Genomic DNA, 121,896 nt, shown 5'->3' on the forward strand with positions numbered 1-121,896 from the left:
GTGAATTCCTCTGGATGTTGTAACTGACCTTATAACGAGGTTATAGCTGCTATTGCACCTGTACTTAAGGGGCTCTATCACAAGTGACAGTAACATAACAGCCATGGCCAATCGCGTAGCCATTCCTGGCAGTCCACAAATTGGGCAAAGAGTGAAACTCAGCTCTGAAATGTTTATAGGTACGACAGGTTGATTGCCCTCTGACAGATATGTAGCTTGGGACAGCAGTAGTGATTACAGCCTCAGTGACCCCGTCTCCCACCTCCCTTCCTCATCCTTCTCCAGGGCCGTGTCCCTCTCAGTCACTAAATGCCAGGAGTGGTCTGGTCCCTGGGACTTGATCATCTCAGCAGACATATCCTTAAAAGGGTCCAGGGGTGGTTTTGGGCTGTGCCAATCAACACTTGTTCCCAGGCACAGTTCAGGCGTTAGCATGGGGCCAGGGATGGTGCCAGTCATGCAGATCAGTTGCAGCCCCCATGCTGAGAGGGTTCAGTGACACAGACCCAGACTGCTCTGCGCTTGCTGGCTCGGGGCAGGGGACAGCGGCAGCTGTGCCCCAGGTGAAACCTTCAGTCCGGTTCAGATGAAAACCTGAGAGGAGTCTGTTGGCAGCAGGAAGGCAGCAGGAGGAGGGTGCAGATAAGGTAATGCTGTGGCCCATGAGAGCACAGCAAGCGCCAGGAATGTGTGCCACCAGTAACCTCCGATTTTCTCCACTTCATCTTCCTTTGGTGGGAAGAGTGATGGGCTCATGCTGCTGTCATGAACTTCTCAGCTGCCACTGCACCTACAGGATGCAATGCATCCTCTCTTGTCTAACACTTCATTTTTTATAATCCACTCCAACTGCCACTTAATCAGAACAAAACTGTGAATTGTAACATAGGCAGGAGCAGAGCAGATGTTTGGAAACAGGTTTTTCTCCTAACGAGCTGTGGCTGTGCCTCAGACAGTCTCAACAGACCATTTTTCATTCTCTCTGGTTTTTGGTATGGTAGTATCCAGGTACAAATGGATTCCTCACATCTGTAGAGCTTCTAAGCCTCTCTCACAGCCCATAAGAGCCTTTTCTAGGCTGAAAACTCATTTTTATTCCAAGGATGACTTGAAGCTCCTGGGGGAGACCAGAACACCCCTGTGCTCGCCGCTGTGCCCTGGGTAGAGAGGCAGCAACTTGCGAAAAGAGTAGTCAGCCTAACTTAAAGCCAGTAGGTGAATAACAACAGAGAAACAAAACCAAGTCATTTCTGGTGAATTTAGTAAACAAGATCAGCAAGCCAGCTGCTATAGTATTGCTAAGGTTTATGTCGACTTTTCAGCAAAGTTAATTCAGTGTCTGATGCTCAAAGAACAGCAAAAGACAGTTTAAAGTAAGGTCTTTTTCAAAGAACTAGTGTTTAAAGTATTACAAAGAGTTAAAATTAAGTAACAAGAAGGTTCAGTGCCTTTGTGGCCTTGGAAAACTCTCATTTCTCACCTGGAATGTTATGGGAAATAAAAACTGTTTGGACTATAAGGAATGCTATGATTAAAACTGAGGTGACAAACTGGAGCTATAAACTGGAAGTGAGGGTTTCCAGCACACAGGACACCTTGGGCCAAGGGCTTAGCTGGCCTGTAGGCATGCAACTGTTAACAGTTTTATCACTCTTTTACACCTGATAATTTGCCTTTTTATGTAGCTATGTGATTTACACATTCAAAGAGTACTTGAGAGTTAAGGAAGTTTGCCAGTTTGGAGGGTTTTCAATTCCACCGTTATCTTGCTTCGTTTACACTTCCTCCCTTTATTCCCGAGCCGATCCGAGTGTCTACTTCCTATCTTGCAGGGGTACTTTCTCAAAACATATCACTAACTTCAGTATTTTTGCCTCACAGTACAACCTGTGAGCCGGCATTATCCCTATTGCATACACGCAGGATGAGGGACAAACACATCAAAATAATCTGCCTGGAGTCATCTTGGAAACCTGCCTCAGACCCAGCAGCAAACTTGAAGCCCCAGGCACAGGGGTGAGCCGGAGAGGGTTGGTATTTGTAAAGTGTTTTAAGACCCTCCAACCACAGGCTCGGAGAAAGAGGAAGGATCCAGACTAAAACACTTCACTATGGAGACATCAGACCAGCTCCCTGCTCTGCCTAATTTCTGAAGTGACACCTGGCCAATCAGTTAGATCCTCTGCAGCCATCTCTGTTGTACGATGTGTAGGAGAAGGCTGTGCAGGTCTGTGGCTACTGCCCATCCCTTAACTGCCGCAATACCAAATGGTATGAAATGGCCTGAGGGTGACTGTAATCCTTGCAAGCTCCCCAGCTGGTCTGCCACAGCCTACCCTCTGTCACCAGGATTAGCTCTCCCAGAATACCAGTAACAGTCTTGCAAGTCCACAGCTCATCTGAGTCCCTACCCCTCCCACGCTTAGAAGAGAGAAGAAAAACTGTTTTTAGGGCTGTCGGTCTAGAATCTCTCATAAGGAAGGCTCTCTACCCTCTCCAAATCTTGAGACCAAGCCTTTTTTTTTACTGAATCATTTTAAAATTAATCACAACTGAGAATACTATGCAACTTAGAAACCCTCTGTACCTGTAACTCACAGAAGACAGGTTAATATTTCAGTACTCTGCATCAAGAAGAACTGTGGAGTAGTGTATAAAACAGGCAAAACCCCATTTTTTCCAAAGATATAGCTGCTGACTAGCACGACAGAAGCAGACTCATACTCTGATGTTTGGATTTGTGTCAAAAAGAGGTGATCAGTATAATCACAATTTCAGATGATAAAACTCCCTTAAGCTGTTGGATTTTACAGAAGTTTTTGTTCTTCTTTTCCCTATTGAAGAAGCAATCTGGGGAATCTACCCAGTGACTAGGAATGAAGCTGTGGTCTGAAGCAGTAGAGTCATGCCGTCTGGGTGAGGTGACTAGGGCAGTGGCTAGTTATCTGCTTCCTGACTGCAAGCTTGTGTCTCTATCGGGTCGGGACTGGGCTGGGTAAACCTCTCCCATAGGCTGGGTTTTACTTATTGTCAGTAGTACTAGGCAGGACTCGGACAGTTAGTGAGGAGGCTTGTGGGAAAGCATGCTACTCGTTATGAGCCTTTGCCTTTTGTTTAATATGTTTGTTTAATCCTGAGGGATACAGCCTGTTGCTGAGAAATCTAATATATGAGATTCAACTTTAAAAATAAAGCACCGTGTTCTGTAAATTCCAGCCAGGTGTATTTGGCTACATTTCATTCACCGTTCCCTGTGAGAATTCTCTTTCATATTTTCCGCGAGCAAAAACGTGAGGGATAGTTTACTGTATTGCTCTAATGTACCTCTCTGGAAAAGCTTGAATGAATTTGACCATCACAAACCAGGAAACATTTCTCAGAACTCAAACAGACTTCACTGCAAGAAAAATGTTATGGAAAAAAAACCAAAAAAGCCCGCAATGCAGACTTTAAACCTGCAGCTGGTCTGATGGAAGGAGGTTATTGAGACATGCCTTGAACACTCTTTTCCACGTGCACTGGGCATCAGTTGATGGTGTTTAATTGTTCCTTCTGTTACTACAATGTTTATTTTCTGGATGATTATCACACATTTTTTGTGGTTTAGATCTATTTACCTTCACAGTCTGCTGACAGGATGCTAGAAAATAGTATACCTGTTCCTTTTTGTTCAAAGGTGTATTGATTTCTAAACAACTTCTTTGATAGCTGACAGTTTCTGCCCAGAGCTTGATGTAGATGGTGTGTGAAGAATCAACTGCTGACTGCTGGACTGGTATTTATTTTTAGAGTCTACCACATAAGCATGTCCATGACTCACAATTAGGGATTTTCAAAAAGCAAGACTTTTCATTCTGAAAAACAAGGTGAGTCAGATGTTGATGTGGGAAAACGGATTAAAACATAGTCAGAATAAGAAAACAAAAGGGCAAACCATGTCAGTTTGATACTTGGTCTCTTGCAAGACTGAATTGCTATTAGTCAGTTATTACCTGTGCAAATACATGGTTTTCTCCCCGTATTTATATGCTAGATTTTATAAGCTCCAAACTGAGACTGGAGCCTCAGGATATGTGCCTGAATATATATGGCAATAAGAATACAGTCTAGCTCTGGTACTGGAGTAGGTCAATACCTGCACTCCCATTTCATGCTGTCAGCAAAGAACACAGTTTACAATACAGACAGGAAACAAACCTGCACCTCTTGATCTTGGTCCATATTGACCATCCAGCCAGACTTTTCCCTTTCCAGCTTCTTGGCATGCAGAAGTTGAAGCCAGGGATCTCCTCCATCCCTAGACAAGCACTTTCCCCAAGGAGATCCCTGGCTGTGGCTCATAAGCCAATACTACCAGACACTTGCTGTGATGAAAAGGGGAGTTTTTATTCCTCTGTTCCCTTCTCCTTGGCTCTTCATATCACACAATGTTGTAAATTCAGAGGTTGAGGGATGCTGGTTTAGCCTTACTTGTGCTACAGATATGTACCAAAACCACACAAAGAACAACCAGGAGTGTAGGTGGAGGGACTCTGCTTCCCGAGTGCACAGACATGGATCTGTTCTGCACTTGGGGTTACAGAAGAAAGTAACCTCTGTGGCCTTTTTGTGACTGGGATTGAACAATTTAAATAGCAACATTTAGAGAAGAAAGAGGCAAACAGCTCTTTGTCACTGGAGTTTCATTTTCAGAAATGAAGGTACTATGGTAAAGTGCTGGCATGAAACACTGCTTACGTTGCTCATTCCTAGAGTACCTTCCAGGGTAGTAACCGTAATGAGGGAGAATTAAGCCTACACATGGTTCACAGTGATCCAGTTTCATCTTATGCCTCTAATAAGGATTCTTCCCAAGATCATTTTTGAACAAAGTGCTAAAATTAGTACTTACATATAGCACTTTTTAATCCTGAGGGCTCCAATGCACTTAGAAGACAAGTCGGTCATTTATCTACACTACCTAAGTACCTGGCCTGTTGAGAGGGTACATGAAGTGCATTAGTGTTCAGCACTAACCCTTCCAAACATCAGAATGATGCCAGTCTTGCATAGTGTCATTGCTGACAGAGAAAGGTGTCCTCTTTATGTGCATTAGCAGCCCTTGCCTGGTGAAAACAAAACAGCTGTAGCACTGAATGAACAACCCAAGTGGCCAGGTGATTTTGCCTAGCTGTTGTGTACCTTCTCTTTGCTCGGCACTGGGTAGCCTCCCTGTTTTGTTCTAAGAAACACTGAAAATAGAGCCCTACTGCTCTTTCCAGTTCACACAGAGCCCAGGGACTGCTCTAACAATTTAACACTATGAACAGTTGAATTACATTACCCAGGAATGTCCTCTGGAACTGTTTAATTTACTAGTATAGGCATAGCCCAAGTCTCTCTTTGAGGACAGACCTTGAAAAATAGCATAGCTGTAAGTGGTAAGCTCTGAGCAGGATGGAGTGCTGCAATACATGTGGATGGAGGGGCTGCCCTCTGCTACTCCTGGGCTGATCTCCCGGGCATTGTAAGTGTTCACTGGTTGTTTCCACTGCAGAAAAGGGATAGCTAAAGCTTTCGACACACACACACGAGATGCCATGTCTTGTGGTGTCCCTTCTCCTTTCATTTTCATCCTTTGCGAATGGTAGCCTTTCTTGAAGCTGATAGCTCTGTCCAGAAAGACTCATAGGGATGGCTGAAGAGGAATGTGCCTGAGAATCCTTTTTTCTGGCTCCTGATAATGGCAAAATTCCCACTGATGTGAACGAACTTCTACTGCTGTAGATTTACTGTACATTCTTAATCCCAACTGCCTCGAGGCAAGAACATCCTCAAATACTTGCATGTTCTCCATTTCCTAACAAACAATCCTTTTTCTGATTTAAAAGCAAAAATCTGCAAGGAATGACTTTTTGAACCAACTCGGCTGAAGAGAACATTTTTCCCAGCTTTCATGCAGATCCAAGTTCTGAAAGCACTACGCTAGTTTTTTATTAATATTCAGCTCTCACTTTTATCAATCTCCTCTCCAGCACAAAAGCTCATCTGCAAACTATTAGTGTCCCACCTTTGGAGCTCAGATCGGCACATCTGTTGCTTATAAGTGGGGTTTGATACCAGTGAGAGATGACTCCATCATCCACCAGATTTATCATTTTAAGGGGGGAGAAAACCTGCCCAGCTGAATATGCTGCTAGAAAGTGTACATGTCCCTTAAGTAAATAGACCTCTGTTTGAATTTCCTATCAGTCTGGAGACAAAGGAAATAAAAATCATGGGCTTTAATTGCTACCAATAAATCTCCATGTACTGCTGTTGTCAAGGTGGGCAGGTATTATAAATTCAGTGCTTCCGAAAGGGCTATGCTGGAAACAAAACACTTTTTCTTTCATCATTTCAGTCATTATTTGCATCTTTCCTGCAATTTGATTCCATATTAAAGCATATTACAGTTTGGTTTAGAGTTCATTTCATACTTAAGAATAAGGAGGTGATATTTCTGGGTAATGTATTTAGGCATGTTCTTCTGCCTTATGTTGCATTATACTAATTCTTTGTTGTAGAATTGGTTTTGGTGAGAATACTTGGTGTTCACAGGTCAGAATCTGCCCATCAGGGAATATTTTTAGAAGTGAGTGAATCTGCGTTGATGGTACTTGCAACAACTTTTGTCCCCTTTCCTCTTACAGGAATAGGTTATGTTTGTTACAACAGCAGATGGTCACCAAAAAAATACAGTGCCAAGTACTTCTTCAGGTGTCCAGTGCCAAGACTTTATTCGAGAAAGCAAGTAGAAGCCCCAGTTTCACAGTCCTGGCAGTCTTGATAACAGATAGACAAGGACATAGCTGCTCATGAAAAATGCGACCACATCCTCCCAGTCCTTCCAAGACTTTTAGAAGTGTTGCAAGCACTTGTGTAGACACACTTGGTGGAATTTGACTAGCTGAAGTCTTTTGTTTATAAAAGTGCTTGGTATTTTGTGGCCAAATGTCAGCTTGCTCCACACAGGCTTCAACCTGGCACATTAGCTGAGCTTGGCTAGAGATGCCCAGTCTCACAGCAAAGCTTTCCAGTCCTGGCTCGCTGTGCTACCAGCGTTTCAAAGCTTCTGCTCAGCTGGGAGCACTGGCAGCCCTCACTCACTCCTGGCTGCAGGAAATGCTGTAGACGATAGCCTCAAAAAAATTTGGCAGCAAAATTTACTCAGCTTCAACAACCGGGCAACACCGGATGCTGGACAACAGTGAAAATCACTGAAGAGTTTGCTTGCAAATTATTGACTGAACTTGTTCTGCATGAAAAGGTACTCAAGTAATGTTTTATGGATTTCCACACACAAGCAATAGAGGCTGTTTTCAGACAATTTGTTAGAGGAAGAAGCTACAATTGTTAAAGCAGTTATTGCAAACACAGCATTAACAGTACAATAAAGCTTCCTTAGTTCTTTCAGAACTGCTGAAGTCAAGAGAAATGGAGACAAAAATAGGAAAAGAGCTAATTTGGGGGTATGGTGAAGATGTATGGCTTTCGTATAGTCAAAATCTCCCTCCACTTTAGGGAGGGTTTACTCTGAGGTACAGGCATATGCAGTATATAGCTTGTACGTGCACCCATGAACCCCCAAACTCTCCATTTCTTCTCTGCTTCAGTGATTAGAAGATAGATAAAATGGATACTCATATTCAGACTTCAGTGGTGTCTATTCCAGGGACTGACTGACTAGAGACCAAAGGAAGTCTGTGGCAACATATTTCTCTTATCTTCTTGCCCTGATGTGTACAAGTGTGCACTTGAGAGTTCTCTGTTGTGCCTAGTATGCTAACCAGCTTAAGAAAAATATAATTTGCCCTTGCAAACCTTGCCTTGTTTATAAACAAAGGTACAGAGGGAAAAATAAATTGTAAGAATTACAAGAAGTATAACTATTGAGGATGCCGTAGCGTAAGTACCCAATAGAGAGCTGTCACACCCTTGTGTGAGCTGAGTTAGCACAATGTCTGCTTTCATTCATGAAAGGAAATAAACTTAGGTACCTCAGTTATTGCTGTTCAGTAACTGATTAGTTTGCAATATAAAATAAGTGCAGCTCCTGGGATGCTTTGTTCTGACGGCTCCCATCATGCTTTCACTTTACTTCTATTTTCACTATAATATGTTCCTTTTACTTGCCATTACAGATGAATGAAAGCTCAGTTATCAGCACAGGAGTTACCTCTGGTGAAGGAAACATGTACTCAGAATAGAAGTATTGTGCCACCAGCTGTGTTAAATTGCTGCCTCTAAGCTATTGCGGGACAATTCGAGCCTGTTGTAAAATAGATAGCAGGAAGGCATGTGTGTTGCCAAGGAAACCCTTGGCTGCAAGTTTATTGTATAAATAACACCAGGGTGGGGAAGATGTGGCTAACAGAAGAGTGGGGAAAAATGAAGAAGTGCTTGGCATGTCTCTGTGCCTGGGGGAGGGTCGGAAGCAGAAGCAGTGAAACAGATTTACCACTTCAAGTAGTTGACCTTTCTTCAGCTGGGGAAAGCAAGGAAAGTAAGTCCATCATTCAGAAGTGATTGGGGAAGCAAATAGAAGCTGGAGGGTAGAAATATGACCATGATGGGCAAGTCCATGCACTGTGGGCTGGAGAAGCAAGAGTGACCTCTGCACCTTCTCACACTCACTAGAGCGTGAGAAGCTGGTGTACACCGCTGCTGGATTTGCCCAGAGCTACGCAAGAGAAGTGGCAGATGAGGTCTGTGATAAGGGTTGTAGTGGCAAGTAGGGAAGTAAGGGAAATAAGGAAGAGGGGAGCCAGCATAGTAATACTTCTAAACGTTGGGACAGATTCAAAACCAAGAGCAATACATTTAGTTCTCCAAAGATTATCTATGTATAGCTTCTCTAAGGTTTGTGGACAAGATGCTACTAGAACTCAAAGCAAAGCAGTGGGCAATGAATTCAACTCACTGCAGCAAGTCACACATATGCCATGACAACACGAGTGTGTGCCGAAAGCTTGTCTCTTCCTCTAGACCTTACGGATAGTGTCTATAATTCATCAGTGGCTTCAACAGTCATTAGTGAAATGGTCACATTAGCTTTCATCCATTTTGCGTGCTTTACTGCTTTGTAGCTGGAACCTGGGCTCTGCAGTGCTGTGAGACGTACAGCTGAGGTAGTGGAGTCTAGCAGAGAAAGCAAAGGGCTTACAGCTCAGGAGAAGGGCTGATTTCCTCCCTGCCAGTGACAGGAATAAGTCATTTCACCTCCTCATACCTTACATGCCTCATTTAGTAAAATGGGATAACATTGCTTTATCTGTAAAGCAGTTTGAGCTACAGGTCAGAAAAGTGCTATAACAGTTGACAGTATTATTAACTTCAGGCATCTATGTAAAGAGCGAATCAGTGTGCATGCATTGGCCCCTGAGGGAGCTTGGCATTGCTACTAACTGAACTATCTGCCCAGGTCTGCCAGCTACCACTTGCTCTTAGTGAAAACCCACTGCCCTTCCATTTTGATGATCTGCCAGATTCCCTGACATCTTGCTATCATGGATGATGGACATCCAACAGTCCTGGACTGATGAACACAGCCTGTGTGATGTCGTGTTGCTCTGTATGCATGGTCCAGGCTGTGCCAGTTCGGGTACGTTCCACTCAGCTGCCATGGGATGCAGATCCATCGCTCCTGGACTTGCTGATGCTGATGGGTAGAAAGGGAGAGATAGGAGCTGCTGCAGGGATAAAAGCCCACTTGGCTGATCTTTTCTGGAGTGTCCTCTCGCCACCGAGCAGAAAGGCTCAGGAAAGGGAAGAAACCAGTCTGGTCTGCAACCTCTGTTCTTAACAGGAATGTAGCCATGAACTGTGATCACAGTTCAAGCCCCAAGGTATTTGTACTCATTGCAATTCATATTATTTTATATATTTTTTTTTTAACTTAGTCAATGCTTCCCATTTTCTTCTTCTGTACTTTTTTATATCATAAGAGTTCACAGTTGTAATTGCCCATTTAACATCCTTGCGTGAGGGCTGTTAGTCCCTTTGGAAGCATTACAGAGCTAGACCTTAGCTTGGGAAAACCTCCTCTGACTGTGGAAAGGCTACTGAGATGTCCCTGGACAACTTGCAGGGCTGGACCCATGGTGCCCACCTGCATGGACAAACGCAAATATTGTGAAACTAAGGCCAGGCATTTGGAAACATCTGCCAAAGGGTTCAAACCAAGATAGGAAACATCTGTGTTAACAAAAGTGGTCCAAAATACAGTCTCCCATTCAAGAACTTCATCAGATCTCCTCAGAGTCCTTTGCAAATGGATGAGCCCTTAAGGTATTTTGCTTTTGGAAGCTGCCATGCACTATCCAGTGCTGTCATGTTTAGTGCTTATACAATAGCATTTCCTTGAACTAGAAGTCACAGTTGTTGGATTTATGGCACAATTTCATGAACTGGGCAAGCTTCAGAACATATTTTAAAGTGACTTGGGGAGAAAAATAATCTCATTCTTGATTTATTAAATGAGTGAATTACAAACTAACTTAGTATCTTTCTGCAGTAAGTTAATCTGTCCCAACTAAGTTTTGCTTTTTCAATTAAGCTGAAAATCATTCATCCAATTTTGCCTTAATGAATGAACAACTCTAGTCAGCATCTGTTTTAGAAGAAAGATTTCAGAGCGAGTTATTTTTGCCAAAGGAGATGGTGGCTTTTTTCCACTTTCAGACATGCCGTTGCTCTCAGAGGTATAAGATGGAGGATATTCCGTCAAATATTCCAGGATGAAATAGATACTGTAATTAAAAGTATATGTAATTGCCAGAAGATCCTGGAGGATTCCTGCCCTTTCCAGACTATCTATTCCTATTTTCAGAGAATACTTATGGCTAGGTGATACTATACTATTCCATCCACGTCTCTGGAATTTTAATAAATACATACCTTGTTCCATTTCATTTCAGTCCTCAATACTGTCAGACTCTGTAAAGTATTAAGTTGAACTTCACTTAGAAATCCCATATTCTTTAATGTTAGACTGTGCTGTTTCCTTAATTCAGTTCCATTTTCCTGTCTCTATACAGGTAATAAATATCAGTTTTACAGGAAGACTCCTTTTATCTAGTAATTTATAGACATATGGGATTTTAAGCTTTCGTGAATTTAGGATTCCTCAGATGAAAAAATAGTACAATAATTCTCAGTGGAGAAGCTAGTAGGTCTGATATATTTGCTGGGCACTGAAAAATCAAGGATTTTTTTCATTTTTAGTATGATGAAAATAAACAGGTTTTTCTTGCAGTTTATGTGGATTCCTGCTTCATGAGAACTGTAATATTTCAGACAAATCACCACTCTTTATTTCCCTATAAAACACATTCCAATTTTTAGTATGAAATTTGGTAAGGTTTCAGATATTCAATTCCAAACAATAGAAAAGCTAGACATTTCACGTTTTCTCCCCTAAATGAGTCATTCATATTTACTTCCTCTAACATCAGTAAACCTGTTAAAAGCTGAGCTTTCAGACTCTGTTATGAATTTTGTCCCTGCTCTGGTGATTTCTCTGAGTGGTAAAGTGCAACCCTATTTATGATCAGGTTTGGCAGTCAGGAAAGCGGGATGCTGAATGAAACCCCAGTTATGGTCTATCCCGTTTTGTTGTTGATTTGAGTTGGACCAGGACTTCACCTCTGTTCTCAACCCTAAGTTTAATCTGAATTTGTGGAAAGGGTTCTGATGAATTAACATGGCTGAGGTTGAATTCAGGTGCCTGGACTCAAGAGACTTGTAGCCAAAACTGTCACTCAATCCTAGAATATTTTGGCTGCAGAAATAGAGACGGTGTTGTGTGCTTAAAGCACCTGGTGCTGTGGCATTTTCCACTCCTGCTGTGCGAATCATCTGATTTATATTGCATATCTATATTGTTGGACTGGTGAAGAGCAGTAGGAAGACTTTGGCCCTGGTCGCTCCTCCCGGGGCATTTAGCATAGATTGTGGTACACACAAACAAGAACCCAGGTGAAAAATGTAATAGGAACACCTAAACATGAAGAGGACAACTGTTTCATATTGGCTTTGTCTTGTGTTTAGTTGTTTTCAGAGGCTACATGCTCTGACAGGGACCAAATATCAAATAAAATGCTGCTAGTGGAATTCATGGAGGGACATCAGTTATTCATGACATGTTTTCATTTTCTCGTGACATTCTGCCTGCTGAAAAACACCTTCCTGAAGATAAAAAAAATCAAATAATCCTTGTAGAAAGGCAAGAGGGAAAGCAGAATGATTAGATATGCAAACAAAGCCCTAACGAATTCTTAAGGACTCTCGTTATCAAAGAGCATTACAAAACACGAAGAGATTAGCGCTGTGATGTACCGACTGCCAGAGCTCTCCTCCACCAAAGAGGCATAGTCGAATTCCTCTTTTCTTTGTGCAGTCAATCTTTGTATCATTTCTGTAAAGCATTCTCAAGTGCATCTCTCAAAATCATTTCAGGCAGCTGCCCCAGCTTTCCCTTGCCTATCAGGGGTTGTGCCGGCACATTAGCCTCCTTGCCTTCAGAAGAAATGAAAGGCCAAAAGTCCACAGAATAAACTGCAGATGAGGCAGACTAATTGGTCTCAAAATTGAAACATATGGCTTCTTTCAGGATCTTGACTTTTTAAATACTTGTTTAAAGTAAACATTTGCAATTCCTCATGAAAGGCACTTTCCTCCCTGAATCCTCTTGACCCTCAGTGACCTTTCTTACCAATTGCACATTGCTTTACCCTTGGGGATGATTAAATCTTGAGAGGCTTTTTTTCTTTTCTTCTTTTATACCCCACATTTGTCTCCAAGGACTAACTTAAGAACTGGCTTGAAGAGCGCTAACCTGGGTCAGAAGGACAGAAACATGCCAGATGGCCACCTGAGCATCCCACATGGGTGTCTGAGGCTGGGGCCGGAGGGGAAGGAAGCTGCCATTCACACATGTCGTCACAGCACTTTGTATTCAAAAAAATGGACCAAAAAAAAATAATCACCAAACACTGACTCACCAAAGCTAAGTTTTCAAGCTAGTCTTTGAACTAAAAGGCAGCTGGAATGCCTTGTGTCCCATGGTCAGACGGAGAGCACAGGGAGGGAAAGGTGGCCTGAGGCAGTCATCACTGAGACAAGACATTTTAAAACTGTGGCCTGTGGCTGTTGTCTCCTCTGACAGAAAAAGGCTGACAGAAGTGATTGACTCCAGGCTGTAATCGCTGGCAAAGGCAGGCAAACCCTCCCAGTTTGTCTCCAGGGTGTCAGAACATGAAAGCTGATTGAAGTCTCTCTGAAGTCACTTTATTCATAATTTGTGTTCCGGGCTCGAAAGCACTCCCAAGCCCTCGTGTAATTGTTAGGCAGTGTCAGAGCTTGTGCGAGGGCCAGGCATTGCACAGCCACTCGCGCCCTGGCACAGAGGGCCCGATGCTTGCTAACAGGACCGAGAGGAGTTGTTGTCCGAGTCCGAGCAACAATTGTTCCAGCCTTTCTTTTCACTCTTGTTTGCCGAGAAGTTAGGAAGAAGATTAGTTCTTACAAAGCACTTCATTTTCAAAAGCTCTACTACCTAATGCCTCTGTCTGTTGAGTTAGATGTCAGCCTGCTCCTCCCATCCTCAATGCACAAACAGAAATGTGCCTGCAGGGCTGCAGCATGTGGCAGGCAGCAGCCACTGTCCGGAGCAGCGCAGAGGCAGCAGGAGCATCCCCACGTCCCTGTATACAGACGAGTGAGAGTCGTGGAGGCAATAAGACACAGCGGTGCCACGCACAAATAGCCACGTGGAGAAGTGGGCTGGTAAATCAGCTGGACACAGCGCCACTGTCGCTGGAGAGATCTGCATTTGCAGCCAGCTCACACAGCCCTGTGTGACACTGTGGTGCTTCATGCCTGACACCCTGGGAAATTCCTAGCCCTGTACCTCCCCGTATGCTCTACAGAGGGAGATGGGCTGTCTGTACTGCACCTGCCATTGCAACACACACACTTACCTGAGCTGGCTTCAACTGCCTGCTGAGCAGCTTTATGCAGACTGAATAGGTACCTTGTCTAAATGAAGGATATTTTGCTGGTTTTCATCCTCTGCTGAGCACTGCAGCTTGACTGCTGTTGCTCCCCATGGTCTTCCAGAGATTTCTGTACCGAAGCAGGAAGTCCTACCCTGAGACCCCAGCAAGCTGGCAAGGACCTGCAAAGCTAGGCAGGAAGATTTGTCAAGAAGGTAGTCTGTGCCTAGGTATGGGCACAGACTATATGGGTGAGACACCTGCTTCCACCAGCAATTCCTCAACCCACAGCTCCAGTAAAGGATTCAAAAGGAAAAGAGACATTCCTGTTACAGGGTGAGGGCTCTCCTTCACAAGGACCTGAGCTGTGCAGGAATTCCCCTTACCACCCACTTTGAATTAGGACCTTGAGCCCAGATTTCACATGTCCACAGGGAGTACCCTCACTTCTGCACTGCTGGATACCCTGTCCTCCTGGTTGAACCTGTTTCCAGTTTGTATAACTCAAGATTCAGGGAAGGTACTTAGCTTGTCCTGTTGCATCTCTGCTAAGTGCTTTAACCACTGTGCTATGAAGTCATAGTTTTCTGATCTCATTAATGTTTATTTATTCTTAAAGAGTGGACTTACTTCAAAGGAAGAGCTCACCTCTGATTCCCGCAGCCTAAATGTTACATGTCCCACCAGATCTGACTGCTGGCTCCTTTCTGAGCAAGGTAAAATAGGGCTTTAACACTGGGTCTCCTAGATTGCAGGAGAGTGCCCTAAGCTAGGGAGAGAAAACAGTGAAAACAGCTGCTTTGTTATTAGGAGCCCTCTGAGAAGATGAAGTAGAGCGTGTCCTTCAACCAACAGACAGGGGAAAGCAGAGTCTGAGGATCCCTCCAGGCCCTAGGCATTTGTCTGGCCTCTGCACAGCTTGGCAGTGTCAGAATGTAACTTGTCCATGTCCACGGACAAAGTCTTGGGTGTTTAGGGGCATTCAGATGTCAATTGGTCATACAGCATCTAAGCAGATGTCTAAAGCTGGATCCAACAGAGATGTTGATTTAAGGCATCAAAGTGACTTTTTTGTGGACCTGATCTTTCATAGCAGTGAGCAGGTGTGTTTTTCTGATAGAAACATATGCTCATTTCTGTTTCCTCTCATTTTTAAGTAATCCTGTTTGTCAGTCCTGGATTAGCAAGAGACTCTTACATTAAAAATCACATTTGTAGGTGAAGGGATAGTCTTATACAACATTGCTGACACTGGAAGAGTTCAAATGCATGAGTTACTTGAAATGGATTGAGTCTTCAGAAAAAATACTATTTAGATGCTCATTTGTTTAATCAAGGAATAATTAGGAGATAGTCAGTGAGTAATGTCTTATCATAGGATTTAGAGCTAGAGATTGAACCCATATTTATCAGACTCCTTCAGGATATGCTCCGGTGCCTCATTTCTCCTCCATCTCTAAAATGAGGGATTCTCTCCCAGCTGTGCCCTAGGTATGACTGTATCAGAGGCCTAGATGTGATATAACCAATCTCATACCAGACAGGATTTTAGCTGATCTTAAATGCAAGAATCAATGCCAGCTAGGCTGAACAAGACTCTTGAAGCATGAGCATGACCAAACATGAGGGCTTGCTGTGGCTTAACTGAACATCTTTATAAGCTTATGTCAGTTTCCTTCATATGCAAGGCCTCAAATCTGGTGCATATGGCCATACAAACTGGCAAATGTATGTCAAAAGTGTTCAACTTCATGTGCCAGCAGGATGCATAGCCATTTTATAGGGAACATTTCTTCACAGATCTGAATGTATACATGCCTATGCTTATCAACTATCTTTGCTGATGAAGTTATCCCTTCAACTATTTTTTTCCTTAAAGGATCCAGCATTTTATCTCGCATTAACATAGCTCCTGGAACTAGGTGGGGAAAGTTCTCTCCTGCTTGCTGATAATGAGGCCCCATGCTTCTCGTTTTCAGCGCAGGTGAGATGGAGATATGCATAAACTTGTCTCTGACTATATCTAGACTGTGGGTCTGTCTTAGTCCTTTATCTATATCTTGGTCTGGCTGGAGTGTGCTATAACTCCTTGCAGCCTGCATGCCTGGGTTTCCTGCTCAGACATTTGGGAAAATTGTGCATGCCCAAGCCCTTTTCAGCAAGAAGCCTGGGAGAGGCTGGGGCATCCTCTCATAGACTTGCAGGGGGTTCAGGGAGGAAGCTGCTGAAGAGCTACGCAGCAGGAAGAGCATCCTGGAGCTCTACAGGGCAGTACAAGAGAGAGTTATTATTCTGAAGGTTTTTATAGAAAAGACTACAGTTTCAATCTGAATGGAGGTTGCATTACTCATTCAAATATTGAGGCTGCCACTGTATCTGTTGGATGTAGAAGTTGTAAAAGTGAATTACAAACTACCTTGGAAGTAACACACTAAAGATGTGCAAAGGGGTTTCTTCATCTAAGTTATCTCTTTAGGTGCAGATAAGAAATTCCTTCTTCCCCACTCCCACCCCAAACCTCATCATGAACCCTCAGCGAAAATAACTCTCCCAGTCTCATGAGAGGTGAGGCAACTCTCTGCGCTCCACCCTCCTTTCTCCTCCAGCACAGACTAAAAGCTGAGGATTGAAATACCTCAGAAAGGGCTGCTCTTTATACCGTCATTGCAACAATCACACAGGGTTTGCAGATGTAATAAGTACAAGTACCCTTGGGAGAGAGCACGCAGATGTCCACTTGTTTGCAGAGTGACTAGACCTGATAATTTGATCACAAGTTTGGCATTGCTTTCACAGCAGTTCCTTTCATTGCATGGCTGTGTGGGCATTTCACTTCCACGTGCAAGACGGTGAGTACCAACAAGCATCAGTATCCACTTGTTAACACCTATGGGAGAACATTTGATGTTTGACCAGGAGTCAAACTGATGGCACTTCATAGCCCCCTGGAATCCTGTCATGCAAACCCTGCATGTTTTAAAGGCCCCTGGGCACCTGAACTGGCTTTGGAAATCTCAGCCTCACCCCACTTGCTAGCAGTGACGCTAACATATTCATACACATATTCTTAAATCAATATGGTTCAGGTGATGTTGAATGAGGAGAGCACCCATCTCTGGGGCTGTCCCTGTGCCACCAGGCTGCCCTGTGGTCATACCCCTGACCTTTACAAGAATTCTTTTTAATCTCAGAGGACCACGCTGGGAGGGGGCTGTCCTGATCAATGTCAGACACACACACACAACTTCACTGACATAATTTGGCAGTACAATATAAACAAAAGACACACTTCATGGAAAAGGCAGGAGGCACACCCTGACCCAGTTTCTCTGCACACTCACCACCCAGCATACGAAAAGGCTGCATAGCTAGACTATTTCCATTAGCTGAAGTAAACACCACTTGAGAGAAAGTAGGAGGGAGACATACCTCCTATTGAAATATCTGAGTCCTTTCTGAAATGGAGATCTTTCAAATGTTTACTGCCTTTTTCCTAAGACCCTGTTTATAGTTACTATTAGTACCGTGCAGTAGCAGTGTCTCCCAGCACCTCTGTGTTTTCTCATGAATGAGATTTTGAATGGATTGGTTCAGATTTTCTTGCTGGGGGAACATACCTCATAGAGAAGACAAAAAGCAAAGTTACGTTTATAACCTGAGACTATTTTATTTTAGTGGTAACAAAACTTCTCCTTGTTCACTTTTAAAATTGATCCTGTTATAGTTTTCCCTTCATCTCAGCTTTTTCATCTCTCTCAGAGAACTGGAAAGTGAAACGTATTTTGGCTATTCCGATAATCAGGGAATCAACATATGAAGAAGACTGGTACTTCTTTTCCAAGGAGTGTATCACCCATAGCTCAGGGGCTGATTCCTGGGCTGAGGAAGAGATGTCCAGGAGCTGCCATCTCACCTTTCATTGCCCTTTGAAATTCCAGCCCCTGCTGTTATCTGCACCACTGACTGTAGCCCATAAACCTCTGTGCAGAATGGGATTAGCAGGAATTCTCACCACCTCTCACATTTTTTTTTAAATTAGGTGGGAAGAGCATGCACAGGATCCCGAGCCCATGCCATGCTAAGCCGAGGCAAAGCCAATGACCCAGCTGCCTTCTCCAGCAGCAGCCCTAAGTAGGGCTCTTCTTCTTTTAAACTGCTGTAAACCACATTCTGCCTCACCAGAAATTATGAGCTTTTACTCTGGTTTTGTCACTGGTAGTCTGTGAACGGAGAGCATCTGTAGAATCTTTCCCAGCAGTCAGCGGCAGTCCTTCCTGTAGCTGAGCTGATGGCTCTGAAGGGTGCAGTGTGGCTGAGCTGGTAGAAATTAAGTGAGCAACGCTGCCGCTGCAGGCAATTCACAGTGAGAATTTCTCCATATGGAAATTCAGCAGTGAGCAGTCTTGGGTATAAAATCTATATTAAAATATTTCTGCCTGAAAATTATAGTCAAATAAACAATCCTCATTTTACAGACTGACTTTTAGATGGTCATTAAGTGCTCGGGCTCCTCAGCATCTTACTGACAAAGAAAGCAGGGCAGAGAGCCTGGCCGTTCTGCACCAGCACTATGTGCAGGTGTGCTTAGCTCTTCACTCTGCAGGGCACTGGCTCAAGCCTTTGCCCAGGCCAGGGTGGGCTTCACTGCAGCAAGGACAGCTCCTCAGCTGAGGGGAAGGGACAGTGAGGAACAGGACCTTCAGGTGTTTCCCAGCCTCCGAGCTGTGCTCCGCTCCCAGCAAGAGGAGAGGCTGCTGCGGGTTTCTGAGCTGAGCAATGGCACAACTTCGCTCCTGGATGCTTTTTCCAGCCGACAGGCTCTGTTGTCATTTTAACTCACAGGTCTGCTCCCGCGATACTCACATGCTTTCTACTTTGTTGACGTATAGGAAACATCCATTTCTGGATGACTGAATATACCAAGCTCTGCTTTGATATTCTGGCCATCTGTAGCCAACGTTATCCCTAGTTATGCACAAATGGAGTAGCTGCCTCCTGCCATGGCCTGAGCTGAACCTAGCTTCCTTCTGCTTGTCTGTGCTATGCTCTCAGTCCATAACAACAGCCCTGAGTTTAAAGGAACACAAAAGGTATATTACAAGGGGTCTTTTCCGGGAGGTGGAAGCCTCCCTAAACCTGAAGCTGCAGAGATGCAGATAGGATGCTGCTGAGGGCACCCCGAATCATTCACATCCCTGTTGAATGACAGGTTATTAAATCTGGGCCTGGAGCTATATTAATGCAACTGTGCAGCATTGGTCTGGTTTGTAGTGTGGACACAATGAATCTTCTCCTGCTGGCCAAACACTGTGAACATGCCTCAGGGCATTTCCTTTCTAAAGCAGGAAGGGTAATACCTCCCTGAAAATTCGGATATTGCATAGCAAAGTTTGCAAGGTCCTCAGATGCAGTTGTGATTGGGGGCCACATAGATATCAGCAATATTTCAGATAGGTAGATTACAAGGTGGTGATTGATTTTGTGAGCTTCTAGCTTACTTTGACTACTCTTTAAATGAGAAGACTTAAAGAGCTTTGCTGCTGAAAGTTTGCAAAAACATCTCTCAAATAAAGCTCTATCTTGTTACAGCTAAGGGAAAGCAGTTGAAACTGTAGAATGACTGATTTCACTAGGACAAGCACAAGCTATTGCTGTGTGCAACTGGCAGCAAAATTCAGCAGTGTGAAGGGATCAATGGGAGAAGATGTGAATATAAAGCAGATAAAATCTAGACCACTAAGGCTGTGTACTGCAAATTCACGCACATGAAATATGTGATGCAATGAACAGCCAACAAGAATTTCAGACATAATTTGATAAGCCTTGAGTGGTTCTAAATAAAGTGAAGTAGAAGAACAGAGCCAACAATTTGCAATCATATTTCAGATGAGTTTCTCTTAATATATATATACACTTTAAAAAAGCATGAGTGTTATTATGTAGAAAGAGAAGAATGGAGAGTGATTTTATGCTGTCTGCAGCGACGCAAAGAATAATTTTGGCCAAGGATGTTTACCACTCACTGTTGTTTTAAATTTGCCTCTGACCTATCTGTTCATCGTTGCAACCTCAGCACTGTAACATGGCCTACTTTGTTTTTTTGCAGGTTTATGTAGCACAAGAAGGCAGCACACTGCAGAGTGACCTCTGCAAATAGCTTTGCAAATTCATGTTCCACATCTCTGCCTGCAATTAGACACTGGTAACCACAAATCAACCTTTCAGGGCAGTTTCATACTTTGCAAAACTCAGATGGTTGCAAAAGTGATGTGTCCAAGCAATAAACACGTTTCTGGCATTCATAGGCAGTTGCCGCTGTTGAGTCAGGCAGCTGTTTTCAAAAATTTGGTCATAAATGAGAAAAGAATGGCTTTCTTAGCTGATGCAACAAATGTTAACCTAGTTGAATGTAGTAGCTATAGTTCAAAGGTGAATTAAACAGACCAGGAAAGGGGCACATGGCTTGGGGCCATATGGCTAAACTCTTCTATCCTTAAACAGGTTGTCCAGGTCTAAATTGCCTATTTGGAACGGCTCCTGGCCCATGCTGTCTCCCCAAAATATGTCCATCCCTTTTCTGGGAGAGGCTGGTCACCATGAGACCAAGCCTAACTGGGAAGCCTGATATGCACACGTGCCACTGCCTGAGCCAGTGCCCTGGTCCTGTTGGGCTGACTGGTGTAAATGCAGACACCAGTGACATGGGATGATGCAACAGCAAATCACGGCTGCATCACATGGGTCCAGCAACACGAGGCATCAGTGCGGTGGTGTCAGGAAACCTGAGCCTGTCCTATTAAACTGTCTGTTATAGAGTGGTATGGGGTATATGAGGGAAATACCTTAATGCCCTTCCTCCTTTCCTTGCCACTGACTTGCTTTGAAAGGGAGGAAGAGGAAGAAAAGGCACTTGCATCACATCACAACTGAAATACTGACCTTGCATAGGTTTATACACAATCTTAACTTAGTATACTAGGGTGTAGTCTGACTTGACCTCAAACGTGATCTTAGAAACACTTTAGCAGCTATGTAAGAGTTTATCATCGATGTAGGAAAGTCTCCTTCCTTGTGTGCTTTAGAAGATAATCACACTATTGATCCAGGCTGTTTTTTATGAGACTTTCACAGTTGTTTTTTTTCAAAGAAAGCTGAGCGACTGATCAAATCTTAGAAATACTCCCCTTAAGCCTTTAAACAAAAGGGCAATATTGACACAAGGACATGTATGTACAAACCAGGTAAGTAATGATAAGGGGGTACCCAGGGTGGAACAGCTTTGTGTGGAAGTAACAGGGCAAAACACTGCACTGCACTACACTAGGGGATGATATGATGGTTGTGGCTGCAATAGCCAGGGACTGGACTTTGAATCCAGGGAAGACTGCCCTGCTCCTGTGTTCCTGTGAGATTACTCTGTAAGTAACTTCAAATTCCACACATCATAAAATTTTACTGGCATGAGGCCTTAGACTGCCCAGTCTTTGCTCCTCTGTGTCTTCTCTGTACAGAGAAGGAAAGAAATAAGAAAGAGAGCTCTTTCTTTAAAAGCTTTAGTGTTATCGTAAGAAAGATAAATTATCCAGTGTATATATTCAGTCTCGCACTGGTCTGGTAGGTTGATTTGAGATATAGAGAACTAATTTCACAGGAGTTTAAATGAAGGGTAGAAGAAGGCAATTGCAATTTCTGCTCACTAAACATTTGTAGCAGAAGGAAAAAAAAAAAGGAAAGTAAGTAAATATAAAACACGTAAATTCCCAAGAAGGAGAATGAAAGAAGTGTCACCACAGGAGATAGCTGCTGTGCTTCCTCCCAGCAAGCTCTCTGGGTGCAGATCATAGACTTTTCAAGGTCTGAGGCCATTATTGGAAGTAGCCTGAATAGATCAGGAACATTTCTCATTTTTATAATCTTTTAATAACAGGCTACACTCTCATAGGGTATGCCAAGGACATTAACTTCTGCTATAAATTGCAGGAATTGCATGGTTGTTCCTCCCAAGGAGGAAGATGAGAGCCATCCATGGTCAGTGAGGGCAAAAGTATTTGCATTTATGCGGGTCAGCTTAGAAAGCATTATTAAAAACAAGCATAAAATCTGGCATTTTAATTGTAGGTGTTCCTGAGGGTAAGAGCCTTTCAAAACCCACAGACAACTCCATTAATGAGATAGGATGCAAAGGAAGCACAGTACTGCTGTAAAATGTACTGCACGCTCCCTCCAAGTGACCAACCTGTCTGAAAAGCAACTGAGTCTAGTCCCATTTAAGTACAGTCAAAATAAACATCTGCCCAAAGACAATTACTGCCTTAGGCAAGAAAACTATGTTCAAGCCAGAGAAAAGAGTTTATATGGATCCCAGCAGAGCCTCAAGTCTGCAGTCAGGATCAAGGGACAGTACAAATGCCAAGAAAGAGCAGAGGAGTGAGTTTACCTTGTGCATTACAACAGTACTTTGTCTGGCCCATACTTGCATTTAACAAGTTCTCTCCTCACCATAAATGACGATGGCACTTTTTTTTCACTGGAAAATGCTAGCTTATCAAAACAGAATTTCTGTTGTAACACACTCATTTTAGATAAATTTCTTCAGGACATCAGTTACAGAAAAGCACTTCTAGCTCAAATGGAGAAGGGAGGAGAAACAGTCCAGAAGAGCCAAGTGCCCGGGAGTGACAGTGCTCACCTTGGCCAACAGCAGAGTGATTCCGTGGATTAAATTAACTGAAACCAACAATTATTGATCTTTACCCTGGGCTTGAGTAGCCTCTGGAGCAGGATGTGGCTGGACGGGAGGAGCCAAACACCAGAGCACATGTTTACACGTTTGATCAAGCAAACCTCATTGCTTAATATATTTCAGGAAGGACAAAGACAAAATAAATTGAAAAAGGGGCAGCCCATGCCATGGGTAGGTTCCAGGTTGCAGGGAAGGGCTGAGACCCAGCAGCAGCGTGCCTGCTGTACTGGGATAGAGTGTGCCTTTCTCAGATACCACTTCTTCACAGTCAGTATTTCACTAGCAAATGAGAGCAGCCTTGTGTAGCCTTCTCCAAAACAGGGGAAACCTTAGACAGTTGAGTTTCAGGAGGAGGACTGCAGCCAGGGAATGCAAAATAAGTAAGGTTATTCGTTTACAGAAGAAAAGCATCTGATTGATCTGGGAGAGGAATTTCAGAAAGAGGAGACTTAGGCACAAGTCTCTTGTGACCCTCAGGACAGCCTAGCACAGATGTCTTGCTACACTAGGTTAAAGAAAGAAAGAAAGAAAGAAAGAAAGAAAGAAAGAAAGAAAGAAAGAAAGAAAGAAAGAAGGAAGGAAAGAAAGAAAGAAAGAAAGAAAGAAAGAAAGAGATGAGTGTGAATTTAATATTATATTAATCAACTAAAACAGTTTATTCTAAATTCAGGAGCCCTATCTAGCGTAACAATCATAATGATCTCTTAATAGACTCAGTCAAAACCCATATTCTGCCTTTCTGGTCCTTACCTATTTCCTTTCAACTGCCTAATGGCTTCCTCTCGAAAGGTGTGACAACATCTTCCCTTTCTACTTCAAAAACTGCTTTTTGTTTATTAGTTAATAATTTACTAGGAGCCTCAGGTAGTTCTCCTTTGTAAAAAACGCATGGGCAATCCCAGCTGCAAAGTCAGCCCTGGAATGGTTATACCTCCACATCATCATTAAATTACCTTATAGCTGTTCAACACAAGGTAAAAAGCCTGGCTGTTGCACCCCTGCTTCACCAGCACTTGTTATTAAGATATCTGCCTCCATTTGGAGGCATCCTAAAGGGCCTGAAACACTCATGTGCCTTTTGCACCAGGACATGGAAAGCAGGTCTAAAATTGCTTGGAGCCTCTCTGCTTTTGCGGCTTCTGCTCAGAGGATCCACGCTGTTTGTAGGAAAAGTAGACCTTGGCGTATTTAACATCAAAGCACGTGGGAATGCAAGTGGACGTGCCCTTGCCAGGCCACGTGGATGGGGGGTGGGGCTGTACTGTTGTATCATATACCCATGAAACGGGAGGGCTGAAGCCCAGGTGAGGCATCCTGCTGAGTGAGGTCTTGAGGGTCTTCAGTGTGGGGAGTCAAACAGGCCAATTTGCAGAGCAGGTTTCCAGCCACGCTTACCTGGCAGTGCCCGTGTACCCCAAGGTGCTTAAATCCCACTGGGAACACAGAAAAATGGTTTCCCATTTCCCATATAAAAATGCGTGTCAGTGATGGGTTCCCCCCAAGGAGGGGGAACGTGAACCTGTTGGACAGCTGACAAGAAATAGGTAAGGATAGGTAAGGACTGGTAAGGAAATGGGTGAAGATGGTCGTAGGTAAGGATTGGAGATGTCAGGCCTATTTTCATGTGAGAGCTGAGGATTTGCTGCTGCCATTTAAGCATTAATTCTTTTGAAGGCCAAGTCCTCTGCTCCCTGAAATTGGCATACTGATACTGATTTAGTTGTTTATTTGCATGTCTTTTCCTGAGGCAGATCAGGCGTTTTCTTTTCAAGCTGAAATTTCATTTAAGGATGTAATTATTGGCTTGGGTAAAATTTACTGAAACATAATCACAAAGGATGTTCTTCATGGATTACTTTTTGTAGGAAGCCTGACTATTAATATCACATACTATGCATCACTGAAAGGCCAGTTACTGGAGATTATGTAGGAAAAATCTTATTTACTTGATTTATGTATTCAAATAGTAGAGGCAAAACATAATAAATGAAGCCAAATTCACATGCAACTTTACTGAGACAAAGATTTTAGTACAAAATATACAGTTTGAATGTTCTAAACATTCTATTTTTCTCCATAATTACATCAAACACTTCCTCCCCTGTGTCCGCTACATGGGGAGAACAAACTTTGTGTAAATAAACAAAATTTAGCTTGTGTCTATAAACTTGCCTTACATATACAAATACTTTGAAAACTATGAATAATTTTATACAAATTTTGCATGGGTCATTGAATAGTAAGTATTAAAATGCAGAATTCATGTATGTATATATATGTACATATAACTGTTCCAAGCTAAAAAATGAGTGATGGCTCTGGCCCAGAACGGGCAGTTTCTGTGGAGAGTTCCCGTGTTTAATAAAAGCTTTTCTCTGTCAAGTTGATTTAAAAACTGCAGCTGCTGTTTGAAGCTGCTGTATTTCTTGGAAACTCATTATAATACCAACAGGGTGTTTTATATTTGAACAACAGCAGTGCATTCTAAAATTTTTTTGCTCACATGATTTTCTATGACTATTACACAGAATACAACAGATTTTTGATAGAATTTGGAACCCATAAAAAGTGACAGATGTCTCAAAGAACTTTGCAGGTTGTATGAGAAACATTTTTTAATTTCCTTAATAAACTATATTTCTGTGAAATACTCCCATGAAAGCCAGATTTTTTAATGGTCTCAGTCAGTAGAGCTTTAGATGAGTTAAACCAGTTTCCTAGATGATGTGTAAACCAGGAACCAGGTTTGCAAAGGTTGTTTTATGTAAATTAATTTTTTTGTAGCTATTCCTTTTGCAGGTCATTATGAAAGAAAAAAATTGGTGTGACTGTTTTTTGATTTTGACAAGTTCTAGTATACAACATTTTCTAAATCAAAAGATGTCTTTCCTCTTCTACTCTTTTCTTTCCCACCTTCCTACCATACATCTTTTTTACCAGGTGTCATATACTAATCGATATCTTCATGAAATTTTCCTGTTACTTCTCCTCAGACTTGTTGTTTATGCCTTTTCCCTTTATTTACAGCCCCCGTACACACAGTCTATTCACACTTTTTTCATGGCACAAGTGTAATGCAGTGAGGGAAAAAAAGAAAATGAAACCTACTACTCTGTCAAATCCCTCCCCAGCCCCACTCAGGCCCAGACATCTGATAGAAATTTAAGCTTTCACAAAATAAGAGGCTCTTTAAAGATAGAATCACAGTTTGTATAATCTATATTTTGCCATGCACAAGATCCAATAGATCCTGTCACCATAGCTGATAGAAATGAGAAGCCGTAATGCTGCACATGAACAGGTAACGTACCTAGAACTGTTCTGACAGATGTAGCCTTAAATTGCATTTTTAATGTACTCAAATAAGCTATACATAATTAGGATTAACATTGCTATCCCCTGACTGATTCATGATTAGTATGTGTGGGCTTTAATATCGCTTAGGAGAAGGATCAAGTGACCCTAATTGTATCCAGCTTGTCCATTTAAGTGCTTGATTTTTTCTAAAAGAGTTGTTTGTATAAATAACACATCTCAGTGAAGGGAAGCTGATCTTGTTCTGGTTAAGTTTCTTTTAAACGTGATGTAAATTACAATTTCAATTATTCATGTCTTTTGTAGAACTGTACTTCAAAACATTTAATGTTAAAACGAATAGAGACGAGGAGGCAATGCATGAAAAAGTAGGAAATGAGGTTCTGAAACCTTATTTATGTGCATCAGAATAATTACTCCAGCATGTAGAAGTGTTTCTTTCTCCTTGAGCAAAATATTTTCTTTTCCAATTCACTGTTAAAGCAAACAGAATATGTATGGTTTTGATCTTATTGTTGATTAAGATAACCCTCCTAAAACCCTGAACCAGACCTCAGAAGCATCATTGTGCAGCGACAAAAGCTTTTTATTGCTAATTGTAAAAGCAGGGCAGTCTCCAGCAGAGAGTTTCTGGGTTGCTGACTGATGCCTTGACAGATAACAGACAATCAGTGTGACACTCCAAGATTCCCTGGTGGAAAAACAAAAGACGCTTAATTTACGAACAACAGCCAGGCATCCACTTGGCGATACCATTATGCACTGGAAAAGACTCTGTGCCATGCAGACATACAATGAGCTTGCTACAAAGCAGGGAAAGAGTTAGGTTTGTCTGTGAGTGGGCAAATAACGAAGGAATGGCCATGACACTCATTAAAAGCCCCGAACCTTTCTTTCCCAGCTTGGGTGGGGCTGTCTAGTGTTTGCACAGTAGGTCTTGGCGACAGCGTAGAGGTGAACTGTGTCCTCTTGGAGATTCAGACTTATTTTAAGGGATTTTCTATCCCTCTGCTTGTCAAAATGGGACTGTCGGGGATTTCAGTCCTCTACCACACTGGAATGGGAGGGTGGCAGCAGGTAAAGCTACCAGAGGAATTCATAGGTGAGGCATGAGCCATCGGGACACTGGGGGACACAGAGCAAAGGTCCAACAATTAATGGGGTTTCTGAAGCTTCCCAGTAGCTTATTATGTACAGGCTGCAGCTGAGGGTCTTTTTCCTTTGAGTTTAAATCTCACAGCAAACGCACTGCATGAGTGTATGAAATACAGAATTGTGTCACCAGCAAAGGGCGTTTTCCTCAAGCAGCGAGGCGGATCTAAATTTGTTATGTTTGCTTACCCCATTAACGGCCCCTTTTCACCCTTTATCAAATCCCTGTTGTTGTTGTTATTATTATATGGACGCTCACTGGGATGGCATGAACTTGCTAGCCACAGGCAAGACCCTGCAGAGGCAGATGCAGGCAAGGATGCAGAGGGGGTCTCTGCCCCACAGCACCTACCACATGTGACAGAAGGGCTCGGTCAGATGCCAGGGAAATGTATGAGAAAAGCCAAGGATGCCAAAGATTTAGCAACCAGCTGAGGGAGGCTGGGATCTACAGGTCTTTCAGAGCAGGAGTTGGCTCGTTCATAGCGCGTGAGAAATGTTGGGTAGGGCAGAGCTATCACAGCAACCCTGAAAATGCAGGGTCTCGGTGCACAGCATTTTAGCTGCTGTCATTTGTTTTATTAGGTCTTTCACTTTTGATGTCACTCCAGCCTCTCCAAACTCTGTTGTCTCAGTGAGTCCTGAGGTTCGGTGTGGAGGCGTTTGCCATTTGTGGAGTTATCTATAGCTACAAAATAGAGCATGGGAAGAGGAAGAGATGGATAAAGCTCATATAAAACCTGTTTATGGTTATGTGCATTGCAGAAAGACTTGCTCCCACACCTGTCGAGTATGCAATTAAAGCGACACATAGTCTGCCAGTGCTGCATGGAGCGCTACAATGGAGGCTGTAATGAAACCAAAGGTAGGTTTGCCCAGACATGGGAAAGGGGGCGTGTGGGGAGACAAAGCTGGCAGACCCTTGGCATGAAATCACACCAGCTGGAAAATCTCTGGAGGGGAAGAACAGGGGCTTGACCAACAGATAGCCGAAAAGCCGTATGAGGAATAATAATGTGATGATAAATTACTGACTGGGCTGAGGTTTGGTTATTCCAGGCACTCTGCATCTGGTGCGATGGCAAAGCTGACTGACAAACTGCTCCTCCCCAATAGTCCCACGCAAGCACGTGAAGCTTCTTTACTGTGCTTTAGATGCTCTGCAGGGTACTTGAGAGAAATGGCAGTTCTCAGACAGTCCTTAGAACTGAGCTGAGCCACAAGCAGTGACCTTTTGACCACATTTGGTGGTTTTTAACACTGTGCTGGAATGTACACTGAACAAAGAGAGCAGTTTCTATGAAAACAGGTGCATTTGAACTGGTCAACCAAATACAGACTGCTGAACAAAATGGAAATGCTACCGAGATTCCTGCCAGACCCCCTGGGTGGTGAGCTTTCAGTTAAGACCAGAGGAAGCTATCTCTTGCATAAGATACAGTTAAGTCCTGTGGCACCCTATAGCTGAATGACCTGCCATCAAAAGCTACCCTTCTCCTCTGGCATGCAGGAAAATTGTCCCTTCCCATTCATATGTACACTAAGAGCTCATGGAGCTTGTGGGAACTTGCTCTGAAGTTTGTTGTTATTTTTGGGTTTTTTTTCAACTCTCAAACAATATCTGAATTACATTCCAGAGCCGAAACAAACACAGCAGTGCAACTGTCAAAACTATCCAGCAATTTCCCTTATGAGTTACGAAAGTGCACCTCTTACTAAAGGAAAAAGAATGCATGTTACCTTTATTCAGCCCACCCAATGGAGTATCCTGCTGGGAAAATCCCTTTCTCTGGGGCCATAAGCTTTTCCCCTTTAAACTTATTTTCTTCAAAGTTTGCTTTTTTGTTTTTACTGCAAATTACCTAGAAAAGTCACAGGGCTTCAAAAACTGAGTGTGTGTGCATGCCTGAGTTGGTATAGTTTATTTACTTACACATTTAGTATCAGCAAATGAAATGAGATGCAGTACTTCATGTTTACAGTTCTTTTTTCACATGGATGTTTGTGTTAGGAGTTCTGGCTTCATTACATGAAATTGTGTGTTTAGGTAAATCTACAGAGGTTTGATGGCTTGGATCTCTCTTATCCTGCCTCTGGTAATTCAGATTACTGCAAACAGAATATGAAACAGGTCAGAAATATGAAGGAATTAGAATAGTCGTAATTGTGGGGAGGTCCCTGTGAAACAGGCACTTTTTCTGTTGATAGATTATATCTAGGACTAGCAGGCATCCAGGCTACCAAACACATACCGTCTGTTTCCACTGAACAGTTTTATACAAGTGCAGAATGAAGCTTTGGTCATGCCTTGGATTTTGGTTTTGGACAACCTTGACAGAGCTGTAGATCTCTCGTGTTCTTCCATGGAGGATTTAATTTTTTTTTGTTTTGTTTTGTTTTGTTTTGACCCTGAATTAAAGATTGTTTGGTCATTTAACTGTCATTCAGAGAGAAAGTCTCTTTTACCTCTTTTTTTTCTATGGAAAGAATGGAAGTTTTCATTCCTTTGTCTTTGGAACAGTGTAAAGTCATATGAAAAATAGCCATTTTAAAAATCAGCTGAGCTTTTCAAAGCCTGTGAAAACCAATTATGTGCAAATTCCCTTTGATTTGATTTAAGTGACTACAGAAGGTGCACAGGAATGGTAATCTGGCCTCTGATTCTTAAACAGAACAATAAACCAATTCTTAAACAGATTATTGAACAGAACAGTAACTAGAGCCCCAAAGAAAGAGGGACACAGCATTATGTGCTAATGTCTAAAAAGGTAGATGCTGCAACTTTCCAGATGTTATTAGATATTACTGAGTTTTTGCAAGTCTGTTCAAGCTTTGGTGTCCTCTGGAGTAAAAAATAATACATCATCTTTACAGAAGAAGAAGAAGAAGAAGAAGAAGAAGAAGAAGAAGAAGAAGAAGAAGAAGAAGAAGAAGAAGAAGAAGAAGAAAGAAAAGTACAGGTCTAAGTGATTTTTAATGTAACAATTTTTGATGGATAGATTCCTGTTTTATTTCTTTATTCTTAGATTAGGCCAGGGTTTGGATATAATTTACAACAATGTCACAGCTTTATGCTGTATATGTGCTCTGGCTTGCCCTTACTTGTACCATCTGTACGTTTATGTGCCATGCCTACCTTGAAACTTGTTACCAGCATTGCCAGTACTGTCTAAAATAACTCCTTTATAAAAAACCAAAATGAATTAATCCCCTTCCATTTCTTCTAACAATTCCTTAGATATCTCAATGACAGCTGTATACAATCAAAAGCAGCTACCACACCCTCAGAAATCAAATGTGTCTAATCTGATGTTATTCAAAAGTCAGGTATCGCTGAACCAAGTCATTTTGGCTCCTTACAGTCAGTACTTCCCGAAAACGATTCAGCCCACCTATCTGGGAGACCTTGTTTGGAATGAGGTAATTTCCCTACTGGCAGCGGTGCTACTTGCTCTCTGCTGGCAATACGAGGTGCCTAGGAGACTGGTTTAGCCCAGATTCCTAAATTTTAGATGCCTTAGGATAGACATAACGAATTCCATCCTAAATCCATTGATATTTGCCTTTAAGGCATTGGAAGAGACTTTTCCCCCTAGCTTTCTGGGAAATCTTAAAATTGCTTTGTGATCTAAGGATCACTCTCCCCTTAAAACAGAAATACAGTATGGGAAACAGAATACAAGTTAATAGACTCCAAAGCTCAAAAGGATTACAGGAAGATTTAGTCTGACCTCCTGCACATTACAAGCCACAGACTACAGATGAGATGATAAAGATATTTGGTTTTTTTTCAGAATGACAACATGGAAAGTGTAACTTTTATAGCAAAAAAGGGCTTTTAATGAAATAATGGAATAATTTCAATTGAAGACAAATTTCTGCCAAGATACAAACTTCACTTTAGAATCTTCTTCCTAATGTTTAACCAGAAAAAGCTTTATATTCATCTAGAGATTTGGTTTGATCTGGCTTGAACTCACAAATGCTTATTGAAATACTAGAGGTGAGTTTAAAATGCAGAGAGAGTTTTGGGTCCGAGTCTCTTTAAAAATCAGGTTTGTTTCGGGGAAGATTTAATTATCCGTTTGCTTCTTCAAACATAGTTTAAATAGATATTCAAAGATGAATATTCAAAGCAAACCGCAACCATTATCCAGAGTTTTTTATTAAAAGAAGAACAGAACATCTGCTAATTCAGGAAGTCAAGTAAACCATAGATAGGAGGCTCTGTATCTCAAAGAAAGACCTTTAGCTTTACGGGAACAAGATGCTTTTCCTACGGGTGTTTGAGTAAATGAGAGCAATTAAAACTGACGTAGCATTGTGCAGCCACACAAGCCCAATGTACAATGACTGTATTATATATTACAAGAGATACTTTATTTGTTGTTTTCATGCTGTGGATTTCTCTTAGCAATATGGGTCTAGTGAAGACAGTAATTATCCTAGCTGCCTTCTTTATAGTCTTGTAGAAGTCTGTATACTTACAGTATACACAGTATATACTTATATACATAATACAGTCTTTATAGTCTGGATACAGACTTGGCCTTCTTATACCTGGAAAGCTGATGTGAACTGAATCCATAGGGAAACATAAACAGTGGCCCTCCGTTGCGAACCACATTATCACACCGAGCTTTGTTACAAAATGCAATTTTATTAAGGGCAATTTGTGCTCAAATTAGTCTTGGAATATGCAAAAAATAGCACTCTCCATCAGAGAAGCAGGCAGTATAACTTCAGATTTAGAGCGAGGCAGCTCAGGAAGCAAAGTCTGCTGTGATAAAGGAAACTGCAGGTCTTGCCTCTGCTTCCCAGCGCGTGTCGGGACAAATGCAGACCAAAAGGCGTGGAGCCCAGCTTCCACAGGGCACGCTCTTACCTCAGCAGGCTGGGGTGGCCATCTCGGAAAAGTCAGGGAAAGCATCATGTAAAGGGGAAGGTGGAAGAAATTAGCTCTGTAATTATATTGTCTAAGTATAGGTGGTGGTATAGAGAAAAGTTTGTATGAAAATAGCTGTGTTTTGTTTGTGTTAGTTCTCATGGCTGCCTGTGGAGCTCTCAGCACATACCAACCGCACAGGGCTTGATCTTCCTCTAATTTGTAAAGGTGAAAATCATGTATACTTGTGCCAAGGAGCTGACCTGATGTGGTGAGTGAGGACACTGAGGGGTGGTGTGTTGAGTGGGGTCATTCACCCCTGCATAACGTGGGCCCAACGTGCGACCCAACATGCATGGTGTCTGCTTTGCATGGAAATGCCTGGTTGCACCTGAAAAAAGAGACAGTGGAGGGTCTGTTTGTTGCCTTTTTGGTTTTGATTTCTAGCCCAGGCTGCACCCTTCTCTGCAGTAGCTTCCTAGGGCAGTTAACCCCCAGTGTCCCCAAATTGCATACCCCAGAGACATACGAATGAACATGAGCCATGAGAGTGCATTTCTGCAGGCTGATTGTGGAGACATGGCCAAACATTTTGTTGTTAAAAGTTCTCTGCACGCTCTGAGGTTAATCTTTATAACTTGACGAGTCTTCTGAGAAAAAAAGGAATTTCTCTGGAGGAAGGTTCCCGGCTGCAGACACCGCACACGGCAGCCAGGAAAATGGTGGAGGCTGGGTGGAGGGAATGGGATGCAGGAGCAGCCCGGCGGGAAGGTGACCCCCGGGGCAGCTGGCACGGCAGACTGGGCTTGGGAGGGTGCCTTCGGCTGTGGATGATGCAAACACATTTGGGATACTTGGCTTCTAACCCCAGGGCGTTTCTGCGGCACACATGCCTCCCTGACAACCACGCTGATGTTACTTAATGTGGGAGGCTGCTGTGATTACATACTAACCACAGTGCTAGGAAATTATTAACCCTCCTATAATAACAGAGCTTTAAAGTGTCCCTTTTTATCACTCTCCCTGCCTATCTTGCAGCCTGTTTCAGTCCTCTGTACTTATTTAACACCATCTGTGGAGAGCTTTTCCCCTTGATTTGCAGTAACTTATCATCAGACTGTGAAATTGTTTTTTTTTCATCTCAGCTCTCCTGGAATTCTTCCTATTCCTGGCTTTATAGATTCCTTGTTCAAGTCCTCTTCATCTCGGGCACCTAGGAGACAATATGTGTTTTTTCAGCCTTTTTTGATTTGTGAGCTCCTAAAAATTTGAAATGAAAGTTCATACTGTGGTACAGTGTAGTTAAGCCTGCTGGCATTAGGCTTTCTATTCATAGTTACCTTTCTCTGACCTCCTAGAAGCAGCCTGCGCTCTATAAATACTGGTTATAAAGCTGTGGTTGTAGGCATACAAGTATTATATCAATTCCAGTGCCCCAGTGACAACAAAGGAGACCCAGGATGCAAACATAATCAAAACCACAGAATCTAAATGTAGTGTGAAGAGCTAGAAAAGCCATTCTACAATCATACTCATTTTATTAGAGGTACTTTGTACGTGTGCAACATATGCCTACTTTTTTTGGGAGAGGGAGAAAAAGGGGCAGAATTTTCCAATAGATAGTTATGAGTACACTTCAGATGATTCAGAATTCAGGTGCAAATCAGGTAAGCGCATATGAAGCTTCCCTGAACATCTTGGTTTAACAAAATACATCATGGAATTATTTTCAAGAAATTCAGCCCACTCCAAAGTCAGATTTGATAGAACCATCCCCAAACTCGTTAGCTTCAGTAGATGTGATTAAAACAAAAAAGGGAAACATTCTCAGTACTAATTTTAATCAGCAGCATCTCGTTCTCAGTACCTCTCCAGTACTGAGACCTATTTTCTTTGGAAAATATAGTCAGTCAGTGACAAGATACAGTGTAGTCCAAAACCCTTTCTGCTTTGCTTCCAAAGCAATGTCTGTGGACATAATCACATCCACCCATCCACTGAACTGCCTCTTCCCAAATATCTGTATATACATCTAATGCTGTGAAGATGTATGGCAAATTTCCATTCCAAGAAATAACTTCATAAACCTCAGACCTTACAGAATATAGAGAGTTCTATGCCAAAGTGAAACTCTCAGCAATCAGAGGCCACAGTGTAGCTGGTAAGCACCCTGTTCTTCCACTAATGCCACAGTGAAATAGCAATACTGGGCAGACAAGAGATAATGATTTGGTTACGCACAGAAGGATGGCGAGCAACACAGTGAGCACACTTAGTATATAATCAGGAAAATCTCCTTCCCTTTGCAAATAATTTATGTTCATGTAGCCCTTTGGAATTAAACAGATTCCTTATCTCAGATGCAATTTATGTCAATGATCTCAGCATAGGACACTTTGGGTATGCCCTAGCCATTAACTTCTTCCACTTCCTTGCCATTGAATAGGTTAAAAAATGGTTTCTGCATTGCATGTTTAAGATACAACCAATTTGCATCCCGACAGCAACTGTCTCTGTTCTTGCCATTTTGCATGTCCAAGTGCATCAAGGGAGAGTCAAGTCAGATGACCCTCCTCATGAAGAGCATGAAAACGAACTTCTGCTTCTCTTCTTTTGATTTTATTCTTTAGGGAATCTTAAGTAGAAAATGAAAAAAAATGCATAAAAAGCCATACTACTGGCATTTTCTGCCAAATTCTGTATACCCAGACAGTAGTCAAACTCAAAGACTGTTTTCATAATTGAACTTCTTGGCTTTCATTAGTGAATGAGCTAATAATCTTAGAAGATTTAAGATTTTATTTGTGTTTTAGCATTGCAGTGGTCCAGACAAAGTCTTGAACTTTTATATGTTAAATAGTAAAGCTCTTGTTGATGCTACAACTTGTCGTGTGGGCGCAAGTTTCATTTCTGGATTCCCGCTGAAGGATACTTCCTGTTGTCTCAACAGTCAATGTAGCCGTATCATTCCATCTTGGAAATTGCAGAAGAGTTTGGTAGAGTCTTAAACATGATAACACATTGAGTGAATTAGAACCTTTAGACTCACTTTTAGGACACTAGGAACGGAGAGAAAATATTGCATGTAAATGTAGGAGTAAAGGTTTGCAGTAATGCATATTTCACAGAGCAACTTGTTAGCTCTATCTTGGATGCTGAAGACTAGGCACCCAGAGTGATTTGACAGAGCTTTTGAGCGCGTCCAGCTGCTCAAGTCTCCTGCTGAAACTGAGATTCTTCATCTGGGGCTTGTAAGTCTGCAGTTTGGGTTCAACATTGCCTGGTCAGCCCTGCCTGATCAATTTGATCTGTGGGCTTTCTCCTCTCTTGGTTTGTAGCTTTACAGGATCACCAGACTGCTGATACTCTTTCAATTTGTGTTTTGAAAACCAGAATAAACATGAAATACCATCACTGTGCACAGCCCTAACCATCTCCCCTGCTCCGCCACTAACACAGATGTGATGTGGCAGCAGGATTCTCCCCAGGCAAACCAGCCATAAACACAGTTACTTCCACAGCCTGCAGCCCGATCAAGAATGAAACCGAGGTCTGAAATCCTCCTTATTTCCCATCTGTCATGCCAATCATCCCACTTGCTGACATCTTGAGAACAGCATGAGGGGGGTAAATGAATCTGTGGGGTAGCACCAGTGACTTCCCAGTAGTTATGTCATGGGTGAATTTGATGCACTGCATCCCTAGTTACAAATGCTGAGACAGGAAAAGAAAGGAAAAACACCGGAATGCTTAAAAAAAATCAATATTACGTAACAATAGTCTCCAGGCTTCATTATAAAGGTAACACATGGAATTAATAGAATTGATGGTGGCTGGACTTCTGCTCATTTCAGCTGTTATTCTGCTGACATTCTGCATTGCAGTATAATTAGACATACTGCGATGGTTTTAAACTGGAGAAGTACAAACATCAAAAACCAGCCCTTAGCTGAGCATTTTCCTGTTGATCACTCTTCACCTGTAGCTGAAGTATCACAGTAGCTGTTTGTACAGAGTAGCAGCTAATGGTGGAATCCCAGGTCTCCTTCACATCCATATAAGATACGGGAGACCCTGCTTAAATGCTGTATTGGTGTCATTGTATGTTTGTATTCCTCACAGGCAAGTTTCAGACACAGGACTCCTTGTTTTCCAGACTAACATATGTTCTTTCCTTTACACTGTCATTCAAGCTGCTCGTCTCGGGGCAGCTTCCTGGGGAGCGCGGCTTCCTGGGGAGCGCGTTCAGCGAGGAGGGCTGACTTCATGGTTAGGGAGCAATAGGTACTACAGCTCTCTGCAGGAGCCAAAGGGTTTGCTGTGGTGTGGAGGGCAGAGGGGCTGCTGTAGTGAAAAGCTGAGCTACTTTCTTCCACTGAGCACAGCTGGGCTGATCCCTTCAGCCTCAGGGTGGTTGAGGAGGGCTCAAAAGGGGCTTGAAAATGAAAGCTGCTGCTATTGCTTCAGAGTAGCAATTGGGCAGTCCTTCCCTGGCATGCTGTTGTCTTGTTCCCTGTCAGAGACAGCGGTCACAGATGCCTTGCTTTGCTGCATGCTTCCTTTGAGCAATCTTTGCCTAACTGGGGATTTTGCACTTGGTAGTCTGGAAGGACTCTGGGCTGGGGCGCTCCCTGACCTTGTAGCTCAGGAGCGATCAGCCTGTGGCTTTGGGTGCAGGTGGCCTGTGACTATTTCAAGTGCAGCATCCAAATCCCAGCACTGCCACATGAGCAGCGGTGGGGCTCGGTTAGAGTCCTAGCAGCGATAAAGAAGCTAGCAAAGGCTGCTGGGGCTGGAACCGCCAGAGCCCTCCGGTGCCATGCTCAGCCTGCCTCATCCTGCAGGCGGCGACTCGCTTCCCAAAGAGCCACCACTATCGCCTGCCTTTCAGCTGCTTCTGGAGCACATCTCGCCTTCAGCCCTCACCCCTTCCAAGCTTCAGACCAGGATGGGTAAGCAAATACAAAACAGACTCCAGCACAGCCCTAAACCGTCCGCTGGACTCAGGTTCACCAGCATGAGAATCATCAGTAGGTGGTTTTGAGACTTACCACGTGGTAACTGCCTTTCTTTTGACCAGTGCCCTGCCTGACCAGAAGTCTCTTCAGACGAAGGTCTGGTCTGAAGGATGGGGTCTCCAACTAAACATCAGTTCGCTGAGTCTATCCCAGGGCTTGGGTACTGGATGTGGACTTGAAAATCTAAGATTGTGTCAAGGCAAAGAAGGCTGGTAAATATCCAGTTCCAAAATTATTAGAGCAATAAAAGGATTAATGAAGTTTTAAAAATTGTAATTCTGATCTATTCTGCAAATTGCTCTTAAAGCTTCCTTAATTCCCTTTCTATTATCTTTTTTTCCTTTCTTTTCTTTCCTTTGTGGTTTAGGAGCAATTTGCTCCTACACCAAAGTGTAAATGTCTGCCTTTGACAGAAGGAAACTGCTGATCTGGTGCATAGATTTCAGCAGTGGATGATTTTGATGCACTAGAACTTGGAGTGATGATGACAGATGTTAGCTCCTGCAACAGAGATGCTGCATCAAGCTGTTCTGAAAGAGCATCAGATCTATACACTTGCCAATCAAGTCACAGCGAAAGTGCTAAACTTCTTACTCCTAAAGTGCATCAGGTTTGGTGCTAGACTTCTAATTGAATCACTGACTGACATTTTCTTCATTCTCTTAGGCCTTTATAGTACAAGACGCTGCAAGGTAGAAAGATTTTGTGGATTCCTTCTGGAAGCGAAAATAGACAGTGAATATTCCTATTTTGTATTGCTGTGACCACGAGTAAAGCTGGGCATCCCTGATTCTCACTATGAGGCTTCATATGGAGCTGAAAGCTGTTTTTATGATGTTTAGTATATACATATAAAAGAATAGTGCATCTAAGTATTTATGGATATTTGTTGATTTTAAATATGTTTCAGTTCTGTTTGCTTAGGAGGCAGGCATTTCTGAGTGCTGTCAGCAGAGCTAGCCCATAGTCTCTGATGGACAGAGCACCGACAGGCACCACACTCGTACCCAGTTGTTACCAAAATTCTCAGTGTACATGCCAACAAAATGTACTAATTTTTACCAGTGTACTGAACTACAATCATATTTTTGGTGCCAGTATATCTGGAGTATCGGCCACGCGAGTCTCCTGCCCTGCTTTGCACTGTCCTACTTCTTCCCTCCAGAGCTCTGGTCCGAACAAAGTTTCTGCTCCAGCAGAGGAAAGCGGTGTTTCTGAAGGGCAGTGCTAGGGAGAAGGTCCAATGTTCTGGAGTAAGGAGGGGTGGCACCACCCGTTCTGCCCTCCCCAGAAAGTCACAGCTCAGTAGCATCACTGAACATGGTGATCAACACTCAACAGCAGGTTCTCTGCATTGCTGGGGTTCTCCAGCACCACAGGTTTCCCCTGGATCAAGTGTGGGCACATAATCATATTTCTGTCAAATTAGCCAAGGCATAGGATGATGACGTTTGTGCCAGCTTTATGCTTTTATGTTGGCTTTACGCTGGCTCTGGAAGGAGAGATGTTATCTGACCTGGCAGAAAGTGTGAGCTGTAGAGGCAGTGACACCTCATCTGGCATAAAACCTGTCAGTACAAAATTAAGTCGTCATTTTTCTTTATTTGAATTGGCAGTGTGAGTTCATTCTGGATCAGCACTTTCATCATGTGTCTGGCAACATTTCTGACGGAGTATTAACAGCCCTAAAGCGGGATTTACTGAGTTGTGGGACCACAAACTTACTGTTTGAGCTTACTCTGATAAAAAGGCATGGATCTACTGGGTGGCAGTTTTTACCAGGTTTCAGAACACTCCTACCCAGAGCAGTTCTCTAGTTAGGAACAATTTCCTCCCCCATGAAAAAAGCACCCTCAAAATTCCTATCTAACCAATAAACCCCACCCCAATACAGAAAATCCATGGATTAAAGGTTCATATGTAACTTTTGACACACTCTCCCAAACCAAACCTTTTGTGTAAACGGGAAAAAGAATCCCTTTGTGGTGTAGAAAGTCAACATGGCATAAATCACTATTTTGTTTGTTCTGTTGCTAGACAAGCCGAACAAGAAACCACCACCAGACCGATGAAATTCTCCCATTAATCCTACCGGAGTGATTATGTCCAATACTCTTGGGACCATGAAAAAATGCTTAAATATATTCCACTGACTAAAATGTAATATTTTCCTAGTTGCAGTAAGGATGGTGTTATGCACTAGCTCAAATACTTGAATTAAATGACTTTACGTAACTTTTACTTTTCTCTACCTCATTTTCCAAAAATGATTTGAAGATAGAGTGGTTTAAAAACATAACATAGCTTCCAAAGAATAGAAGGCATTGGCTAAAAGTTTAGTCTTTCAATACATCTGTTTGCTAATGAATCCTTGGAGTAAACAAGCACTCTTACCCACAGTTTCTGCAAAGCACTTGCCTTTTGTTTCAGACCCAGTACACTCGACTGAATGAGGTAATGCCTACATCTCCTAGGCCAGGAATGTATTCAGATTGGGCACTGAAACAGGGTAGGAGGATAATACCTGCTCGTTGGTAAACACAGGGTGAACTTCAGCTCAACTTCCAGATTGCTGTGCTCAGAGGAAAGAAATAGGACTGCTTGTCTGAACACAAAAAAATCACTTCATCAGTTTAGCAACCGATTCAAAGCTTCACACAGGTGCCCTCAAATGCATTCAAAACACATTATGTATACATAAATATATGTTTTAAATTAAGAGTGCCTTGTGACAAAATTGCATCAATTTAAGTGAGTCAGTTAAACACTACCCTGTCCTCAATACAAATACTGTTTTTAAAGTCACTCATTTAGAAGCAGGTGCTGAAGCAGGTTTCCTGGGGTAGAGGCTGAAAGGACCCTGGTTCTGACTTAGCTATACCAACGCTCTGAAAAATAAAAAAGAACCCCTCTGCACAGTGATCACGAAAACACAGATCTGTTTCACCAAAGCAAGCTCCTCTGCATTCCTGATGCGACATTAGAGTTCAGAAAAATTTTCTTTAGACATCAAAGTCAGACAAGCACAATTTTTAGAAGTACATTAAATAGTATTTATTGAGTTTGCAATTTCAGGGGCAAAGCTATAATCTCAGTCCCAGCTATTCACACACTGTGGCACTGAGCCCTCATGTTCTTTCACCCATTCAACAAATGAACAATAACATGGAACATCATAAAGAGGGGGTTTGAAATAAAACCCTATACTCAGTTTTGAAAACGGGAAACAAACTGAAGTCTTGTTTTCATTCACAAATACATTTGCCTTCTTGATTAAACACAGTATGTTTTTACGGAAGAACAGACTCATCCTCCCGATGTTTGGGAGAAGGTATGGGATGGTTGATCTGAAAGAAAGTAAAACTATGGAGAGCACTGAGAGCTCTTCCATACGAGCATAGTGACAGCTGGATGGTTAACGCAGACTTCTGACTGCAAAGAATTCCTCACAAGAGGGAGGGATGCTACCAAATACCCAGCTGGGAAGAGCCCCTTGTCTTGGGAAGCCTTAGTGTCTGGGACTGATTCTCTGGGTGCATATGGTCAACAAACCATTAAGAGCCTGCCTGTAAAATCTAATGGCAGAGGTTGCTTTCATTTTCACAATGGTGACCCTTCTGCATAGTAAAAAAAGGCATCACACAATATACACAGATCCATATTTACAGAATAAATGGCAAAAGAGGAAATTAGGTACAGTGACATTTATGTCCAGGCATTAACAAACAAGATCCCTTGTGTTGATTCAGGGGTTATTCACAGTTCGTTTAAGCAAGTCCTTTTCTCTGCACATGGGTTCTCTTGCTCTGCAAATGAGAGCCAGCAGGAGGTCTCACTGTAAGAAACAGATGCTTGCTCTCCCTTAAACCATGGTCATGACCTTCAGAGAGGCAGGTTGGAATCTCCTAATCTTCTTCTTTAGCGCCTTTGAAGCTTTGATGCGACAGATTTTGGGCACTGGGGGAAGAGGCTTGGAAGAGGCCTGGACAGTCCCCGATTGTCTGACCGAACCTTCAGGCCAAATCAGCTCACTTTCGTCCCCCTCATCATAGTCAAGGGCAAGGCTGCTATTGTTACTGCTGCCATCCGAATCGCTTTCACTGGACTCACTGTCCCCAAAACGGTTAGTCGTGAAATCGCTGACCTCCCCTTCGCTGGTCTCTGCAATGGTGGAGTGAAAGAGGGAAGCGCACTCTGCAGAGTACTCGGAGTGATCTGACTCGCTTTTGGCATAAGCTCTGTGGCGCTGACTCTTGGAGCGAGCCCTCATACTGACAGTGCGCAGGACACCAGCTCTCCTTGCTGGCTGCCTTGGCGCTCCCAGGCCAAAGCTACTAGAGAGGCTGGCCAGGTGGGCCTTGGCAGAGATCTCCACTGTGGACTGCCACTTGCGCTGCTTCTTCTTGTTGGCTGGGTCTACGCAAGCTGCTTCAAGGGAATACAGTGCATTGGCAGAGGCTCTGTAGAGCTCTGGCCTGGATGGCACGGTGGGGAGCCTGACCTGCACAGGGAACAGGCTAGACTCTGAACATGACCTGCCGGTCACATCACCAGAATACGAAGGTCTCCGCATGAGGCTCTTCACTCCATGTGGTCTTTGGGGCTGATTCCACTCAGCAGGCAGCCTGGCAGCCCCATGGGACCCTCTCGCCTTCTCCACGCAAAAGGCTTGCTTCCCAGGCCGTAGTACCTTTTCACTGTTCCTCCTCTTTATCTTCACTGCCTTTGTTTTGGAGCTGGCAAACTTGACCCGAACTTGGTGGGATTCTGCAGGAACAAACTGAGCATGAACAAACTCACTCTGTGCCACACGCTCATGACCCCCGGCGTTAGCCAATTTGGCATTGCCACACCTCTTGAGGGGCAGCTTTCTGGGTGGGATGGCTTTAGCGTTCCAGGTGCCTGGGCTGGAGTCCTCCTGGCACAGCTGTGAGCAGGATGAACTGCTCTCCACGCTGCTCTCCATTGCTTCTGCTAGAGGAGAGCCGCTTGCTGCTGACTTGGCAGGATAACAACTATTCACAGCTGACGGCTCTGTGTCAGGCCGAGTGGATGGCTGTTCTTCATTCACACAGCGCATGGTCTCCTGCTGCTTGGCACATTCCCCCTCCGGCACCTCTCTCTGCAGCTTCCTTTCAGCTTTGTTACTTTCCAGAGAACTCGCTTGTTTTTCCAGCTGGCTACTGCTGCTGTTAATTTTCACTCCACCGGTGCTAGGGGTTATAATGAGTCTCTGGTGCACTGTGGCTGGCTGGCTCTTTGTTGAAACCCACTCACTGGCATCAGCCCGATTGTTCCCTTTGCATCTCGTCAGCTGCAGTAATTTATTGATGTAACCCCCTGGCTTGGCCTCAGTGGTTGGCCTAGTCCTAATCAAGCCGGGACCTGTCGTACTAGGCATGGGTTTTCTGGGAGAAGCCTGGAGGTCTGCTTCTGGGGATGTCCCCACCAGGGAGAAAAGGGGACTTTGTAAAGCTACCGCATGAAGGGGGCTTGGGTAAGGATACACATCAATGCCATTCTTGGAGACCAAGTCGTTCTGGAATTTGGGGTCCACACTGAGCAAGTGCAAGTCTCCGGCATGGCACAGAGGCAACATGGATTTGGGATCTGTCTCTTTCTGAAATCTAGTGTCTGCTGGAATGAGTCTTTCCAAGTCACCTACACAGTGGATGAAAATAAATAACCTAATTAAATCACAGGCAATTACATTCAAACTGGCTTATGCTAAAAGTGCTATTTCAGAGGGATGTGCTAGCTTTTACTAAAATCAGTAGCATAAATGAAGAAAATAGTTTCAGTCCTCCAAGATCACTGAATTACTTCAAGGCTTTTATTCACCTGAGCATAACGGAGATTAGAATGCTTTTTAATGCCAATAATAAAACTCATGCCTTTACAGGAAATTTAAACTGTGCTACTTGGATGAAAGTAAATCTGTGCATACATAAAAATGTTCTAGAATGTCACAGACTAACAGGAACCCAACCAACTATCAAAAATAAGAGATTATTTTTATTTCTTAGCAGAGATAAAAAGTGAATCCAACAACCAGAAAGCCTGAAGCTGAATGTCATGTAAAATTATCCAATACAACAGATAAAGTTTTTGAACACTTTCCCCCCAGGACAGGATAAAAGACTTCCTCTGGATATATGACTTTAACTCAGAAATTCCTGAAATTGTCAGCATGCAGAGTCAATGGTATTTTTTTTTTAAAGTGGTTAAATTTGAATTCCAGCTTTTCCTCCAACCCTTTTATATCATGTCTTGGAAAAATCTAGTAGTACTCAACCAGCTGCTTTAAGAGGACTTAAGCAGACACTAAGTTATAGTGTTTCTTAACTTCTTAAATGCTGGAAGCTGTAGTTGTTTATTCTTTTGCATTTTGCTTCAGTAAGGCATTAGTAAACAGAAGCACTCAACGCACATGGGAGAGCCATTAAGACTCACGTGTCCCATAGGCCAGTGATGTGATTCTACTTTTCCTTAACCCCAAATCCAATGAAACCTCCTAACTGGATCTCTCATTTCATTTGACAAGAACTTTGTTTGTCTCATGGCTTTCTCAAGTAACTTCTTAGAGTATTCAATTCCAGAAAGAAATATTCAGAGGTTTTATTAAAACGCAAAAAATCAGGAACGCCATAATTCTATGTGTGGGGTTTTTAAAAGTCAGCCTTAAGGACGTAGAAGAACAGACTACAGAACCTTTACTTTGACAGAGAAAAAAATATAAGGGTAACTACTGAAGCAGATGGGAGGCTCAGTCCCTGAAGATGGCGTTTATGGCCACCAATTCAGATCTCTTAAATTTTGGAGTACTGCCAAGGTTGCTGTAAGTTACACTTGACTGCTGCACCTTCCTCTCGGGAGCATCTCCTGTGCGCTGAGAGGACAGGCTGTGTTCTTGCGTGAAGCAAGCCTGTTCCATCCAAACAAGTCATCCAACAGAGCGCTATCGTGCTGTGTTACCTCTGGTACCAAGAGTACTGGAACCATCTGCAGTTAGCTTGGATTTCTCTGTACAACAGTGCAGACTTCAGTGCCAACAAATCCTCAGCTGACTTCCTGGCTGCTTCGTGCTACCAGGAAATCCAACCATCAAATCCAACCACGTATTTCACTTACAGTGACTATTTCTGTCCTGTGACAGGAAGCTTTTGAAAGACTTCAAAATTTGGTGTTGTCTGCAGTGTCCTACCTAAGGCACTTACAGACCTGCTACAGCAAAGGTTAGGATGATGATTTCTCAAACAACATTATTTTAATCATGAAAACTCTTTAGGAAATTGTTGGCAGTGTGTAGTGGTGCTCTCTTGTGCAAACAAAGCAGGAAGGTGTCAAAAGAATGCTGTCCTTGTGGTGTCTCAGCAAGCTTTCCACTTGCCACTGAAAGAAAAGGCAATCAGTTTGTACCTGCAGTTACCCGTGGGGAAAAGCTAAGGAGAGAAAAAGAGAAACTTCTTCTCCTCTCCAAAAGATGCTTTTCTGAAGTAACATCTTGCCTCACTTCCTGCAATGTGGTCAACTTTGCAAGCATTGTTTCTTCAAGACTACACCCACTACTTACGTTTCTCACACTGAAGGAAGAGGTTGTAACCAGGAAGAAGGGAGGTGGCGGTGGAAAAAGGAAGGAAGACTGAAGGAGGTCTGTAGCCTCACTCCCGCACCCCTACTTAACACGAGCTACCACTTTTTCTGCTAGTCTATCTCCATATCCAAAAAACCATAAAGCCCCTGGGGTCTTAGCAAAATGTTGCAAGGCAGGAAAGTTTCTGATAGAACAAGAAGTCTGTAATCTTAACATGGAAGCCACGGATCATTAAGCTCAGCTCCATCCCCAGCCTCTGAGAAGCCTTGAGAAGACTTTGCTTTTATGCTATAATTTACCACCATCGCTTCAGGTGTGTCTGCACAGATGGGTACAGAACAGGTGGTCTTTGCTCCTGCTCCAAGCAAGCCAGAGGTGAGCTAGCTCAGGTCAAGAAGCTGTGGGAATAACTGCAGAGTGACACCGTACTTGAAATGATGTTCCCTATGGCTTCCCTGTTTCTATAACGGAACTGTCACATATCTGGCTGGGTTACCATACGAACTGCAGTAACACAAGGTTGCTCTGAGGCCATGGAAGGACCCAAAATAAGAAGTGATATGATGTCACTTCACAGATGGGTAAACAAGAGATTTGGAATATTAATGGACTTGTCCATTCTGTCTAAAGGTATGATGAAAATTCATGGTTGATCCACTATTAGGCTCATGACTGACTCCTAGATAGTTAATTAACCTTTGGTGTCTGTTATCCCTAACATAATAAAATATGAAAAAGAGTATTGTTTGAATCTACATTAGTTTGAACAAATAGGGCAAGGTATATATAAGTATTATCATACTCATTATACAACAGATTGAGAAAACAGGCACTAAGTCTGGAAGTGTCTCTTTCTCCTTAGATTTCTGTAAAATCTTTCTCAGTGAAATGCATCACCTCTAACTTTGAATTCATCTTATATTTTTCACACATCCCTGCACCTTCACAGAAGGTATTTCAAATACTGCAATTTTTCTGATTTCACAAGCAGGTAAATTAAAAAATTATCTCAACATTCATTACTATTTTCTCTCATGCACTTAAATATTTTTCCATTTCTAAATGCATACGTCTCGTATTTTATCTGAGTATGGAGACAAGTGAAAGTTGGACAGTAAATGGTTTGGCTCTGTGGTTTCAATTAATTCTCACTTTGTGTACTGGAAATGAGTGCTATATATTGATTACACGTTGGTATATTATGTCCTAAAAGTAATAACCAGGATTCTGCCCTTCTCTTGAATGAGTATCCAGTTCTGCAGTCGATTACCTGTGGAAACTGGCCTCGGTCGGGACCTGGCAGGAGTCCCAGAAATGTCTGTGCTAGCTGTAATCCGACATCCATCGCTGACATAGGTTCCCTGCTGTTGGAAGCTGGTGGTGTGCACAGTAGTTTCATCTGCAGACTTGGGTCGGTAATCAAACACACTGAGCCTCGCTTTAGGGTGTTGAGAGCCGGGCAAGAGACTGGTGTGGGAGGAGGAGATGGACTCACTGTACACAGAGGTACAAGAATTGGAGAGTGAGCAAGAACCACCGTCGCTCAGGTCATAGAAGCCTGCAGAGTTAAAATAAATCAGAAGATATTTCTTATTTACAGTAACTGAACATGCTCTGTAGAAGAAAAATGCAGAGAATAAAATAAATCTTCATTTGCTGTGTGCCACGGGCCTAAATTTACGATCATTTATTTGGGTAACTTTAGCAGAGGTATACTCTAATTCAACCACCGTTTATTGGGCTTCTCCATATTTACTTAGGCCCTGAGCCAGCTTGGCACGCACATGCATGGTTAGTTCTGAGGGTGGGATGGGGTGAAGTGCAGCACCATCACGCCCAGTTTTCACTGGAGAACGTCTTTGGGGACTATTATGCAACTGGTGTAAAATAGGGCCATCTTGCGCTGTTGTAACTTGTGCTAGGTGCATACAAGCGCAGCTTGGATGGGAAAGTAGCGTAAAACTAGCCTGTGATCAGAGCTGCCACATCTATGATAGCTGGAATGACTAAGGACAGAGAATGGAGGCCATCTTCCCTCTCCAGGTCTCACGATCATTGCCAATTAATTATGGAAGTATTAAAAAAGGCTCTGTATAAATTCAAGATAGGAATTTTTATTATTCCTCTCTATATAAAGCAAACAGAAAAGGAAGCTGTTTCCTTTTGAACTGTGTGTATGTGCCTAAGCGCACAACTCCTGAACATAAAACACTCAACAGAAACTTGCACTTTCTATACCCGCTCTAAGTACCAGGCTGCAAATCCATATGCTGTAAATAAAAAAATTCTTTCCTTGTCTCACTGAAGACTTAAGGCTTTTCAAAATTCTGTTTAAAAAGTATTCCCATTGTCCCAGACTAGAGGTTTTAACAGACATCCTAGCTATGAAAGTCTGCAGTACAGCTCTCTCTGTGAATCAGACCAGAAGCCTGAAACTCAACCTCTTTCTGTTCATGAGAGCTTTAGTCAGCAAACTGTTGGGGTGGTTTTTCTCAGTGTCTTTTAATAGAGCTGTTTCATTTTTATATAAATGATCAAACATTCATTTGGCCAGAGCACTGCAGTGGTAGTGATCTTCAAAGCCTTAGTGAGGGTTCAGGACCCTTCTTGGATTCAAGCAGAGCACTGACATGGATGTTGGTCTCCTTCACTTCAAGTAAGTACTCTAGCCACTTTGCCAATGGTCATTCTGCACTGGACAAGGTAATTAATTAATAAACCTGTCTCCTCCTCCTTCCATTTCTGGCTAAAATGTCCATTTTAAAATAAAAAAAATCCATAAACAATACTGTTTGAATGAATAAGCATTTTCCAACTAAATCAACTTTGCAGGAAAATTCCCACCAGCTCTTTGAGTTTTCTCTGTGCCAGATGACTAGTCTCCACCTCAGCCATGGGGCACTGTTTCTGACCAAACAATACAGAGTTTTGCTTAGCAGTTGACACCCTTCAGTTCTTCTAGCACCACACCCCTGGGAATAAACGACCAAGTGCACATTACCTGAACTGGGCCGGCTGTCACTATCCAAGTATTCACTGGAGGTCTTACTGACGTCCAATTTCAGCTCACTTATTCGCTGGTCTAGCTGATCCAGGTGGCTTTTCAAGCCAACATCCTGCCTCCTCAAACGAGACTAATTCACAAGTCGAGGGAAGAAGGAGGAAATGAAGAATAATCACAGTTAGAATCTCAGCGGCAACGCATGAATTCAGGCCATCTGTGCCGGACAGATTCTGCTCTCATGAAGTGTTTTGCTTAGCTAGGGATTGTTGCAACGGGCTCTCTGTAATGAGACTGAAATAACGGACAAGCACAAAACGTTCTCAGTACGTATTGTCTTCTGCCCAGCTGCACATGTTCTCAAAACTTTTCCTACCGAATATACTTATTTTAACCTTTGGGTTTTTTGTTACACCTATGGCAGGAACTGTATGTCTAAAGAGGATGGCAATCTTTCAACTAATTAACACATTAATATATGCACTGTGTTTTGCCATACACTGCCTCTGAGCAGAGGACGAGATAAATGTTATGGATTGTCTGCATGAACTCTAAGATGCCGCCTGATGAAAGGAAACCACTGTATGTAAAGGTATCTTATTGCCACAGAAAGTAAAGGCAGCATACTCATTTCTGTAAAACCCTTGGCTCTGGTGACATGTCTTTATAGTTGAAAGGGTACACTGCACGAATTGTGACATCTATTTTGCTGAAAGTTTTCCTTGCATGTCTCGTGGCTAGATATTTCCATGCATTTTATGCAAGGAGAAAGTGGCATTTGACTACTGCTGTGAAAAGGACTGTATTTAAAAGAAATGGTGTCTCAGGCTTGTGAATAATCCTTCAGAAGCCAGCAACAAGGTCCTTGGCCTACTGCAATCACTGACCAGGCTGATCTGAGGCAACAGCTCCCGCAGTTGCTCCCCCAGTATTTATGCCGTCAGCTTGGCAAGGCAGATGGCCAGGTGGCAGGTACCAGCCAAAGAACCACAGTTGGTTTCTGTCACAAACTTCTCACACGGTACTTGGCAAATTATCTAGGCCCAGTTGCTATTTAGGCATCACACCTCACCATCCATCCAACGGTACTTTACAGAAGGGTGGTCTCTTGAAGTTGGTTGTAAAGTTGTGCTCGCAGCCCTTGGGGGGGCCGGGTTTCCACTCAGTAATGGCAAGAAAAACATGGCTAAGATTCTTCTTTATGTGTACATTTCAGATTTAAAAATACAAGTGGCAGTTCTAGCAACATTTCCAACCCCAAATATGAAAAAAAAATGTAATCTAGGTCCCTTAAACTAATTAAAGTATCTGCAAAATTAAATGACATGCAGAAAATCAGTATCAGTATGTACACATTTTTGACTCCACTTTCCTTGTGTTCAGATTATTCAGCTTTTACTATTTGCATTTTTAGGTTTCTCCATAGCTATAACTACTAAAAGCAAGGAAAGCTAAGATCCTAAGGTAATCGGTAAATGATTATAAACTGGGATTCAAGGAAAAGAGAAAAAAGACAGATGTCCTGAGTCTCACAAGACAACTGTTACGACTGGTGATGCTGCTGAGAAGAATAAAAAGGTATTTCTAGCATGCTTTTATGAAGAACTGGAGGAACATATAAGACACAAGAAATAAAGCCCCTTTTTGTTAGTGTCACACATCTAGAAAGGTTTAAGCTCAAGAGGCTCATTACTGCTTCCTAGGAAAACCCGTGGTGATTTTCCCTCTTCCTGTTTCATATAAACAAAAAGGAAGGGAAGAACTGGATAATAAAGGAGATTTTCTACCCCATCTGAATGATGAATGTATGATCTCCTTAGCACTTCTTTATTTCCTTTATGGTGAAAAAGCAAAAACATGCCGTGCCTCCTTCAATCCCGCCTACTCAGGAAATCACAAAGTTTTGTTTTCACGGCTGGAATTAATTGCTTAATGATTAATGTTTTGCCAGCCAATCCCTCAGTCTGTGGTTTCTGATTAATGACAGAGAGGCCACAAGGCTCTCAGGTATTCAAAGATTATTTATTATACCTCCAGGTTCTGTCTGCGCTTTCACAGCATTTTAACCAACACACATGATTTACATCATCGTTTTTAACCCTTTTATGGTATCTCACAGCATTGGGTTTTCATGTTTCCGGCAGACTTCGTAGCTTTGATCTTTCAGTTAACTCCTTCTGCACTCCAAGACGAGAAGCATTCCTCAAACCATTTGGGTAAGGATGACTTTTCTGGTGTGTTTGCTTGAGGTTGTTATTGCTCTAATAACCACGCCAAGCAGCACCCAGCACAATAAACCCTAAACACACTCTTTCTCAATTCACAACATGAATTTTACATGAGAAAAAACCTTGCAGGTGAAACCATCTGTTTGCTTTGGGCGATGCAGCTGTGAAGACTTCTGTACGCTGCACAATGCAGGACCAGACTTTCCAAATCAACTTGTACTATCGATGGCCTACAGTTTTTGGGAGCCAAACCTGGGATATCGTCATACCACTCATTTTTCAGAAGGAAGAACACTCTCTGAAAAGCAGGTTCCTTTAAGTCAACACAAATTGGCACCCCAAATCAAGGCACCAAAACCCACTGGTCATACTTGACTCTTCTTCTCAACTATTAATCTCTTCGGTTAAAGGGGGGGTTGACATTTATTGGTCGTAGATTAGCACCTGATAATTTTATTAATCCAACTGTATTTTGGAGCGGACAAAAGATAGCATTAATCTTATCTAGTTTTGCACATCTAAAATCTATTGACCCTTCGGTCTTTTTGTAACTGATGGTGAAAAGCAGCCAGCTTCAGAGAAAAATTAATCTCACCTATCCCAGACCCTTATTCTAGAGTGACGTGAATTCCTTCTGGAAGCACCTCTTTCTCTCAGCTGACAAAAACTTTAAGTTAGTTTAATATTAAAAAAATAATAAAATCCCTGGTTTAAAAGATGTTTTCTTCTATTTAAAACTATCTAAAGGGGAAAAAAAAAATCTGTGCAAAATGCAGGGTACCAAGTGGGTTTTTTTTCTCTTCAGTATAATGTGTCCCTTCTCACATTTTTGTAACATCATAAGCCACCTGAAAGCTTGCAAAACAAAATCATCAGATTCAAATCAAATCAACTGATTTTTATAAATATGTTCTCTGAGGAAACGGCTATAAGAAAATACTAGATGCTGCAACCTTAGATATCCATCTACTTTGACAGTGAAAGTGTCATAGATTTCTTACTTTGTACTAGCCTGAATTTACATCTCTTCTTTTTCCTCTATGTCACCGTGATATAGTTTGGCCAAGAGAGTAGTTTAGCACCTTTGGGATCACTGACAGTAGATGGCATCACTTAACTCTGCTTCTCTTCTGCTACAGAGAGTTGATCCTGCCTGCACTGTAGCAACTTGCAGCTGCCAGAAGAGCCCCTGGCCACCAAAAAGAGCCACTGGCTGGGGCAAAAAAGGATATGACTGCTAGGGGCAGCAGAAAGCCTGCAGCCTTGCTGCCTACAGCAGACTGCTGGAAAGGCCAGATGCTGGCTGTCGCTGGTACCTGTTGTTGGGGAAGAGATTGGGATGTTGGAGTGGCATCCACACGTGGTCCCTATGGCATTTGATGGCTCTGCTCCACCCATTCCCGCTAGTGGCACTTGACTCCTTAAGGGTACTGCCTCTGCTCTTCTGTTTCTCACCTTACCATTATAGGAGAAGCCTGGCTTGACTCTTTATCTGCCTTGTTTCCATTGCTGAGATGCCTTGAGCCAGCTCCAGCTGATACAGCTTCCCCATTTTATGTTGCAAGGACCAAACTTTTTATGAATTAAACCATGACCACGCTAAAGCCCAGGGCTACGGCCCTACTTGAAACTTGGATCAAGACACACTGCAAGGCAAAGTTACATTTACATTGTTAATGAGTTTCTCAATTGGAAAGCTTATAGAGCAGTGATCACATACTCGTTATCATCCCTGGGCCAAGAACAACAACGATGAAGACGTAACATTCCCTTAGCAATGCTGTGCTTTGCATTTTCTGTTGGTTTTAGTTTTAACTTAATTTCCTGTGATCATGAACAGAATTTTCAAGGGTTTTGAACGCAATACACTGCTCATGAGTCACTGAGAAACAGTTTCCAGCCTGTGGTCGCCAAGTTCCTAGGATCTGTGGACTACGTCTAACAGCACTGTGAAAAGCCTGTTTTCAACTGGGTTTACTTTGCTATTAAGCAGCTTTGAGGTATGCACCTCTACTCAAATATATGTCTGCAATTTGCAGGGGAAAAAAACAATAAAGGTACCAGGTATGCCAGTCTGAAAAGCTTCCAGCAGCCACGGGTCAATCGGAAGAGCTTTGTATCACTACTTTAAGCATTCGCACAACTGCATTTTTGCTGAAGAACCTGTCCCTGGATTTATGTAGTTCTGAGTCATCCCTCAAGCTTTATGAACACTTCCCTTCCCAGCCACCCCCAGAAGACACGTTTCCCATAATTGCACTGGCACCTACTGGCGAAATCCATCCCTCTCTGGCGGTGTGCTGAGTTACTCTCATCCTCCCAACTCCTGCATTTCTAAGGGCAGCAATTAAAGGCTGTTTTTTCCTTCCATTTTAATGGCTAGTTTCTCCCACATCCTTGGAAAGCCTTGTAAGGTACCAGTAAAGTCCTGACAAGCTAATCTTCTATTTCCATGTTTTATTTGAAAAATATATAAACAAATGAGTAATTAAAGCACAACAGCTGACGTGAAAAAAGAAGTCACTATGGTCAGAGGTCATTGGGTGTTTCTGTTAACCCAGTGGCCCCAGACAGGCAATAAATGCCTTCAATTCTTTCGTTTAGTTAAATAAAAAGAAATAAAGCAGAGCCATTAGTTAAAATTATCAATGACAGGTAATCAAGTCATTGGCAGTCCGCTTGTCCTGCATTTTTTACTTTCATCAAGATACGCCCGCTGCTGTGTTTTCACATGTGATGGCTAGGTTTCCCTGAAGGTTAAAGCCAGTTTTCTTCCGAGATGCTGCCCGATAAAGCTGCCTACAGGGAGCGAATAACCGTGCTGTTTTCACACCTGATTGATAACTGATGGCCAAGCCTTGCACCAGTACAGGGAGGGAAAGGGCTGTGAATTAAGTCTGAGTTTACTGAAGTGTGTAATTGCCCATAGTAGAGATTAAAGCCCTTTACCCTTTGATTGCTGTCTCACGTATGAAACTCGTTTCAGTCGCAATTCAGATTTTTTTTTTTCTTTCACAAAAAACGCGTGCAAGCGGCCGGTGAAACACTTCGAATACAAGGCCTGGCATTCAGTTACTCTTCTCTTTTGATCACGCAATCCGTGGCAAGAACAAAGTGCTCCTGGCCCACGAACCCCTTCCTGGCGGGTTGACTCCCACCGGCACACAACTGCGCGGGCACACATAGGTGTACGCACACACGCCCATACCAAACCCCTGAGCGCTTAGTCTATTTACGTGTATCTCACTCTGTGCGTCTTTTGATCTGCTATTCAAACGGCTACTGCATTTAAGAGCTGAGGGCTCACAAGCGTGATACATGTACTGCTGAAGTTAATCATCTCCTACTCCTCGGCTCCGATGAATGAGCAATGCCGGGTAACAACTTCTCCTCAGCGCTCCTCCTGGCACAGAGCCCTCTATCAACACTACGCCTTTCGGGTCGACGAATACGCGCTCAGGTGAGCCCCGCCTGAGGAAAAGAAGCGACCGTTATCACGGCTGCGACGGGGACGGGCGCGGTCGCCGCAGCTCGCCCCAGCGACCACCCTCCCGGGCCCCGCCGCTCGCACCTGCCCGCGGGGGCAACCGCCGCCGGCGGAGCGGGAGGAGCGGCAAGGGGCCGCGGCTGCAGCGCCCTGCCTGCTCTCGGCCCCGGAACGGCGCCGGCGGGTCCCTATGGGGAGCCGGGTGTCAGGCAGCCCGGTGCGGTGCGGGGCGGCCCGGCGGCGCTCCCCTCCGCCCGCCCGCCCTCAGCACCGCGGCCCCACAGGACCCCCGGAGGCGGGAAACGGGCCCCGGGGGCAGCGGGGCGCCCCGTCCCGTCCCTTACCAGCTGCTCCTTCAGGGCGGTGAGGGTGGCCTCCAGCCGGTGCTCCTTGCTGTGGGCGGACAGGGGCTGCTCTCCTCCGCCCGCCGCCGGCCTCTGCGGCATGGCCAGGGCGGCCCGCACCAGATCCCGCTGCTTCTCCCGCAGCACCTGGAGCTCCTGGAGGCCGGCCAGGGCCGCCTGCAGCCTCTCGCCCACCCGGCCGCGATCCCAGCCGCCCGCCCGCGGGGCGCCCAGCAGCATCGTCAACGCTGGGCCGCGACCCCGGCCATGGCAGTGGGGCGGCGGGGAGGCGGCGGGGCTGCTCCCGTCCCGGGCCGTGCCTGCGGCGAGGGCCGCCCGCCCCGCTCCGCGGCTGGCACCGGAGCGAGTGAAGCGGGGCCGCGGCGGCTCCTGCGGTTTTGGAGGAGAGGTGGGGACGGGGGAGGGCGGGAGGGAGAGAGGGAGGGAAGGGAAGAGCGCTGCGGCTCCGGGCAGTGCCGGGGCCACCTCTCGGGGTGGATACGCGCGGAGAGGAGCCAGTGCCCGTGCGCTCCCTCCGCCCCGCGCGGGGGCGGCTCCTGCCTGCCCCTGCCCCTGCCCTGGGGGCAGCCCTCGCCTCGTCCCCCGCCCCGGCGGCGGGGAAGGACGGGGTGGCCGCCTTCCCCCGGGAGAGACAGCGGGCCGACGAGACAGCAGGCAGCGCGGGGGCGAGAGCGCCCGTCCCGGCCGGGAGCGAGCTCCGGGGATGCTGCGGAGGCAGGACGCGAGCCCGTCGTCGTGCTGCAGCCGCGTGCAAATGAAAATAGCGCGAGGATGTGGTGCGGTGAGCGGTCGCAGGTATAACGTTTCCCTCACAAAAATGTGGGGCTTGTAACTCCATCCCTTCCCCTCGTTGCTGGTGTTTCCTGTCAGGCACAGCGTTGGCACGCTTCATCTTGCCCTCCAGAAACCAACCCAACCGGGATCTAATCGCAGAAGTTCGCTTTCTCGTACTGAATTGTTGATTGTCACTTTGGAAGCAAGGCAGAGACCTGTTTTGTGAGGTCAAGGTATGGCTCAGCCCCCCAGAAAGTAATTTGCTTTAAATGGGACTTGAAAGCACGGCTGGTCACGGAAATACAAGGCATGGTGCTGTTGCTACCAAGAAATGCCTGTGTTTAAAGCTCCCGAGACAGGCAGCTGCAGCTTCTTAGGAGGTAGTCGGTTAGCAGGCAGCAGAGCCAGAACATGTAGTCTGTAGTGATGCAGAGGGGGAGAAGAAGCCGTCATGCCAAGAGTCTGGTGAACACAGTGAAGATCATGCTACAGGGGACTAATTTTACTGCTGCCTACACTGAAATAGGAAGCATTTGGATCCCACAGATCCTGAGATCACTCTGTGCCACACTCAAGAGATTGAAATAATTTGAGGACGGGTGTATGATTCTCCATGGAGCAGTGAGCACACACACAACCCATCTGTCCGTGGTTATCTTCTGTTCACCCTGCGGCGTACCTTTAAAAGCTAGCGTACTTTAATTTGACTGCCACTTGACTTTGTGCTGGCATACATGAGTTGGGTGAGCAGGAACCAGTTGCTCTGTCATCTGTTCTTCAAGTAGCCTTCTTTCAACACCATGTGTGGGTGGCTGTTTCCGCCGCTGAGACTGCAGCCAGGCTAGCTTTCCCTGTAGCAGTCCCTAGCTGTAGGAATGTCAGAAGCACTAGAGTAATGTCAAATCCAGCTCCTTGCTGGGAGGCCAAATTATTCATGTGTTTGTTCACCAAGTCCCGTGCAACACATTATTTGATAGTCCCAGTAGGACCAAGCCTTGCTTTCACCATGTCACTTTCAACAGTTTTCATGTAGTTTGAAGATTTGAGAACAATATTTACTCTGCAAAGTTGAACTATGTCAGAAGGGGTCCAGAGGGGTCCTTCATGTCATGCACAAATATTCACAAATGTCTCCAGCTGCAGATGGAACTGCAGGAAGAGGAATGAGTGATGGTCACAGCACTACAGCGCTTAGTTAAAGTGTGTATGAGGTGTGACATGTTCGACATCCTCTAAGGCATGTTTTGGGTTTTTTTTCTTTCTCTTTAATGAATATGCCTCTGCTCTTCTTCCTTCCCCATTCATCTCACTGAACTTCCCCATGCAGTGCAATGCCTCAGTGCCAGGATGACTGAACTCTTCATTGACAAGGTGGAGAGAAAAACTGAGTTCAAACTGAGATGCTCTTGAAGGTGCTGACAAAAGACAGCATGAAATGCTGTCACCTCTCAGGTAGCGGGTGGCAAACAACCATCAGTGTGTGGCATGTGGCAAGAATGCCATTGCAGGTATGAGGAGCTGAAGTGTTTTTGTAAATCACTTGGCTTGGCACTTGTTAAAACAGACATACAGCACAGTTCCTTATTTTATTCAAACCATGTTCTAACACGACCAAATAGGAGTCACTGACACAAATACCAGTTAGTATATACTTGCTAGGAGAATTAGATAATACAAGGTTACATATCTTTCTTTCTTTTCCTCCTTCCTTTACAAGGAACTATTATCCCTTGCTCTTTGTTCTTCCTTTTCTTTCATCTTTTTATCTTTTCATACATTAAATCCCAAATGGGCTATATCACAGCAGTATCTTTATTTTAATCAGCTTCCTGATTATCCCCTCTGTTGTACTGATTACTTTCTTCCCCAGAACCCTTGTGATGTCACTTAATCTTTTCAGATAACTCAACAAATAGCTTGTGTTATCTGATTTCTGGGGGAGAGAGTAAAAGGTGTGAATCGCCCCCAAATTTAAAACTATGAGATTATGTGGGGGAGTAGTAGCGGTAAAGATGAAAGCTTCATAGTAGGGACTTATAAAACTTCTGCTATTCTTAATGACTGATAGAGAAGAATGTTCGATATTGATGCTCTGTAAAGTTTCACTGGACTTTAAGAATGACTTAAAAAAAAAAAGGGAGCAGTCTATGGGTAACACCCCATTTTGCTGCCTAGCCACTGAATCCAAATGCTGAAATGTAGCTTGCACTTTTCAGGAGCCAAAAGGTTTGACTTTCCACTTATGTTACTTTAATTCCATTAATTTCAAAGACCTTATTCTTGATTTATGCAAGAGTTGGAATAAGATTTCTGTTTTCCACCTATGGATCCTGAGGTAAATTAAATTTTACGAAAAAGCTGTAGTAAAGGAGTGATACGGTTGCAAAATCAGACACCAAAACAGTAGGAAATAAAAGAATTTGTCTCTTATTTTAGGTCCTGATTTGTATGATGTGATCTCACAGTGTTGTTCCACAGGTCTATTCCTCAGTAAGTGTATAGAATGAAAGATAGGTGATCAGCGGGCAACTACTCAACGTCCTCTGTCCTCATGCTCCACCCCATGCCTTATTTACTGCAGATCATTTAAGCTGTGCACTGCCAGTAGAATTTCCTTTTGCTTTTTAAAAATATAATTAACATTCTAGCTTTCAAGTGCCTTACGGTATGAATGAATAATGTCTTTACAACATCCTAAAAGATATAAAGCTATTTTTGTTTTCTAGGAGGGGACCTGAGGCACTGAGTTTCATTTCAGAGATGCTCGCTCAGTTTAGGTGTCCATTGGAGATGCCTTTGGTCTGATTTTTCAGTGTACTTAGTATTATACAGTTAATATATATCTATTTTTTTGTACCAAGCAGAGTCCCGTTTTACTTCACTTGCAGTTCTGAGCACTCAGCACCTTGGTAAATTGAATACTGGGCATTTTAATTTGAATCCCTAGAAAAATGAAGAACACAATTAGTGCTCCTCATATGGAGCCAGCTTGGGTGTGCCTGCACCTGTGGTAGAAACATGCCCTCAGAGCCTCATAAACTACCAGAAAGGAGGCAGGTGTTATTTACCCTGTTTGGCAGATGGAGATGTACAAAGAGGTTAACCCTTTTATGCCGGATCGAACGGGAAATCTGTGGTAGGACTTGAAGATGAAGCCAAATCATGTGACCTCAGAAATGACTTTACTCCCCGTTTTGTGGATGCATATTAGCAGTTTGTGTGGGACTAATGTTAAGGGTAGGACAATTTGTATTGACCTCCAGATGTGTTTAAAAGAAAAGCAGTTGAATGTTTGCTTTGGATGAAGTCCAGAGTACACAAAATGCTTTGGTATACCAGACAACTTCAAGAGCTAAATTGCAGTTTGCTCCCACATTTGCTTATGTTTTGTTGTGAAAAATAATTCAGACTTTTTTTGGTAGCATTACCTTGTGGAGGCATATAGAGTCTTCCCACATAGGCTTCAGCCTGTGTGTATTTTAATTGTGTCTTTAGCCTGTAGTGACGTTGGCATGTGTAGCACTAGTTGAGGAAGAATCTGTTTGTTTAGGACTATCGCTTGACATGACAGAAACTCAGTGTGTGCACCAGCATCCTCACTTCGCCAGCCAGCCTCTCTGTCCTCTGTGTTGTCCTGTGGTTCCTGGGAGCTCCACAAGCCTCTTGCCATCGATGCCGCTGAGGGTCTCATGCAGAGGTACTGCCTGAGGGAATCTTCTGAGCTGTGACATCTGGCAGATGTTTAGAAGGTTAGTTGGAGGATGCAGAGCAGTCACATGTGGATTGAGCCAAGCCTAACACAAGCCATTATCTTACTCAAGATAAGGCAAAGTGCAGTTCTTGTACCTGTCACTCTTGTTAGTCGTATGCCTGAGAAGATGTGTACTGAGCATATCCTTTCATGTAAAAGGATGGAGGCACCACTTAGCTGTACAGGGTTCTGCTGCGACATGGGATGGAGCCTTCTGCCATTTTTTGGAAATGTTAAGTTCAACCATTAACAATATCCTGAAAGTGGACTAAACCCTTATGTTGCCCACACCGGGTAGTGTTAGTTCTGCGCTAGCACTGTTTGCCGGAGAATGCATAGTGTTGTATGTCCCTCTGTGAGGCGACTGTAAGTAAATTGCCACCATTCAGGCATTTTGTCTAATTAGCAGAGCAGCTGCCTTTGAAGACATTCTTCTTAAGGGCTGATGTCTCAAGGATTACTTTATTTAATTAGAAAGAAACAAATCACTGGTGGAAAGGTCTCTTTCTAGAGTTCAGAGAGTTTGATTTGAATTGAAAAAAATGACTTTTTGCACTATAGCTGACATGGTAATGGATAGGGAAAAGGAAGTGAGAGTGCATCTGACAGATACAGCTTCTGCTACAAAAACAGATTTGAGTTGATGGAGGTCTTTAGAAAGAGGAATCTTCTAAAAACACGAGTAAAATCCTGCCTTCAGCTACCAGGGATTAGGAGATGTCCATCTGTTTTTGTGATTATTTCTGTTTATTTTTCGCAGGGTTGCAGATTGATTCTCTTGTGACATTCCCAGCACAATGGTGGGGGTTGCAGGGAAGGGAGGAGGGAGGAGGCTTTGCTGAGGGCTGTCACAAGCTGAGCATGAAAGTGCTCATTCTTGTCTCTTTCCAGTTTATGCCCTCCAACTGAAATTTTTGTAACTAAAAGCCCATATTTTGGACCATGTAAAACTGTGTGCATATCCATAAATGTATGGATAGATAGGCAAACTGGGGGGGCACATGAGCATCTGTTGCACAGATGGGGGCTCAAGAAGCACAGAATGCGCAGGAGAATGGAGAAAGTGGTGGGGACCAGAAATCCAGGTAGGCAGAAAGAGTGCCACACAGTGGCCAGGATGAGTCTGGGGACAGAAGCCCGAGAGTTAAGCCAGAAAACAGAGTAAAGGGCATCAGTATTAAGAAAGAATGGGAGATATGGGACCCTAATAGAGAATGGAAAAAAAGTGATACAATTTGGTGTGGCTATAATGGCTTCTTGCCAAGGATCTTGAAAGCATTGCCATCCTAAATTAACAGGGGCGAAGTCAAAGCACGAAGAAATCATTTGAACTGCAAGAGGTCTAAGTTTACAACAGATCGTAACCAGAGGTGTCTGGGGGGCACGTGTGGTGAGTACGATTGGCCTGGGGCCAGCGCTCAGAGAGTCGCTGCACCTCCACGTGTTCGTGGACGCAAAATTGGTGTAAGACTCTTTGGAAATAAAGGAAAGTTTTAATTTGGCTTCTCTAAGAACGAGATACCAAATGTGGATGCTGGGTGCTTCTGCCATAGGATGGACAGATCTAAAGGGAGGAACTGGAGCAGAAGGCAGTCCCGCAGAGATAGGAGTAGGGCAGTTTTTGAAGAGCAGCTATAAGTAACTTGCTGCTGAGAGGGGCAGCTGTCCTTCCCCATCACTTCAAAACCTCATCTCTGTTCTGATGGAAGGAGCCAGGCTGGCTGCTTGGGCTGGGGCACAGGCAAAGAGGAAATGGAAGCACGGTCATTCTGCTGCCCCTGCAGGCTAGGTCTGTTTTGTCCACACTGGCACTAACCCTCCTCTGATGTGGCTCATAGCCTTGCACTGGATTGTGCTTACTTGGCGCTGATTCCCCTTTTTCACTTCAGCTCCTGCTAAGTTTGCAGGTCAATGCTTGCATGAAAACAGGCACACAAAGGCGGGACATAGTCTGCCTCGTGCTGTTACATCAGAAGCCAAGGAGAATAATGGTTATTGTTCCACATTGTGTTACCTTCTTTTACACCTATTGGTCTTGCTCATTGGCATCCTGATGAAAATTCAGAACTGACTACTAGTCAATTCTGATATTAGTCCCTAATTCTCTCTTGCAGCCTCCCTCCTTTCCATATTTCCTCCCACCAATTATAGCTTGTATTTTTTTCTCAGCAGAACCTCACTTTCTTCCTGTCCTCCTGATTTCTGTTGGCTCTGCAGCAATATTTTTTCACCCTCATTGTCATTGGTAACGCTTAACAATTTCACATCACCTGGAGATTTCATTACAATATTGTTTAAAACCCCCCTCCTGATCGTTAACGTTAAACGTGAATTCCAGCAACATTGCAGTACAGTTCCAGATGCTCCTTCCAGTGCAGTCCTTGCTCTTCATGATTGCTTTCCCTTTACTTCATTACTCTTCAACAGCTTTTCAATATAGGTGATCATGTTCCTCTTGGACATGAGGAAAAATTTCTTTACTGAAAGAGTGGTTAAACATTGGAACAGGCTGCCCAGGGAAGTGGTTGAGTCACCATCCCTGGAAGTATTTAAAAGATGTGTAGATGAGGCGCTTAGGGACATGGTTTAGTGGGCATGGTGGTGTTGGGTTGACGGTTGGACTCGATGATCTCAGAGGTCTTTTCCAACCTTAATGATTCTATGATTCTATGTTTGCATATCCAAGCTGCCACCTTCTCTGTTTGTATGCCAGATTTGTAATTCCTCATTCCAGGGTCTGCTCTCATTCTTACATGCACAGCTTATTTTTACTTATGGGTTTTTCTGCTAATATTGGAAATATTTTTGGATTGCACAGCTGTCTTCTAAAAATATTTGGAATCACAGTCTCTGCTGTTTTGTTGATTTAATCACTTATCATTTTTATTTTCCTCTAGTCCAAGGGATCCAAATTTTCCAGCATTAAGAAGAAATGAATCTACCAAAGCCTTTAAAGTTACACCAATCAGATAATTGTTGTTCCATTGCTTTATATTTCACATCATATGCTTCACATGAGATTCTTAACTAGCATTTGCATGTGGATTTGTCTTTTCACCATTCTCTGTGTGTGTGTGCATGCACGCATGTGTGTAACGCTCTATGATCTTTTTATTTTCAAAGTTCCATACTTCTCTGAAAAACAAAGCAAAACCTGGTGTGTGTAAGGTCTCAGCCTACTTCTTTGGAAAATGAATGTATATCCAACAGGAAAAGCTACATGCCAGTGTGCCATTCCAGAGTATAAAGTATTCCTCCTGCCCTACTGCAGGATTCCACCGATTAACTCTGAGGCCTTATAAAGGAAGGGCACTACTTTTTTTCTGGACAGATGTAGCTTAAAGTTTAGTTAGTGCAAAACAACCTTAAATAGTTTTTCCAATGAGGATAAAACACAATGCCAGAAAAAAGGGAGAAAAAGGGTCCTTTCATGGCAATGTATTGACAAGCTTAGTTAAGGATGGCAAAAGTTTTCAGGATATATGGTTAGAAAGCCCCAAGGCACCTATTCAGCAAGATACGTAAACACCTAAGTCTAAATAGATGAGTGATCCCACTGAAGTCAAAAGCACTACTTCTATGCTTAAAGTTAGGCACATTCTTTAATATCTTGCTAAACTGAAGCCTAAAGACCCACTAATTTTAATCTTGCCAAATACTACTGCAAATTCTGGGTCAGGGCATTCAGAACAAAACATCTTTTGTTAAAAATAGTTAGCTTAAGGATATCCAGGAGGAACATGGAAAGAAAGAAGAATTCCTCTTACAATTTCACAGCGTGCTGATTTAGCTGGTGTTCGTATTTATTTGCATTGGAGATCTGTGCAGGTAGTGGGGGTTAGACTGCAATGCGGAGGATGGCACGGTAATGTACTTTTATTGACTAACAGGCATTGAACGCATTCAGATAATGCACCCTTAGCTTGCTGGATGCTCATAGGCCTGCTCCTTTTGGATTCTTTCACTAAAAAGCAGAAAAAACAAGCCAGCAACCTGCTGACTTGTGAGGACTGTGATTTTACTGGGCATGCTTTAAAATGCATTCTTTTTTCTAGGAAAGATAAAATGGGGCAGATCCAGTTTGCTCCACTGACCTGAATGGTTAGTGGGAATATTTTTGTGAGTTCTGTGAGCTAATAAGATTTTTATGATGGTGTATAAGAATCACGCTGAGCACTGTGGCGACTGGGAAATGTTTTCACTTAAATGACTTCTTTTAGAAAGTGCAGATGTGTGTATCCCCACAGAAGCACGTCAATATCAGCAACATCTGAGATGGGAGAAGAAGCCTTATCAAATTCCTTGTTTCATTCTGATAACGTTAAATCCTATCTTTTTGCTAGGACGGAAGTCTATGAAAACCCATACACTGAATCCTGTGTTTCAACCATTGCTTTGCCTCTGTTTATAAGAAGGAGCAGACATATGCAAAACATGCCTTGGGGGGCATGCTCGCCTGCTGAGTCTACCCTGAAAGAATTAATCATGGAGTTTCAGTTGTGTCTCCATTTCCCAAAGCTGGGGCCTGTCTGGGCCCCATAGCGAGGTCATTGATAAAACCATAGCAGAGTTTGCTTCAGCATTATAAATTGGCAAAATTTACTGGTGTACATCACACCGCTGCAGTTTTGCTAAATGCATCAGTGGAGCAATATTATAGCAAACTTTTCTCATCAACAAAGCCTTTGCTTCATTTTTTCATGTCTAAAAAGAGCAGTGGCAAACTAAAATAGTGATATTTATTTCTTTTTCACTTCTTTCTTTCCTATAAAGGTTAACTAAACTAGCTACTGAATAAAATTGAATTACTTTACAGACAATGGTTCTTTGCTCTTAGGCATATTGCAGAAGAAGAGCTGTGCTGGCAGGAAGATGGTGCTTATTCTGAGAGACTATATTTTCAGCATGTTATGCAACACCAGCAGGTTTGCAAAACTCCAGCTGCGTATCGGTACCAACAGTTAGTGTTTTGCATGCTTTGCCATTTGCATGTAGGGTCTGCTGAATTCATCATCATCTTTGCAGCAGGGTGGTGATCAGGGGCAGTTATAAGTCATTAGCGAGCTGTGGAAAAACAAATGGAAAACTTAGAAGCATGCTGAGACACTGACTGTGTGCTCAGCAATGGGATGGGCTAAAGCACATATTGCACATTCCAGGATGGGGAAGATGAATGGGAGATGCATAGCTGATCTCTAATTCCTCTGCTACTGAGGCTGTGGAGTTTGTGCTTTGTTTAACATTTCTGTTCACAATTTTTTGTGTGTGAATAGGCTGTGAACAAACACGCACAAACACACACACTTATATGTTATCTATGCCCCGACTTTGCCGTGTCATCCTCTCTACAACTTATTCCTCTTCAGCAAATTCATGTTTATTGTCAGGTGCCTATGAAGATTCCTTGGTTACGTTCTTAATTGGATTTTTTGTTAGACTAGTTTATTGCAAAGTACGTTGCCAAGTGAACACCTGGGAAAGACGGGGACAGGAAATTGTAACTAGAGCTTTTTACAAAATACTGGGTTCTTAAAATCACTTAAAGTATTATAAATGAATGTCAGCAACCCATGCCCAAGTAGTCCTTAATCATAATTTCATTGCAAAAATACATATAGCACAGTTAATTGGACAAGAGATGATTTGGTATTGTGTGAAATACATACTACTATGTTCTGTACATACTGCCGTACATAACATCTCATGCCTCACCACAGGAGACCCACATGGCCTCATTCTCTTTACACATGTCTTTCTGATGTAAGAATGTGAGCGTACAAGGCATCTCTTACTTGTCTTGCTGTCCTTTTGGCTGCAGTGATACCAGCTACTCTTCCCACCTGTGCCAGGCTATAAAATAAGCATCTGGAGTCTCACCTCCTGCTGAATGTTCTTATAGTCAGCTTCAGAGGTGTTGTGGAGGGCTTGCTTGAATGCACAGGAGTAGAGGAGCTTACAGAATTGACAGAGGCCTATGTCAAGAGGGTGCTGGGTTAAATTTGCATCAAGATTGAGACAGCAGAGAAATTCTCCCAAAGGATGCCACTCTCTTAATTCCTGGAGAAGCACAAGTAACACTAGAGTGTATTTCAGTTATGGCACTGCTAGAAAATTTCTCATGGTAATGACTCAGTACTCCCTACATATAAATTATCTGTCTATTAAAGCTATTGAGCCAGGTCCACTTTGAGCATACCTGAATCCAGCTTGAAAAATGTCCAGGGAATTAAGCTTGGTCTGAGCTTGACCTATTGCCTGTAAAACACTCTCCTGTGATTGATAACAGGTTTTCTGGACAACAGACATGCTACCATTGGGAGTGGGTGCATTGCAATTGCAGGAATTGCTAGTGCTTTTGTTCCACTGACTGAGATAGTTGTGCTTTGGTGTTGTGGGCACATGTGTTCTCTGAAATACCAATGCCAAAGAGTTGGCAAAGGAATTTCAGAGGAGCGTTTACCTCTCATGTGGGGGCTTTTGTAATTATTAAGTTTATACAACACTGTAGACCACGATGCACTGGTACACAGTTACTGCCAAATGTATTGGTGTGAGAACCAGAAAAGTATAACACTGCCACAAGGTAAGCATGACTTTTAGGCCAGTGAGGGGCAGGCATTTGTAGATCTCAGTCAAAGCTTTGCCTGACTGCTTGCCCCACTACATCAATTTAACCTGGAGCTTGGAGAAGGGGTTTGAAGATGCAGCGTGTATTTGAAGGTGTTTCCACAGCTAGATATTTAAGAATGATTATAGAAAAAAAATCAATAACACCATCAGGATTCCTGAATGACATGGAGAGAAATAGAGGAAATCAGAAGTCACTTAAGGGATTAACTGAACCTCCAAAAATTATTCAGGTCATGTTTGGATTTGGTGGTTCGTCCTTCTCCTGTCTGCACGTTTCCTCTTTATCTCTCAGATCTGACATTCTTCACTCTCAGGAGATGCTGCTGCTATTTCTGTTCTCACTGACCACGGGAGCACTGTGCCGTTTTGGAAATCTGGAGCAAGCTGCTACATCAGTGCAGTATGTGTCCAGGGATACTCCTTCAGGTCCTAGCAGGACTGTGTGAGTGTCATTGTGTTGGTGTCCCTGAGCTTTTTTGTGCCTCAGCACTGCTTTAGCACAGCCACTGTTTAGCACACACCAATTTGTAATTGTGCTAGCTCATGGCCCCATGCCATGGCTTGGGCGTCCCCCAAGAGCATTGTGCAAGCCTGCCTCAGAGACACCATTGCTCTCGCACATCCATGCCTTCTGCAGCAGCTTGCATAAAGTATGATCAAGTAGCACAGACTCTTTTCTTCCCTTTCACTGAGGTGAAATTATCCATCAGGTCATTTCCATTCCTGCTTCCCAGATTCCCCTTCCCTGCAGCACTGATAAATTTCCTCTCTCTTCTGTATAAGCTCTTTCTCAACAGAGTAGATACATGGCAGAAATCCTTACCCAGAATTTGCCTTGCAAAGGTGGAGAAGTTAGTGCCCAGACCCACATTAGCAGCAAGGTAGATCTTTTTTGCCCAATTCTTCTGACTTTAAGTGAGACATTAGTGCTTTTTTAAACCTTGCTAGGTACGCCAGAAGCCCTAAGACCAGCCCTCTCCAAACATCAGCGTGGATCAAGTTTTCTCCATTCTCTCTTCCAAAACAGAGGCAGCTGCTATCCTCGTTGCTACCATGAAGAACATCTGCCATCTGTTATTAAGAGTCTGAAACCTTAGCTAGCAGCTACCCTGCTGAATGTTTTTAATACCTGTACAATAACACTGATGCACCAGCTGCAGTACAGATTAAGGACAAATGCAGAAACACCAGCAAAAAACAAAGCATCTCCACATGTGTGGGCACCCAAAGAAATATTTCATCTTCACAGAACAGGATGTTTTAAATTAGATGCTCAAGTCTCCTTCCCTGCAAGCAAATTCTTGTGTAAATCCTGTAAAGCTCTTCCTAGAGAAAATTTGGAAGGCTAGATTTGCTTTGTGTCCATTTTCTGTTTGCTAATCAGCGTATTCCATTGCAGAGCCATCCTGGCTAGGAGACAGTAATCCACCCCTCCCAGGACATCAAATTAAGGTAGCAACAGGAAGTCTTTGTCTTTATAGTCCTCTGGAAGCAATGTTGAAATGAACAGCGTTGTCTCTTCTCTCCACCACATAAGGTGAAATGCAGAGGAGATGGCAGGCATTACTTTACTATCCTTTGACAGAAATTTGAGATGAGGTTCTGGTTGTCCCCTGGATGAACGTGGGAAAATGAGAAAAGAAGATGAGACTCAAGAGGGTGTAACGGAGGAGGAGATGGTCACTTCCCTTTCTAACATTGCTGAAGAGAACGAAGGCGGGACAAAAAGACAGGCTTTGCTGTCTTGCAGGTTGAGAAGACAACTGTCTCAGACAAACCCTCAGAGCCTTCAAGGACACCAGCTGAATCATACAGCAGGTTTTCTGGAGAACAGTTGCATTGCAACTTCAGCCAGCCTTCTTCCAGCATGCAGAGCAGCAGCTTGCCCCTTGTAATGGTGAAGATGATGGTGAAGGTGATGGTGACAGTCAGAAGTTGAAAGGTATTGGTTTCCTGCTGGAAAATGGGCCACCTCAGTTTGAAATGCCTCAGTTTGAAATGCTTTACTCCTACCCCAAAGAACACTCCCCACCTGATGCTGATGTCAAGTCGATATTGACACACCAGGCTGGACTTAGAACACTTCAGTATTTTTTGCAGCACTCCTGCATCCTTGGTGTTTGTGTTCAGGCTTGTCACTTCGTCTGTCTTAGGCACACTGGGAGCCCCCTAAAACAGCACAGCCATGTGATGTGACCCCCAAGAACTTGTGCTCTGTGTACCAATCTCTGGAGGAGGGATAAGAGTTGCTTCCCTATGTAACTGGTTTCTGGGCTAAGTTCTCCAATGAAGGCTGTCATTTCTGGTATGTGAGCTCTCAGCCTGACAGTGCTATGCTTCTCACTTGATTCAAAGTGAATTTTACTTACAAGGCTGTCAGGGCTTATATACGCAACCCCTGTTCTTTTGGCTTTCCACCTGCGTGTGTGTGTGCAGTGTGGTTTCTGAGAGGGTATAATGCCTCTGCTATCAGAAAGCAGAGCCTTTAATAACCTCTGGGGTTTTATAATCCTTTCTTTCATTTCCTTTTAAATTAATCCAACCCTGTCTTGCTGCGACATACGAGGTGCTCTGCCTAAAAAGGCAGAAATGTGATTAGATTACAAGGTACTTCAAAGATGCCCCACCTTCAGCTGTTTGTGAGCTGCTTAGAATTAGTGGAACTATGTGGCAATGGGCAAAAGTCTTATCCCAAGCATGACTTTTCCCTTTGGCTGAAATTCCAGGATGCACCCAAAACTCCACAGCGGTTGTGTGCAATACAGTCATGTCAGCAGGAAATCTGGGGACTTTTAAAATTTGTCTTGTTTTGACATGGCAGCTCTGCTCCCTGCAGTTTATGCATAAAATGCCATGATGCCCTAGACTGGAAGGTTGGGAATATAATAAATGCTATAAGTGCAGTTAGACTCTGATCCTACTGCCACGAGAAGTCAGTATGTGGATTTTCCCCCCCCAGGATTTCAGCATCAGCAGAATCCACCCAACAGATGTGGGAGTGCCTCACCTTGCCACTGCTATCCTTCCCCCAAGATCAAAGTTACCATCACTTTCCTCTTCCCCTGGGGGAGTTGAAACAAACTGATGAAACGCTTCACTGGGAACAACTCAGTCAGGAGAAAACTGCAAACAAACCAACCAACCAACCAACCAAAAAGACTAAGGAAGCAAAACCCATAAGAAGCAATGCAGGGATAGAGTGGTTAGTCAGTTGGCTTCAGATCTGATCCACCAAACATCTCATTTGCTGGATTATTTGCTCTAAGCTCAGACACCATGCTCAGGATTGCCCTTTGGCCCTCCCAGAGGCACCCCACAGCTGTGTTTTTTCATGGTATCTCCATGTGATTGAAACCTATGGACCTTAGAAATTGTTCCTTCGTGAAATGAAAGGAGGACAGGACTGAGTTTTTGCTGTATGGCGCCTGACCTGCTTTCCAGTGTGTGCTGTTGTGTCAGCACAGCCGGTAGCTGCAGAGGAACATGGAGGTGGAGGCCAAGGTGTACATACTAGACAAGGTGCAGTCTTGGAAGACATATCTCCTGTTTTGAAACTGGGGTTATTGTTTGCTGATGGGAAGATGCTAGTTCATGCTTTGATCTTCTTTTTCATGGTCCAGAGTGACACCTAATGGCACAGTACCAGACTGCACCACGTCTGGGGACAGTTAAGTGGGCAAAAAGCTGTAGTTACCAGCCATTTATCAAGTGACAAGGGCAAGGTAAATTCTGTCAGGGGTGAAAAAACAAATAGACTGTATTAAACTAAACTATAACACTATTTGTAGCCATACTTCAATGTATATTACCTGAATAAAGCTGGGAAGTTAAGTAGTCTAAAGGTAGGAAGTGACAGAGTTAAGCTGCCTGTAAAAATGTAAAATATTTCACATAATATGCTAGGTTAATGAAATATCAGTGAGTTTAAACAATATGAAAGGAGGAAGTCAGGAAAATGTTCCAGAAAGGAGTCAATCCCGAATATTCTATTTTGAGTTTGATGTGATGTACATCTTGTATATATAACTGCTTTTATAAAAAATGACAAGATCCTACAAAATTGTTTTGCCAGAAACAGCATATTCTAATAAAATATGCCTTATCAAATATTTTCAACAGTGCTGTGTTGTGGCATCATTGTTTTGAACTGTGCAAATTGTAGATCAGAGATCTGTCCAATCTTACCAACATGGAAATACATTTATGTATGCTGTATGAATTCCCTTTTAGGCACCAGTAAAGGCAATTTTGCACCGTTGATTAATGTTGCAAGAAAAATACTTTATGTGTTGTGTTCAAGTCTAGGAGGCCAACATTTAAAATATGTAATCCCAAATAAGGGATAACAATAGCAAGAAAAGCTTTGGAATTATTCGAGCTAACTTTTTAGGGAAATAGCAGTTTCCCTGTTTACTTTAAATTGATTGAATTTTATTTGAAGTAACGGGCATTGAATGATACTCCATTTAGAATAGTTTCAGAATTGCCAAATTAAAAGGAAAAATCTAACTGTATTATATCTATATACATATATCTATAAACATATGTGTGTGTATGTTGGTGTATAAAACGCAGTTAGGAGGTTGTGCGTAGTACACTTAAAGAGTGTCAATGCCTAAAAATCATTAGAGCACACACAGTTTTAAGGTAAGTTTTTAATCTCTGGTATGAATCCATAAAGCAAAACCACACCTACTAGCACTTAAGACATGTGAATAACTATTGGTTCTGTCCTTAAGAAGGCTGAGCAGCATATGGTGAACCCAGGGAGAAGGTGGCTTTGGTGCGTTTTGCGTCTCTTTAGACATGACCTGCTGGTAGCGTGTTCCTCCCGTGATCCTTTAGACTTGCAAATTCATGATAAAGATAATTTATCAAGGAAGAAGGAATGAGTTTTTGCCTTTTAAAAAGAGATTTCTAAAAGGTATATATATTCTTTTCAAAGGATTTTTTTCTTTATGGGTTTTTACATTAGGAAGTTGAGTTTCTAGCTACCTTTTTGCCTAGAAGTCTTTATAGGGTGATTGAAATATCGTCACGCTTGTGATAGTGAAGGAGCAGTACAAAAAAAAATCCTTTTTGCACAACACTAAATTCAGTTGAGGAGCTTATTTCTACAGGATGCTGTGGAGACTAAAGTTCACATAGCTAGACAAAAGAAGATTAGGAAAAATCATGAGGGATTGGTCCACTGGTGGCTGTTAAATGTAGTTGGAGTGCATCCATCACCTCAGGAACGCACAGCTGCTGATTGCTGAAGAACGGGTGTATAAACTGGCGAAAGGATTACTCTCTGACTGCACCATTACATAGATTATTTCCCTTAGCATCCAGTATTAGTTACTGTCAGAAATGCATTTCAGCTAGCTGCACTTTTGCTCTGTCCCCTATGGCTGTTCTAATGGCTGATTTTTTGTGCCATGAAACTCCAGTAACAGCTTTCCCCCCCTCTTTTTTTTTTTTTTTCCCCTCCCATCAGAAACAAGAAGCTGAACATAAGCTAATTTTTTTGGTTGAAGTATGAAGTGTATTAATTCAGACTGGAAAAGCGTTTGCTTATGTTAATCAAAGTTTAAGTGGGCTGTAGTTTTAAAGGTAAATTAGGTACTGTTATGGCCATGTCACCTTAACCCAATATCCAATATCTTAGACAATTATTAAAATGGCAGATCTGGAAATGTAATGTTTTTGGTAGCCTCAAGCTTCCTTTCACTGTATATTGATTGCACTCAGAAGGGGCTTTCCGCTCAACATCTCCAGCCTTCAGGCGAGGAGCCTTTCTCTCACAAAGCATTTGGTATCCAGCAGCTGGAGGTGACATTTTTAGACACTGGTCCTTTCTTCAGCTCTGAGGAAGGTGTTTAATTATATATCGTTTCACATCCAGGAAGTAGCCTGGGAATGCACGGACTACTCTGTAGGCTCTCTTTGTGGAAAGACAAAGAATGTTATCTTTTCATTGTGTTGGCTTCTTCAAGACCCCTTTCCATCTCAGAGGAAAAACAGTACATTATTTGGGGATAAAAGTCATTGGAAACAAGGCATACTTTTTTGAAGCTGGGGTAATTAAGCATTGGAACATTTTAAAACCAAAGGGAGGTGGCTTATTAAAGGGTTGGAAAGAATTTGGAGAAATCCTGAATAGGCTGTGACCTGTTGGAGGGCAATCTGACTGTGATAATAGTAGGGGAAAAAAAAAAGAAAAAAAAAGTGAGTTGGGGTTCTGAGCGACTATTATGTCTCAGGAACAAGCCTGTAACATTATAATCGATATTTCTATGAAAGCATCTAATCAGTGCTCTGTGCAATCAAAAAAATGTGTGCGTTGAATGCTAAGATCTGTGGAAGGCAGTAGATGGCGCAAAGACGTCAGACAACCTCCCGGGTTTTCGTTCAGGTTAGGGATCAGACTCCAGAAGGTTTTAGGGTGAGCATGGCAAGAGGAAAAGGATCCTAATAGGTGTGTATCAGTTTTATTGCTCAAAATCCAACAAGGATCATGTGTGGGAGGAAATGAAAGAAACGCAATCTATATGGGTGCCACACATAGCAGCTTTAAAATGAATTGTCTGCAAATGCTATCTGCTAAAATATTTTGATTACAGTGTTTTACAAACATTACACCCTTTTTCCAGTGTGATTATTTTTAGCTGTTGTGTCCTTCAAGTTTGGACTTTTCCCACTCTGCCTTGAGAAGAAACAAAGCCTTCAGAGCTTTCCAAAATAATCAATAAATTACCATGCAGTGCTCCCCCATACCCAGGTTATAGGAGAGGCATATTTAACTCCTTTATTTCTGATCTCCCCTATATCCTTATTCCAGGCTCTGTACCTTGGATGCCCTAGTTATTAGCTTGTTTGAGGTGGGCTAGTCTCTTTCCATCTCTCCCCATTAAAAGTTTCATTCTGGAGCTGAGAAACTTCCCATAACAAAAATTAGGTGTGAATCTTTTGGCAGAGCAATTGAGTCCTTATGAAAAGTGATGATGACCCAGCATTTCCTGACAAAACCTCCCCTGACAGCTTTCAGAGCAGTGTGGCGTTCCCCTGCTTTTGTGGGACACGGGGGTCAGCACTCCAGCCCCGCTCCAGCCCCTGGCTCTATGATCATGGAGTTGTGGGTAAGCAGAAGTCACACAGAGTCTACTCATGGCTCAAGTACATTGAGCCGGTGAGTTTGCCAGTTATTATTTACCCTGGCATCTCTATAGCTCTCCACACAACTGCTGCCATCTTCATAGCCTTACACGTATGTCAGGCTGAAGGAGTCGCCAGACCCCCCAAATGGTCTCCCACCGCTGCGTGGCTGGGAGAGGAAAACAGCACAAATAAAGAGTAATAGAAATTTTCTGCTCTAGGTCAAAACGCTCTCCCCAAACTGATCCTAGCACTTTCTTCTTTGTGCTCTGCAATCACTTCGCATCCTCTACTCTGTTTGAGGGGTTGGCAACAGCTCCTTATGCTACTGCTCTGAGGTAGGAGACTCAGTGAAGCACAGGGGAGTAACGCTTGTACTATGTGAAGGGCTTTTCTGGAGTGCAGGAGGGGAGGTAGGAAGGGGTGGATATGGTGGTGGTAAGTGGTGGATATCAGGGACAAAGCTGTACCTATATGTAAGGCCAGCTTGGTGGGACGAGGAGGAGAGAAAAAGTTTGGGAGGCTGCCTAATTTAGAAAGCCAAGAGTAGGCAGTGCCTCAGGGGTAGGTAGAAGTGCTTCCAGAACAGGCACCTGTGGAGACTGTGGAGTGCTCAAAATTGAGCCAAGGTAGGGAGCAGATGTGAGTATGGCTGGAAAGAGCTGGAGAGACAGGTTTCCTACAGAGGAAGGTGGGATCTTGGCAGTAACTAGTAGTTATGGAAGGATGACTAGGTATACTAGGGATGTTGCTTGCACACTGAACAGTGGGTGCCTTTTAAGGTGGTGGCACCTTAAAAGGAGAGGACCAAGGAGAGGCCAGGCACTGTAAAGAGTATTAGTGTGTCTGTGCATCAGGAACTAACTGGGAGTGAGAAAATGAGCTTCAGGGATCTTGAAGACGCTGGGCTGCAGACAGGCATGGGAAGGAAAGGGGCTTGAAGAAGCAGGTGCCTGCCCGGAACATTGACAGAGGAGCTGGGTAACTGCTGGAAGCAATCAGAGATTGTTTGATGAAACAAATTTTATTTGAAAACCAACAACTTTGCCAATGAAAACTTTTTCTAATAATGTGTTGGCTTCAACAGACTTCTGGTAAAATGCAGGTAGTTCCTTTCTAGCCTATCTGGAGGCAAATTCAAGCTTCTGGAATTTATTGCTGTTGGACAGCCCTGCTATCCAGAGGTTTCCAGACCTTTTAGGCTTCTTATCATATCCACAATATTCCATTGCTTGATTCCGGCCTCATTTACACTGAGTAATGGAGGTCTGTGGAAAGACACTGTAACTAGTGCTAACCCAAGCTGGTGCATCCATCTGATAGTGTGATGTTGTGCAGAGACAACAGACTGTGGCCAAAATCATTAGTACAGGATCATATCTGAGGTGATAAATCCACCCTTTGGTTCTCCTGCTTACACAGTTGGCCAGGGAGTCACTGCACCCAGCTCCATTAGGTGAGACAGATGTCTCATTCAGCTTTTGCTGACAGCTGTTTGCACAGCCACATGCAAAGAGTACAAGGATAGGAGTTGTGTCATTGCCAGCACTCCTGATACAGGGGTCAAAATCATATGAATTTGTTGCAAGTCATCAAAACTATCCACAGTTTATTAGTGTTATCTTTATAAACATGCAAGACAAGTTTTTTACTTAATTGCTGAGAAACAAATAACCTAACTGCCCCTTTATATCACTGCTTGCACAGATTTATACAGCCATAGGGTAAAAAAAACCCAGCCAACAAGAAGTTCATTGACATGCTGGACAAGGTTATAACTGCCCCTGATAATCTGTCCCCAGAGAAGCTGATGTTCTTCTTCCAGGGAGTTTTGTACACTGCTGTGATAAGCAGCCAGAAATTTTTAAAGCTCTTAAATCCTTTGAAGTCAGGAACGATGATGTGTTATTAGCAGAATATCCTAAATCTGGTGAATATGTCATTTTTCTCAGCTTCAAGTGAAAGTATTACAAAATGATGGGGAAGTATTTTAAATGAAATGGAATGGAAAGGAGTGGAATGAAAAATGAAATTAAATGAAATGAAAAAGAAATCTTTATCTGCTGCTAAGTGAATGCTAATAAGAAGTATGCACAATGAACTTGTGTGTGTGTATTTGGATAATATATTTTCTTTAATTCATAATTAAGGTAATGCAAAGGAAAAAATAAGCAATAAAAAGTTAAGGTGCCCAAAGCAGTCTTAGACTGGCCTCCATACCTTCATGGTGTATGTGGTACTCAGTGGCTTTTTCCTCTTTCCAGTTAGTATGGGCCAAATCCACCAGCTCTTCCACTGAAGGGGGAGAGCTTTGGGGTTGGAAGGGGTGTGAGGGGCATGGCCTTTGAAGAGCTCAATTCTTCTTTTCCACTACACCCGTCATGTGCCAGGGCCATGTCAGGAAGTGTTTTCTCTAACAGCTGAACCTGTTAATCTTTCCTTCGTACCAGGTTCCTGGGCAGGGAGAGCTGGAACAGTGATGGACTGGTCAGGTAACATTGCTGTGGGCTGTGAGTGTAAGATACTGAGATGTCACCACTGTCCTTGAGGTGGTTATTTACCCATGGTTTGTGTCAGAGATCCTCACTGGGATTTTATTATTAATTAGTGGTCAGAGGTGAATAAGTTTATCTATCTGCCAAATGTAGGCTCAAATAAGGAATATAGAAGCCTCTTCATGATATTTTTTCAACAAAGGGTTTTACTCTCAGTTGTAATTTTTTTTCATTGGAATTGCACGGTTTTGTTTTAAATAGAGCTTGCACTTAGTTTTTCTGAAACAGTTAGAAGGAAATGTGAATAATTTGGCTGTTTGCAACCAAGAGTTTGCTGTATGCTATACTTAAAAACTGGGAAGCAGACAGAATTACATGTACTTTAATTACAAGTACATCCGTCCTCAGAGAATCAGCTAGTGCTGCCTCTCAAGCACTGCTACAGAACTGCCCCATAAGGGAGGAGAGTAACTAAAGTCCAGTGCAATGAAGTCCAGAAATAGGTCTTGAAAACTGCACTTTGGTGAAATAAAATTAGAAGTAGGTGACCGCTGCTGGCAGTTCGGTTCAAAGTGAGTTGTTGGTCTTAATGTGGGAAACATGGGTGAAATTCCACATTCTGTATATGTGGTCAGACCAGATACTTAATTGTTCCTTTTGGACTTCAAAAGAAATCTGTATTTTGGATACTGGTGGAACCAGATTAATTCTGGAAATGCTTTCTGCAGAAGATGGATAGGGAACAGGGAGTCTCCATACAAATAAATAGACTTGATAGGAACAAGGGGGAATAAAACATACCTCCAGCGGTGGAAGGTTTGGGAGGAAACTGAGGGCAGGGCTACACTAAATGCAGTCAGGGAGATGGTTTTCATTGAGTGGCAGTTATCCTGCTTATGTACCCATGCATGTGGACCCGTACGCTACTGAATTTAGCATTGTGGACTTAAAGGATTAATCTCCATGGGTGCAGGGTTGTCTGCCTTGTGCTTCATTGCACCCTGTGATCTGCTCCAAAGATGTATGCTTGAAGAGTTTCCCAGCATTTCTCTCCGCGGTGACTGCTGCTGCTGGTTGAAAAAAAGTGGTGAACCAAAACTTTTATTGCTCATTTATTGAATAAAATTCTTTAATAACAATTGTCCCTTTGCACATAATGGGGCTTTTTCAGTAGTAATTATGAATGGGAGGCCATAATTCTCCCCATTAAAAGCAGTTGTTTGTTAGGACAAGTGCACACAAGTGTAGAAGGCGGCAATTTCATTTCAAAAAGGTTATCTGACTGAAGTGAGGAGCATTTTTCACCCTTTGAAGTACTTGTAGAAATGGAGTCTTCTTGAGATTTCATGTAACAAAGGGAAGTTTTTGAATATTACTGCTTACTTAATGCAACTTTTAATATTAAACATTAATTTGCACAGATTGTTTGGTAAAAGCACGAACATTAATGATCTTCTTTCTCGTTAAGAAAACAAAATCAAGATGTCAGGTGTTAACAAAGGTCAAAATATGGATTATCCAGTGTGACATAAAACTGGAAGAACAACGAGTTATAAAACAAAACACAGAGAAAGCCAGGTGGCCAATCAGATATACATTTCTGTTTTCTTTCTCTCCAGAAGAAAAATATAAAAAAAGCTTTGTTAGTATAATGCTGCGATTATGAATTTGTACACCTAAAGGGGTTAAGAAAGGAACAGGTGAATCCAATAGTAAAACTAATACAAAATAACTCTCATTATACAACATTTGCGTAAGTGGGGAAGATTATATAGTCCATAAAATGGGAGATTCACATTTCTCTGATTTTTTTACAGGAGTTTTTCACCCTATTTCTTTGGGCTTTTCAAAAATCTTTCTTCTGGGGTTCGACATCTAATAACATCAGTTGTCAGCAAGAGGAGAGGGGCTGTTCTTTGGTTCTCATGCTATGCCTCTTGGCATGATAACTAAGTGTCTTCCAAAATGAGCCATAAATGAGGTAACTAATAACAGTTGTTTTAGGGTTTTTCCCATTACCATCTGGAGAGGAAATGTTGGGTGTGTGCTGATTATAAAGAAAATCTGTATGCTAAACAGCACAATGCACATCTGAACATCAAAATAACAGCCCCCAGATATTTGGCTGGTGTTCGAATGTGAAGTTTAAAAAAAAAAAAAATCTAGCTTTGTATTCCAGGCTTAAATACAACAAGAGCTCTGAGACATAAAGGACGGGACTCAGGGGTTGATGCAATTGTAACAGTCAGTCTTAGAGCTCTGAAAGGCATTTTCTGTTTGGCAGCTTGTACCATAATTCCCATGTGAGACCATGGGGCATATGAACATGCCACGGTGGAAATCTATCTTATGGTATTCATTCTTGGTTTGATTATTTTTGAAAATTATTCTTCTTGCATTTGAAGATCCTGCTCTTCAGGAGTCTCAAAACATTGCATCTGCTTTAGCGAGACTTGTCCAGAGGGGGAAAGACCAGAAACAGTTCTCCACTGGAGGCAGCAGCAGCAGATATAGAAATGTAATGTTAGCCAGAGCACCGTGTCATAGTGTAGCAAGAAATTCAGAAGAATGAGATGAGAGGCACTAAAGTAGAAATAATAATGCAAAAATTGGTAACTTTAATGTATGACATTGTCTTCGAAGACATTCTACATTTGACAAAACAGCCGGCTTGTCTTGAAAATTTCTGCAGAGTCATGTTCTCTTCTATTACACAGAGCCACCGCTGTTAATAATGCAAAATTCAGCCTCCCTGTGTGTTTGGTGCAGTGTGGAAAGTTCACTGATAGGAAGTTCATTAATTCCAAAGAAGGGTAAGTGCTCTCATCAGGTACTTACATGTAGCTGTGCTGCACAGCAGGAAGAAACAACTTCTCAGCAGATGCAAGCATTATCATAGAGTAAATGTCCAATCTGTAAGCTTCAGCATGATTGAATCCATTGCAAAGACTCAAAATCTATTCCAGTGTTGTCCACATTTGTTTTCCCTTATTTTCTTTCTAACCCCTGATTCATCCATCTTTCAAACTGTTTGCAACAGCTGTTTTTGAGAGGGATTGGAATTATACACTCCACATAGCAACGGCCAAGATCATTCTTCTTTCTACCTTTTTTTTATACTTCTTTCATAGTTTCTTCTTTCTCCTTTTTTTAAATAACACATTTATATAGAAAAAATGCCAGATATTTTTCTTTTCCCTTTGGAGACTTTTCAAAAAGTTCAGCACAAGGTGATGCAATTGCTCAGTGGTGGTTTTTTTCTTACCTGTTTCACAGAATCATTGCATTTTCCAGATATTGTAGGACATAGTTGCAATAGATGCAAAGAAAAACAAAGAGGTGACGGGTGAAAAAAATGAAATATGATGAAGAAAAGACAGAGTATTCGTATCTTGAACTGGGAGGTCCAGGGAAGTCCCAGGTTATTACAAGTACTCTGCCTTTCTTTGAACCTCCCCATCCACTACACCACCAAGACTGAAAGCTACTTTTGCACTCCTTGAGCACAAATGACAGCAACTGTGCCCCTTTGCTAGCCCTGAGATAGGCTGATGGGGGTGGCTGAAGGCTTTTCAGATGGAGACATGCTCTTGAGTGGTTAATGGCTATTCTGTTCCACAAGTGTGCCAAGAGACGTTGGTACTTTGGGGAGGCAATTCATGTGACTCCTTTTAGTTATCTGTTTCAGGATGAGAAGAATGATGCCCTGGCAGTGATTACATCTCCTCACTGACTGTAATGGAGTCCTTAGGGAGCTAACTCACATATAGAGCTGTGGCTGTGCTATAGCTCTTCATAAGGACATCAGCTGAAATGAATCCCAGTGCCTGGGATAAATAGCAACTAAATAGCTGGAATAAATAGCAACTTTATCGTATGAAGAAAGCCTTGAGTTTAATGAGTCCAACTCAGTATGGAGGGAAAACGTGCACTTGTGTGGCAGCTCTGGTTTATCAGAGGTCTCATAGCTTGAAGGAACTACAGTCATTTATTCATAGATTGCCAGATACAGCAGTATTAACTAATGGATATATCCCATAGATCAACATAGCCATTTTTGTTGATAGCAAAATCTTTATTAAGAAGTTGTTTCACTGCTCCTGTTCCATTTCTTCCTTCCTGCAGTCACCAGCCTAGGTGTTTGCTCTGCAGTATCTGTGTTTTCCCAGACTGCTCATGAAAACTCACCATCTCTGTCTCCATTGCTAGTGTCAGCTACTCTCTTCCTTCCCTCAGTTCTTGAGTTCAGTTTCACAGATGCAGTTATTCTCTGCACCCTCTTAACTCTGAGACCAACCCAGGCCACTACAGAGAGGTTCCCTTTTCCCACTTCCAACTTAGATGATACCAGAAAATTAGAAAAAGGCAAGGCAGCCATTCATTTAATTATTGGAAGAAAGAGGAGACTAAAGTTTACCTGGACGTCCAGTGCGTGTTTTCTTCTGGGCTTTCTCTGCTGATGGAAAACCTTGTTTTTTTCCTGAAGACATTGGGATAAAATGGGATAAGCTTTGAAAATTCCTGAATGGCTGCTTCAGTCCAAAAAAATTACCTAGTGGACAAGCAACTATTTAGAAAAGACTTTACACAATATAAAGGCAGTGTCAACCTTGCCAAAATCCTGTCATTCATGAGACATTCATGAGAACTGTACTGGCACTCTGTGATTTCCATTGAAGCAAACAAACACCCTGTGTGCTCCACATTTCTGAGCTGCGGTCTGGTTAATATCTTGGAGCTTCTGTTTTCACAGTTATGAAGGCAGGGTTATCAGATAAGAACATTCAAACTACCTAAAAATGTTTTGGGAAGTCTATCTGAATTTCCCATAACTTTGTTAAAGACATTTCCAGCATCAGGCTGGTCCAAAGACCAAGAAAAAATACGTTTGATGCCAGTAACTTGCAGTGTATCACCCATTACTTTTCAGAACCAGATTCTGGGGGTCAAAAAAACAGTTGAATTTTTTGAGCTCTTACTAACAGGGAAAGGTGTTCAATTCATTGTTGAAAATAGTAACTTCTGGTCTTGGAAAAAAATGCCAAGAAAAGCCATAGAGAATGAGAGTATTCTCTCTTCTGCAAATACAAATTACCAAACATACAACTGTCGATGCATACCAGTAAAATGTTTTCTTGAATAAATGATGTAAACTGTGAAGATGTTAATGAAATTAAAGTTTTTAGGATGGTATTTATTTAATAGATATGGAATTGTGAAAAGACCGGTAGTAGTCTTGTTACTATGGTGTTCTACATATATAGATGAAGAGTATTTGTTAGAAAAAGGTGTTGTATTGGATCACCATATAAAGTGGGATAAATTTTGGCCTCAGGGCAAAAATGATAAAAAATAAGGAAGCAAAGAAAATTTACTTAATGCTGAAACAGTTGTGTTTTTCATAAATATTTTGTCCTAATTTTACCTCAATATCAGCTTCAGGGCAATAATGGGCTCAGACAAAATCATTCAACTGATTTGGTTTCCAGAATGCAGTGCTGTCAGTGAAAGGATTCTAAGCCTAATTATATCATCAGAGTCTAATAAAATTATTCAATTTCCATAAAAATACATTCATTAGAATTTTATCTTTGGGACCAGGCAGTATTCTCAGTCCTATTCCGTTTCACTTCTTTTTAAAATCAAAGTGCCTGAAACTTTCTCCAACCTCATAGTCTTCAATATGGAGGACAGCAAGTATATCTGCCCTCTCAGAATACAAGATTCATGTCATGTGTCATTCATAATCTGCTTTTTTCTTTTCGGTATCAGCAGGACAGCTGATGAGAACTTTTGATGAAACAAAGTTTCATCAGAAGATACTCTGAAATGCTCCAGAGCAGTCGTGTAATAATAGTATTTCCTCTGTATCTTCGCATACAAATTCACCAATACCATGTCACTAGTTTTATTCCAAATTGTTCCTATGTTCCAAACTGGGTCTCACAAATGAAATATATGTACATTCAGTGGTGCACGTTCTATATCTCCTATAAACATTGAGTAATTCTGCAGTGACTCATGCCAGTAAGACTACCTAAGCAATAAGATAGTGTTCATCATATGATATTTCAGGTATGCTTTATATGTATCATATGGTGAAGATCTGATCTGGGAAATCTCTGTCCTTGGTGATGTTCAAAAGCCATCTGGACAGAGTCCTGGGCAACCTGCTCTAGGTGACTGCTTTGAGCAGTGGAGTTGGACTAAATGATTTCCAGGGGCTTTCTCCAACCCCAGCCATGCTGTGTTTCTGTGATACAGAGTGGGCAAAGCTGGCTAAAGAAAATCTCCTCTGTTGTGTGCTTAAATATCTGCCATAACAAAAAGGCTGTGTCACTGCTCCCATATTGCTTCTACCCGGCTATTTCAGCAGCTGAAAGGTCTCCCTCTTGATGTTAAGAACCAAGTAAATGACAGGAGATTTTACTTCTGGTTGGATTGCAACTCTGCCCGACATTAGCAGGGGACAGGACTCAGCTCTTCTGCTCCTGGCTGCTCCCGTGCTCTGTAGTGATCTGGGCTTTTATGCAATGCTCTGTGTTCAATGGCAAATAAGGAGGTCAAATTTCTACTCCTTACGCCAGTGATGTACTTCAGCTCAGCTACCTATGCAAGTAAGGCAACAGTGGGCTGGTGGTAGCTGTGGTTTCCATTCTGGTAATTTTGTATCATTTATATAATGAGTACCGATAACAATTCCTTTAGAGGAAAATTTTTATGTTAGCTTACTCTTTTGAGCATGCAGAAGAAAATACAACTGCATAAAATTCATATAAATTATACCATGCCTATTAAAGCTCTAACTAAGGCAAGGCTTGAGTCATGACTTCAGTAGTTAAGTCCTAATCATAATGGCCATAAAAAGAAGGGAAGAAAGTATTTTCCCAATCATTTTTCTCATACTTAAAAGTGACAAGATCATTTTCACTCAAATTCTCATAAAAATATAGCCTTTGGCAACAAGTCAAATTCTTAGCCTGAAAGGCTTTGGAATGATTGACAGAATTGGCATGATTCATTCTTCATGAAATAATATGAAACTGTACTCACAGACCTTATAAGTACATCCATCTAGAGTAGGTTAAACCCCCCTATTTTTAAGTATAATTGTCAGCTAAGCAAACAGAACAGTGAAATAAAAGACTGGAAACTGATCCTTTCACCAACTGTAACCTGAGAATGAGCTTAACCATGTACTTTAAACAAACATTGCATAATATAACATATATTAAAGCTCAAGCCATATTTTAGATCAGATATTTTATTTATCCATTACAGGGTAAATATTGATTCTGGCTAGACTCCTGCGACATGAGGCCAAATTAAAATGAAGTCCTCAAAGAATATGAGACTGTAATGTCCCATCCTAGAATGCACTGAAGTTGCATTCAGCTGTGCATCCTATGTACAGGTGTAGCCAACAGAATAACCAGCATTTAATGATAATTCCTCAAAATAGTTTCCCAGTCTCCAACAATGTGTGACCTAAGGACATCTTGAGTCTGGAAGTACTTGTATTTAACAGCCCTCTGAGAATTTCTGTTCCATGAAGTTGTTGCTGCCCTTTGAAAGCTTCTTAGCTTTCAGTACCACAGTGCCCTGCAGCAGGGTTTTGCTTGAACTGGTTAGATACTTTTAGGATGAATCAAGAGCTACGGCTCCTCTTGCTTCTAGCATGGCAGTTCTTCATTTATGTTACACTTGGAATGATAAAATTCCAGTCCAAATCGTTAGCTCACCATTTAAAACACTTATGTATGGACCATTGTTTACAGAAAGTAAACATTTTAGTTTACATTTGGGATCAAAGTACTGCTGATACACTTACCCCATCCTTGTATACCAGACCTGCCAGCACCTTTCAATGCCAAGCAGGAACATTTTATCGCCTAAGTGGTGATAAAATGTTGACTAGTTCATAGAATGGTTTGGTTGGAAGGGGCCTTTAAAGATCATCTAGTCCAACCCCCAAGTTGTTGCAGCTGATCTTACTTTTTAGGGAAAGGCAGACGTCTGAAAAAGCACAATGTGCACTTTTCTTAGAGCTCATTGATCTGTTCCCTTTATCACACTGAGCCCATTGATCTGACCCTCAGTGATACTACAATGAATGTCCAGTCTATCAGCCATCACATCTTTTTTCAGGGCCCTGTCAACATGCTGATATTCCTGCTGCATTCCCCGCTGTCTTCTGGTCCCTCTATACCTTGATCTGCATACCCAGGCCAAAGCTGTGGTGGTGCTGAAGTCAACTGAAGACCTACCATCACAGGCAGTCTTGCATTCTTTTTGCCAAATTTGGGTATTCTAAATCTCCTCCCTCCAGATTATTTGAAAACAAACCTCACATTCTCCCAGGATTAGCCAACCATGTTATATTCACTTATAGTCAAAGTATGAAGCTTAATTGTTCTTAATTATCTCATGTCCAATGAACATATGCCAGAGGCCATGTTAACAATGATGAAATAGGAATAAACACCTGAAGATGTAGGTTGCATGTTAGTTGTCCTTTGAGTCGTCATTAAAAACAAATAGATTCCTCTATATTCCCTCTGGAGTCTTTTTATTTCTCAGTGAGGTCAATGAGACAATTTTAAATGACCCAGCTGCAGCTAGTTCAGGATCTTTTTCTGCAAAGGGCTAGGAAGGGAGGAGTTAAGAAACACGTGCTGACACAAACAACCCATAAATAGGTAACCTGTACCTGCCCCTGCTGCCCACGATTACACAGCAACAGGGACTTTTGGAAAGCAAAAGGGAAGAGAAAGGAATGGAAAAGTCTAAAACATCTTTAGCTGATGTGTTGGAAAAATCAGTGACTGCTGCTGACAGACTGGAACATAAAGACCTGATCTTTAACTATGGGGGGACTGGCTACCCCACTACTCTTTGCACTTCTGAAATATTCAAAGCTATGGAGTCCTCTGAAGCCAGAAGAGATGATGTTATCCTAGCAAGCTTTCCTAAATTGGGTATGTTTTTCTTGCTGCAGAAAGGAGGTTGCCATAATAATGCTGATAATCAGAACAGGTATAACAATAACAATAACAGTATCAACACCACCAATAATAGCAATTGCTACTACTAATGTAATTATGGTGCTGCATTTAGAACTATGAAATATTTATTTCAGATTTTGTTTGAGATGAATGAGAAAGGAAAGTGACATTCCTATTTGCAAATTAAAAAACCCCCCACAAACTTTGGCATAAAAATATCTGATTTCTTTTCATGTGTAATACTATATGTTGTAGGCTTTTCTCTCCCCTTCCTATAAACTATATGAAATATTTCCATCCTACAAAAATACAAATTTTAGCATTTTTTGTCTTAGGAAACCATAGACTCCACAGGAACTCAGATTGAAAAGGGACATGTACATGGATTTTGGGCATATCCAGAGTTATCAGAATTAAATGAATAAACATTTTTGAAGGACATCCGGTTTTCCAGAAGGTAAAATGCTATCCTTCATTTTTCTAATTGCTTAATATAGCCTATCCCACAGCCAAAACATCTTTCCAGTAGTTTCTCTGTGTGTGTAGGAAATCAGTGAAACAAAAATCAGTGCAAGACCTCAGGGAGAGGAAGGTGATACCTATTTTACAAAAACTTCCAAGTTAGTTTCTTCTATCTATTTGCATTCATTCTCTCATACCTATATACTTTCAAGCAGCAAGGTGTTTGTATTTGAGTGGTGTAGCCAGGGTCACTTACGGTGTGTGACATGAAGGCTAAGTTGACTTCTTATCATATATCTTGGGTTGCTCTTGATTGGTGGTGACAAACTAGTTTTTGGACAGCTCTTTTCTACCCCATAGGGGGTGATGACTAGTTCAGTGTGATGCTTTGGGTCCCAAGTTTTGCTTACTTCAGCCTCTATAAATGTTAGACAAGTCTGCTGCATGCCGTAACCTTGTTGCCACCCTCCTGTTATCGCAGTGCAGGGTCTTCCGCTGACAAATTGTGGTGCTGTGTTCTTATCAGAGCACAGGCCTCCTGGGCTTGACATGAGGAACACATTCCTCAGTTGCATTGCTGTGAACAGTCTCCTTCCTTACCCATACAGGTCATCCTCTTAACCCTTGTTCTGCTGTTTCTCGTGGTGCCTTCAGACACACATCCCATTCATACTGCACTCATACCAGTTTAAACACTGCTGTTACAAGTCCTTACATGAGTACTTTAAAGTTGGAATGATTTACACCTGCTCATATAAATACTGGATCTGACAAAAGAGAAGGTTCAAGCTTATGATAATTCCACTGACCAGGAGTTATGCTGGGGTCAGTTTGAGCCAAGATGAATTTTGGCAGACAGGGAAGAGGATCGGCTAGAGAACTTAATTTGAGGCAAACCCAAGACATTTCCTCATGGCTTTTACTAATATTCCTATGCAATCCAACTAAATAACTCTTTTTACCCCATGATGTACTGGTCAATGTCCTTCTTAAAACCATCTTGTTAGTTAGCAGTAAGACGAAGCACTAAGGAAACTTGTTTGGAACAATGATCAACATTTTTATCTCTTCCTATTTTATGGTTTGATACAAGTCCAGTAAAATTGTTCCTCCTTTTATCCTACCAGAGCAAAAGAGGCCTCAACTATTTTTTACAGGCTTCAGCAATATTTTAAATGCCACAGACCAGGCATATTTCTGGGTACTGTTCAACATCTCTGTAAGTGTGACTTTCTACACTTGAAACTATTTTCTTATGTTTCCCTAATGAGATGTCACTGGTACCCCTCATGCACCATTTCATACATTACATGCAAGACTTTTCCTAGAGTCTTCAAAGCAATTCCGCTCGTCATGCTTCCAAGTACAAACTGGTTTGGACAAATATTAAGTGACTTAATAGCAACAGCTGCAAAAAACCAGTAAAAATGAAACAAATCATCAGAAAGATGTGCCAGAAGAATTTTCCTACCTTGAAATTGGATATCCTGAGAAATACAAGGTGGGCACTGAAGCTTATATGTCATTTTTCAACTGAATATGTGACATATGAAATACATCCTTACAGAATGAGGACTATGGACAACTGTAGGGATTCCCTAAACAAAATAAATCCATGTAGCCCTGTAAGGAGAAAAAGATTCAGAAGGACTGTGTGAGACATTTTCCAAAATTCAGTCCAATTTTATTCTGTAGAGATTACAAAGGAGACATTTCATGCAAAGATAAACAAAAAGACCATGTAGCACAAGATGAAATGCTGGAGATAGTCCCATAAGGAACTTCTGTTGCACCTCCAGCAAGCCAATTCAATTTGCTACAGCCCTGCTGTTTTCTTATGCCCAACATTTACTTATTAACAGCAAATACATATATTTATTTGCTTTCTAAAGCCAGGGTTTTTTTCATAAGGAGGTGTAGCATCTGCATGACTAGCTTGGGTATGACTGTGCACTGTCTGGCTAATATGCTTTATTACAGATGCAGAAGGACAAGCCCCAGAGAGAAGTAGACAGCTCAGTCCCCATGTGTAAAGAGACCTTGCTGTAGGAGCTGCTCACAAGGAAGTTAGATACAGATAGTGCCAGTCAAAAACTTCTGCTATTGTATGTCAGAGTTCAGATCCTTGCTCAGGACTTTCGGAGGTATTCCCTTTTCTCCCATCTTTCTGCATTGTTCCAACTTTTCTGCTTCCCAATCTAATCTCAGCTTCTTCCTTCTCCTGTTCCCTCTCTCCTCTTAGTCTCAACAGGCTCCTCCATTTTGACTGCAAAAGGATGCATCATTCTCACCTCCCCCACCAAGATCCCACCCATTACTTTTAGATTTCTCTCATCACATAAAGAAGAAACATGAACTCATATTTTGAAATGGATCAGAGGACAATTTTTCTCCCTAAAGAATTGTTTTTAAGAGTTTTTTAGGTTAGGGTTACTGAAAACAGACAGTATTTGGTCCCAGGAAAAAGCTTAACAATTTCTCCTCTTCCAGCTGAAGTTTTTGCTAAGGGTTTTGAAACCCTTGGCATCAGCAAAGGGTTTCAGAATACTAATGTTATGTTAATTATGCTTTCTACTTTCTCTCTTTTCTGAATTTTATTGATGCAGGTGAAGAAATTACCCCTAAGAAGACTTATATGTACCTATATGGCTCCTCAAAATTTACCTGGGTCCATTTTCAAGAACAAAGCTAAAATGAGTGCTTTTTAAATGATTTATAGATGTACTAACTTCAGTGGATTTTCAAGCCAATTTAGATTTTTTTTTACTAGTCTCCTACTGGGACCTTTACTTGCGGTGTTGCAAGAGGCTGGACTCTGAGTGCAAGTCTTCCTGCAAAAAATACTAGCATTTTACCCAAATGTGACCCTTCTTGATCATTTTATTGTTTTATCTGGTCTATTTTAATAAAACCACTGTTCACCATAGATATCTGAAAAACTTCATGCCAAGCAAAACACACTTAGATTCTATATAATTGATTTACATGTGCTCAATAAATACATTTAAAAAACTTTCCTCAAGGTGAAGGACAGTGAAATAATTTGAATTCTGCTTATAATGTGAAATCAATACTTCAAGATTAATGTACATGGTCCAAGAAATCTTTGCTGTGGTAGATAAAATGAACATTGCTATTTTTCCATTACAGCCCTTTCCTAATACCTGTATATGTATTCTAATTTATATCTTTCAGGTACTGCTATTGCTCTGAAATCCAAAACATTTAGCAATATTTTATTATAATTTTTCCCTAGTCTTTTTTCCTTTTCCATCTTATGAATCGTGGGATAGTTTTTTCAAAGACTTCACAGCTGGAAGAGGTATTGTATTCTTTCTTAGTGGATACATTCACTCATGGTTACTGGTGTTTTACGCTCACTGTCTTGACCACCAACGTAGAACAGTCTCTAACACACACACACACTCTTGCTTTCAAAATGGCCTTCTCATAAATTGCTCTTCAATTGCCTCAGCTGACTGGGAATGATTACTAGAGGATTGTTGCACATAGTCATGAATTAGCAAATGCCTACTGCAACACTCTCACAGTCCAGTAAAGAGAAATGGATTTTCTTTGATGATGCTCTCCATTTGGCTAGGCTACCCCCACTTCTGAGGACCTCCTGCAGTTCATCCAGCTCAGCTGATCATTAAAGACATACCTTTGGGAAAGCTCTAGAGTGAGTAAAGGAGCCTTCGCTACTCACCATGTCTTTTGGTTATTAAAGGGTATTTGTCCATTATTTTCAAACATGAAAGTAATACTGGCATTTAATAACGGCATGGTTAAGGATAAGAAAGCAATGATGATAGCAGTGATAAAAACTCAGTTAACCACAAGTATTTGCATGTCTAACTCTATTTTATGGCTGAAGTGTGATAGTTATTTCCAAAACAACATACCCAGTGGATGAAATGAACATAGTTATTTCTTAGAACAATGACCTGAGCTAATCATCTTGGCTGCATTTCCTAGGCAGTCAAGAGACATTAATTTCTAAAGCCTTTTCTTGTAGAAGTGGTGCATGATTTTACCTGGAAAGGAGCTCTGTCTGTAGTTCCAACGTGGATTCGAGATTGGAAAGCATGCACTCAATCTTCAATAATATTTTATCATATAATTATTACCTTATTACATGCTTTGCTTTTACCCAGTGCTGTGGGGTCCTATTTCAACTATCTTTCTGAACAGAACTTGCATACCTTCATCACTGTTTCTGTAAATGGACTCTGCTCATAATCACAGGATTTTAGCTATACAGAGCCTGATTTGAGTAATTAGCTGAATTAGTCCTGGGAACAGCTGTGCGCATCACTGTCTCTACCTTGTCATCAATGTGGTGTGAAAAGAGATACCCTGAGAGTTGGAAGGCTAGAGGGAGGAAATGCTGTGTTTCCTTAGATATTATCCAGTGCGTTGCTTTTTTCCTAACAGAATACATATTTAGGAGTGAAAAAAATTGTTGAATATTTTTGGGTTCCCTTTGAATGAAGAAGACATTTGTGCTGTTGTATAGAGGAGTAGCTTCCAATCTGTGAAGACCTCTAAGGACACTCATGGGGCATTTGCTGATGTTCTCTTCTGTAAAGGTGAAGTTTCAGCCATTCTGAAGACACTCTTGTCAGCCTTCTATTGTTAGGTGTGCTATTCCCAGCTTCATTAGCATAATTTTCCTTCTGTAAGTATTAGCTGAATACTTACAGTGTACAATGGTGAAAAATTCAATAGATTTCCTAGCTTTAAGGGTCATTTTACAACTGTCTTACAACTGGCTTGGCACACAGCTTTTTTGGACACCTTTCTTCTTAAAACTGTGTGCGTCTGACTCACCAAAGTCAGCTAACCTGAGGTGGGGAGAGCCAGACTGTTGGTGATGTGGCAATGTCCTCCTCTGTGGCTAAAAGGATATTAGATACTAGATGACAGCATGACAGAGCTTGTCCAGCCATTAAGACCATTAAGTCCTTCTTCTGAAGAGACATGTGCTGGTTTTTTTTTTCTTTGAAAAAGCTATGGGAGCTTTTTGAGGAGCCATTGGCTTTCTGGAACAAAAATATTTGGTTATTTCTGAGTGTCTGTAAGCCTTTTCCTTCAGACCGTCCGTGCCATCTTATACTGAAGTAACTGTAGAGTTACAGCCTTCATGGCAGGAATAACGAAGCAGCTGGTGAATAGTTCTTGAAATGCAATTGCTGTCCAGGTGGTGCATTAAGGTGGACAAAAAATGAGGCCAGTTAACTTTATTTCACCGACGTAACAACCCATGTAACAGCAAAGGAGTTAGTCTGTGGCTCTTCCCTCATCCCTGCCCCAAGGCTGGGGCCATCTATTAAGTGAAGCAGAAAGCTGGCCACAGATTGACCTCACCCAGTGGATCCCTGCAGACTAGCAGAACTGCTCAGGTTTGGAAAGGAATCAAATCCAATAATAATTTTAAAAAGCAAAGAAAAACACCTCACTTACCATATAGAGGGATATAAATAATGCTTCCTGAGAAAATAAATACGCTGAATACTAAAACCTGTGCATTACATCTTACAGTGTCAATAAGGGTTCTTTGTAGGTGGTGTTAGCAACTGGAGGAACCTTTTTGAGGAAAAGCATAGTTTGGAAATGGAGAAAATGTACAAGGAACACTTAGCAGCAACCACTCCAGGTTAAAATATGATGTGCATTGCAAAGCCTGAAAGATAAAACAGAGCTATTAAAGCAATCATTTCCTGAACTCTGATCAGGAATGCAGTTGCATGATACACAGGACAGAAGTTGATGTTGCAGATAACTTTTGTAATATTCAGACTATAGCTGCCTTTATAGTGATTGTAGTGTGAATCAGGTGCTAATGCTAAATGTAAGACCTTTGGCATACTGAGAAGTTGTTAATTTACTGAACAGTATTGTAATTAATCACATACAGAGGAATCTAACAGCCTTGCTTCACAATATGCCTTCTTAAAGGAATATTCTATTTCCCCTTTTATTAATGAATTCTCTCAGTCTTTCTAGAGTGCTTAAGGGTATTTGATACCCAGAGACCTTTCTAAAGACTATCAATTCAGGTCACTTCTTGGCAAAAAGATTTCTGCCATAGTTAAGCTCTCATCCAATTACGATTCAAATCAATGGAATTTTTTCATTGACCTAATTGGAAATTGAATTAAATCTGTGTTAAACACTGATAAAAAAGAAGCTCTTAACACATCAGTAGCTCAATCTGTTTAAAGTAGAGTTATCTTTTTATAGGCAGAATATCAGCCCCTGTCTCTATAGCTTTGGGTAAATGTGATGCATATCTACTAGCAAAGTTTGCTCTGTAAATTCTCTGCCAGGCCTTGTGCTTTTTTGTAAGTATGCATCAGCAGAAATAGGAATCTTATTAACACATAACGTGCCAGCTTGAGCCTCCTGATTTATTTTTTTAGCCTAATGAAAATGGTAGTCATAAACCAAACAGATCATGTTTATGTGTGTCGTTCCTAGACACTGGTTTTGTTATTGCTTTAGTCACAATACAATAAAGCTACAGTTTACAGCTGCCTTTGACTTTGTTTCATGGATTTCTAACACGTTCCAGACCTGCCTTGCTGTGAGGTCTGGTCCTGGTCAGAGAAGCAAGAGGTGGATCCTTAGCCATAATTTTGCTGGTTACATCACTGAGTGGTGTCATTTAGTTACCTACAGGTAACAGCGTTTTTGATAATGTTGGGAATGTTTGTAATCACTAGTGGTAGCTTTACGCGTTAATCCACTGCTGTAAGGAACAGACTGGGCACAGATATATGCCTGACTGGCATGAAGACAAGTGATGGGTAGATGTTCCTGCCCTGGACTTGGGTCTTGGCTACTTCCTCTCTCTGCTCAGGTCTGCTCTGAAGTCAAAAGTGAAGCACTGGTCCCAAACTTGGAGACTTTCACTTGGGGGCTCCTAGGAGCACAAGGCAACTCGCTATGCCATGTCTGTGGTAGGTAGATAGTTTCTGTGGGAGGGATGTGTCTTTGCTCTGACTGTGGAAGTCTGCTGAGGTCTGCTCAGGGTGTTAGCCTCTGGGACTTTCATAGAAGCTCAGAAGAAACTTCCCAGCTAAACTTCAGCTGCTTTTCCACAAGCACACCCTGCCTGAGCACAGCAAGGCTTGTAACAACCACTTGTGCCATGAAGTTGGCGCGCTGACCCAAAGGACACCTCTCTGTTCACCTGCTTTCCTGAGGTCCTCATGCACATTGGAGTCAATGCGTATGCCTTCCCTGGGGAGTGAAGGAGCATGTCTGCAGCCTTATGCACCTGACAGAACTCAACATGTCCCATGTTCATGCAGTGACTGAGCAGCACCATTTTCCTCCAGACCAGGGTTAAAGACTGAGTCAGATTTTTCCCTGCTACTGGCTGCTGCAGACCATGATAGGACAAGGTTCTGAGCCTGAATATGGGAACTCTGACTTGCCTGTCGTCCCAGGAATGCTTTTCTCCTGCTGGTTCCCAAGCGGTAAGGGAAGAAAATTGCATAGTTCAGACATGGAGAGTGCAAATGCTGGACTTAGCAAAAAAAAAAAGAGGATGATTTTTAATATCTTTTAAGCCTCCAGACTAGGAGAGAGTACTTCCAAGAAATCTGCAATGCATTTATGCAAGTTTTCTTCTGCAATAGCCAGTTCCCCACATAGCAGGTGACTGCTTTTGCTACCTGCTCTTTGCAGGTGTTGCATTAACATTTCTGTGGAGTAAATACAGTTCATGAATCAATTAATTAAAGATTCAATACTCATAAAAATATGAACACTTATTAATATAAGAGTGTTTTAATATATAAAAGCCATTGTCTCTCTCATGGGGGCATTTCCTCAGAGCAGCTCTTTATCCCTCTCTTCAAAGCAATGTTCTCCATTTCTCCCTCACCCTGCAATTCTCCAACCTGAGAGTACTCAGGTTTGGGGAAAAGAATATTTTTTGCATTTCTACCACTTTTCTTCCACAGCTGACTTTTACTTAGCATGTGTCACCTTAACTGGAGATCACTCTACTCTTTTCCAAGTCAGCAGCTACCAAAGGCTAGTAGGAACTCAGCTGGGAAGAAAGGTAAGTAAGTGTTGGGGTTGAAACCTAATGAGTGAAATGGTAGTTTCCCACAATATGATCCGGTCTGTGTATAATAAGGCCTTCACTAAAGAGTTGTGCTATTCAAGCTGAACTTCTTTGTATGATTTAGTAATCATTCTTATTCTAGGTCTCCTTCAAGTAAAATCCATTTGTACCCTTAAGGATGTCATTGATTCATTGAGGAATAGGGTGATCCAGCAAAGCTAGTCTCGGTGGTCTCTGGTCGGTGGCCTCACACTTTTCTGTAGGAATTCAAGGATCCCAGTTACCAAACAGCTTCTGCTGCTGATCACAAGACAGAGACTAAGTGTGGGAACAGCACTGGAACTAATCAGGAGTGAAAAATAATTTACTGACTTGGCACTCTACACTAGCAGAAGCCTTTTTGTTGTCTTGTCACACTGACTTTTAAATCCCAGCAATTCTGATAAAGTCTGCAGTTACAGCTGTTATAAAATTGCTATTAAAAATGGGAAACACAGGTTTCAAGCCATATGGTGAGACAGATTTGAAACTGGACCAGTCCCGGGTGTCTACCCTATCTTACCATCATGAAGGACTGCTCCATCTCTGGCTGGAGGTAGTGAGAGAGACAAAGTAAGGCCTGAAGGACTGAGCTTCAGAAGCAGTTCCTGAACGGTATCCCTGGTACATCAAGGAAAATACCATCAGTTTAAGAATACTTTAAATCAGGATGGTAAAAGCTGTGGGTATTTAGGAGTTTTGTCATTAGCTGTCTGTTTTCACTCTTCAAAGGCAGCAACTGTGGGGTTACTGTGATGTAGAACAGCCATAACTATTGGCAGAAAAAGACTTAAGTAAGATAAATTACTCACCTAAAAATAAAAAGACACAAAAGTTTTGCCTTTTCTGAACCACACGTGGAAATGTATTTCATGGACAGATGAATAAGTCTGGTGAGCTGTGTTACTGCTGATTATTTTTATCTTGTTTTGTATGTAAAATCCCTTCATCTTTACACAATGAAGCAAATCTCAATATAGGGAACAGACTTGACCTAGGGAATGTGTAAAGAAAGATGAAAGCTGAGAAATTGTGTTAGGATCAAAAAGGGGAGTGGTGAAGATGAGGGAGCCTTGAGACTAAGAAAGAAGTAGGGTGAAATAGAAAGAGGGAGAAGCTTTCATGTTTTTGTATCTGTGTTCTTCCTGAGATCAAAGGGGACTGTGTATTTTTATTAACTCTAAGCTGTAAAAGTTCCTCAGATTGGAGATTTGAAGAGACAATTGTCCAGTATCAGGTACATCAAGTGAAATATGAGTTCACCTTTCCCCTCTAGGAATGAATCTGAATGTATTGAATGGAATCTAATTAGGGAAGATGAGAGCCAAGCAGTCCTGCTGGAGCTCAAAAAAATTAATTGGCAAAATGAATCAAACCTGCTGACCATACGAAAAAAGGAAGAGAAAATCATGAGGGGATAAAAAAAAGGGTGTGGTTTGGGTTTTTTTTTTCTTTTAATGGATCAGGAGGGTAAGAAAATGGTAGAACATGGAAAAAGGAGGATGGGGAGAAACCCCCCATGGCAGGGGGGTTGGACTAGATGGCCTTTAAAGGTCCCTTCCAACCCAAAATATTCTATGATTCTATGAAACTTTATTGTGAGCACTTGGTGAGCACACCACATTTGGCCCATGGTGAAAGCTCTTCAGCAGAGTCCCTCAGTAGAAAGTAGCAGAGCACTCCCGGGAGGCAGGCCAAGAGCTGAGCAGCCACACAAATGGACTCACTGCTTGGCTCTAGGGTTTGCCCTCTGGTTACAGCTGATGCACATTGCCTGGGCACTGCAGGGGAATGTCAGCTGGTCTGGCACATATATCTTTGCGGAAGTAGTTCCTTAGAATCATAGAATCATTAAGGTTGGAAAAGACCTCTAAGATCATCGAGTCCAACCGTCAACCCAACACCACCATGCCCACTAAACCATGTCCCTAAGCGCCGCATCTACTCGTCTTTTAAATACCTCCAGGGATGGGGACTCCACCACTTCCCTGGGCAGCCTGTTCCAATGTTTAACCACTCTTTCAGTAAAGAAATTTTTCCTCATGGCCAATCTAAACCTCCCCTGGCGCAACTTGAGGCCATTTCCTCTCGTCCTATCACTTGTTACTTCGGAGAAGAGACCGACACCCACCTCGCTACAACCTCCTTTCAGGTAGTTGTAGACCACAATAATGTCTCCCCTCAGCCTCCTCTTCTCCAGACTAAACAGCTGAGGGAACCCCAGTTCCCTCAGCCGCTCTTCATCAGACTTGTTCTCCAGACCCCTCACCAGCCTCGTTGCCCTTCTCTGGACACGCTCCAGCACCTCAATGTCCTTGTAGTGAGGGGCCCAAAACAACACGGTATTCAAGGTGCGGCCTCCCCAGTGCCGAGTACAGGGGCACGATCACTTCCCTACTCCTGCTGGCCACACTATTTCTGATACAGGCCAGGATGCCATTGGCCTTCTTGGCCGCCTGGGCACACTGCCGGCTCATGTTCAGCCGGCTGTCGACCAACACCCCCAGGTCCTTCTCTGCTGGGCAGCTTTCCAGCCACTCTTCCCCAAGCCTGTAGCACTGCATGGGGTTGTTGTGGCCGAAGTGCAGGACCCGGCACTTGTCCTTGTTGAACCTCATACAGTTGGCCTGGGCCCATCGATCCAGCCTGTCCAGGTCCCTCTGCAGGGCCTTCCTACCCTCGAGCAGATCAACAGTCCCGCCCAACTTGGTGTCATCTACAAACTTACTGAGGGAGCACTCGATCCCCTCATCCAGATCATTGGTAAAGATATTGAACAAGACCGGCCCCAAAACTGAGCCCTGGGGAACACCACTTGTGACCTTATTCATGAGCACTGGGTTTGCTTGGGAAGAAAATGCAATGCAGGAATTTTGTCATTTGTAAATGATGAGATGCTGCATGAAGCAGGGGAGGAAAGACAGGCAGTTATGAGATATCTGTGTTCAGACTGGGAAAGTCTGATTATATGGCTACCAGAAGACATACTGGGAAGCCCAATACTAAGACAGTGGCTTTGTTAGCCTGTGTCTTGCAGGGCTTGAATTGCCTGTTTGGCATCAGCTTGGTCCCTGAGGAAGTGGTTAGGTGTCTCTGCACTGGGGTCTCCATGTGCTGCTTCTAGGAAAAACTGTTTGCTAAGGCTCAGTGCAGCACAAATGCTGAAGCCGGCCTGAGTTCAGCGCTGCACCCAGAGCACTAGGAAATGCAGCACAGACATCCGGAGAAGCTCTGCATAGAGCCATCTCATGTTTCTCAGGGTTTGTTAGCAATAACACTACCAAAAAGAGCTATGCTGCTAAGTTTACCCTGTGTTGTGGTTTAACCTCAGTCGGCAACTGAGTACCACACAGCCGCTCGCTCACTCCTCCCCCCTCCTCCCCCCGGTGGGATGGGGGAGAGAATTGGAAGAGTAGAAGTGAGAAAAACTCGTGGGTTGAGATAAAAACAGTTTAATAATTGAAATAAAATAATAATAACAATAGTAATAATGTAATAATAATAATAATAATAATAATAATAATAATACACAAAGCAAGTGATGCATGGTGCAATTGCTCACCATCCGCCAACCGATGCCCAGCCAGTCCCCGAGCAGCGGCACCCCCGGCCAGTTTTCCCCAGTTTATGTACTGAGCATGACGTCACATGGTATGGAATGTTTCTTTGGCCAGTTTGGCTGTGCCCCCTCCCAGCTTCCTGTGCACCTCCAGCCTTCCCAGTCGGTAGAGCATGGGAAACTGAAAAGTCCTTGACTAGTGTAAGCACTACTTAGCAACAACTAAAACATCAGTGCATTATCAACTTTGTTCTCCTAAATCCAAAACACAGCACTGTACCAGCTACTAGGAAGGAAATTAACTCTATCCCTGCCGAAACCAGGACACCCTGGAAGCAGCAGAAAAGCACTTACCACACAGTGGTGTCTGAGCTTTTAACTCTTGTTCCTGCACTAGCTACCATTAATCTTCAGTCTGGCTAAACTGCCCATAGATAGTTGTGAACTGGATATTTCTAGGGAAGAGATGCTCAAATTATTGTTTCCCTCTCTATTCCCTTACATCAACTCCTCTCTCCTGTACCTCATCTCCATACCCCATGAGGGTAGGAGGGTATGGATACAAAGCCCTATGTCCTCCTCTCATGTCCCAGCTTTGCTTCCAGCTGTACACACTACAGCTGTACACAGCTGTACACACTAGTGTACAGCTGTACACACTACACAGCCCTCATCCTCCTCCACAACACACCACGTGGAGCTCAGTCAGCTCGCTTAGTCCTTCAGAAGGCAGCAGGAGGTGAAAGAAAGTGGTAGATCATGGGCCAAGAGTAAATAGGTTGTTATTGGTGGTGCCCACGTTGGCCTGGTACCCAGCATCTGAATTAGCCCACAGGCCATTAGCTGGCAGTTCTTCTTTAAACTTTCTAAAGGATTAATTTACAGTGTCATGACTGAGACTCAACAAAATCCATGGAGAAACGTGTTTTGAAAAAAATCAGAGAAAAATGGTCTGTAGTTCTTTTTGCATGACTTTCCAGTCCTAATACTACAATATTTGAATAAAACTAAATGATAAGTTAAGTGAACAAAACAGTTAAAATACGATCTTCAGACAAGGAATTAAATTATCTTCTCTCTGTGAAAACAAACAGTTTTGACTTTATGCTTAAGACCTGAGCTGCACACTTCCAGCTCCTATAGGAATATAACCACTGATGGCTTGTATGTTCTACTGAGCAAGTTGTGTTTGCTTTGATAATCCTGATTTGTGCATTCAAATTCATATACTGAAAATTAAAATTGCAATTATTTTTTTTGCAAAGAATGTGACAGGACTAATTTTTTAAATGCATCTGGATAACCTGTTTCAAGATACCTCTTTAATCAGCTTTATTTAGCTTACTTCACATTTGCATTTTATATTTGGCCTCATTTGTATTGCCACATTACACTTTGTTTGTATGACATAATTACTTCTGTACTAAAGGCTCCAGAGCTTTAACTATTTCAGGGGCATAGACCATAATGGGATTAATGACAGGTTTGCAGGAAATATAGGACATTTAGTGCATTAGCAAGAATCATAAAGTCCTCCGTAACATCACTGAGCGTTTCGTGACATTCTTTGCTCCCTCCTTCCTGTTTCTTCCATTTCTTCTTTTAATGTCAAGTTGCATAGATACATAATGAGGCAACAGGTGACTTCTTGAGGTCACTGGCCTGACTTCTCCATCTGCACATTTATTTCATAACAAAGTTCTAGTCAGAGACTTCCAACTTTTTAAATTAATTTCACTAATACGGTTGAGAAAGATCAGATAAAACAAACAAGCAAGGAAATAAATCTCTTTTGGTGATGGTTTGAGGAGTCTGTTAACATACAGATGACATCTTCAGATTAGTATAAAAAGATGATTTCTCCAGCATTGTGTGTTATGAAATTCTCTGTATTTACTGGCATGTTCTTTCTTATTACCTAATGGAGTATTAACAGGAGGGAGAGGGCAGTTAACCTTTGCATCTGTACTTTGGCAACTAGCCAATACATTAATAGAGATGATGAAAGCTGTGGAAAATTGCTTATTTCCTACCTTGTTCCAGAGAGAGGATTAAGAGAGTGGAAACTCTCCAGAGACAGCAAAGCTGAGGCGAAAAAAAGGCTGTGAGAGGAAAGTTTAGAAAAGACGTGGGAAATTTTGGGTAGCAGAAAGGCAGAGCTGGGTATACTTCTGCAGACAAGGGATAGCAGTCTAATCTGATGTTGTGATAGGCTTTGTCCTGGTTAGGGAAGGTGACCGTCATGAAGAAGACTCTACAATTCAGGAGGAAAACAAAAGATGAAGGAGGATCCTAGAAGATTTTACAGCAGATTAGACCCCAGCTCAAACAGTTTTTTTAGAGTAGTCAAGAAAATGAGCCTGGATCATGTACTGAGGATTAATTATTTTTCATCTCTGTTTCAGTATTTCCTGTATTTTTAAGTAAATAACAATAGTGTCATGCAGGCTGCTAAATAATTTGTTTTGTGGCAGTTGTCTTATACCTGTCATGTACTTCTGACATAATAAGTCCTGTGCAATCATGAAAGGCATTCCTTAATGTGCCTATACCCCCAGGCAGCAGCCTCTGCCAGTCTTCAAAAGGTGCTCCAGGGTCATCTTCACACCAGGACACTGGGGCTGAAGCTCGCCTGGGACAGCCCTAGAAGGGGCCTGGACAGGGTGTCCCTTTGTCTGAGTCCTTAACTTGGGTTCCTGCCTGCCTTTGTCTCCCTGTGCTCCTCTGGGCTTGTGTAGACAGGCCTTTGACAAGCTGATGGCTACAGTGTTGGGCCTGGGAGTATCTGGGCAGGGCATTATTTGGCGTCTCCCTTCATTGTTTCTCTGTGCTCCTTTCTGGGTGTACAGACAAGCTTTTATCACGTAACCTAAGACATCTTACCATCCTGGTCCCTCTTTGGAGGCTTTGACTCCCCTCTGATCAGGCACATGCTACATTATTCAAAGGGAAAAATGCCACATACGGCATTTTCATTGTAGAGCCAATTCTACTTTAAGCCCTACTTTTCATGGACTCATCCACAGGATCCCAGGGAATGTCTCTCCCCGCCGAGGTTTTTTTTTTGTAGATGGATGATCAGGGGGATTTAGGGTACCTTCATGAATGCATCAGTCTTAATGGATCCATCTTAAATCTTACTAAGTCATTTTGGAGGACTAATTTATGAAAGCCTTCTCCAGAGTTTTACTGAGATTAATGCAGATCATAGGAATAGTTATAGAAACCCACTTCTCATTTACCACCTGAGAGCACAAGTTTTGAGGGTATTGCTTTGTTGTTTCATTTAACAGGGAATGGATCTGCATAAGCAGATCAGTCCACTAAGCAACTGTCAGCTGGCAGTGTCCTGTAGCTATCACAGAAAAGGTCACCAGCCTCCACAGAGAGCTGTGCAGAGCTCCACAATCAGGAAAGACCAGATCTGATAAGCATGGGAAGTCAGAAACCTTTAGAGGCACTGTGGTGGCTTGAACAACAAATACCATTAATCTGGAGATTACCAAATCCTTTAATCTGTTTTTAATCTCCATGTTTTTAAAGCTGCTGCTTTAAATCAGCTGATGTTTTCTGTCAGTCTCCGGGTTCAGTATTTGGCAGGATCAGAGCGTCTTCTTGTGTAACACGTATGGTACAAGGTACACTCCTCCCATCTCCTGGCTCAGGTGTCGTGGCAGATGGCTGTATCAAAGGCTCACATTACTAAATCTTGATCCTGCTTTTTTTTGCCAAGAAATTTAACTACCCTCAAAATCCCTCCTCATGACTTATGTCTTCTAATTGGTTTTTCTCCACTAATACTGTTTTTTTTGGTTCCTAAGGATAAAACATACCTCCAAGGAATAATTGGCCTGACTACCCTCTCTGGCAAATATACACTGGAAATCCTCTGGATTTTCTCTATCAAAGTTTCTTTGGACTATTCTGTGATGAGTGAAGTGTAGGAGTGAAATGAGCTGTCTTTCTATCACAGAAATCCTATTCCAACACTATGCTATTGCATGACATACATTAATAATTTACATACCATTTTCCCCCTTTTTCCTTCCTTAGGGAATGCGTACTGTCCCAACCCTTTTTTTTGCCAGCAGGTAAAAATACCAATTAAACACATTTTCTTAGCTTCAGTCCATGACAGTTTAATGCCAAGGGAAGGTAAAGGAAAAAAATTATAGCAAGCTGCTTTTTTGTTTTGCTAGGGTGGCTGGTTACACTTCAAGAATCAGCAAAGGTGCTATTTCATGGCACAGCAAATTTTAGCTAATGTCAGTGAAGTGATGCAGGTGGTGCCAACTGGCTGTGCTTTGGCACAGATCTCATTCAACAAATGGATCGAGGAGGAGTCCGCTTGGTTCAGATGATGCCTGCACATAGGTAGTCTTTCTGTATTGACATAGTTTTACAGGAGAGAGGAGATGAAGGGAAAAGCAAAAGGTTTCCATGGACTAAACAAAACTGATGTAAAAATGTAGGGCTAGGACATCCCGCGAGCACTGCAGCATGCCTCAGGGACCAGGTGTGAATCCCTCAGGGCGAGCAAATGGCAAAGGCATACAGGTATGCCGTTGCTGGTCCTCCTGCTCCGAGTGCCCAACAGGCAGCATTCAAAAGATGGAAATAAGAAAGAATGGTATTTAGATGCTTGGCGTGAATTTTTTTGGGGGAACTATTTTCTTGTTCCTTGTGACCCATCCTCTTGCCCGAGACTTGAATATTAAACCTTATATATTAAGCCTAACTTCAGTTTTTCTACTGAGGTCAGTGCAGTCCCCTGAAGTGCATAATAAATGCTAATCATTGTAGCTGAGTTTATATTATTACCAACTCAGTAATGACTGATCAGTTGTTAAACAATGATTGAGCTCTTTAAGGAAAGAACACATCTAATTGAGTCATTTCTGTGTAACCACCAGAAAGCCCAAACTCTGTACTGCAGTCCGAACAATGGCCAAAGAGCGTGTGTGTCCACGTGCCCTCCTGGGCACCAGCTGGAGGGAGCAGTCGGCCACCCTCACAGGACAGTCCACAGCTCAGTCGCTAGTGCACTGAACATTTTCTCTCCCAATCCCAACACGTTTGATCCCATTTCAGTGGGAATGATGAGTGATATAACAAAAAAAAAAATCCCAGCAGAGTGAGTACTGGAAAGAGCAGAACTGCCATGAGGAATGTGATTGCGCCGTTTAAACCCCAGCATGCGATTCACGTTGTTCTATTTTGATATATTTTATTTATAAGCTCTGGCTGTAATTACAGATTTTTTTGGCATGATATTTTGAAGTTAGTTAAGCCCTTTAACCTAGAATGCAATTGCATTTTCTTGGTTTTTTTGTTTGCTTATGTTCAACTTCTGTTGATTTCAAAAGGTTCAAATGACTTAAGGTCTTTGACTGGAGTTGCGTATTTCTTTACAGTTTCAGAAAGAGTAGTCAATTATTGCTCACAGGGTCAAAGAAAAACCCAACCCCCTATTAAAAGGTAATCTGTGGCTCTCTTTTTCTGCATAGCATTTCACACTGTGACGGAGCTTGTGTGTGAGAGAGAGAGAAGAATGGAGAAGTCCAGGAAAAAATTTGCTGATATAATAGATAAGGCAATGGTTACTGCTAACGCAATGAATCGTGACGAACTGCTTTTTTCTTACAAGGGGATTCTCTACCCTGTTACTTTTTGCAGTCCTGAAGTATTCAGAGCCATGGAGTCCCTTGAAGTCAGAAGTGATGATATCATTTTGGCAGGATACCCTAAATCTGGTGAATATAGTTTGCTTTCTTCATAAATAATGTAATGGCAAATAAGTAGGTTTGTACTAAATATATCTAATATATATTATATGATATATAATATTATATATTATAATAAATAACAGTATTTAGAATTTTCAAAAAATTTTGTAGAACTAATTTTGTTCTCAAAAAGCACAACGAAGTTAATTATGAAGATTTTATATAGGGAATTTTTCAAATGACTGAGAAAAAGACATCTGATTTTCTTTTCTGTAGCATGTAAAGGTTTTTGTTATCTTTACTGTTTATAGTCATGAAGTTAAATGCACAAATTAGAGAGAACTAAAATACAGTTCTCACACCAGAGATAACTAGATCTCCTGATATTGCAGGATCTGCTCTCACGTTTATATTTGTAAAGTTAATAGCTTTCTATTTTTACACAGAATGCAGCTTTTGGTACCTTCACATGCCGTGCTGCATACTCTTTAGTTTATTTCACATAGATGTCAAGAATATCTGAAATCCGTAACTATCAAAACATTATTTTTGTAACACTTGAAGTGATCACACTGATCTTTGACTATTGGGAAATCAAGAGGAGATCTTTGTTAGGGTTGCGAGTTTACCCTACATCTTTGCTCCTTCTGCCTGAAAGCAGCCTATACTGGCCCATATCAGAGGGATTTGGATTAGATGTGTCTCATACCCATTTTAACGTAGCTGTTTCTCTCCTCCAGCAATTGGATTCACACTGTCTCACAGTAGATAGTCACAGTTGACAGGATTGTAAAGTTTTTGCTTTTTTGTCATGTTTTCTTTTTGAAGAAATGCTATGCACCAGAATGCAGTTATTAAGACTGTAGTGACAAAGATGTAGGAACCCAGTGTCCAGAAGTCAGGAAATGGTAAACTAAAGATGGGAGTTCTCTACAGGCTCTTTTTTTTGTGTTTTGAAGAAAAATATAATAAATCTGTATAGGAAATGTCACTTTAGAGAATTTTTGCCTATTGGTGAAGAAAATGAGCACATACGGCACATTTTCCAGATCTAGTTCTGCTCCTGTGTTGAAGTTCTGTGACCCATCTTTCCTCCCAAGATAATCCTGTGCAGCACGTCAGAAAAAATATATAATATACTAGGTTTTGAGGTACAGGTTTATCACCCCAATCCCCCTTATATTTGTCACACTAGAAATTTATTACATTAATATGTGTTTTCCTGTTTGAATCTTAGTGGTTCTTCTCCTTTATTAGTTAATTTACAATATACAAGTTAATTTACAATATACAAGTTAATTTATGATGTACTGAGCCATTCGAGTTGGAGGAATGTATCCTTATAAAGAGCAAAGGTGTCCTACCTTTGCCTGAGAAGCGATTGTCCAGTTAGTCAGCTGTGATTGTATCACATGAAAGGAGACCAGGCAACTCACCTGGTAGTACTACCTACCTCTTGGCTTTCCTGGCGAACCCATTTCTGTTTATTCTGAAGGTTTTACAAAAAATTCTGTATTTTTCCCCTTTCAGGCACAAACTGGGTAGGTCAAATCTTAAGTGATCTGGTAGCCATATTTGAAAAGAAGACGCAGAATAAAGAAAGCAGCGTGAATGACGAAGAACTAGAAGAGTTCCCCTACCTCGAAATTGGAGATACTGGAAAATATGAGGTGGGCACAGAATATGTATGAAAGTTGTCAAAATTTTGTGCTTCAAATACTGAATATATGGTGCGTGAAATATTCCACTGTTTTATAAGAACTGTCGCACTTCTCTGCATGTGGCGTCTGGTCAGGATGAATCTCATCTGCCTTGCCAAGTGCTGGGGGATAAATGGACACTTCAGAGGGCTTGAGAGGAGCACATACTCATTAGATACTCAAGAACTGCAGAAATTCAACGTAGCATGTCTTGTATTTAAGAAGAGTTTCATGAAATGTCAAATACTGAAATACTGGCTTTTGTCTCTTTTACTAGCTCTTGCTCCTTACCCCTTCTCTCTCTCCTTGAGATCCTTCAGCTTTCACATACCCCAGTTAGAGTCTGCATCTTACCTTTAGATTTGATCCCTTGTCTAACAGAACATGTTAAATTCATTATCACTGAAGAGAATTAGCAATGGATAATCTTTTTCCAATCGCTTATTCTCAGGGGCTTTTGAAGATTAGAACTACTCAGAGCAGTCCACTACGATCCCAGGATAACACTCACAAAAAATAAGTACTTCTATCAGCCAATAACTGTTGATAAGTTTAGCAAGGCAATATTTCATCATAGGCTGATGAATAGAATACTTGTACTAACTGAACTGTCCACTTTCCTCCTTCCAATTCTTAAAGCGAATGAACAAATTACCTTCTCCAAGAGTTATATTTACTCATCTCCTTCCTGAAAATCTTCCCAAGTCTATCTTCAAAAATAAAGCCAAGGTGAGTACTGATTTTAATGTCTTGAAAGAAAACACACCAACAGATTTTTTTTAAAGCCAATTTAGTACTTTTCTGCCAATTTTCAGAATCACTCTTATACTTAAGTGTTTAGCCTGGCCATTTCTACATACTTGTTTAAGTACTGCCATTCATCTCACTTAATCTCAGTTCATCCTTATTGACACCTTTGTGTCAGTCTCGACAAGCGAGATGGCGGGTGGAACAAATCCTCCAGGAGTAAAATGTATTTTGACACAATTTCCTATGGGAAGCATTTTATGGTGTTGTAGTAAGTGAGGGCTTCAGTGTGTCAAGTTTCAGAGAGAATTTGTTTTTCTGTGATTTTTCCACACTACTTAAATGATGAATGATGCTTGTATCAAGCAAAACATACTTAGATTCTGCATAATTGATTTGATTGATCTGTAAAAGATATTTTAATAATTTTAGGCAATCATCTTCACCAGCTACTGAAGCAAAGTGAAATACTTCACCTTCTGAATTTAGAATGAAATTGCTACTTCTGCAAGTAGTATATTCCCCAAACTGCAATTATAAAGTAGATTGTTTTCTTCATACTATAGTCTGTTATGTCTCTCTCTACAAATAAAATATTTTATTTTTTTTCTAGATATTGTTGCTGATTCGCAATCCAAAAGATGTAGCTACATCTTTTTACCATTTTTCCAATGGCATGTCTCCTCTTCCCTCCTATGAGACCTGGGATGATTTCTTCATAGCTTTCATGACGAAGAAAAGTACAGTATATTCTTCTGTCTGTGTCAATTGTTCAATGCTTTGACTTTGTCTAAAAACCTTGCACTTTGTAAATCAGCTTCACTAGGATTTTTTGGTTTACAGTACAAAAGCAGAGACTAAAGACAGAAAGTTAGAAATTTGAACTAACGTTTACAGTACTTGTCTTACTGCCTGAGGATAAATCCTTATCAAAACTGCACTTCCACAAACTGCTTTAACTTGCACAAACTGATATTTTCTCTGGAAGAAGCAGTTCCTCCTTATCTCTATCTTGGATCCCCTTCACCCTTTCTCTCCAATGTCCATCATCTTGTGCCCACGCAGATGCCTGAACACCTACATGCCAAATTGGACCAGAGGAATGATTTGGACTAAGTCTAATGCATTAAAAAAGAAAGAAAATAATCCTACTAGTTTAAAACTGCATAAATTCTTCAATTTGGCATATCACATGGCCAGCAGAAGGAGGGCTAAACAAGGTTTTAAACTGGATTGAGGGAGTCTGCAAGATCGTTTGAGTACTGATAGCTCTTCGGTGGACTCACATCTGTCTTGAAATGCTAACAAGTTTTACCGTACTGACTTACAAATTGTATCATATGCCTGAAACATGTGCATGTGTCAGAACAGCCTGGAGCAAAGCCCCATAATTCCCATAGAAGGGTGTAAACTCTGGCATAGACATGATTAATAATGCCCATGGCTGAGGGATCAAGTTAAGGAGTAAAAATTGATTTATTTCATAAGGAGCTTGTATAGTCTTCATTTGTGCTTCATCTTAGGATTCTTTTGGTTTATTTAGTGCCCTGGGGATGCTACTTTGAATACCTTTCTGAATGGAACAAATATGCTGATGATGAAAATGTTATGACAATAACTTACGAAGAGCTAAAAAAGGTGAGGTTACCAATAGTTACAAATATTTTATACTTCAAAGAGCATTTGTTCCTAAACCAATTAACCATTATATTCATGTAGTGTATTCAAACTGCGTGATACTCTATGAGATAGATTCCTTTTTTAAGAGAAGCAAAGGTGAAATTCAAACTTAAAAGCCTTTTTAAAATTTTGTTTGTGAAAATGATTCTTGTTTTCTCTTTAGCTGTGATATAAGCCCAAATCACTGTAAATCAAAATCCCCAGTAATTTTTTGGGGGGAGCTTTTATGTATTCAACAGTGTAGATTTTGCTCAACTGTAAATCACGTGCAATCTTTTGTGATCTATAGGCAGACAGCTCATATCTCTCTGAAATAATTATGGAGAAGAGAACCACTATGTACCACTCCAGTCCTACTGAACTCTATGAATATTCTATATATGTAGCCAGCAGAGAGATGTAGGGAAGCGCCAACACCTCGGAAAGCACTGTAATTTGTTCAAATGTCATGTGTTATGTTACATTCCTTTTTTCAGAATCCGGTCCTGGGTGTGGAAAACATAGCTGCTTTCCTTGGGATTTCCCTGACTGAGAAAGAGCTTCAGAGCGTGGTAGAGAGGAGCAGCTTCCAGTCAATGAAGAAGAATGCACAGAAGACCCATGGGGCATTTGGCAATGTTCTCTTTCGCAAAGGTAGGAAGCTCCAAGAGGCCCAGAGGTAGAAATGTCACACTCCTAAGAACTTGGGCCACCCATCCATCCTTTGCTTCTTTTTTGCGCACATATTAGCATTACAGATTAGTATCAAACAGGTTATATCACTGTTATGCTTGAGAAGACTAGTCAAGGAGCACTGGTGAGGAAGTGACCCAGCAAGGCTCTGGCAGCAGGCTGCAGACAGCACAGGAGAAGCAACCACACAGCAAATTTTAGAGGCCCACAGATGACTGGCAGGAAGGAGGAACTGTCATGTGTCTGAACTCCTCTCCACCTCTGCACCAAGATCACTGATTTTTCAGCCATTAGAGGCCTGCCTGAGCAGGCAAAACTGGGCCAAACTCAGCCTGAGTGGCATGATCACACTTTTTAGGAGGGTGTAGGATCTCCTGAAAGGGCCACTGCCAACCCCCTGTTCACACTTACGGGTTAGAAGTACGCCAAGCATGCAAGAGTCAGGTACATAGAGAAGGGGAAACAAAAGGGAACTACTTTTGCAGTGTGGTGTAGGGGACGCAGACATGAGAGGGCCAACCTGGCTCTCAGAATCTATTTCTGCATTTTACATTAAAGAAGTCACTGGATAAAAACTCAAGCTGCCAAGGGAGCAGAAACCCAGCTCTGCCTCCTGCCAGATGATTCTTAATCAAGCCTTCATGATCTTCCACCTTGTCAGTCATAACTGACTGGAGTAGAGAGCTGCAGGGAAACAGGACTTTAGGCTGCTTTTTTGGACACAGTCACCTGAAGAGGAGTATGTTCTTTTGCATTATAGCAGTTTCACAGATCTGTAGCTCCACTGACTTCACAAAATTATATTGGTGCAAAAACGAGTGAAGTTTTGTCTTGAAAAATGGATCAACTCCATTTAGTGTACAATGGAATAAGAATGACAGATCTATAGAATAATAATAAAAAAAAATTCTTGTTTTTCAAGAGTTTCTTTGCTTCTTTGAAGGTGGTATAAGTGACTGGAAGAATCTTTTCAGTGAAGATCAGAATGAGAAAATGGACAAAGCATTTGAAGAACATATAGGAGGAACTAAACTGGGAATAAAGTTAAAGTATGAAGTGTACTGTAAAGCCTGAAGAGTAATCAAATGTGGTTAGAGCAAGAGCTTTCCAATGCACTCTCAGATCATATGAATGCTATATACTAGAAAGCTAGATCAAATGATCCAAGTGCCTTAGAATTACTGTAATAATCACGTTGCAGCAGCCTTTACAGTGACAATGATGAATAATAGGCTTTTGTTTTAAAGGTGAGATCTTTGGCTTGCTTTGGCTACACTCATTTGCTGAATAAGATGGCAACTAACCATATTCAGGTAAACTTAACGGCCCTGTTTCAGTAGCTGTCACCTGGAAGGAAATGCCCCTTTACTCTTTCTAGCCAAATTCAGTCTTTTTAGACTACTTATAATTATTTAGTATGTAGAAATTTTTTTTTTGCAAAAATGTTTCAAATCGGGCAACGTCTTCACAGAAAAGATCACTAGCAAAAATATGGATCTGACACAACCTTAATTAATGACAAAGGATATCTTCCCCATGACTTCAGCACAAACTGCATCAAAGCTAGAGGGAGGAGAATGAAGGGGAATGGCGATCAGCATTCTTAGGGGTTTTAATCTCTCTGAATGCAGAATTTCAGGATGGATTTCAGATTATGGGCTGGTGTTAACAAGTTGTACCAGGAGAGGTTTCATCTCGATATAAGAAATAAATTCTTTACAGTGAGAACAATCATTCACCGGAACAACCTCCCCAGCGATGTGGTAGAGTCCTCATCACTGGAGGTTTTCAAGATGCAATAATCTCATCTAAGCCCCCTTTCCTATGAAGTGTTGTACCAGATGATGTTTCAAGGTCCCTTCTAACCTGGGCTGTTCTATGATTCTATAAAAGCAGTGCCTCTGAGTGGATCTTGCCTGTTAACACCAGCCCATAATCTGAAACTGCTTTTATGTTTTCCATGCTCCAGCCATAAAATGGGAAAAGAAAATGTAGTGAATATAGAAGATGATGTTTCCCACCATTAATACTAGTGGAGCGCTCTTACCACAAAACTACAGTTAGCATTCCCTCTGTTCATTCTTGATTTACATGTGTGCCTACAGTTAAGCTTTAACTTAAATCAATACTTAAACACTGACATAGATTAATTTCCATAACTGGAAATTCTCTGAAACTGAAGATGCCGAAATTCGCTGAAACTGGCTCTAGTGAGAAAATGGGATTGTCAAGGGTGATGGTGCAAGACATTACTATACTCACCTATTTTGTACTGGCATTGGTATTTGGCACTGTGGACCTGTCCAGCGACCAACTGCACTTCAGCCACCTGTTCTGGAAAAATAGCAAAATATGGTTCTTTAAGTATAGTTGAATTAAAAACCGGAAAAAACCACACCCAATTTATAGATCCATCACCTAAGCAGATAAGAAGTAAAAATAAAAGATACAATAGGAAAGAGTAAAGTATTCAATGACTTTTTGCTTCGTTCTTCTAAAGCTGGTTAATTCTGCCTGGACATGGAGAAATGCAGAGTTTTGCAAAGAAATAGGAATGCTAGAAATAATACTTAAATTTTTTTAAAAAATGAATGGATTCAAAAGCAGAGCATCTGAAAGTCCTGACACAAGCCACCTTTGAACCACTAGAAATTATCTGTAAGAACCCAGAAAGGTACCAGATGCCTGGAGGAGGACATACATAATAGCTGTGTTTAATAATGTGAGAAAGAAGAATCAAAATAGAGCAGTCATCTTAACTCGATACCTGGAAATTTACTTACAAAAATGACCGAGCAACCAACCGTGAAACATTTTGAGGATAACAAGGTGGTAAGTATAAACTATGTCAAAGCTGTTCATGTTCCTTCTTTAAAAGAAAACTTACCTCTTGAATAAGCCATAGACAGAAGATACAATAGATGACAGCATCAGAGAGGTTCTGAAATTATATGACAAAAGAGACACAATCTAGATCAACAAACTTATGGCTTCATATGTGGAGATGGCAACTTACAAATGTGGTTATAGAAATGAAATTAAAGTACTGAAAGTAGATTTGTGTTCCTAGAAATTCATACAACGGTTACAAAAGGCATCCAGAAGCAGGGTCATCAGCAGCAATACTTTCAGGAATATCCACTTGCTTACATGTCTGTTATGAACTTGGTTGCAATAGTGTGCTTATGGTCAAACTGCATATACTGGATGACAGCAAAATTGGGAGGACAATTAAAGCAATATCCTTTAGTGGTGAGTCTTGGTCATATTCAACATTGTTCTTAACACTGGTGGACAGACTATTATCTGTATCATATATGACTAACTTTTAAGTCTGGGGATCAGAACAGAGGGCTGGAGAAAGTACTGGGGAAAATGGGGAAACAATTCAAAACATCATAATAAATTGAGAAGAAGATTGGCAATCATGAAGTTCAGGAAAGGTAAGTGTAAAATGCTACATTTAGAAAAGAGAAACCAAAGGCACAAGTACTTAATGGGGGCAAACTAGTCAAGCAGCAGTTGGCATGAAAAGACCTGAGGAATCACACTCAGCAAGGGCTAACATGGTGAAAGTGCTGGAAAAAAAAAGGTTAGATCTTATTCTGGTTTACAGTAACAGGAGGATCATACCTAAGACACAGGCAATAACTATTACAGCCTGTGGTTGCAGATCAGTCTAAACTGGAGAATGCTGCTTAGGGAGGCTGCAGAGAAATTTAAGGAAGCATCTGGCAGGGAGAAGATAAGCATGCTTGATACTTTAGCAGTACGGGGGGAGGACTAGAAAGTCATATTGACTGACACAATAGCACTGGTTTTCAAACTTTATCATTGCTAGTTCCTTACCAATTGTCCAAAAAAAAAAAAAGTATCTTTCTTTCTTGTCTAGTCTGTTTTGTTACCTATGATTCCTGAAATGATATATTTCCATTTCCAATGCTTACATTGTATTTCTGTCTATTTGCTTTAAAGATGATGAAGAAACCAGAAAAATTATACTAACCCATCTCCCACCTCATGTCCTTTCCCCAATCCATTTTCCAAAACAAGGCTAAGGTGAATCTTCGGCTAAGGTGAACCTTCTCTTTGTGTTGTACTGCAAATGCTCCTGCCAACAGCATTTCCATCCAAGACAGATTTTCATGTAGATGAATTGAACAACTCAGAGTTTTCCCTGGGGACCATGTGAGCTGTGCCACAGTCGTACAGCCTTCCTGTGGGGTCACCTGCTTACCCCGAGACACTCGGCTGCTGGGCAGACAGCGCTGGGACTGGGACTCCTGGCACCCTCAGGACACCTGGTTCCTCTGATCCTCTCCTGAGGGACAGGGCTGCTCTGAGCCCTCACCTTTGCAGCTCCTAAGCAGTCTGCCAGATGGCTGTGACAGCATCGAGGGCCCCACTCATGAGCAGAGATCAGGGTCCAAGGGTTAAAGGACCCAGAGGCACCCGTGTCCCAGTGGCTCAGGTGACAAGTTGTTAGATTTCATGTTGAGGTGTTACAGTGATCTGGCTTCCTCAGGATTCAGGCAGCTGGCTCTGGAGGCAGGAGGAAAAATGCTAATTTCTTGATGCTGTTACTCTTTAGTATTGGCAAATGGGAGGAGATTTTCCTTTGCAACTCAGAGTAAACACATGGACAGAAAACTGAAAACAGTAACAAAGCTGGCAGTAGGCATAATATATGAATGGTGTCTCCAGTTTTTGTGAGTAAAATAGCACTGCTAGAGAAAATATTTTCAATAAAATGGTCTATTTTGATGGTTCTGCATTTTGCAAGACCAGAAAAATAATTTTAAATGATTCTTTGTAGGTAACTGTAAGCAATCTTCCAGGTCTTAACAGTTGCGCTTTTGATTTGACACTTCCTCATGTTTAATTAAGCTTGTGTATAGGTTTACTAAGTGTCTAATATCCGTTTATGAAGAAAGAGACAAGGATGTGATGCACAGGAGTGTGGAGCTCTCTGTGGGTTTGATATATGGGTAGTGAACAAGACCCATACTTTATTCAAGGGTGTGAAAGAAAGAAAGAGTGAAAGGCGCCTCCACAGGGGTCCACCTACACATCCCAGGTGGTGTTAGCTGAAAACTGAGACTTGGGTCTCCAAGGCCAGTCCCTCACACACCAGTTTTGCCAGGTTGCAGAGGCCAAGACAGCGAAGCCTGGTGCAAAGATGGTGACAGGAGCTTGATGGTCTGGTGGTTTGGTTGATGACCCCTTCTGCTGCCAGTTATGGAAGCCTAGCTGGAGGCTGGGAATGAGGCCAAACTGTGTTGGTCATGAAGAGGCTGTAAACTGAAGCTGGTCAGGAGGAGGGAACAGAGTGTTCCCAAAGACAGCACTGTGGAAAGAGAGCAGAAACAGCCAAGGGATGACTCAGTTGGCCCTGTGCTGGGAGCTCCACTGCTCTTGAGTAATTTCCACAGGGAGTAGTTTGAGGTGACCAAAAAGTGCCAGAGCTGGAAAGAGCAATAGAGGTCTGCTTCTGTTTCCACTGAGGGAAGGGGTGTGCTTCTGAAGTGAGCAGGGTAGCACTCCACAATGTCTGGCTGACAGCTCTGTCCCTGTTGGCTTTTGGCATACCTGTGTTGATTATTGCCCGGTGTCATGGTTTAACCTCAGTCGGCAACTAAGCCCCACACAGCCGCTCACTCACTCCCCCCACAACGGGATGGGGGAGAGAAACAGAATGGTAAAAGTGAAAAAAGTCGTGGGTTGAGATAAAGACAGTTTAATAGGTAAAACAAAAGCTGTGAGTGCAAGCAAAGCAAAACAAGGAATTCATTCACTACTTCCCACCGGCAGGCAGGTGTTCAGTCATCTCCAGGAAAGCAGGACTCCATCATGCATGACAGTCACCTGGGAAGACAAACACCGTAACTCCGAACGTCCCCCCTTCCTTCTTCTTCCCCCAGCTTTTTTTGCTGAGCATGACATCATATGGTATGGGATGTCCCTTTGGTCAGTTGGGGTCAGCTGTCCCAGCTGTGTCCCCTCCCAGCCTCTTGTGGCCCCCCAGCCTACTCGCTGGTGGGGCAGTTTGAGAAGCAGAAAAGGCCTTGACTCTGTGTAAGCACTGCTCAGCAATAATGAAAACATCCCTGTATTATCAACACTGTTTTCAGCACAAATCCAAAACACAGCCCCATACCAGCTACTATGAAGAAAATTAACTTTGTCCCAGCTAAAAGGAGCACACCCACCTGTTGACAGGCTAAGACACAATATAGAGCCAAACTTGTTCACAAATGTGAAACAGTTTGACAGGATACCGTCAGCCAGGTTGACACGAAAAAGTGCAAATGTGCAGTCCAGAATGGATGGTGTCTTCATCTTCTCAGGAACCAACTGGCTTGACCAAATGGTGAGGGAGTTGGAATCAACAGATGCCAAATATACAGAAGAAGGAATGAAAGAGAGAATAAATGCTGAAAAGAAGCTAGAGATATTTCCATGTCTAGAATTTGGAGATCCTGGGATATATGAGGTTGGCAGGGACTGAAAATATTGGCACTGCTCTTCTTACAGGTAGTATTAGCTGAAAGACAATGGCTGATCTCACAGGTAATGGAGAGCCTAGAGCCTTAACAACAGCTATGGTCTGCACAAGTAGCATGTGCTATTGTCCTTGGTGTCCCAACGCCATGGCCTCAGAGCCCAGACAGTGCTGAGAAGCCACAGGGGGCTCCAGCCCTGGACCCAGTGGGTTTGATCAATGAGACCTTTCTCTTGGGTGTGCTGTCCTCAGGCCTGTCTCATGTGAAATGGTGCTCTGTGGCAGAGGCTGGCAAAAGCCTACAACACCAGTGTGTCCCTGTGGGTTTTCCAAGGGATAAGATCCTTCTTCTCTGGTGTCACCTTTTCATATTACCCACAATTCCTGAAAAGGCACATGTCACTGAATAAGCTACTTCTGTCCCGTCACATTTCTTCCCACTTGCTTTATAGAGGATGAAGAAACTGCCTTCCAGAAGAATTATACAAACCCATCTGTCACCTCATCTCCTGCCCCCATCCATTCTCCAAAGCAAGGCTAAGGTGTGTCTTCTCTTTGCATCACACTGCAAAAACTTTTCCACCCCAAATTAGCTTTCCTCTGTCTGTGAGAGGTGTTTCCTGCACTTTCACCTGGGTTGGTCAATGCACAGGCACATTTCCAAGGTTGAAGAGGCAGAGTGCTGTGTGCTGAGGCTATGAACAAACATCCTTTCCCAGCAGCAGCTTTGCTGACTCAGGAGGTTACTGTCAGTGGGCTTGTCGCTGGGTGTCACTGCCCCTTCAGTTTTCCTTCAGAAAGATGCTTCCAGGTTTGTGTCAGAAAACTGAGCAGGGCAAGCAGTTATTCTGTTTGCTTTAACTTGCCTCCAAGACCAGGGTACCTGTGGAAAGCCCACCACAGGCTGGGGCTAAGATAGTCTTCAATGCGAATTTCTGCAGAGAGAAGCAAGGGTGCACCCATAGCCTGCTTGTGGGTCTCCTGTTCAGTAGTCCACGAGCTCATTTCTCTGGATTGGAGCTAGCTCAGCACTATGTCCCAAGGGCATCACTGAAAAGCTTCTTGTTTTCACCCTGAAGCTCACATTAGCAGCAAGTGGCCTGCCAAAGCTCTGATTTCTTGCTCAAGAAAAGCAATTAGACCAGCATTGTACAGTCTGGGTGGGTGTTAGTGGACATGTGATGTGTTGAGAAGATGGCATTTTGGTCAGTCACCAAATCAGAAACAAATTATGTGTTTTCTTCCTCCAGATCCTTGTGCTAGTTTGGAACCCCAAAGACACGTCTGTCTCCTATTACCACTTCTACAACAACATGCCAGTGCTGCCATCCTTCGCCTCCTGGGATGAGTACTTTGCAGCCTTCATGAATGGGAAATGTACTTTGCCCTGCATCCTCTGGCATTCCTCCTTACATGAGGGGCGTACACAGGACCCTGTGCATGGGAATTCTACCCCAATATACCTTACCAAGGCACTCCCAGAACAGAGAGACAGGCCCATGCTATGGCTGAAACAGGGAGTACCAGAGAATCGGTTTCTTTTGTCTCTAACTCTGAATGGGAGATCATGAGAAAGCTTTAGCCTGACTTTTCCGTTCCCACAATAGAGCTTGTGGTTCAGTGCAACCTACTGGCCAGAGCTGGGGGATCCTGCATTGACCTCAGCCAAAAGAAAAGACATGTTGAGCTGGTCCTCACTTCACCATCCTGACACCACGCTTAGAGAGCTGTCTGGGCTGAATCCTCTGATTTGGTAAGGGCCTGTTTTGAGGAATAGCCTACACAGCTATGTTTCTTCTTTGTTTGCAGTGGCCTGGGGATCCTACTTTGACTGTTTAGTGGAATGGAACAAATACCTCAACCATGAGAGGATCATGATGATAAGCTATGAGCAACATAAAGAGGTTTGGCATCTCACCCAGCTCTTCCTTGATGGGTGCACTGTGCACCCCTCCTGATATGTACGGCTGTGGGGAAGAAGAAACTCTTGGGTCAAGCCTGTCTGCCCCTTTAGAAGGGCATGCCTTTCCGAGCTACTCTTTTATGTCTGGGGGAGGCCCGTGGGGTTAGGAAGAGGGTAGCCTTGCCTGTTAGTGGAAGGAGTCATATCTGGCACAGGCACAGTTGCTTTTGGGAGAGATGAAAATGCCTTGAAGTTGAGGCCACCATGTGTGGGTTCCCTCTCTGTTAGAGCTCTTAGAATTCCTTGGTGACACTGTGGGAGGCAGCCTCCTCTGCTGGGCTTCCCACCAGGTGCTGGGTCTATGCCACAGCCATGGTGTCAAGTCTTTTGGTTTCACCTCTGTGCTATGTTCCTTTGGCCAGGACCAGATACTGGGAATGAAAAGGATTGCTGCCGCCTTTGGATTCTCCTTGTGTGAGGAAGATTTTCCCAGAATTGCCAAGCAGACCAGTTTCATAGAATCATCATAGAATTATCATAGAATTGTTTAGGTTGGAAAAGATCTTTAAGATCATTGAGTCCAACTGTTAAGCTAGCACTGCCAAGTCCACCACTAAACCATGTCCCTAAGCACCGCATCTACACATCTTTTAAATACCTCCAGGGATGGTGACTCAACCACTTCCCTGGGCAGCCTGGTCCAATGCTTGACAACCCTTTTGGTGAAGAATTTTTTCCTAATATCCAATCTAAAGCTCCTCTGACACAACTTGAGGCCATTTCCTCTTGTCCTATCGCTTGTTACTTGGGAGAAGAGACTGACCCCCACCTCGCTACAACCTCCTTTCAGGTAGTTGTAGAGAGCGATGAGGTCTCCCCTCAGCCTCCTTTTCTGCAGGCTAAACAACCCCGGTTCCCTCAGCCGCTTCTCATAAGACTTGTGCTCTAGACCCTTCACCAGTTTCGTTGCCCTTCTCTGGACACGCTCCAGCACCTCAATGTCTTTCGTGTAGTGAGGGGCCCAAAACTGAACACAGTATTCGAGGTGCAGCCTCACCAGTGCAGACTACAGGGGGACAATCACTTCCCTAGGCCTGCTGGCCACACTATTTCTGAGACAAGCCAGGATGCCATTGGCCTTCTTGGCCGCCTGGGCACACTGCCGGCTCATGTTCAGCCGGCTGTCAACCAGCACCCCCAGGTCCTTTTCTGCTGGGCAGCTTTCCAGCCACTCTTCCCCAAGCCTGTAGCGCTGCATGGGGTTGTTGTGGCCGAAGTGCAGGACCCGGCACTTGGCCTTGTTGAACCTCATACAATTGGCCTCGGCCCATCGATCCAGCCTGTCCAGGTCCCTCTGCAGGGCCTTCCTACCCTCGAGCAGATCAACACTCCCACCCAACTTGGTGTCATCTGCAAACTTACTGAGGGTGCACTCAATCCCCTCATCCAGATCATTGGTAAAGATATTAAACAGAATTGGCCCCAGTACTGAGCCCTGGGGAACACCACTTGTGACTGGCCGCCAACTGGATGTAACTCCATTCACCACAACTCTTTGGGTCCGGCCAGCCAGCCCGATTTTTACCCAGCAAAGAGTACACCCGTCCAAGCCATGAGCGGCCAGTTTCTCCAGGAGAACGCTATGGGAAACTGCTTTTCTGGCCTCACAGGTGTCTTCTTGTTACGTCCTCAGTAAGAGCTGAGGAATAGTCTCAATATGGTTCCTCCCAATGGGCATGTTAGTGGTAGCCCCAGAGATGGTCCCTCACAGACCCGGGGCCAGGGCCAGAGCTCTGGCAGCCCAGCTGCTCCCCATGGCATAAACAGTCTTTGTTTTCTGACTACTGTGGGTATGGGCTTGCTTTAATCCCTTTCCTTCACCACTCCTTGAAGGAAGAAAGGATTTAAATGTTTTCCTCTCTACCACCTACCCCACTGCCCCAAATAACTTCCCCCTTCAGAGGGAGGCATTCACAAATGAGCTTTCCCTTGTGACAAAACCAGGTTTCCCTCTCTTCTGTGTATAAAGCTTCATGAAACCACTTTGGAAACCCGCTCTGGGGAGGTAAGGCATACAGGCAGCCCACCAGCAATGCTCCCTGAGGCCTGGCTGCAGCCTTTACTTCTTATCTTTGCTATCTTGCCTCTCCCAGGCAATCAGACCTCTTGGGGGCATAAATCAGATCCTTCCTGCTTCATGTATGCAGTGATTCTGCCCCATTGCTGCCTAGGTATTAACCCCTCTCAGGAGTGGCTGCCTTCAGTCTTTGGTACTTCTTGTTGTACACAGGGGTTGTTGGGAACTGGAGAGATCTCTTCTCTAAAGCTCAGAATGAAGAAATGGACCGAAAATTTGAAGATTGCCTAGGAGGAACAAAGCTGGCGGCAAAAATGAAATATGATGTGTACTGCAAGGCCTGAAAATAAGCAGACGAGCAGCACTTTAGACTAGATATAAGCAAGTTGTGCTCCAAAGATGATTCTCTAAAGGTGGACAGTCCCCATGTGTCCTCCCCATGAGAAAAGAGAGAAATGACCCAGAGATCTGCCTGGCACCTCCAAGCATTCAGGTAGTAATTCTTAGGCGTGTGCTGGGTCTAGGGTGCGTGCTTCGCTTGATGCAACCAAATAAAATGTGCATATGCCTCAAGTGAATGCCTGGCATCCTTCCAAGAGGGAGATGGTGCACAGGCATCATAGCACCGGTCTGGTGGTATCCCTGTGGCTGCTTCATGGCCTGAGATGGTGAATGAGGCCCCTGAGGTGCTCAATGGTGAAGCAGAGGGACCAATGCAGGGCCTCTCCTCCTGGGACATAGTGAGCTTGACATGGATATGTGGTGTGGGTCTGAACCCTCAAATGTCTGTGTACAGGGAGAGCATGATAGTCTGGGTTTAGATCCACTACACCTACCTTGGTGTTGACATTTGTACAACAAGGCCAGAAAGGCCTTTGACACTTTGGCAACCTCCTCACTTTGGTGTAGGGTGGGACTTCTGGAGCTCTTACTGCCATGAACTCTTAAGTAATGAACAAGTGTATGTTTTCTGGAGTGTTTTGCTCCCGTTGGCCTCTTTGGGGACAGTTAGGTAAGTGGCAAGTGGGAAGAGCCATGACTTTTGAATGGAAGGATTGGGGGAAAGAAGCCCCTTGATGACCCTCTTGCTAAACTATTAAAGCTGCATTTGTTCGACAATAAATACATTTATGCTACATAGATATGATTTCCACACCCTCCTTCCTGGTGTAGATGTCCTTGCTACATCTGTACAGAGCATGCTCCACGACCTCTTGTCACAACCACTCTTTTGGAAAACCACAAAAGCCAAGGAAATGTCGACTCCATCTGGCAAAGGGAATTCAGTTCCTTGGAAGAGGGATTCCTCTGCCACATTCCCAGACAGATATATCTGCAGGACTCTCACAGCGAACTAAGATTAAAAACTGAGCAACCAGCAACCAAAAATGTAATTTACAAAAATGGGAAATTGTCAAGGCCCTGTCAAAACCCTGACTATCTCTGCCCAGCCCCCCTGGGTCTCCCCCCACCCTGCCCATGGCCCAGGACCCCGTGTCAGCCCCCTGGGTGGTCAGCCCTTGCCCCAGCGATGCTGCGGCAGGGCCAGTCTCCAGGTCCCCATAGCCCTACCCTACCTGGCCATGGGCCCTGCCAAGCTGGACCCATCCATGGACCTATGTCCTGGCTCATCCTCATCCCATCACTGTCCCCAGGGAGGTGCCTGATGCCCGGGGCTGGGGCTGCCCTGGTTCCCATTGGATGCCCTGCTCCTGGCTGGAGTGGCGGGATGGGCTCTGGCTGCCAGGCAGTGTCCCATGTCTCCCTGACAGGAATAGTAAGGAGTGTTGCAGATTCGGCTCTGATGGGCCACTCACAGCCTGCTTCTGTGCAAGAGCTGCCCATGTGAAATCGTTTTGCATGAAGAGGTGTGTTTGCTTGAACCTGATGGTTCTGGTCTTGTAGGTTTTCATTCCCAGAAGAGCAGGACTTCATCTAACTCTGGGCTTCCATGGATGAAAAGAGACAAGCCACCATGCCCCATAATTCTGGAATTAGCAACATTTTAATGTATTCCTTAATACATGCCTTTTACTATTTCCTACACAGAATCATAGAATCATTTGGGTTGGAAGGGACCTCTAGAGGTCATCTAGTCCAACCCCCCTGCCTTGGGCAGGGACATCTTCAACTAGATCAGGTTGCTCAGAGCCCCATCCAGCCTGACCTTGAATGTTTCCAGGGACAGGGCATCTACCACCTCTCTGGACAAGCTGTTCCAGTGTTTCACCACCCTCAGTGTAAAAAATTTCTTCCTTATATCTAGCCTAAATCTACCCTCTTTTAGTTTAAAACCATTCCCCCTTGTTCTGTTGCAACAGGCCCTGCTAAAAAGGTTGTCCCCATCTTATAAGCCCCCTTTAAGTATTGAAAGGCTGCAATAAGGTCTCCCCAGAGCCTTTTCTTCTCAAGGCTGAACAACCCCAACTCTCTCAGCCTTTCTTCAGAGGAGAGGTGTTCCATTCCCCTGATCATTTTCGTGGCCCTCCTCTGGACCCATTCCATGTCTTTCCTGTGCTGACGACTCCAGAGCTGGATGCATGTATGCTGGACACATACATGGTGATATCAAAAGCTATCTAGATAACAGAAAGCAGTGTGCATCTCAGTGCCTGCAAGGAGTTGAACAAGGGAACAAGACTGACCAGAAATGGGGAAACAGTCACTGAAATATTCAAAAGGCCTTTACTAAGATGAAAAGATGGCATCTCAAAATCTGTTGGTTTTTTTTCCTGCAAAGGTATTTTGTGGCCTAAGGGCTCTTAGCAGCCCAGAAACTTTGGAAGCTCTGAAATCCTTTGAAACCAGGAGTGATGATGTGATTCTTACCATCTTTCCTAAAATGGGTGAGTCTTGCTTGCTTGCTTAAGAGTCCATTGCTGCAGTCCAGAAGTCTGTGACTGCACATAACACAGCAATAACACCCATGACAGGTTAATGATGACTTCAGCCTGCTGTGGAGGCACAGGAGCAGGAGGAGGGCAGGAGGACTGGTGTTTCCATGGACCTCCTCCACTGCAGGACATAGGTCATTCCTGTGTGCTGGGGGGAGGTACAGACACACCTGCCACCCAGACTCTTGGACCTTTTTCCTCTCCCTTCTCATGCCTTTCAATCCCAGCATTTGGGATTACTGGATACCTTCATGTTTTCTCCAAATCACTTAAAGAAATATCTTAACAGGTCATTTGAAGAAAAAAAGAGGAGGTGATGTTTGATCTGCATTACATCCACTTCATCCTCAACCTGAAATTTTTTTTCTCAGACAGGAAAGGTATAAAATTGTGAGGTCTCATGTAAATATCAGAAGTATTTTAGATATCATTTGACATTTAAGTCATAACATCTCGAAGTTCCAACCAATCTTAAAAGAACTGTGTTAGAAAATGCTTTATGTGGCTAATTTTAAATGTAATGTGGCCAAGATTCAACCCACTTAATTAGCTGGTGTGGTGGTGAATGATGAGTAAACTGAGAGACATGCAGCCTGACTTTCAGCTTGACAGGGGGAAAGTGCTTCTGGCTTCTAAAACAACATTTCTCGCAGAAATTACAGAAATAATACTTGGAGAGATGAGCTCAGACTCTCCTGCTGGTTAAAAGGCTGAAACTGGATTTGGTAATTAAGAGGTAATGTAATGGTTGCACGCAAACACCTCTGAAAAGCAGTAAAAACCTTGGATGGGACCTAAATTCTTTTAGTCTGTGAAGACTGTTACTTTTAACTGATTTTTCCAATTTTTTTAATGTTCTTTTCAGAAATTGGTGAATTATATTCCCTTTTGACTAAGTCCTCATTCCAGACTGTTTTGCATTTGTTTTCTACAGACACCGTCGTCAGTCGTTTCTGATTTATGATATCTTATGGTTTCCCAACTGATGTTACCCAACCCTACTTAAAAGATTTCCTTCTCCAGACCTCTCAGTCTATGTATGCTTATGGGTATACAGACTGAAAACCTTGGCTATAATAAAACATCTCCTTCCTAAGCCTCACAGCTTTTAATATTTTTTCTTGCTTGTTTTTTTAGTTTTATCTATAGTCCATGGAATTATCTATTTCTAGTGAAATGTTTATCTTTTATTTGTTTCCAATCCCATTAAAGAGAATGAAAAAATTCTCTTCCAGAAGAACGATATCAACCTCATGTCCTGCACCACTCGTGCTTCTCCAAAGCAAGGCTAAGGTGAATCTTCCTTTTGAGGCAATCTTAATCTACTGTTATTAACAGAATTTTCATACAGATTAGTTTTCCATTTCCTGTGTAAAATGTCTTTTCTGAGATTGTATGTAGGCTTTAGATGGGTAATTATACATTTCTGAATGTGAAGTGATAAAGTGCTGTTTGCAGAGACTGGACACACGTTCTCTTGCAGCTGCAACTATAATGGCTCCATAGGTTATTGCTGCCTTCAGCTCATCCCTGCCAAAGACAACTGCTCCCTCAAATTTCCTGGGGGAGCTGCTTCCTGGCCTCTTTCATCCCAAATAATCCAGACTAGGATCTCTTTAAACTAACTGTGAAAGGACTTTGAGTCGTCCAAAGCTTAGAGGTGAGCCTATCTGGACCTTTCCTTTACAGTGGACACACCATAATCACCCAGAGGGCTGTAAACTTCTAAGGGCTACAATTCAGTTTAGCTAAAAGAGGACAATCAATGTTTAAAATGCGGAAACTCAGTTTCTTCTGAGTGAGAACATAATAATATAACAGACCTTTTACGTAAATCTCCTTTCTCCTCACAGTTTTTTGTCTCAGTCCAGCAACATTTCATGGCATTTTGGGTTGCAGCAGGCTCCACACAGGCTGAATATTCCTGAGAAATTTGAGCTAGTGGCTGCCCCAAAGGCTAGGCTTACTTCCCTCTTCTGACTGTAGTTGTCTGCTCCTTCTTTTGCATGAGCTCTTGTGCTTGTCTGACACCCACAGCTTTTTGAGGCAGCATAAAACACTCACTTTTGGTGGCAGCAAGCTGTCAGATTGTCCCAGCTGTCTTGCACAACCTCACCCCCGGTGCCTCTGGGTTTCTAAGAAAGAATTTTTCTGTTGCTTCAGAGGCTTGGCTCTGTCATTTTCTGCTTCTTTCAGGCATCTCCTAATATCTGCCCTCACCACAGGCTTCTTGCCTGCTGGGTCATGCACCCACGCT

General features: G+C 42.6%; 3 protein-coding genes across 5 annotated transcripts; 2 read left to right on the top strand and 1 right to left on the bottom strand.

Annotated features, from left to right (window-relative positions):
• Positions 1 to 40,156: 40,156 nt before the first annotated feature.
• DACT2 (dishevelled binding antagonist of beta catenin 2) lies at positions 40,157 to 54,070 on the bottom strand. The gene is made up of 4 exons (XM_076334026.1): positions 53,783 to 54,070; positions 47,724 to 47,856; positions 45,993 to 46,280; positions 40,157 to 42,789 (listed from the first exon to the last, which is right to left on the bottom strand). Exons 1-4 carry the CDS (start codon positions 54,020 to 54,022, stop codon positions 40,991 to 40,993), a joined length of 2,460 nt encoding a protein of 819 aa, XP_076190141.1. The 5' UTR covers positions 54,023 to 54,070; the 3' UTR covers positions 40,157 to 40,990.
• Positions 54,071 to 54,547: 477 nt separating this feature from the next.
• Positions 54,548 to 109,512, top strand: LOC143158274 (sulfotransferase 6B1-like). 3 transcript variants are annotated; one of them, XM_076334028.1, is made up of 8 exons: positions 54,548 to 54,598; positions 101,415 to 101,491; positions 102,995 to 103,134; positions 103,804 to 103,893; positions 104,525 to 104,651; positions 105,455 to 105,549; positions 106,068 to 106,224; positions 107,207 to 109,512. In XM_076334028.1, the coding sequence occupies exons 1-8, from the start codon at positions 54,558 to 54,560 to the stop codon at positions 107,335 to 107,337; spliced, it is 858 nt and encodes a 285-aa protein (XP_076190143.1). In that variant the 5' UTR covers positions 54,548 to 54,557; the 3' UTR covers positions 107,338 to 109,512. The 3 variants fall into 3 exon arrangements, with proteins under 3 accessions (XP_076190143.1, XP_076190142.1, XP_076190144.1); XM_076334027.1 differs by lacking the exon at positions 54,548 to 54,598 and having other exon boundaries at positions 101,255 to 101,491; XM_076334029.1 differs by lacking the exons at positions 54,548 to 54,598; positions 107,207 to 109,512 and adding an exon at positions 106,822 to 107,179 and having other exon boundaries at positions 101,255 to 101,491.
• A 2,901-nt stretch (positions 109,513 to 112,413) lies between these two features.
• Positions 112,414 to 117,403, top strand: LOC143158873 (sulfotransferase 6B1-like). The gene is made up of 6 exons (XM_076335326.1): positions 112,414 to 112,756; positions 113,218 to 113,307; positions 114,016 to 114,142; positions 114,575 to 114,669; positions 115,091 to 115,178; positions 116,917 to 117,403. The coding sequence occupies exons 1-6, from the start codon at positions 112,586 to 112,588 to the stop codon at positions 117,087 to 117,089; spliced, it is 744 nt and encodes a 247-aa protein (XP_076191441.1). The 5' UTR covers positions 112,414 to 112,585; the 3' UTR covers positions 117,090 to 117,403.
• The last annotated feature ends 4,493 nt before the right edge of the window (positions 117,404 to 121,896 follow it).

Source organism: Aptenodytes patagonicus, chromosome 3 (assembly GCF_965638725.1).
Source record: "Aptenodytes patagonicus chromosome 3, bAptPat1.pri.cur, whole genome shotgun sequence".
Classification (NCBI taxonomy): Eukaryota; Metazoa; Chordata; class Aves; order Sphenisciformes; family Spheniscidae; genus Aptenodytes; species Aptenodytes patagonicus.

Coding starts and splice junctions, on each gene's coding strand:
- DACT2 (XM_076334026.1), bottom strand. CDS start 54,022: ATGCTGCTGGGCGCCCCGCGGGCGGGCGGCTGGGATCGCGGCCGGGTG. Junction 47,857..53,782: donor CCGCCCTGAAGGAGCAGCTG/GTAAGGGACGGG, acceptor CTTGTGAATTAG/TCTCGTTTGAGGAGGCAGGA. Junction 46,281..47,723: donor TGACAGCCGGCCCAGTTCAG/GTAATGTGCACT, acceptor TTAACTCTGCAG/GCTTCTATGACCTGAGCGAC.
- LOC143158274 (XM_076334027.1), top strand. CDS start 101,290: ATGGAGAAGTCCAGGAAAAAATTTGCTGATATAATAGATAAGGCAATG. Junction 101,492..102,994: donor GGCAGGATACCCTAAATCTG/GTGAATATAGTT, acceptor TTCCCCTTTCAG/GCACAAACTGGGTAGGTCAA. Junction 105,550..106,067: donor CTTACGAAGAGCTAAAAAAG/GTGAGGTTACCA, acceptor TCCTTTTTTCAG/AATCCGGTCCTGGGTGTGGA.
- LOC143158873 (XM_076335326.1), top strand. CDS start 112,586: ATGGATGGTGTCTTCATCTTCTCAGGAACCAACTGGCTTGACCAAATG. Junction 112,757..113,217: donor GAGATCCTGGGATATATGAG/GTTGGCAGGGAC, acceptor CTTGCTTTATAG/AGGATGAAGAAACTGCCTTC. Junction 113,308..114,015: donor TTCTCCAAAGCAAGGCTAAG/GTGTGTCTTCTC, acceptor TTCTTCCTCCAG/ATCCTTGTGCTAGTTTGGAA.